This window comes from Carassius auratus, chromosome 21 (assembly GCF_003368295.1).
Source record: "Carassius auratus strain Wakin chromosome 21, ASM336829v1, whole genome shotgun sequence".
In the NCBI taxonomy this organism is placed as follows: domain Eukaryota; kingdom Metazoa; phylum Chordata; class Actinopteri; order Cypriniformes; family Cyprinidae; genus Carassius; species Carassius auratus.
The window spans coordinates 12,833,183-12,968,210 of record NC_039263.1 but is presented as its reverse complement, the minus strand read 5'-3'; the positions used below and the strand labels follow the sequence as shown (position 1 = coordinate 12,968,210).

General features: G+C 37.2%; 13 protein-coding genes and 1 pseudogene across 16 annotated transcripts; 5 read left to right on the top strand and 9 right to left on the bottom strand.

Moving 5' to 3' along the window:
• The first annotated feature begins 1,001 nt into the window (after window positions 1–1,001).
• LOC113039191 (odorant receptor 131-2-like) lies at window positions 1,002–1,973 on the top strand. The gene has a single exon (XM_026197080.1). It carries the CDS (start codon window positions 1,002–1,004, stop codon window positions 1,971–1,973), a length of 972 nt encoding a protein of 323 aa, XP_026052865.1.
• A 5,973-nt stretch (window positions 1,974–7,946) lies between these two features.
• Window positions 7,947–8,918, top strand: LOC113039190 (odorant receptor 131-2-like). The gene has a single exon (XM_026197079.1). It carries the CDS (start codon window positions 7,947–7,949, stop codon window positions 8,916–8,918), a length of 972 nt encoding a protein of 323 aa, XP_026052864.1.
• Window positions 8,919–11,032: 2,114 nt separating this feature from the next.
• On the top strand, window positions 11,033–12,016 carry LOC113039189 (odorant receptor 131-2-like). Its single transcript, XM_026197078.1, has one exon. The coding sequence runs from the start codon at window positions 11,042–11,044 to the stop codon at window positions 12,014–12,016; it is 975 nt and encodes a 324-aa protein (XP_026052863.1). The 5' UTR covers window positions 11,033–11,041.
• A 1,667-nt stretch (window positions 12,017–13,683) lies between these two features.
• Window positions 13,684–14,655, top strand: LOC113039188 (odorant receptor 131-2-like). Its single transcript, XM_026197077.1, has one exon. It carries the CDS (start codon window positions 13,684–13,686, stop codon window positions 14,653–14,655), a length of 972 nt encoding a protein of 323 aa, XP_026052862.1.
• A 2,104-nt stretch (window positions 14,656–16,759) lies between these two features.
• LOC113038096 (uncharacterized) lies at window positions 16,760–22,654 on the bottom strand (annotated as a pseudogene).
• A 1,556-nt stretch (window positions 22,655–24,210) lies between these two features.
• On the bottom strand, window positions 24,211–29,650 carry LOC113038573 (protein phosphatase methylesterase 1-like). Its single transcript, XM_026196086.1, has 14 exons — window positions 29,365–29,650; window positions 27,984–28,077; window positions 27,797–27,889; window positions 27,149–27,206; window positions 26,990–27,041; window positions 26,755–26,909; window positions 26,405–26,495; window positions 25,628–25,693; window positions 25,388–25,514; window positions 25,141–25,264; window positions 25,018–25,062; window positions 24,858–24,922; window positions 24,720–24,786; window positions 24,211–24,604 (listed from the first exon to the last, which is right to left on the bottom strand). Exons 1-14 carry the CDS (start codon window positions 29,451–29,453, stop codon window positions 24,594–24,596), a joined length of 1,137 nt encoding a protein of 378 aa, XP_026051871.1. The 5' UTR covers window positions 29,454–29,650; the 3' UTR covers window positions 24,211–24,593.
• Window positions 29,651–30,124: 474 nt separating this feature from the next.
• On the bottom strand, window positions 30,125–37,091 carry LOC113038572 (spermine synthase-like). Its single transcript, XM_026196085.1, has 11 exons — window positions 36,897–37,091; window positions 35,402–35,522; window positions 34,733–34,820; window positions 33,488–33,552; window positions 33,198–33,373; window positions 32,950–33,104; window positions 32,768–32,857; window positions 31,709–31,823; window positions 31,547–31,626; window positions 31,355–31,470; window positions 30,125–31,058 (listed from the first exon to the last, which is right to left on the bottom strand). The coding sequence occupies exons 1-11, from the start codon at window positions 36,940–36,942 to the stop codon at window positions 31,028–31,030; spliced, it is 1,083 nt and encodes a 360-aa protein (XP_026051870.1). The 5' UTR covers window positions 36,943–37,091; the 3' UTR covers window positions 30,125–31,027.
• Window positions 37,092–38,708: 1,617 nt separating this feature from the next.
• On the bottom strand, window positions 38,709–76,688 carry LOC113038571 (connector enhancer of kinase suppressor of ras 2-like). 3 transcript variants are annotated; one of them, XM_026196084.1, is made up of 22 exons: window positions 70,182–70,230; window positions 65,604–65,767; window positions 60,796–60,998; window positions 58,080–58,185; window positions 56,538–56,579; window positions 55,793–55,912; window positions 54,887–54,946; window positions 54,678–54,746; window positions 53,557–53,703; window positions 51,566–51,699; window positions 49,302–49,492; window positions 48,989–49,078; window positions 48,184–48,389; window positions 47,984–48,035; window positions 46,358–46,533; window positions 46,159–46,232; window positions 45,979–46,050; window positions 45,666–45,733; window positions 45,229–45,332; window positions 44,080–44,602; window positions 41,485–41,684; window positions 38,709–39,723 (listed from the first exon to the last, which is right to left on the bottom strand). In XM_026196084.1, the coding sequence occupies exons 1-22, from the start codon at window positions 70,189–70,191 to the stop codon at window positions 39,673–39,675; spliced, it is 2,862 nt and encodes a 953-aa protein (XP_026051869.1). In that variant the 5' UTR covers window positions 70,192–70,230; the 3' UTR covers window positions 38,709–39,672. The 3 variants fall into 3 exon arrangements, with proteins under 3 accessions (XP_026051869.1, XP_026051867.1, XP_026051868.1); XM_026196082.1 differs by lacking the exon at window positions 70,182–70,230 and adding an exon at window positions 76,103–76,688 and having other exon boundaries at window positions 38,710–39,723; XM_026196083.1 differs by lacking the exon at window positions 70,182–70,230 and adding an exon at window positions 76,103–76,688 and having other exon boundaries at window positions 38,710–39,723; window positions 58,080–58,167.
• Window positions 76,689–78,885: 2,197 nt separating this feature from the next.
• On the top strand, window positions 78,886–83,748 carry LOC113038568 (NLR family CARD domain-containing protein 3-like). Its single transcript, XM_026196077.1, has 7 exons — window positions 78,886–79,153; window positions 79,930–80,131; window positions 80,342–80,443; window positions 80,694–80,789; window positions 81,257–81,383; window positions 81,468–81,708; window positions 81,787–83,748. The coding sequence occupies exons 2-7, from the start codon at window positions 79,983–79,985 to the stop codon at window positions 83,367–83,369; spliced, it is 2,298 nt and encodes a 765-aa protein (XP_026051862.1). The 5' UTR covers window positions 78,886–79,153; window positions 79,930–79,982; the 3' UTR covers window positions 83,370–83,748.
• An 18-nt stretch (window positions 83,749–83,766) lies between these two features.
• On the bottom strand, window positions 83,767–88,992 carry si:dkey-17e16.9 (hydroperoxide isomerase ALOXE3). Its single transcript, XM_026196078.1, has 15 exons — window positions 88,450–88,992; window positions 88,137–88,290; window positions 87,809–88,013; window positions 87,342–87,423; window positions 87,128–87,250; window positions 86,952–87,055; window positions 86,660–86,832; window positions 86,428–86,571; window positions 85,610–85,807; window positions 85,338–85,424; window positions 85,096–85,265; window positions 84,793–84,914; window positions 84,605–84,705; window positions 84,339–84,509; window positions 83,767–84,244 (listed from the first exon to the last, which is right to left on the bottom strand). Exons 2-15 carry the CDS (start codon window positions 88,284–88,286, stop codon window positions 84,065–84,067), a joined length of 2,010 nt encoding a protein of 669 aa, XP_026051863.1. The 5' UTR covers window positions 88,287–88,290; window positions 88,450–88,992; the 3' UTR covers window positions 83,767–84,064.
• A 152-nt stretch (window positions 88,993–89,144) lies between these two features.
• LOC113038570 (28S ribosomal protein S12, mitochondrial-like) lies at window positions 89,145–90,030 on the bottom strand. Of its 2 annotated transcripts, none has more exons than XM_026196081.1 (3): window positions 89,872–90,030; window positions 89,696–89,769; window positions 89,145–89,604 (listed from the first exon to the last, which is right to left on the bottom strand). In XM_026196081.1, exons 2-3 carry the CDS (start codon window positions 89,742–89,744, stop codon window positions 89,222–89,224), a joined length of 432 nt encoding a protein of 143 aa, XP_026051866.1. In that variant the 5' UTR covers window positions 89,745–89,769; window positions 89,872–90,030; the 3' UTR covers window positions 89,145–89,221. The 2 variants fall into 2 exon arrangements, with proteins under 2 accessions (XP_026051866.1, XP_026051865.1); XM_026196080.1 differs by having other exon boundaries at window positions 89,696–89,763.
• A 3,093-nt stretch (window positions 90,031–93,123) lies between these two features.
• Window positions 93,124–97,117, bottom strand: LOC113039187 (neuronal PAS domain-containing protein 4B-like). The gene is made up of 8 exons (XM_026197076.1): window positions 96,856–97,117; window positions 96,290–96,444; window positions 96,090–96,192; window positions 95,689–95,980; window positions 95,491–95,600; window positions 95,245–95,380; window positions 93,324–94,705; window positions 93,124–93,230 (listed from the first exon to the last, which is right to left on the bottom strand). The coding sequence occupies exons 1-8, from the start codon at window positions 97,028–97,030 to the stop codon at window positions 93,205–93,207; spliced, it is 2,379 nt and encodes a 792-aa protein (XP_026052861.1). The 5' UTR covers window positions 97,031–97,117; the 3' UTR covers window positions 93,124–93,204.
• A 6,603-nt stretch (window positions 97,118–103,720) lies between these two features.
• LOC113038095 (EGF-containing fibulin-like extracellular matrix protein 2) lies at window positions 103,721–107,342 on the bottom strand. The gene is made up of 9 exons (XM_026195298.1): window positions 107,295–107,342; window positions 106,812–107,024; window positions 106,584–106,706; window positions 106,307–106,423; window positions 105,482–105,601; window positions 105,256–105,397; window positions 105,070–105,186; window positions 104,808–105,003; window positions 103,721–103,813 (listed from the first exon to the last, which is right to left on the bottom strand). The coding sequence occupies exons 1-9, from the start codon at window positions 107,314–107,316 to the stop codon at window positions 103,721–103,723; spliced, it is 1,143 nt and encodes a 380-aa protein (XP_026051083.1). The 5' UTR covers window positions 107,317–107,342.
• A 16,637-nt stretch (window positions 107,343–123,979) lies between these two features.
• Window positions 123,980–125,748, bottom strand: LOC113038567 (proto-oncogene c-Fos-like). Its single transcript, XM_026196076.1, has 4 exons — window positions 125,353–125,748; window positions 124,876–125,112; window positions 124,386–124,493; window positions 123,980–124,309 (listed from the first exon to the last, which is right to left on the bottom strand). The coding sequence occupies exons 1-4, from the start codon at window positions 125,455–125,457 to the stop codon at window positions 124,172–124,174; spliced, it is 588 nt and encodes a 195-aa protein (XP_026051861.1). The 5' UTR covers window positions 125,458–125,748; the 3' UTR covers window positions 123,980–124,171.
• Between the last annotated feature and the right edge of the window lie 9,280 nt (window positions 125,749–135,028).

The window sequence follows — 135,028 nt, the reverse complement described above, 5'->3', positions numbered from 1 at the left end:
TAGGTGATCTATCATAAGCATGCATAAAACAGTCAAATTCAACAGACAATATGCAAGAACACCATAATATACACCAAATATGACCTGAAGGATATGGGTGTTTATTCAAAGAAATGTTTTCTTATTAATTTATTAGAGAAGAGTCCCTTTTTAGGCCATTATGTGTCTGTTTTAGAGAGGCTTGTGTAAGAGTTGATTTGGCCAGCATTCTTTTGAGCCATAAACTAGTGTTATCAGACAGTGTGTCTCTTGTTACCATGGAACCAAAGGCCTGTTGACCTTTTTGAGGTGTTAGTTGCATTTCAGGGGAATGGGTCTATAGACAGACCCTTTGGTTAAATGAGGGGGCGTTAGATGTTATTTCTTAATATAACAAATAGTCGTGTGTCTGATTGGTCCAAATGCTACATCTGTCTGCCGCCTTCCTCGACCCTGATCACCAACTTTGTTTATGAATTTGCCCAGCTTTCATTGGATCCAATGCCAGTTACTCATTTATGTCTGTATGACCTGCCTTGTGAACTAATAAAGCTGCACATGGATCCTTGAAGTGTGAACTCTGCCATTTCTTTATTTTGATTTACATTATAACATGATCATCAGGTTTTACACAAATCAAATACTAAGATATTTTGAAATTCATGTAAATTTTCAGTTAACTCTAATTGATTTGAAGGACAATGTAATTTTAATGAAGAATTTTGTATTAAATTACTCTCACTTTAAAATCCCACTCTATGTAACTCTTAACCCCCACCCACAAAAACTCTTTTCCCCCATCTCCCTCTTTCGTTCAATCCCTCTAGAACTTTTACAGCTATATAAGTTCAGAATCGGGAGCTAGTAGAAGGCTGATGGGCAGATGGGCAACACGTTTGTGTTTGAGGTCTTGCAAACTTTTAATTCCTCTCTAATTCATGAAACTGAAAGGTAGAAAACATTCATTGGGCAGGATCATGAGTCTAACTGCATGATTTATACCGTTTCTTGTCTTTTAGCTCATGGCGGATTCCAATGGCACAACTGGGGATGCGTCTTTCCTTCATCCACAAGTCTTTAAGCTGGATATGGATGCTGCTACCAGCACTGAAACTGCAGTGGCTGTGTTAACATCTCTTTTCTTCTGTTTTGTAAACTGTGTGATGCTCTTTGCTTTAAAAAGCAAGCGCATATTCCAGGAGACGCCTCGCTACATTCTTTTTGGCCACATGCTTATGAATGACTCTGTGCTTTTGCTGGTCACAACTATTATGTACACAGTAGCTCTCTGTTTTCTTCCAATACCTAAATCTATTTGCACTCTGTTAGTCTTTATATCATACTGTACTTTCTTTAACACTCCTCTGACACTAGCACTGATGTCACTGGAGCGGTATGTTGCAATCTGCTTCCCTCTGAGGCACTGCAACATCGCCACACCAAAAAGGACTGGAATCGCCATAGGAATCATCTGGTTTCTTAGTTCTATCAATATTATAGCTGACATTATTCTTGCTTTAAGTGTCAACCCCAATTATTTAGCAGATATTGCATTCTGCACTCTAGAGAAATTGTTTATAGCCAAATGGCAGATAGATAAATCTCAAGGATTTGATGTTCTTTATTTCGTGTCTGTTGCAGTGATCATAATTTTCACATACATTAGCATTATGATGGCAGTCAAGTCTGTTTCCTCTGATAAAGATTCTGCTAAGAAAGCTCTCAAAACGGTGCTATTGCACTTGATTCAGCTGGGACTGTGTCTCACCTCTTTCCTGTATGCAACAATAGAGAGAACACTATACACAGTGATTGGAAGCGGCTCTTCACTCTTCATAAATCTGAGATATTTAAATTATCTTGTTGTTCTTATTCTGCCACGCTGCCTGAGTCCTCTAATCTATGGTATGAGAGATGAAGCTGTGTGGCCCTTATTTAAATATTTTTTCTGCTATTGTTCAGGCAAAGTAAAGCCCTCTGTTATCATACATTAATTGTATGGTATGAGAGGATATGTAATAATAATTTGATATGCAGATGGTAATATCGAAAGGATGTTTATTAAAGCATAGTACTACATATATATATATAAAATAAAATAAAGAAATTATCTAATGTTTTACCCATTTGTGTTTGTTTGGCATATGGACTGAGATTTTCAAATGTTCCAGAAGTACCGTGGACTAATGCTGTATGCAAATGCATTAGAGCTCACTCTAAAATCACATTATAATTAAACCTGATAATGCCCTCAAGTAATAAGCAAACTCTGAGATTAATTTATTCTATGCCAAATATTTAAGATTTTTTTTAAATATCAGTGATGTACACATATTATATTTATTTTTCATGCTTTCTTTTTCTTTTTCTTTCTCTTGCAAAATAAAAAAAACTAGAAAAAAAACGAATAATGAAAAGCAATAGAGCCACATACTATATAATCTTCATGAAATGTATGCATACAATCTATTTTATGCACTTGTACACTGTTAAAGTGAGACTTTTTGTATTTTGTATCTACAAACTCCACACATTCATAACTTTATAACCCACTCTTATTTGAGCTTTTGTTTGAAAAGCAGTGTATCATATTATTATATATAGACAGTTTCAACTGCAACAATATAAACAAACGTTACTGCGCATGCGTGCGTTTGGGGCCCTAACCTTACTTCCGGTAGACTTCCAAATAGAATCAATAACAACACCAAGTCCCTCTACGGTAGATATTGTTTTGATAACAAACAAAATATGTTTGCTGTGTAAATCAGGCGGACTTAATGAAAATGCTAAATCATTCTTTGCCGGCAGGAGATGCTTTAAAGCGTGAGAAATAGAAGTTTCCCCAGTAACAACTGTTAACAAAGCAGAGCTACGCTCCTAAAAACTCCTTTATCAGGCATATAACATGCAAGTCTTCCTTCAGAAATACAGTGATATAAAAACACCTGTGCCTCATAATAAATGTACATATAAATGTAAGGAATTATTATTATTATTATTATGTGCTTATGTTTATTCAATGGATCCTTTTGGATAAGCGTTTAGTTTTAAAATCGTGGCGAGTCTCCACAAATAAATAAATGTATGGGAACTGGAAACACACCCTACAGCACAACTACCTGAGCCCAACTTCAGTCTACTCATCACCTTAACTTTAACTGCTTTTGTAGACGGCACTGCTAGCCAGACCAATATACACAACACAAACCAGAAGTTAACATAGGGCCAGGCGTGTGCGCCCGATGAAACCTTCTAGACAATGATCTGAAAACAGTTCAATGATGATTTGTTGAATATTAACATTTTGTATGTAGAGTTGAGCTTTTTAATATTATGTAACCTTTTATAACTTGTACAAATAAATAAATAAATGCTAATTCTACAGTAAAATAACTATAATAAAGCTTCCAAAATTTAATATTCATAATTTTCAAATGTGTTTATGCGGTTTAAGGTTCAAAAATTACATTAATTTCACATAATGTACATCATTGTTGCTCCTCTATGTCCCACCTTTCGCAAATGTGTTGATGTTAACAAAGCTCATCGTTCTGAAAAGCAAGGTGTATGCTGATTGGTCTGCTATCCAGTGTGTTGTGAATGGCTGAATACCTCAAGCGTGTGACAGAAATGTTACGCCCATTAACATACTGTGATGCCGTCTCACAGCATGGAGAGACAAAACCAATGAAACCCATTACAAACGAGGCATTTGTTGCATCCAGTGGGGAAATAACTACTGATTATAATGACTTAATGGAGTTAATTGGTATTAACAAAGGTTCTGGAGCAGGGGCACACCCCAAACAATCACCCGACTTCTAAAAACCTCCATTTATACTCTTATATACCCACCTCCTACCGCACTGCTAGTCTCCTTCTCTCGAAGGACAGATGGACTCGCCTGGTCTGGACGGCACTCTGTTCGATTCAATATCACAGTTGACACTTGAGGATCACCTCTCATCATCCCAATTGCAGTCTCCTTCCGAGCGGTCGCGCACATTCCGGGCCACAAATGTCTACTCCCCGGCTCATCTCAGTACCTCAGGTGGAGCATTATTAAAACCACAACTAACACCACCACCACCATGGCGGCGCCCCAGGTGGATGATCCTGCAGCTAACAGCACCACCACAGCAGCGCCTCAGGTGGACAATCCCACAGCTAACCGCACCACCATAGCAGTGCCTCAGGTGGACGATCCCACAGTTAACAACAGTACCACCATGGCAGCGCCTCAGGTGGACAATCATTCAGCCAACAACAGCACCACCACGGCAGCGCCTCAGGCGGACGAGCCCGCAGCTAACTGCACCACCATGGCGGCGCCTCCAGTGGATTACAACAATATCACCGCTTACCAATTCAGGCTAGATCTGTCAGTTCGCATGCGTAGTCCTAAGAGAATGTCTAAGACCACTGCCTGTTTCTATAGCAACTGGGACGCTTCTAATGGCAACTGCAGTGATGCGCTGACTTACTGATCAGCTCTTTCATTCGGAAGGAAGGGCTTCCTGAAATTGAGCAACCTTATTGAGCATTGAATATTCTATGGTGTTTTCTCACACATATCAGCCGGTCTTTTTCAACCTTCAAATCTTCTATCCATTCTCTCCCTCCCTCCCTCCCTCCCTCCCTCCCTGCATCTTGCAACACACCACACTCACACACACCCTTTCATCCCAACATTCCTTCTGCCACCCTGCCTTCAGCCCTTAATAGTAATACAACCCTCGCATCTGTAATAATTCTCAACAGCTATTTTAGAAAGTTTTAGGCCTAAATATATTGTAGAGACAGTACCCCCACCCTGAGTCTCTCTGAGCCAACAATTCAAGATGCCCTGATCAACCTGACCATCATCCCATTCCCTCGACCCCTTCATCCGAATTTCTTGACTCCTTCATACTCTTTCTACTCTTCCCCAGTTTCATAGCTTGTTTGTGGCGTGGTCCTAGCTAGTTAAACGTAGTTAATTGGTATTAACAATGGTTCGGGAGCAGGGGCACACTCCAAAAAATAACCTGACTTCTAAAAACCTCCATATATGACGGGCCACCTCATATCGCACTGGTCTTGTTCTCTCGAACCCACCCTTCCCTCCCTTTCTCATCCATTCAGCCAACCTTATACCACATTATATTTCTATAATATTATAATTATAATTTCTATCATTAATTTCTAATAAAAGCTATGCCTTCTTTCCTTGCGTGAACCTTTGGGTGGTGTTATGCAAATCTTCCCACATGGTGACGTAGAAAACACTGCAAGTTCAGTTGTTTAATCATTTTCACACACATGCGCACTCTTTAAAAACATATAAAAGCTAAACAACGTTAGCTTGTTTTCAGAACCTCATTTATGATAAAAATTATTTCAGTTATTTGTCACATGCAACATTAAAAATGTAAAAGACTCACAGATTATCATGAGTTTTGTTGTCTTTAGTCAAGTTGCACCTCTTGTGCCCTGTTTAGACACTGTTTTGGTGTTTACATGACTACATGAAACGTATTTTTTAGTAAAAGCTATGCAAAAACCAGGGCGTAGAGAAATTTCTTTATCTTGCTATAACTTTTTACTTATATTGTTTTGTTATACCCACGTGGTTCTGTCTGCCACGGTGAGTCTCAGCATCAGACGTCACGTCTATAGACCTTGGCTGAACGTCTGATGCATATCACACACAAAATTGGAAACCCTTATGGAGTTTCAAAGTCATCGTCGGATTGGGGTTGTGGCTAGAAAGGATGCAGCAAAAACAGGAAGCTTACATAAAATAAAATGTTCTACCTATTTGATTGTGTTTTATTAATGTCTACCCCTACCCCAACCCTGAACCTACCCCTTACAATTATGCAAAAATAGTAACTGTTGTACAATGTGTGAAAAATTATGCTATATTTATGTTCACATGCCTAGTAGTTTTTGCTGTAGTATCACTTCTATCTATAAACTCAGATTGGTTGATTTATACAGGAGATGTGGGTTACATTCTTTTTTCCACGTTCCATCTGGAAGCAAAAATGCTGCCAAACCCTCTTATGGAAGAAACTCACTGTGTTGATGATCATCGCTTAATGATCAACTAAATGTTGGATTTTCAAAAGTATGTGAAATAATTAAAAGTTTGCGGCATAGAATCTTTAAAATAACAGTCTGTTAACAGTCTAACAGTTAACAGTTAACAGTCTGTTATTGTGGGGTAATTTTGATGCTCTTAAATAAGACACAAAATTAAAAAATATTAGTTGCCTTACCTGTCAGTAATCATTTGAATGGCCCGCCCAAGAAGGCCTTAGTCTGTTGGCTAATCTTCATCATGCCTATATAGATTGTAAAACAGTGGTCAGCAACAGGCGGCCTGCGGGCCAAATCTGGCCCGCTAGCAATAATATCTGGACCACAGCCAGATTATTTTGATAGTGGCTGGTTCTGAAAAAGATCTGTCATGACTACAACAGTTACTTAAAATCAGAGTATGTGAACGGAGTGTGTGGAGTGGAGCGGTGTGATTTTGAATGGAGCGAGGAATGGATTTTTTAAAAGTCGGAGTGTGGTTTTCACTTGCTCCAAGAGCGTCTGCCACGAGTACAATTCATGCCAACGCCCCATAATATACTGTAACTGCATATTTAGAAAGAATTCACATGTTAAACATATTTAGCTAACTTGATAGAGAAGGATCACTCAAATCAGAAAGAATGTGAAGGTTATGATAACGGCAATGAACATGAGCAGGAAGTTATAGTTCTCAAGGAATTTGTTCCTTCTCAATACTGAATATTTTCAGCTAGAAGAATGATTTAAACAAGTACTACAACACTAATTCACACAATCGCTCTCTCAATAATACATTCAACAAATGTAATACAGTTCTACTTCATCTGTATTTGATTTTGAATGAGCAGAAATCTGTAAGAAATGCATCAATCCGTAGGTAAAGTAACTGATGAAAACTTAGTTATTTTGATCAAAAACATTTACACAGCAAAAAGCAGCAATTACAATTTTTTTTTTAATTCTGACAACCATGTCAGCTTGTCGTGTGGTAGGAAAAAAGTTTACACACTAGTGTTCCAATAAGCCACTTTGAAACTCTCCTGTTATTTTGTTTCTTTTATTTTTTCTTATACGTTTTGAAATATTTTAGACATGGAATGATGTTTCTGCGAGGATTGGAGTAGGAGCGGGAAGTAGTGAACCCAAAGCTGAGTGATTATTATGCTCTGTGCGCGGAGGGGAAATTGTTGCATATTCTGCCGGACACCACCACACTCTTTTTGTTAATTACTGTCTAACAGTTTGTTACAGGCAATTCTAGTTGCATCTTTCATCAGTTCATTTCTTAAATTATTGTTTAACTATATTTTGGCCCGCCATCTGTGCCAGAATGTTATTTGGCCCGATGCCAAACTTACTTGCTGACCCCTGCTGTACAGTGTCCCATTCGTCATTTTAGATTTCAGAAGGGTGCTTGTGAGCACTGAGCACCACCTTTGCACCCTTAATGTACACTTCTGCCAAGCCATTCTTCTATCCGACAGACAAAGCAGCATTCCGAAAGGATTCCACAAGGGTTTAGGGTACAATTTGGGACAGAGACATTAACTGTTGCATAAATTCAGCGACGTCATTGCTGTGATTTGATTGGTTATTATGGAACACATGATCGAAGTTGGCTGTTACACTGTCTTCAATGGTAGAGCCATAGACGGTGGTAGATCCCGATAACAAGATCATTTCTGATGTAACGGCTATATAAGTTCAGGAGCAGAATGCAGCTTGTGGAATCTGCAGTCTGACTTACTGCAGGAAGGTGGCATTTTTGTGTAGGAGGTCTGTTGCATCTTATGCAAACTTTTACAATATTATTATCTAATTCAAATCAATGTAAAAAGATCACATTAGTATAACTTTTTCAAATCAAATTTATTTATCTGTTTCTTGTCTTTCAGGTTATGGCGGGGTTTAATGGCACAATTGGGGATGTGTCTTTCACTTATCAGCAATTCTTTAATCTAGAAATGGATGCTGGGCTCAGTACTAAAACTGCAGTGGCTGTGTTAATGTCTCTTTTCTTCTGTTTTGTAAACTGTGTGATGCTCTTTGCTCTAAAAAGCAAGCGCATATTCCAGGAGACACCTCGCTACATTCTTTTTGGCCACATGCTTATGAATGACACTGTGCTTTTGCTGGTCACTACCATAATGTATGTAGTGGCTCTCTGTTTTCTTCCAATACCTAAGTCCATCTGCACTCTGTTAGTCTTTATCTCCTACTGTACTTTCCGTAACGCTCCTCTGACACTAGCACTGATGTCTCTGGAGCGGTACGTTGCAATATGCTTCCCTCTGAGGCACTGCAACATCGCCACACCAAAAAGGACTGGAATCGCCATAGGAATCATCTGGTTTCTTAGTTCTATCAATATTATAACAGACATTATTTTAGTTTTAACTGTCAACCCTGATTATTTAGCTGGCATTATATTTTGCACACTAGAAAAATTGTTTTTATTCAGATGGCAGCTGGATAAATATCAAGCATTTGATGTTCTTTATTTTGTGTCTGTTGCAGTGATCATAATTTTCACATACATTAGCATTATGATCACAGCCAGGTCTGTTTCCTCTGATAAAGATTCTGCTAAGAAAGCTCTCAAAACGGTGCTCTTGCACTTGATTCAGCTGGGACTGTGTCTCACCTCTTTCCTGTATACTATAATAGAAAGAACTCTATACATGATGACTGGAAGCAATTCTTCTCTTTTCATAAATCTGAGATATCTAAATTTTTTTATTATTCTTATCCTACCACGTTGCCTGAGTCCCCTAATCTATGGTATGAGAGATGAATCCTTGTGGCCCTTGTTCAAATATTTTTTCTGCAATCGTTCAGGAAGAGTAAAGCCTTCTATTAATGTACATTAACTGTATGGCAATTTTACATGCAAATGGAAATATAAAAAAGATATTGTGGCTTGTAAGATGCAGTCATAATCATATAAATATTAAATATGTTTGCCAAACTCTCAGATCAACTTATTTTCTGCCAAAAATATTATTAAGACAGTCATTGGGTAATCTCAGTGAGTAATATATATGTGCAAAAAAGTAATATTTATTTATTTATTTAAATAAAATTTTTGTGCCTATAATTTGTTTGTTTTTTTAAATTATTATTATTATTTGAATAAAGAAGCTGTTATTGATAAGTTTCTACATGCCTAGCTGCTGAAATTACGTCTCTCAGACACACACACATAAGTTGAAGACTAATAGTAATGCTAATAGCAAAAATAATTTTATGAAATTTGATGAGATTTTATGAAAAAATAATTTTATGAAAATAATAATAATGTGTCTTAACCAAACATAAAAGTACCATAGAAACAAAAAACTGTGTGTAATCTTTAAAAGATATGCAGACAGCCAGTATAATTACTTTGTACATTTTGGACTTTGGCTTTTATCATCAAAATTTATGTATAGTTGATCATACACATACAGTATATAAATAATCAACCCTTATCTGACCTCATTTCATAAGTAATATATTAAAAGATAAATAGTGATCCTAAAAATAGTTTAGCTTTCATTTACTGAATACTTCATTTTTTCTATATTGTTAAGCTTATTTGCAGTATATTCTGAACAAACTTAATGTGCAGGTGTTGCTCTTTTTTAATGTATATCCTCATTCATACATGATATCTATTATTGCATGACATGTAAATGTAAGTAAGAGACAGAACTGCTCCTCTCAGATCTATGACAACATCATAGGAGCATAGAGAGGGACTTCCATTGCTGTTTTATATGTTGTGAACATTATGCAGTGGCAGACCCTGGATTATTTTATGTAGGCCCATTTATTTTAATCTGAATGCAGCAGCAATTGTCATGTACTCCTGGCAAATGTATGTACTTATTGAATAAATACAAATGGTTTATGATGATATAATGTATTGGCAGTATATTTTTAAAGATATTTAGAGTAAGACGGGGAGAATCTAGTCCTTGATTAGGGAGGTGATGAGTGTCAAGTGTGTATGGTTAGTTCTCATGGTTAGAGCAGTGGTTTTCATACCTGTCCTTGAGGATCTCAAGCACTGCCCATTTTGTATGTCTCTCTTATCAGACACACCCAATTCAGCTGATGATTGGAATCTATTATGTTAGATGATTGAGACTAACAAAATAATGCAGTGATGGGGATCCTCCAGGACAGGATTGAAACCCCTGCTCTAGAGAATAGAGCACCACTGAGGCTGGAGACGGTGGCTGGACCAGATGGTGTGAAAAATCAGGATGAAACCCAAGGACTGAAAGGCCAAGGAGGAGAAGATTAATCAGATTACCCCAATGTTGAAGGTGCTGCAGACCAGTGAACCACTCATTCCCATCTGGGTCAAGGCACCAACCTTACCCTTTCGGTTGTAATTGATCTGCTCCAAAGTGATTTGTTGTGTACAGGCAGAGCAGTCAGTAAAAGTACTTCTCTATTTTTTCCATTACTTAAGTAGTAGTAGTAGTAGCCCTTTATCCCATTTAAGGTATCCCATGCTAATGTGTTCTCCTTAAAAATGTGATGTTAAGTAGATGTAGTAGACTTGGAAGCTTTGGGAGCACTAGGCTTGGGACTGGACTCCGGACCACCGGACTTAGAAACTTTTAACCAAAGGACTTTAATAAACTCATTCAAGGTAATGCTTTCTTTTATTGGAGATGCCTAATGTAATGCCTAATGGTAGATACAGGGGATGAACTCACTTGTGGGGTTTTATTCATCAGACGTATGAAGCCAATGGAACACAACAGGCAAGTAAACTTTAGTAAGAGATCCCCAAAAGGCTCACACCCACCGAGTGACACGTACAGAATTCCCATGTGTTTCTCTCTGCAACCATATAACAGCTATCAGCTATAAAAAATATTGGAGCTGAATGCAGCTGGAGCAGATGGAAGGTTAATGTCTGGAATCTGTTGCACCTTTTGCTCTTGCATCAAATTGCTTTGGACATGATCTTTAGTATAAATTGCTCTTTCAACTCATGGCGGGGTCCAATGGCACAACTGAGGATGTGTCTTCTTTAAATTTTCAGCAAATCTTTAAGCTAAACATTGATGCTGGGTTCAGTACTAAAACTGCAGTGGCTGTGTTAACATCTCTGTTTTTCTGTTTTATAAACTGTGTGATGCTCTTTGCTTTAAAAAGCAAACGCATATTCCAGGAGACGCCTCGCTACATTCTTTTTGGCCACATGCTTATGAATGACTCTGTGCTTTTGCTGGTCACAACTATTATGTACACAGTAGCTCTCTGTTTTCTTCCAATACCTAAATCTATTTGCACTCTCTTAGTCTTTATCTCTCACTGTACTTTCCGTAACGCTCCTCTGACACTAGCACTAATGTCTCTGGAGCGGTACGTGGCAATCTGCTTCCCTCTGAGGCACTGCAACATCGCCACACCAAAAAGGACTGGAATCGCCATAGGAATCATCTGGTTTCTTAGTTCTATCAATTTTGTAATAGATATTATTTTTGTTTTAGTTATTGACCCAAGTTATTTAGCCAGTGTTATATTTTGCACATTAGAAAAATTGTTTTTATTCAAATGGCAGCTGGATAAATATCAAGCATTTGATGTTCTTTATTTTGTGTCTGTTGCAGTGATCATAATTTTCACATACATTAGCATTATGATCACAGCCAGGTCTGTTTCCTCTGATAAAGATTCTGCTAAGAAAGCTCTCAAAACGGTGCTCTTGCACTTGATTCAGCTGGGACTGTGTCTCACCTCTTTCCTGTATACTATAATAGAAAGAACTCTATACATGATGACTGGAAGCAACTCTTCTCTTTTCATAAATCTGAGATATTTAAATTATCTTATTGTTCTTATTCTGCCACGCTGCCTCAGTCCTCTGATCTATGGTATGAGAGATGAAGCTGTGTGGCCCTTATTTAAATATTTATTCTGCTATCGTTCAGGCAAAGTAAGGCCCACTGTTAATGTACATTAAATGTGTAGTCTAAGACGATGTAAAATAAAAATTTGGCATTCACAGTGGTAATGAAAGGTAAAGAATCAGTCTGTTTGTATAGATTTGTTAAAGTCTTTTAAAATCTTTTAAAGCCTCTCTTAAACAAGAAAAGATAACTGAAAACAGAGCATTTCTTTTTATAAGAATGTTTATAGGTAATGCAACAACATGTTTTATGCACTTGTACACTTTGGACTGTTAAAGGAAGACTCTTGTGTCACTAACACTTCTGTTTTATTGTTTTTTATGAGGCTGAGACACTTTTACTTGTGAGTGGGTGAAACTACTCGTGTGTTGATAAAATATCTTATTAAAAATCCTTCAGGGTCAATGTTGAGTACTTTTTATTTGCTAAAAAAGAATCTACTTGTATTTAATTAACACTATTTAAAGCATGTAACTTAATATCTTGTAATGACTTAGATTTTTATGTTAAATGTTAAAACAGACTTCCTGCTTTATTATCTTAATTTTGTTTATTAGATCTGGCTTTAGTTCATATATAATTGTACTATTTTCTACATTCCCCTTTAACAGTCTGCACTCATCTTTGATAGCAAACATTTTAACAGCTCTAAAAATCTATAGTCATAGTGATTCTATATCATTTTTGTTTACGTGAGAAATGCTTAAGCAGCTGCACTTGCCATACATTTCTCTTGTTTTTTCATGTCTAGATGTGACCTTGCCTTGCAGCAGCACCTTGTGGATTCATCAGTGCACATATAGTATGTGCTGATTGTATTTTGAATCTGGGAAAGATTTTTATGCAGTCCTGGCAAACATATTTGAAAATTTCAAATAAATAAAGCAAAACCTTGTATAAGCCTGTCCGTGTGGATTAAAAAGGGATGGCCTGAAAAAACAGTGTTATTTTAAATCAACTCACCAAGATTGCAAAGGTAGACAACGAGCAATGACGAGCAAAAAAAAAAAAAAAAAAAAAAAAAAAAAAAAAACTTTTTGGTATAATCTACAATGTTTTTGTTTTTTGGTTTGTTTGTTTGCTTGTTTTCTGAATGAGAATATGAGGGAGTTAAATATTTTATCTTTGACAATTAATAATCTTGAATTAATAAAACGTGTGGTAGCATAATCAACATCCTCTGTCACGTTTTCCTCATCATAAATGCATACAAGCCAACCTTTCTCTGTTTCTTTCTATTTCTTTAATTGTCCCACACAGAGGTGCACTCTTTAAACACGTGCAAGAATGCCATTGTTTACGTCTACATAAATTGCTCAACGAAAAAAAAAAAAAAAGGGTTCAGGTAACCTGCAAATGCGTGGGTTTTGCAAAACCATGTTGTTTTGTTGACAATACAATTGGCAATTACAAACGTTTCATTAAATAAAAAAGACTCCCACCCATTGAGTGACATACACAGTATACTCACGTGGTTCTGTCTGCCACCATAAAACAACTATATAGGTTGAGGATAGGATTGCAGTTTGTTTGTGGAATCTGCAGCTGGAACAGATGGAAGGTTAATGTCTGGATCTGTTGCACTTCATGCAGATTTTAAAAAAGGATAATCTTACATTCACATAAGCAAAAGATAAAAAAAAATAACATTGCATTGGGCATGATCTTTGTATAACTTGCTCTTATTAGCCTCGTTTCTCTGTTTCTTGTCTTTCAGCTCATGGCAGATTCCAATGGCACAATTGGGGATGCGTCTTTCATTCATCAGCAAATCTTTAAGATGGATATGGATGCTGCTACCAGCACTGAAACTGCAGTGGCTGTGTTAACGTCTCTTTTCTTCTGTTTTGTAAACTGTGTGATGCTCTTTGCTCTAAAAAGCAAGCGCATATTCCAGGAGACACCATGCTACATTCTTTTTGGCCACATGCTTATGAATGACTCTGTGCTTTTGCTGGTCACAACTATTATGTACACAGTAGCTCTTTGCTTTCTTCCAATACCTAAGTCCATCTGCACTCTCTTAGTCTTTATCTCTCACTGTACTTTCCGTAACGCTCCTCTGACACTAGCACTGATGTCTCTGGAGCGGTACATTGCAATCTGCTTCCCTCTGAGGCACTGCAACATCGCCACACCAAAAAGGACTGGAATCGCCATAGGAATCATCTGGTTTCTCAGTTCTATCAATTTTGTAACAGACATTATTTTTGTTTTAGCTCTTGACCCAGGTTATTTAGCCAGTGTTATATTTTGCACATTAGAAAAATTGTTTTTATTCAAATGGCAGCTGGATAAATATCAAGCATTTGATGTTCTTTATTTCGTGTCTGTTGCAGTGATCATAATTTTCACATACATTAGCATTATGATCACAGCCAGGTCTGTTTCCTCTGATAAAGATTCTGCTAAGAAAGCTCTCAAAACGGTGCTCTTGCACTTGATTCAGCTGGGACTGTGTCTCACCTCTTTCCTGTATACTATAATAGAAAGAACTCTATACATGATGACTGGAAGCAATTCTTCTCTTTTCATAATTCTGAGATATTTAAATTATCTTATTGTTCTTATTCTGCCACGCTGCCTCAGTCCTCTGATCTATGGTATGAGAGATGAAGCTGTGTGGCCCTTATTTAAATATTTATTCTGCTATCGTTCAGGCAAAGTAAGGCCCACTGTTAATGTACATTAAATGTCTAGCTAGAGGATGTGAACAGAAACAATATTTCAATTTCTCTTATCTTCATATCTTTATATCTTCATACTCTTCTTACTTGTACACTTTGGTCTGTTAAAGGAAGACTCTTCTAGGAGGCTCTTTCAGCAAATATGTATAGTTTATCATGTACACTGTAAATGTAAATAATCCACTCTCATTTTATTTTTAAACACATGTGATGCCTAATATTAAACCATTTCACCAACTTACAATTAGTTTCACCGTTTATATATTTATTTATTTGGTTTTTATGAGGTTGACATTGTATCATTGTGATATCTGTATCAATACAGCAGCAAATGAAAAAGATACACAGAAAATAATTATAATTTTAAGTTTAAAAGTTGTAGTAAGTTTAAAAGACCTTAATAACTATGGGATTAGAAACCGCATTATATTATTATTAGTAGTAGTATTGAGTTTATATGTGTTGTAGAAAAAAAAAATCTGTCCTTTTTAAAATAGGATTCTGTTCTAATCCTGTTTTGAATGTATTCCTTTTTTTGGAATGATAATGATAATAAAAACAGGATTGATATTAATAAGTATAATTTGGAGTTTGAGAAAATCAGTATAAGCTTGTTTTACCAATGTTGTGATCATTATTTTGAAGGCTCTATGTTTTAAAAAAACTGTAATAATAATAGTTCAAAGTATGAATAGTTTTTAGTCAGATAACATAAAAAAGACAAGATCCTTCGAAGAACTTTAAACTTTTCCCAAAGAAACAGCAAGAAGGAAAGGGAACAGGCACTTTTGTTTATTGGCTATTGCTGTGTGTAGAACTACAGTACATTAGCTGCCTTTTTAATCTTTAATAAATATTTAATTTTAATAAAATGTTATTCAGGCAAGTGTGTTCACACAGAGATTTTTAGACTTAAATATAGATTTAAATTCAAAGAGACAGTATCAATAGTCTATGCATGATCTGACATCTCCCCCAAAATGAGGAGATGTGAACTTCATGGAGTACTGAACTCTTTCATGCAGTGTATGTTTTATTCATATTGGAAGCTGGAGGGCGCTCTCACGCAGAAAGTCCAAAAAAGAAACACCTTAAAGCTGCAGTAGGTAGCTTTTGTAAAAATATATTTTTTACATATTTGTTAAACCTGTCATTATGTCCTGACAGTAGAATATGAGACAGATAATCTATGGAAAAATCAAGCTCCTCTGGCTCCTCCCAGTGGTCCTATTGCCATTTGCAGTTACGGATCACTCCCGGTAAGAAAACAACCAATCTGAGCTGCGGTCCGTAACTTTGTTTGTGTTCAAAATTTAGAAAAATGTATATAATAAGCGAGTACACCATGAATCCATTTTCCAAACCATGTTTTTAGCTTGTCCTGTATCAATAGGGTGCACATACAATAAGTGTTTATATTCGGACTATTTTAGATTGTTTCGGGGGTACCGTGGGCGGAGTAACCCAGTACCTTTGTGATTCTTCATAGACATAAAAAAGTAGAGAGAAGAAGTTCAGGCTACGATGTTCTTCCACAAGACGCAAGCAGTTCTGTTTATTAACCGCTAGAGCATCAAAAGTTACCAACTGCAGCTTTAATAGGGAACGAGATGTTGCGGTGACATCACCGTATGGGAACACCCCTTGGTGTGATGAATGTCTGAAGCCCTGTACCATCCCACCAATTTTATTGGCCAAATAGTGCTTGGCACCATCCTACGCATGCGTACACATAGTATACCTGCGTGCCGTGCACTATTTTGCTCAGATGTCATGATCTAAAGACATGCTATGAAGGTGCCGAACGGCTTGAACTGCAGCATCTCGTTACCATTGCATGTAATTGGTGTAATGTCCACGTGTTTGCATGTGTCCAAACTCCTGAGAGTTTAGTTTAAACGCTGGAATTTACAGCTGCAGAAAGGATGTGTTCCCTGGTTCAACCTTTCCTGATAAGGCTGGTGATTTATGCATTGGGGTCACCACAGGGTTTCTTGGCCATTTTTTCTTAAGTTTGGGGAACAAAGATAAATCTTTTCCTGCTGTCCTGGCATCGCTGGAATGAGATTAGACAGGTACAAAAAGGGAAGGGGGGAGGGGGGTGACATCTCCTTTTGCCATCTTGGCACCATGACTGTGTTTTATGACGCACTAATGGTTCGATGGGGAATCATTCCGAACTGTGGAATGCGGTGTTGGTTTCTTTACTGAAATGGACTGTTCATAGATAATCCTAGACTGTGTTAACATCTCTGTTTTTCTGTTTTGTAAACTGTGTGATGCTCTTTGTTCTTAAAAGTAAGCGCATATTCCAGGAGACGGCGTGCTACATTATTTTTGGTAACATGCTTATTTTTGTTCTTGAAACACATCTTCAGATGCACCTAAACACATCATCAGTGATGTTACCTGAGGTCCTCGGGTGTTTCGGGTCTTTCAACATCAGACACCCTCGCCAAGGCGTCCCAGCCGCGGCTGATCAGACCGCAACTTGTGTTCAGGTAGCACTCGCTTGCCCCCATTGTGCTCCTCTGCAGATCCAGAGCCATCTTGAGGCTTTCTCGGCTGCGTCGGTGGTGTTCTTAATGGCCCTGCTCCTTGTTGTTCCTGTAATGCCCAGCGCATTAAAGGCTTTGTGAAGGGAGCGCCCCACAAATCTTCTGCAGCCAACCTCGATAGGCATGCATCTCACATTCCAGCCCTGTGCTCGGCAGTCTGTGACCAGATGTTCATATTTGGTCATCTTTCTTTCATGGGCTTCTCCCAAGCAGTCCTCCCATTGCACAGTTTGATGATGATGATGATTATGCTCTTGGTGCTCTCTTAGACTAGAATGATATCTGGCCTCATAGTTGTGCTGACAATGTGCTGGGGGAATTTCAGCTGCTTCTCCAAATCCACAGAGAGTTTCCAGTCCTTGGCTCATGCCAGGATTCCAGCTGGTGCCTTCCTCCCTGCTTGTGGCTTTTCTCCTGCCCTAACAATTGCGATTGAGCAATTGGTGTTGCTCCCTCGGCCGCCTTTGCTGATCTCTTTGCTGATGGTGTCTGCAATAGATTTAAGCACCTGGTTGTGATGCCAAGTGTACCGACCCTGGCCGAGCGCTGTTGGGCAGGAACTCAGAATGTGATCCAGTGTTCCCCGAGCTGGGCACAATTGGCAAGTTGGTGTGTCTGCTTTTCCCCACGTACAGAGGTTTGCTGGGCTAGGCAGAACGTCGTACACTGCCCGAATCAGGAAGGTTATGCGGTGTGGCTCGCTTTGCCAGAGCTCTGTCCAGGTGTCCTTGCGGTCCATGACCTGCTCCCACCTTGTCCAGGCCCCCTGTTGCCCCATTCCAGGTGCTCTACTCATCCTTCCTTCCTCCACAGCAGCTCTGACCTCATCCTGTATTCGGCTGCGTTTCTCCATCCCCTTCAATTCTTTATGTCGAGGAGGTGTTGGGAACATACCCAAGCCTGCTCTGCCTCGGGCCACCACTCCCACAAGCTCTTTGTGCCTCAGACGTGCCTGTGCATCCAGCACAGCGGCTTGGGCACTCCACTTTCTCCCTGTCCTCCTGCCTGGGCCACCTTTGGGTCGTTGGAGTCTCTATACATCACCACCTCGTGTGCCCGAGTCACTTTAAACTCCTCTTCCAGGGATTTCAGAGACAACCGGAGCATTGTGGTGTTTCCAAAGAGGGCAATGTTGCTGAGGCTCCTGGGCAACCCTAACCATCACCTGAGACAGCTGCTGACCTTTCTTTCCAAGGTCTCCACCGCAGAAAGGGGAACCTCATACACAAGTAGCGGCCAGAGTATTCTTGGCAGGACACCATGTTGGTAAATCCATGCTTTAAACTTGCCGGGGAAGCCAGAACGGTCTATTGCTCTTAACCAGCTGCCCAGTCCTGGCAGGATGACTGGACTGATGCATAGTCTCTGAGGCTGCTGTCAAAAACCTTGCCCAAGCTTTTCACTGGCTGTTCTTACAGTGAGGTATCTTTGCCCCTTTTTATTACTCAAATGGAACTTCTCCGTGACCTTGCCCTTCTTCAGCACTAGCGAACGGGACTTGGTTAGTTTGAACTCCATCCGAGCCCACCGGCTGAGCTTTTCCAGTCCTTGGAGTATCCGCCTTCCTCCTGGCACTGACTTTGTGGTGACTGTCTCTATGCTCTAATGCTCTAATTGACGGTTGGCGGACCCCTCCTCTGCTTTGGGGCCCTCGACACTCAGGCTCTGCCGATTTGACAATCATATTCATCACCACCGCAAATAGGATCACTGAGGTGGTGCAGCCTGTGATTATTCCCACCTCCAGTTTGTGCCAATCTGATGTCACACCTCCTGCAGAAACTTTCATCCTGAAATGGTTGTAATAGTCAAAGATCAGATCTGCAATGTGATGTGGCACATGGTGCTTGGTCATGGTGGTCTGGACCAGCTTGTGGGGGATAGAGCCATATGCATTGGCCAGGTCTAACCACAGTACCGTAAGGTCTCCCTTATGTTCCCGAGCTTCCCAGATGAGCTGAGTCACCACTCCAGTGTGTTCTAAGCAGCCTGGGACACCAGCAATTCCTCCCTTTTGCACAGATGTGTCTATGTAGTTGTCAGCTAAGAGGAAGTTGGTCAGACTCCTTGCTACTATACTGAAGAAGATCTGGAATATGCATGTGTTGTCAGTATGTTTCCCTATTACATTAGTCTAGTTACCACTGTTTATTTGCATTAGTTAAGCTCTAAATGCTAATATTTAGGCATATGAATGTATCTCTGGTTTAATATCTTCTAAAGGTTTCTTACTTGGTATCAAATGATTTGGGCCCGGTTCCCCAAAACGTTCTTATTGCTGAGTAGTTCTTAACCTATTCCTTAACCTCTCTCTTAACGTTATGGCACGATTCCCGTCACGTTCATACGCTAAGTATATCTTCAGTAAGTCAGAACTAATATGGTGGTAATTAGCCTAGGCTATTTCGTAATGGCATTAAAGCATTTACTTTGGCAATCACTTTTGATAATTAAAATCTAGCAAACAATTTGGCTCTTGATGGCTAAGATCTATAAATGGGTAAGCATGGTGGTGTCCAGTAAGCGACCAACTATAGCAGCGATTCAACATGTCCTTGTATTGAATCGGCCGCGGAGCCGATGTAACTGTAGCTGCTTGCCAAACAATTCTATTACATTACCATTTATATAAAAGTGTATTACATAATTTTAGTTAAATAAGTCGTTAAACCCATGTCAAGAAGTGGCACAAGTGGCACAACGGGATAAGGAGGGTGGATGATTAACGAGGGATACCCGGTTTGTCCATCTGTCACAACATATCCTGCGAAAATATTATTGACAATTTGATAATTTAATTTATAGTCTATATTTTACTGATAACTTAAACTATGTTAAAATAAATGTTATTGAAATAATTTGAGGAATGTTTAATTTGCATAGAACGTGTTGTCTTTCTTAATGCTGTAATGCACCTTCGTGTGAAGTGGGAAATCGATTCCTGAGCAATCGATGCCAACTAATTCAGCACCTTCACTTGGGACAGCACCTTTGTAATGTCGAACGTAAGAGGCAGTATGTTAAGAAGCTTCCTAAGGGACACTTTGGGGAACACACTTAGGAACAGAAACAACTTTGGTAAAAGGGCTGTGCAAAAAATCGAATGCGATTTTCATGCACATCGCATCAGTAAAGGCACTCCTGTAATTAGAAGTATATCTCCAGCATTTGCGTTCAGAACAGGGTTGACAGGGTTGCCCTCGGCAACTGCACAAGTTAATAAACAGACAGAACTGCTTGCGTCTTGCGGAAGGACATTGTAGCCAGAGCTACTTCTCTCTGTTTATGTCTATGAAGAATCACAAAGGTACTGGATTACTTCGCCGCAGTACCTACCCGAAGGAATCTAAAGTAGTCAGAATATAAACACTTATTATAGGTGTACCCTAGTGATTCAGGACAAGCTAAAAACACGGTTTGCTAAAGATGTCGCCAGTGTGTTCATCGGCGCTCTATGTGTGTGCAGTGTGTCCTGCTGTTTCTGTTCATAACTGTGTTTAGCCTGTCATAACCTGTCAGCACATAAGGCTACATCTTTAATTATATATGATAAATATGGGGTGGTGTCGGCGCAGTGGATAAGACTTATGCCTCTGGTGTGAGAGACCCGGGTTCGAATCCACTGTGAGACACCAATGTGTTCCTGAGCAAGACACCCCTAGTTGCTCCACAGATGTGCGACCTCTGACATATATATAGCAATTGTAAAACCATCAGCTAAATGTAATGTAATGTAATCTTCCGTTCTCAGCCTGGCTTCCATCCGACATTTGTCGAGTCCCAGGCTGATCTTTCCACAGAAAAAAGACAGGCAAGAAGATGCTGGAAGGGTGGTGGCACTATGGTGTGATTAAGGAAAGCATGTCGCAGTTGTGAACCATTGGAATCTCTCTCTGCTACTTCTCTTGCCTACGTCTCTAACAATGGATTACTTTAATACATCCGAGTTAAGAGCTTCGTGCATTGCACAGTACCTCTCTGGCCACAGCAGTACCTCTCTGGATTTGGTGTACAGACTGTCACCGGATCAAGCATTTTTAAAATCAGGCGGGCTGGGGTAAACTTCGGCAACCTCAGAACTCTTGATCGTGCTCATTGGTTAACGAATTTCTTCAAATGATTGACTCATTTAACCTCACTATGTCCATCACAGAAGCTACTCATAAACAAGGCCATACTCTTGATTTGGTGATTTCAGCAGGTCTTTCTGTCTGTAATATAGAGATTGATGAATTCTGTGTATCAGATCATAAGCCAGTATTGTTTAACGCTGAACTCAATACTTCAAAGGTTAATGTTAAGTCTTGTGATCGTCCAATCCGGCCTGTTAATTCTGCTACATCTAAACATTTCAAAGATGCATTTTTTAGTGATGTTTGCCTTACTCTGTCTTCATTTTCAGAGATGTCTACTGATGATCAACTTAATTATTTTAACACTATGTGTGGTAATGTTTTGGACGTAGTTGCTCCATTTAAAACTAAGAAACCTATAAGTTAAGGTCACGACCTTGGCTTAACAAGGATATTTGAGCCTCCAGTCAGGAATGGAGAGCTACCAGCACTCTGTTAAAGGGATAGTTCACCCAAATAGCAAAATGATGTCATTAATAACTTACCCTCATGTTGTTCCAAACCCGTAAGACCTCCTTTTATCTTTGGAACACAGTTTAAGATATTTTAGATTTAGTCCGAGAGCTCTCAGTCCCTCCATTGAAACTATGTAAGGTATACGGTCCATGTCCAGAAAGGTAAGAAAAAAAACATCATCAAAGTAGTCCATGTGACATCAGAGGGTCAGTTAGAATTTTTTGAAGCATCGAAAATACATTTTGGTCCAAAAATAGCAAAACGACGACTTTATTCCGCATTTTCTTCTCTTCTGTGTCTGTTGTGAGAGAGAGTTCAAAACAAAGCAGTTTGTGATATCTGGTTCACGAAGGAAAAGAAAAGAGAACTGAAGATGAACACCGAGCCGAACCTCAGGCTTTAAGTGAGAATTCTCATGCTCATACCAAAAATCTGGGTGTGATTTTTGATAACGGCCTTAAATTTGAAAAACAAATTAACTCAGTGGTGAGGAGTTTTTTTATCATTTGAGATCTATTGCGAAATAAAAAGCATTTTCAACAGTAAAAGATTTGGAGACAATGATTCACACCTTTATTTAATCCAGGCTGGATTATTTTAAATCTTCCTTAACCCACCTACAAACTGTACAAATGCTGCCGCCAGGCTTCTTACTGGTACTCGAAAGAGGGAACATATTTTACCTGTTCTTGCTTCACTTCACTGGTTGCCAGATGAATACCATGTCAAGATCAAGGTATTCTTATATGTGTTTAAGGGGTTAAATGGCCAAGCTCCTCAATACATTACAGACTTTCTCCACTGTAAATGTTCTAAATCCTTAAATTCCTCGAACAAGTTGATGCTTACTGTGCCATGATCTAGACTGAAATTAAAAGATGATCGTGCCTTTTCTGTTGCTGCTCCGCATCTGTGGAATGATTTGCCGGAACAAGATAACAGAACCATATACTTTAATATTAAATTGCACCATTCTGTTGTTTAAAACCTTTTTAACTTGCACCAGGACGTGGGCGCACTGAACTCTCCTTGTTTGCACGTGTCAAGTATTACGAATAGATTAAATGAAACGGCACAATTTTTTTCTTGACAACCGATATATCATTATAAAGGTCTAAGCCTCAAGCATCGATGACAGATCGACGTTTTTCAATGGAAGGCTTGTGAATTAAAGTATTTACTAGATTTGTGCAAGCAGTACACATCAAAACATGAAAAATAAAAATGCAGTACATACCAGATTCGTCGTAATAACGAGTCATAAACACATCCACAGCTGTAAATCCCGGTTTAGCACGTGATAATTGACTATATGACCAGAATTAATTCTCAGGATGTTCTGTAATTGGCTTACAAAGTTAAACATTTTTTTATTTTTTTACTCAAATGATTCCAATTGTATTTTTCTACTTTTCAAATAAATAACTTATAGGATGTCTAAGTTTCTGTCTATATTGAAAAAATGTAGTGGTATGTTTGACTAAAATAGTTTTAAATATATTTTATATCACGGTGCTAGACAGTCTCAGAAAAATTGTTGCAGGAATGTCATTTTTCATGTTATCTTCTTCAGATTTGAAATATAAACATATTTCACCAACACAAGACACCAACATGTTGTGTGTAACACAAAGTAAGGAACTGTTACAATTGTAAGTTAGCTAGGGCACTTTCAACTGCGAGTCCCATAACGGGGGTGCTGGCTAACAGGATAAAATGAAAATAAATGTATTTTTCATGCTTTCATTTTATTTATTTTTTTGTAAGAAAAATGTAAGATCACAGGTTTTTACATGTCTTGCTGCTAAAATAAAACATTCTCTGTTAATTGATAACAAGTTATTAATAATCATTAATATATATTCAGACAGCTTTTTATGCACATATACACTTTTGAGTGCAAAAAGAACATACTTTTAAGATATTGTATTTATCAACAGCATAAATTACATATATACAAATGTAAATAAAAGACCTTTATCTGAGATTTAAAGCTGTGCAATACTGTATTGAATTATTAACAATATAAAAAAGTTTTAATATAGCAATAGATCTTTTGATTGTGCTTCTTGCTGTATTTGATCATTTTTATATATTGATTCTATAGCTAGATTTACATATGAGTAAAAGCCAGAACTGATTCTCTTACACCACTCACCAAAAGGAACCGTTTATGTGAAGCTGCTTTGTTGGTATAAAATTGCATGATGCAACCTGTAAATCAGAAGCAAAAGAGCAAAAAATATAATAATATAAAACATGCACACATCAAATAAGGGCTGGTTATTGATTTGGATTTAGAAAATAATTTTTATTCCAATTTATTTTGGTATATTTCAGTTATAATATCCGATTTGTTTCCACTGAATTAAATGTTCTCTCTGCTAACACTAAATTATAAATGAGCGCAGACTGCAGAAACCTCTCTTTATTATTTCCCTTGAAATCAGCAAAAACCAACACTTTTAACATGATGGAATAATCCTAATTACAACAACAAACAAGCACGGCATCAGAGGAAATGCAAAAGAAATCAGTGCGGGGGAAAATTCATATTAAATATACATAACGATTTGAAATTATAAGTATTTCTGTATTATTATTTCCTGCCAAAATAGCCAAGAGAATCATAATGATTACAGCAAACATACATAAAGTCATACAAAACTGAATATAATTTAAGAATGAAGTGCTAAGAATGAGTTGGCAGCAGAGGCGTGGTTTTGGTAGTAATGTAATCCACGGTGGAAAGCAGAGAGGAACGACACATCGCTGGATGAAGACTACGAGTGAAGGTTACACGTCGTCTGTTGAACCAAACCACACACACAGAACACAAAGGGCGAGATCAAAAACAAAAAAATTAATATGAATAAATATGAATTTGCTTTTATACGATTCAATCAACACTTGACGTCTTACCAGGGAAACCCTCCTTGAATTCAGTGAACTTGTGACGGACCATGAAGGTGGCTAGAGCATCAGCTACCTGCATCAGATATATCATAGATCAGAAGAAGCAAAAATATTTTCCATGATTGTGATGTGAAACAGACATACTTTTTCCGGGGCATCTTCATGAACAGCATGGCCACATTGTGGCAGAACTTGCATCTGGAACTTCCCTATTATAATAACAACCACAGAAGTCATGAAAAACCTTCTGGCCACAGCAATGTGATGGGCTGTACTATAAAGAGCAAGAATATAAATGCTTTACCTTGCATTTGCCCAATGGTTAGATCTTTATCAAGCCTGTCAACACCTATGGGAGACACATTACTCACTGAGAGCTGTTTTTACACTGAGTAAGTCTAAAAGACAAATGTCTAAGCATTCTTACCAGCCAGCAGGAGGAGTTTTGGCACAGAGCAGGTGAGAAAGAGAGAAGAAAGTCCTTTAAACCAACCCTCCCAGTACTTCTCTGTCTTTGAGAGGTCAACACGCCAGGTGTACAGACATTCTTTCTTTATCCGCCAAATGGGAAAATCGTCAAACATTTGCTCATTAAATAATGCTTAATGCTCAATGTGAAACATTCTTAGATGTACAATAAATAAGTGATAACGTTCAATTGAAGCTTATAATACCTCTTGGTCATCCTCTTTCTTCCTTTTGTGGTTGGATTCACCTCCTTCTTCATCCTCCTCCTCCTCTTCAATAATGCCTTCACTGATACTCCGGGAAACCCCTGGACTACTCAAAGGCTCTTCACATCTAAACATCCAAAGAGAACTAATCAGTGCAATATATACAATAGCTAAACATTTAAACAAATTTACAACAATTGCTGGAGCTAGATAAGGGAACCAATACTAGGGAAGACTTACTTTTTCACCTGTCCAACCATGGACACTCGTGCAGACTCAACATTCCTGATCTGACCACTTTTTACGCTGGTAAGGGAAAAAGAATATCAGTCTTTATTAGAACTAGGGTAAAAACAGGGAAGCCAGTTTCCCCCACTGAATTAATAATAATAATAATAATAATAATAAAAAGTAATTGTGGGATTTTATCTCACAATTCTGACTTTTCTCACAATCACGAATTTACATGTTTTCTCAGAATTGTAATGTATATGATAAATATAAGCTATAAACTCACAATTCGAAATTTTTTTCTCAGAACTGCATGATACAAACTCGCAACTCAACTCAAGATGGAAACTCGCAATTGCGAGAAAAAAGTTAGAATTGTGAGATAAAAAGTCACAATTACCTTTTTCACATTTTTTTATTCAATGGCGGATATAAGCTTCCATAAAAAAGGTTGTATTCATTAATAATAATTTATATTTAAACTATATAAAAAGCACAGCTAAAAGTGACATTATTTTATAGCCATTTAAATCAAATTGGTGATCAATTCTAAACAGAAACAATAATTTTGCACTCAGGCCTGGAGCTATAGTTACTCATTTTAAACATGTTTTTAACATCAATTTGGATGTATATATACATATTTGTACAAATTTGTACGTTAGATGTTTTAATCAATTTGTGGAATTATTTAAATGACAGTCCTAGATGAGACATTACAGGACTGATTTAAGTTTTAAACAACTGTCACTGGATATTTTCTAAAGCATACTGAAACCTTTGTACCTCCATTCAATTGCATTCTCCACAGATTTAAATGTTTTTGGTCGACTCCTCAGAAAGTTTTGCATGCTGTTCAAGGCATCCATAGCTGTACCTGAAATTAGTAAAAATGCATTAAATGCATCCATAAATATTAAGCATGGTCACATTTCGTAAAACTGCACTTAAATCAATTACAAAACATATAGCAGTTTCATAATGGTTGGTAAATACCTTACAGCAATAACTATCCAACTCCACTGATTGAAACTCTTGAGATGGGAATATGCATTACTAAATATTTTCTTTCATCTTTTTTTTTCTTGGGTAGAGAATGAAACTAGTTAAACGAAAAATAAGGGGTGAAAACTTACCTTCAACTACATCAATAACACAAAGGCCAAGCAGTGATGGCACGTGATTGGCTGCAGCTGTGTGAACTGCTATTGCTCCACCCATGCTGTGACCAATAATCATGATGGGAGGTGGGTTTTCACCATAAAGTGCCTCCACCACTTTTCCAACATCCCTGAGAGAAAGTAACATTTCTAAATGAAATGCTGCAAAATCCTGCTTAGTACAGACCTTGAGAGAGGAGTACGTACTCACTTGGCCATTGTTTCAGCAGACAGGTCATCAGGATTCTTTACTTTAGTATCACCTAAATAATATGTGTAATTATAAAACCAACAGCTTATGCTCATGTAATCAGATAATTAACAAAATACAAACAAGTTTTCTGAAATAAAAGAGTATGAAATCCCTTACCATGTCCTCTGAGGTCCATAGCTACAACCCTGCAGTTAATTCGGCTGCATATAACAGACTGGGAATACAAACATGGGATAATATAAATTATAATAATATTAATAAACATAAATTAAATATTAATATTATCTATTTATCTCTTTGTGTGTGTGTGTGCGCTTACATGTGTGTTTGTGTACATATATATATATATACACACACACACACACACACACACACACACACATACAATCTTTTAGCTTTTATCTGATCAAAAATATAGTAAAACTGTAATATTCTGAAATATTACAGATTAATACGGTTTTCTATTGAAATGAAGTATATATTTTACAATGTTGTATTTTTGTGATAGAAAAGCTGAATTAGAAAAAAAAAAGTTTAAAGTTTTAATGCATCCATGCTAAATCAAACTATTCATTTCTTCTACAAAATTATTTAAAACTGAAGAAAAAAATAACTACTACAAAATTTTGAACGATGCATATTTATACACACAAATATTATATACACTGTATAATAGTGCATATTACAGACAACATGTCACATCTTTTTCCACATTGGTCTCTTTAACATGCATGAAGTACCATAAAAACAAAGTACTGGAAGTCATGTAGTGAGATTCGGCTTTGTGAGATGAAAGAAACTCACAGTGAAGACTGCCCAGGACAGTGCAGAGTGACCTCCTCCATGAAGGAGCATCAGGACGGGCCCATGAGAGCCACTGCTGTAAATTCTAAATGCGTACAAAGGTGTAAAGGAATGGTTTATAACAGAATGGGAGAATCTGAAATGTCATTGCACATAAAGGGTCTTCACAACAATAAACAAAGGATATGTCTTTGCTGTTGTCATTTTCCACCTCCACGTCCTCCATTGTTTCAAAGTACTGACTCCAGAGCAGAGGAGTAAAATCTCGTTTTCTGCCTGGTCTGCAAAGAAATGGGAGAATCTGTGTTATATATATTTATACTTTTTTTTTTCTTACCAGTGGTCATGGTTTAAATGACTGAACAAAAAAGATACAGAGCTCAGATAAAGTGTGAAAATTATCATCAATCAAGAAAGGCCAGCTAGTGATGATAATTCACAAATAAGAAACAAATCCATAATTAAGGCGTTCTAACTTTAAACCATCACTTCTGACCAAAAAGTGAGTTCGGAATCCATAATGACGTTTCTTCCTTTGAAAAACTCCATCTCCTGTTGTCCTCTCACATCAAAATTCAACGAGATATTTGTTTAGAACTATTTTGGACTGTTTTCACTTAAAAAGTATGTGTGCATATTTCTCTCCTGATTAAATTAGATATGAGATACACATTATCATATATGGATAGAGGACTCTTAATTTAACTGGAAGTATCTGTTTGTTAAAGACGTCTATGATGGATTTGTGTATTACAAACACACAGCTTTTTACTTCACAAGTCCATCAGTCAACTGATGTCATGTGGATTACTTGTCTATTAGGGTTAGGTTTTACCAGCTGTTTGAACTCTGATTCTGATGGCACCCATTCACTCCAGAGGATCCATTGGTGAGCAAGTGATGTAAATGGTACATTTCTCCAGATCTGCTCTGATGAAGAAACAAACTCATCTACACTTGGCCAAAGGGTGAGTATACTTTGAGGAAAATGTTAATTTTGGGGTGATAAGTCTTTCGTATAAGGTGTTGATTTACCAACTCTATAAAGTATAGTAAGTTGTCACACATATTTTAATACTTTAGCAACATTTACAGCAACTTTCTTTTCGCCCTCTCACTTTTTTGGTTCTAGGTTAATAAGAGTAGTATATGTCAGCCGGTTGTTGAACTGCTTGAGTAGATTTAATCTGGTTGTGTGCATGTATTCAGTCGATTGTTTGAAAAGAGTCTAACGTTAATCAAAAGAACTAACGTTATTCGGACATCGAGTGAGTCGTGATCGCGGTGGCTGGATGAGACACAGGACGCAGGAGGGGACCGCAGACGGTCAGAAAAGCAGCATTTAATTGTTGATAGCTTTCAGCACGACCAGGACAGGTTTGTCATTCCGTGCGATAAATATGGGAATAGTTAAACATTCATATAAGCAATAGACCCCGATAACAGTTATGACTCGACACTTTATGACAGACAGCTAATAGCTCTAAGCTATAGGGTTGCTAAAACAGCTGTATGCACTAACGTGCATATTATTATGATTACAAGATATGATTAAAGAGTAAACTCACCCCATTCTTAATTTAACGTTAGATCCCGACTGCAAACCTGCCATTGGGGGTTTGGAGGGTAGCAAATTCAAATGCAACTCTTTCTCCATGGTGTGAGAAAATCAATACCCTTTTGAGCACGTAACGTTAAAGCGTCTAGCCCTCCTTGCACCATACGAGTCCTCTTCTATAAACACTACAGTTTTACACTACAAATGAACGATAAATCACTCTAGATCAGCAGACAGGTAACGTTAACGTTACAGAAATCTGTTCACACAAGTAGTCACCGCCCACCAGTATTTTTGTCCAGTGTGCGTTATGGGAAATGTAGTTATTTAACGGATTCTTAATGCTGATGCTGATGTCATGGCGCATGGGAAAGAACTACAACTAACAGAAAACACCATTTCTAGGCTCATTGGCACGTAATCCAGCCTGAAAAATATGACGTAATGCAATACGAAGGATGATAGAGAAATTGTTCATTGTCGGTGCCCTGTAAAGGGACTGCTCCCTAAAATTTTATATTGTTAGTATTATTATATTAATATTAAATGTTAGAAGTTAAATTTATAACTGAAAACCATTTTCATAATGCAGTGTAAACGTATTGCATTGCAGTTATTATTACTGACATTAGTTTTAATAGCAGTTGTGATTGTGAAGTGCTATGAGAAATAGCAATCACTATGATCATAAACATAATAATTGTGCACAGTATTTTCTTCTGGACTGGATCAGAGAACAGGCATACAAAAAAAGAGAGAGAGACTAGACATTTTTCTCCTCAACTGCTTTAATAGATGATTATTACTCATTAACAGAAGTTACTTTTCAGGGCAGGATCACTGGTATATGGTAAAATAAAATCAAAGAATAAATAATATCAACGAAGCACCTTATCGATAAAAGGGTGTGAATCTAAGTGGCCTACATTCAGTAAAAACTTATTTCTTAATATTATTATTTTTTTTTAAATCCTTGCAAAAACATTGAGCAGGGAAACCCACTATTGACCTAGTTTGTGCTAATTATTAAAAATTCAACATTCACAGTTCAGTAAAAAGAAAACAAGAATGAAAATTGCCACAGAAAATTACTTTTTTTTCCCTTTTAAGACATATTTAGGGGCTTCAATAGACTAATCAGTGAAATCCCAGAATGCAACACTGTCAATGAACTCTCTGTGAAGCACCATGAATCAAATCACACTCAAGCCACAGTTACGAAAGGTTGCCAAAAAATTTAAACACAAAGGCCAACAAAAAGAAAAACGGTGGAGCTACAGTAAAACACAAATTGCTTTGTAAAATCTGAATCGTAAGAGCAAATCCTCAAAGGCAGGAGTCAGAAATGTGTCTGGATGCTTCGCCACCCTCCAGGCTTCAGTGTCACTCACACACCGCACCACAGCGCTCCCTGGAGGACTCCAAGCAAACTACATCAAGCCAACACAGGCAAACAAACTAAACACGGAACTCTGTGAAATTTCAAACACAAAGATGCAACTAGCCATCTCAAAACAGGGAAGGATGTTAACTGTTGGACGTGAAGGGACAGTAGAAATGGAAACAGTGCTTGGAGAGATATGTGCACGTCTCTCCACAGTGCATCAGAGGGTGAGAGGGAAATCTTCACATTCCGGCAGGACTTGGAGGAGAGAGTGAAGAAGGAAGAGACATTACTTCTTCCAGATGGTGTAGAACACCCAGCTGAGTCGACATGTTAAGGAAAAGTTAATTCATGTGATATGAGGGTTTCCTTGACAAAATGTCAGTTTGCAACAAATAATTACATTAAAGCAAGCATTTATAAATTTACGGTTATCTTGAAATTTATAAAATTTCCAGCTATGATGGCAAATTTTTGAGAGAAAAAAAAACTTTTAATTTAAAAACAAATCTGAAATAATAGATGTACTTTTTAAAAACAAAACTGTTAATCATAATTAACATACTTTTCGTGATAAATGTATTTCAAACAAGAGAACTGAATTTAAAAAGGATACAGCTCCATATATGAGGGAACACAGACCACCTCTTTGGAAAAATCCACTTTGCACGAAAGTCTCCCCAAAAGCATTTCATATTCACTGAGCGCATCAGTCAGATTCACACAATTACCCTACAGGCAGAAAATAACATATTAGCATATCAAAGGAATGAATAACAGCAAAAAATGAATGGTAAATTGAACTCACCTGTGTGAAGTACTTTCCACCAGGACGCAGGACTCTAATGGAGAGGTCAAGGATGAGTCTCAGGAATTCCCATGTTGAATCTATAGACAAATCCAGATCAAATTAATCAATGTACTGTAATACTCAGTCAGAAAAGTGTAGATGCATATACTGTACACTAACCTTCCTCAGGTGCCGTGGAAATTGGGACAGCTGTCAAGTCATTTATGACATAATCAAACGTCCTCCCTTGCTCTGCAAACTTTTTTAGTACGGGAACACAGTCTTGAACCAAAACCTAAAACAAAAAAGGGAAAAATGAGAAAACAATTTGAAATGATATTCATTGTGGGAAATATACTTTCATTGTTAGCCATAAAGAGGCTGGCAGTTGACCAGAGTTTGAGTAATTTCCCTCAACTGTCCACATTGCACTTGTTTCAAAAGCAGGAAAGGGGCCTCATTGTAACTTCAAACTTCAAATAGGTTTAGCAACTTTTGAATGGTCCTGAGAGAGAGCCAAAAAAGGACAAACAAATGGAAATGTGTAATACAGTCTAACGGAACACTACCATTAAAGGAGTCAGTAGGAAGACATTAAAACAAGGACTCATTAAAATGATCAAAAGTGACAGTAAAAACATTTTAGAATGTGACAAAACATTTCCATTTCAAATAAATGCTGTTATTTTTAACTTTATCATGATTCAACAGACAATCGTGACAAAAACTGTTTCAAAACTGATATGGATGATTTGACTGAATGATTTCTACAAGACCTGGTGACACTGAAGACTGAAGTAGTGATGCTTAACATTCAGTTTTACCATCACAGGAATAAATTAGATTTGAAAATATCATACATATCATACAGTGCTTTATGCTGCGAGACGAAGTGGATCAACTTGTCACTGGCCATTCTGGATTTTGGCATCCGCTTGTACGGTGGCTCTGAATTATCAAAACACCTCTCAAAATGCTTGTTACGGATGCAAAAAATGCAGAAAATTGAACCCGATTCGAATATTTTTATGACGGACGACAGTTTCTAAGGCAGTGTGTAAACATGATTGACACAACGTATTGTCTTATTTATTTTTTAAAATGCGAACATTTCTGACTCCATGTGCAATGACCTTTAAACCTTAAAAAAAAAACCCCCGCAAACTTTTGAACTGAAGTAATTAAGGGCAAAATAAATTAGAGCTGTAACTGATCAAATTCAGATAATTCAATCCTTACCTCATAACAATCTCCCTTCAAGTTATCTAAAACATTCCCGCATGTCTTCCTCATGTGTTTCCGACATCCATCAATGACCAGCTCGTCAATGTACAAATATTCAATTAAGGAAAGTAAAAACTAGTCAGACAGTTAGAAATTACGGTGTTGTTTTTTATTTAACTGTTAAGCATAAAGGATATCTCAACCATGGTGATCATCTTTGGTTTGAGCTTCACCGCCTCGTGGAGAATTCCACCATCTCCTCCTCCAAGAATCAGTACCTCCTTTCCAGCATAGTGCTCTTTGCCGCTGCCCATAATGGCCTGAGTGTAGGGCAGATCACTTTCTGCCAGATCTGACATTCAGTGTCACTAAATTACCACATGTTCACACGTCACAATGACCATAAACCTAGTAAATAAACAAGCCCTAACCCTTTTTTACTTACTGACATCCCCGTTAAGGATGAGTATATTGCCAAACTGCCGCGAGTGCAAGATTTTGATGTTCTGGTAGGCGGAGTCCTTCTCGTACACAACTTCATCAATATCATATTCCATCAGCCTGCCGTCAGCCGTGGGCCAGTACCGGTCCACATCACTGCCTCGAATCAGCACAGGGAGTCTGACAGGAAACATGCAGTTAACAGATCTAAATAATTTCCCACAGGGTGCATGCTTCAAATGCATAAACAATGAGGATGTTTTATTTATGGAAACTGATTCAGAATGAAAATACCTCTTGATCCTTTGGATATTTCCATCTAGGAGAGCTTTTAATTTCTTCTCCAGTGCATTCAGTAGCTACAAAGAAAACAATGTCTTAGTAATGAGCTTCTAACTTAAGAGAAACAGAAAGTAAACACATTCTGAATTGGTTGAAGCACTCATGCCTTGTGGTTGATCTGAGGTCAGAATAAAGTACATGCTGTTATTTTTTACTTTCTACTCATCAAAAAAAAAAAAAAAATCATCAAATTTAAACAATAAAAATGATTATTGAGCAGCAACTCAGCGTATCAGAATGATTCCTGAAGGTTCTTGTGACACTGAAAACAAGTAATGGCACTGAAAATGCTGAAGGCAGAATTTATCAAAATATTGCTGCTTTTGCTGTATCTCTGAGCATGTCATAGTGAGCGTAAGAGACTTCTTTCCAAAACATAAAAAAAAATTCCACCACAAATTTTTTGAAGGATAGTATATAAACCTTAGGGCTGCATGATAAATTGCATGCGATATTTAATGCGCATCTTGTCAGAAAAGCCGGTTCTGTAATCAGCGGTAAATCTCTACAACAACGGCTCTGTGTAGTTGATGCTGTTCCATGTGAAATCACGCACGTGGAGAGATTTACCGCTGATTACAGAACCGGCTTTTCTGACAAGATGCGCATTAAATATCATGACATTTGCCATTTATTGTGAAATCTGCTAAAGAATCAATTGTATGGTTTTATTTGTATTTTGTAAAGGGAGAGTTCACACAAAACTAAAAATTCTGTCATTAATAACAAACCATCATGTTGTTTCAAACCCGTAAGACCTTCGTTCATCTTCGGAACACAAATTAAGATGTTTTTGATAAAATCTGGGAGCTTTCTGACCCTTCATAGACAGCAATGCAACTGACACATTCAAGGCCCAGAAAAGTAGTATGGACTTCATTAAAATAGTCCATGTGACATCAGTGGTTCAACCTTAATTTTATGAAGCTACGAGAACACTTTCTGTGAGCTAAGTAAACAGAAACTACGACTTTCAAACAATTTCTTCTCTTCCGTGTTACCGTCCACCGCCATTCATGAGACTTCATCAAAAATATCTTAATTTGTGTTCTAGAAGATGAACAAAGGTCTTACAAGTTTGGGAACAACATGAGAGTAATTAATAACAGAATTTTCAGTTTTGGGTGAACTATCCCTTTTAGATTAACATTATGTTATCATGCATCCCTAGTATCAGTATCAGTATTGTGAACTCACATTGTCTACTTGCGCTACATCATCCCCTTCAAGACACTGCAGGTCAAAGGTCACCAGACCATGGGAGTGCATTCGTAAGATGGCAAACCTGATCACAAGGAAAATATCAGAAGCACAATTAAAACCTCAAAACTGCAGTCAAAAACCAAAAAGTGATATGCGGCGCTCAGGCCAGATTCATCCCAGCTTAAGCCTACACAAAGCCCCAACAGCTGTGTTTACAGCGAGCCACACACAAAACAGGAAGTGAGTGCCAAAGCCTTTAGATCAGATGCACAAAGCCACTAAAATGACCCTGCGCTCTTCTAAATGCTTTCCTTTGTTGCACAGGGGATGCACTTAACTGGCCAATCAGTGGTCATCCTAAAGAGTGTCTGAATACAGGAGCACACCTGGTGTTTTCAGTGGGGCGTTTGTGTGGTCAGGCATCATTATTGTCAGTTAGATTTAACATTATGCTTAGCTGTTACAGAGCAAAAATGAAAAAGCTCCATGGAATGGCCTGATGGAAAGGAAACTGGTGGCTTTTTTTCTAGCTTACGAGTGGATAATCGATATAATGAGAGGGCAAACATTCAAATTCAGATCCCTCCCCCTTTCAGCTAAACAAAACTTCTTGAAGAGATTTTGCATACTGTGGCATGCTGCGAAAGAGGCAAAAGTGCTCACCTGCCATTCTTGCCGACAAAGGTTGCCAGATATCCGAGTCCCTCCGAGTCATGGACGTTCTCTGTCATTTCCTGCTCTTGAAATATAGACTGCAGGCCACGCACAGTCGCAGAGACATCAGCTAAACAGAGAGAAATACCAGACAGATTCATTTATCCTCTAAGCTTTTCATTGAAGGCAACTGACCCTAAAACCAATCATACTGAATGCGACTCAGCTCATTTGCATATATAATTATGTTTCTTAAACCACTTAAAGTGGTAGTTCAGCCCATGAACTAAAACTTTTATTTTATTTTTACATATATTATACATCTTCATGGTGTTGCAACCCATTTTTTGAGTGAAGCATAAAATAATGTATTTTAAGAAATGTTTTTTTTTTTTTAAATGCAATAGAAGTCAGTGGTAACCAAAATGTTTTTGTCACCAACATTCTTCAAAATATGTAAGAAAGAAAGGCATGACATAAAACCATACATCTTTTTTCGCTGAAAATGAATGGTGACAGACTATCATTCTTCCCAACATCTCAGAGGAAACATCTCAGATCAGTTTAGTAATTTAATTGTTTTATTAAAATAACTGAAATAACATAACAATTATAAAAAATTATAAAATGTTCCATTTGAAACTCACAAATCACAAATAAGTTTTGTACATTAAATATAATTAATATAATTGTGGAATTCAAATTGCTCTTGAATAAAAGGGTATCTTGCAAAACAATCCGCTTTAACCTAGTTACGCACATCTACCCAAACAAGTCGATCCATATTGATTCCTATCAATCCTACTGTATAAAGCAGGGTGGAATTGTAACATACAGATATGCAGCAGTAAATGTATCTACTATAAATCCAAAAACCTAGTACATGATAGTCTGCAGCTGTCGCAATGCTCATAAAAGAGATAAGGCATGTTTGTGTGTAATATCAAAGTATGATCACTCATCTTATCGGCTTGCGTTATTATTAGCCAGTGAAATAGATTGTCATAGGAGGTGAGAGACATTCACAGAAAAACACTCATTAAAAATGTGTCATGTAAACACAGTAGTAAGTTGGCAGCTAACGGAGTTACGGACGGTGCATTCGCAACAATAGGTAATATAATATGTAACAGTTAATAGGAAATATTTATGTTAGTTCGTCTGCGACTGCATGCATATGTATGTTCATATGAGCTTCATTCAAATGCAAGAAACAGCCGACATTAGCCTCCGCTAACAGCGCTATGCTACCCCCTGCCTAGAAGGTCATTTATCAGAGCAAACATCAGGAGGACGTGCACAACAAAAGAAGCCATATGCTCGATTGCAATTACACATGCATCCCGTGGCCGTCTCGGTAACGCAGCAGTGGGACTGCAGCCTCGCCGCTATTAGAGAGACAAAAAATCGCTTACAGAGCAGTTGCGAGGAGGCCCGCACGTCTGCAGTGCAACACGAGCCATCCTCTTCACTCGCCCCCTTCATTCATTTCATTCACATTTACCTGGCGCACGGAGCTTGAAGTCAAGGGTGTAATGTAGCACTGCCATGATGGCGTAAAGCCGTCTGCCATGCCTGGATGAGGCAGCCGGTAGTGAATCGGTGGAGAGTCTGTGGTGACAGAGGGAGAGAGCAGTCACGCCGGAGGGAGGGAGGGAGGTGTGTGCTGTGTATACGCTCTCTGTCTCTGGCACAGACTCACTCGAGTCGAGGCGAGCTCGGAAGTGGGAGGTAACCCTGACCGAGTTAGTGCTGGGGGGTTGATTCATCTCAGCGAATCGAATCTTTTTTTATCCTTTCTTAACGAAGATTCGTTCACCAATACTTGATAATTTAATGATAATTTCAATTTTGGAACTCTTTCAGTGGGCCTTTCAGCATGATATATCGTTATAGGTGGCGGCAAAAGTGAATGAATCATGGAGGATTAAATGAGTCATTTTTATCCGAAACCAGTATAATCTCTCATCTTTATAGACAAATAGATATTATTTCATTGATTTTGTCATCTGTTGGGACTTAAAAAACTGAAAAACAATAGTAACGCCCTTAATGTCATTTTAATTGTGTTTAGCCTATTATGTGGGATTAATACTCTTTCTGCCACTATTTGTGAATGAGATCGATTCACTAAGCGAATCAGTTCAGTTATTCAGACTAAAAGGTCCTATCCTCTCAAAATTATTGAGAACCAGGACCCTGCACAGATATTTTGAAGGGCAGATGTTCAAACCACTGGTTCATTTTACACCCAGATGGTGCATCTTACCCGCTGACTCGACCCAGGGATTGTTGGGATTGGTGAGAACATTTTGTGTTTTGTTTTTGTACTATTTAATACAGCTTTGCTGCAAATACGTAGACAAAAAACTGAAGGGTAAAGCTACAATAACTCATTTGAATGTGGCCTTGTAAGGGACGAACATATGATTCCGTGCACAGAAGTGAACAACGATTCGTTCAATAACATCGATTCGTGGGTAGAGTGGCCCTGAAGCGCCCAAGCCCGGTTTCACACATGTAGGGCGTTTGCGTATACCCCTTACGAAATTAACCATGGTTTTAGTACAAATAAACCCGTTAAAAAACATGGTTACTTAAGTTAAACTATGGTAACCACAAATTATCCATGGTTTCCCTACAATAATAATAGTTTAAACATTGGATTCGTAGTAGAACTGTAGTTAATCAATATGCCAATAAAACATGGTTACTACACATTTACTATAATAACATCATGGCTAAATTTCGTACTGCTGCAATCCAGTCACCATTAATATGTATCAGCCTATTGTCCAGGGTGCAACATTGGGTTATTTTGAAACCACTACAATTATGACTACGCTTATTGTGACAGTTTCAGATGGTAATAATTCCATAATATTTTAAAGTACCACAGTGTACCAGAGTACATGGTTTAATGTTCTCCAAAAAATTTCAAACATCATGGTACACGTCCAAAAACCATGGTAATTGTGATTGAGGACTCAATACTTTGATCAGTTCTGATTTTCAGTTTGTGTCATCCAAGGGAAAACAGTACTCAGATTGTAATGTAAACCTCTCACCACACTCTCCATAAGAGTACCCTCATTCAAGACCTTATAATTTCCCTCATAATGCTGGCCTTAATCCAAGCATTTTAATTGCCAACTGAACTAGAATGAGTTGCACGTTTATGGAAATAAAAAGCCTAGAATAGGCAGTGCCTGGGATCTAACCAGAGAATAAATCTAGGTTACTGTAAGTACAGCCCAGCTGTCATCATCAGTAGGCCTGATGGACCAACCCTCCAAGAAATAAAGAAAAAACATTTCACACACTGTGTACCAAACAAGTCAAACTGGTACTTAATATAATGTCAAAACATCAAACAATTTATTGATAAAATTACTTTTTGGAGATACTAGAACACTGGTGTTTTCACACGAAAGTTTCATTTTGTTCAAAATCTTTCAGGAACACATGAAAAGGAATTGATGCTTGCATTTATCTTCAGATAACACATAGTTGAGCATACAAAACAATGTACAAACATCTCAATAAATATCATGCTTACAAAAATAGACAGTGTTAAACTAATTAATCGTTTTAGTTCAACATTATTGCAAGAGCCTTGCTGCTAGGGTGCAAACGGTCAGAATATTACAACATACATTGTATACAACAAACCTAGGCTTTCAACACTCAACCGAACACAGACACGCAATCATTGCATCCTGTCAGTCCTGCTCTCACACTCATAGTTACATTTACCATCGAAAAATGTTAGTTTCAGTGAAGCTGGAATTAACACTCTCAGTTAAGACACATCACAGACAGAAAATCTATTGACTAGACAATGGCCATGCAAATCAGATTTAGAACAAAATAATTTCTATTTCAGTAGTTTAATTCTTTTATCCCTGTGTTTTTTTTTCTCTTTCAGTCATGAGAGACTATTGTAGGGTAGAGTTCATTGGAAGTGCAGTTATTTGGTCTCAGATGGAGGCCAGAGTCATTATTACGAACACAAATAATTCAAGAGAAAAGAACATTACGTACAAAATAATGCCAATATTAGCATGTGCAGTAACATAAAGCAAAGAAAGTGAGTGCAACGAGAGGAAATTCATGAATGCTGCAACCGAGTAAAAGAGTGAGAAATATTCCTTAGGAAAGACGTAGATGTTTGATAAAAGCGACTAGATGAACCCTCCAGGGAAAGAGAGCGGAGCTGTTTTAGCAGATATGGCTGAAATGACTGGTGCTGTGCCCTGCTGTGTTCTCTGTATCTCTGGCTACACATCCCGATGGATGATCTTAGTCTCTGCCTCTTGAAGAGGGATGTCCTGTCAAAACAAGACACCATGATTAATGATCTGTATTCAATTATGCACCACACATCTGTGATCATAAGACATAAAACAAAGACATTTTTCAAAGCTGAAACACAGACAGGCTAGTTTTTTTTGAAGTGCAAGATGTGTCCAAAAATGCCTCTGGTAAACATAAAAAGAAATATAGTGCATTTAAAGCTGCCAATCAGAAGCTTAATGACATCTTTCAAAAAAAAAATAATAATAATATTAGCATATTTGATTAACAACATTTTAACAGCATTTATTAAAGGGGTCATATGATGTGATTGCAAGTTTCCTCTTTGGAGTGTTACAAGCTCTTGGTGCATAAAGAAGATATGTAAGATCTGTAAGTTGCAAAGACTAAAGTCTCAAATCCAAAGAGATATTCTTTATAAAAGTTAAGACTCGTCCACATCCCCCTAAAACGCCTCGTTTAAACACACCCCCACATGTGTACATCCCTGTGTGGGAAGATTTGCATAACACCTCCCATATGTTCACACAAAGAAAGAAGGCTGATTCTTGCTGTTGTCACTGGCGCAAAGTTGTGGAGACACTGTTTGGTTGTGAAAGTGAAAATACTTTGTTTGGCCTTCATAAAGAGGACACGACTAGAAATCAGTGGTTAAGTTGTATGTACAACACTGTTCCAGAACAGTTCTGGTTCGTTTCTCTGATCACAAATGCAGACATGGTTTAATGTATAACACAGTATTTATAATCATTATAAAGTCATTATAATCAGTAATTATGTCCCCACTGGATGCAACAAATGCTTGTTTGTAATGGGTTTTATTGTTTTTGTCTTGTGGCGCAGGTGTTCTGACCGGGACATGCATCACAGTATGGCAAGGGGTGTAACATTTCCATCACACGCTTGAGGCATTCGGCCAATCACAAAGAACTGGATAGCAGGCCAATCAGAGCACACCTTGCTTTTCAGAACGATGAGCTTTGTAAAAAAACAACACATTTCAGAAAGACGGGGCATAGAGAGTAAACAATAATGTACAGTATGTGGAAAATAATGTGTTTTTTTTTTTTACCTTAAACCACATAAACACATTTCATTACACTAAATAATGTTCTTTTAGCAACATCATATGACCCCTTTAATCTATGTTATGGGAAGTTTTTGAAATATACTGTATTATAAATTCTTGATTAACTTCATACATTAGTAAATCTTAAAAAAAAGTTAAGATAGTGATAGGTACAGTTTTTTGTTTAGCAAGGATGGATTCATTACATTAATCAAAAGTGACAGTAAAGAAAAGATTTCTACTTAAAATGTTGATTTAAACTTTGTCCATAAAGTCATGAAAAAAAATATGATTTGAGCACCAAACCAGCATATGAGAATGATTTCTGAAGGATCATATATGACACCGAAGACTGGAGTAATGGCTGCTGAAAATTCAGCTTTCAATCACAGGAATAAATGACATTTTAATGAATATATTAAAATAGAAAACAGTTATTTTAAAATGAAATAATATTTCACATTATTACTGTATTTTCGAACAAATAAATGCAGCCTTGGTGAACAAAAGGGACGTCTTAATAATAATAATGTAATGTGTATAAATATTAGGTTAAGATTTTGGGAAAGATTTAAAAACACAATCACTAAACTAACTACATCTTACAAATATGCTATGACCTTTCTTTTTTTTTCTTTTTTTTTTTTTGTGGTGAGGTTGCTTGAAGAAAGCGGTAAACTAGGACGTGAACAGATGAAAGCTGTACCTTGAATGAGTTCTGAAGGATCCGCAGGCGGTGCAGCTTTTCATTGAGTAACGGATCATTGCAGCGGCGCACAAATGATCTCTTGTACTCTAATCGTGAAGAGGACCTGTGCTCATTGACAGGCGACAGACTAGTCCTCTCCAGAACCCTGTACAAATCCCCCAACGAGTCAGCCTGGTGCCTGCGCTCTCGATCTGGACCTACAGAGGGCGGTGAAGAGCTACTTACAATCCGATACACCAAAATGATTACATACAACATACATTTGAAACTAATGGTTGTGTAATGGTATAAAATATTGTTATATAAATAATTATCATAAAGCATGTATATACATTAATATGGTACATGTTATCAAAGGCTAGGTTTAAAATAAATGTATGTATGTATACATACATTTATATATATATATATAGAGAGAGAGAGAGAGAGAGAGAGAGAGAGAGAGAGAGAGAGAGAGAGAGAGAGAGTATACAGCAGGGATTCTCAGCTCTGTCTTTTCTTCAAAGGTTTAAAACCCTTGCTATAGTATAACACAACAGAGTAAGTGCTTATTGTAATGATCACATTAGCTGTTCTCATTAGGGAATTACACGTTAGAATGACTATAAGGGGATCCTAGGTTGGAAGAAAGAGAGAGAACGGCCCTAAAGCCACATTCCTCCGTTTCATCCTGAGACGACATTAACACGGACTGAAGGGACTCCTCCTCGTGTGCTTTGAGGCACAGTTTAGTTCTGAGGAACAGGGAATGTGTGGAACAGAAAGGAGGGATGAAAAAGGATAGACAGGGATGAGAGCTGTCAGGCTGGATTAGAAGGACTGCACCTAATATGAGGCTATTGGAGGTCTTAAGGGAGATGGGTATTCAGCTGAGATTTGCAGCTACAGTGCGTCTGAATCAAGCAGCAATATGTTCATCATTACTGGCTTCGATACAAATAACTGAAACGCTGAAGCAAAATGCAGCATCCTCTCAATGACATTTTGCACAAAAAAAACGAATACAAATCTATTATGACCATTCTCAAAACAAGAAGTCATTCTAGCGTACACAAAATACAAATCGATCAATATTTCACCAACACTTTTACACTTTTCAACTGATCCAACAAAAGCATTCACAGGCAAAATAAAGTTACTTATTTTTTTGGATAAGAAATGTAAAGCTCAACACTTAGATGTTGCTCAAAACAAAGATGAAAACAATTTTCCATACACAAACAAAAACTTGGCATACATATAATGAAAAAAGAGAAAACAATATATAAAAAATAAAAATGATAATAATAATAATAATGATAATAATATATTATGGATATATAAACATATATGAATAACATTATTAATATTATTTTTATTTTTATTCCAAGATATTAATACTGAATAAAAATAAGGTTTAAAATAACAGTTAAAATAATCACTATCAGATTAATGAATAATTACAGATTATTGAAAATTATTATTATTATTACTATATTTATAACATTTCATAACATTTTATCAAAATGTATATTGGTTGGTCATTATGAAAAGAATATAAAATTATAAAATGACAAAGATGTTTTTTCGAAGCTGAAACACAGACGAGTTTTTTTTTTTTTTTTTTTTTTACGTGCAATTGTGTCCAAAAATGCCTCTGGTGAACATATGTATATAGTGTATATAAAAATGCCAAGCAGAAGCTTCATGGCATCTTTCAAAATATTTTTTGGATCTTTAATTATAAAGTAAAAAAAAAAAAGTATGTTCTTGATCTGTTTAATTAAAGTTCACCCACTGAAGATCACTTGCTTTAAACTGAATATTATGTCACTCTAATGTACATGCCAGTCTGAAACAAACTAAAAAAAAAAGAAAAAAAAAAAAAGAAAATCAAAAACGCAGACAAAAACCTTTTTCTGTGGAAGACAAACATTCCACTCCCCCACCCAATTCAACTAAATTGTTATGTCATTATAATGTCTGGATGTTATTTAAAGAATACAAATTTTTTGATTCACTTCAAATGTTGACTACTTCTATATATATATATATATATATATATATATATATATATATATATATATATATATATATATATATATATATATATATAATTCCACAATACTATTATTGATATTAAATAAACAATATGCATATTTAGTAGTAGTAGTAGTTAAAATAATGATAGTGATAATAATATTCTTCATTAAATATTTATATAATAACTAGAAATAAAACCATCTCTCAATATTGATTAAAAATAATCGAAGTCAATTTTAAGAATTGTTATATTATTTACAATAGTTAAAGTTACAATCTGAAAATATTTGTAGTGTTCAAATATTATGAATATTGCATATTTACATAATAACAATAACAATTATTATTATTATTATTATTAAATGTCTTCAAAATGTTTTTTTTTTTTTTTTACCACTATCAAAACATGTTTGAAACTGAAGGGATATCTTGACAAGCAGGCAAACCTTGAAACAAATTACTCACATACCTTTGCCTACACATGCTAACTCACCCACTAACTTGCCTCTGCATATGTAGGCACAGTTAGGAGCAAAACACACACTTGTCACGAGTTCTCAGTTTCCTGACCTGCTTCTCTGGCATGGGCCCGGCCCAGGTGGTAGCGCTGTGCATCTGCATGTTCAGCTGCACTGCTGGCAGCCAGGATGGCATGAAGACCACTGTCACGGGGCAAGGTGAAACTGCGGTGCTTGCTTCCTACTCCACCACCTTCGAATCCCTCTCCTCTTCCTAAAGCTGGGATGGGCTTTTGGCTGGACTGGGTGGGTGTAATGGGTGGGACATAGTGTTCTGGTGGCAGCCCGTGCTGGCTGGGGAGCGTCGACTGGCGGCGGAGCTCCACGGGAAGGGCTCGACTGGGATCGATGAACACTGAGTCATCCAATGGAAGAGTCTGCAGGAAATGGAGACCGGAGCTGGTAAGGGGCGTCTCGATGAGGTCCTGCCACGAACGCCGCTGGCTGGAAGACTTTCTGCCAGGGGAGGTTGCACTGCTCACACTGCCCCCCTGTGTTTCGGAGAGCGGGGAGCGAGACTGGATGGTCTCCGTGGAGGGTGGGCGCATGTGTTGGGACTCCTGGAATGGACTTGCCTGTAATTAACATCATGCAAGGTCCTTTTAGTCGGTATATTTACAATTTGGAGGTTGGTGCAACAAGAAGCATAAATCTAGAACGAAGGACATCTATAACAAGAGGGGTATTTATATCCCTGTTTTCAATTTTCTCTGCTGTCTTCTTTTACAGGCTCACCGTTGTCACCCTTAGTTATGCTCTGCCTGGATGGAACGATCTGAGACAGCAAAACATTACGCACACACAACTCTTTCTCTTGGTATTATGGGACTGATTTAAGTCTCCTTCATTAAGGATGGAACCAGAGGACCTCTTTAAAAAAAAGTGCCTTTTGACTATGAATTTACAGCAGCCACAATCATCCCCTGGGTGATTAATGTGTCTCCATTCTCTCCACCCCTTCACACCTCATTCTTCATCCTGTTCTCCCTCCCTCTCTGTCCTTCTCTTGTCTTTCTGCATTGTTTCACCTCATTTGTTTCCTTCAGCTTTAGTTTTATTTATATAGAATGCACTACTGTTCAAAAATTTGGGGTCAGTAATTTTACACGAGTAACACTTAATGCAATTACATGTCAGCAAGAATTCACACAGTGTGAACACAGGAACCCAAACAAACAAAAGAAAAAAAGAGGAGACTCACCGAGGTGGAGTGAGGGTAAGTGTCATATGGAGGTGGAGGGCTATCCTGTTTGGGTGTTGAGGACATGTGATCAGCGTCCTCATGGTCACTCTCGCTCCAGTAGTCTGAGAAAACGACAACAAATATCCATTAAACAAAATGAGGAGTCCAAGAATAATGCCATTTGAAAGCTGTGGAAAGCAGCAGCTTTCTTTATTTAAAATATGCTTGTGTTTGTATCATTTTAGGATTTATTCATCAAATGATAGGGAAGTATAAATTATACTGACAGAATAACAAAAATGACTTCCTCTATACTCAAACACCACATTCATGCATCCAACATGTAGTACATCAAATGCATATATTTAGTGGAGTTGCAGACCAGACCACACAAAGTCAGAGTGGGAGAATAATTGATCCGACAGGCTTAGCGGAGCATGAAGGCATCTTCTCACCATGATCCTGTCGAATCCTCTTCTGCTCCGAGTGAGCTGTTGCTGCCATGTTCAGTCGACTGAGCCACCTGCGAGCAAACATAAAAAAAAAAAACTAAAGTTACCTGGGGAGTTCTTCACACTTCTGAAATGCCGAGCTGAAAGAGTCTTTCGGGAGGTCGCTAAAATTAGTACGCTTTGATCAGCTCATGGAACGTTAAATGAGATTGAGGAGCCTGACTAGAGCATTCATGAGGAATTGACAATGTTTCAGATTACATTAGAAGTCTCTTATGTTTCTAGAGGCATTTAGGAATATTTCTTTACATCTTACCTATTCATATCATCCATGTTGTCCGCAGCAAAATAGAAGCTTTTGATTTTAGGATGGCAAGCCTTAAAAGCACTGAAAACAGGCAAGAGATACAAGGTCATTATTGTATGCAAAGCTGTATTCATTTTAATTTTAATTTTTATGAAAGCTGTTTCATTTCTAGTTTATTCTACTACTCACAACTTTTTGCGGCATTCATTGGCCTGATCGATGTTAAATTCAGGCAGGCTGACAAAACCCTCTGCTTTCTCGTCCTGAGAAAGGACAGAGATGAAAAACTGAGATATACTGATGAAGCAGGGAGTTTATGTAGGCAGCCTAATGGGCCATTTTGAGCTAAGGCATTTCATCATGCAGATGAATGACCTCGTGACCTCACCTCTTCATTGGTGTACCAATATAGGCAGGCATCTTTCAGCACAACCCAGTACTTCTTCCATTTCTGAGAGAAGTAACTCTTTGCATCCTTCTTCTTCCAAAGCCAGCCCTCACAATCACCCTGACCCAAGTCCCTGCAGGAGATCCGCCGCTTACTAATGGAGGGCAGGGATCCAGCTGAGAAGGACAAAGAAAGAGAGAGAGAGAGAGAGCAGAGACATCAGCGTGGGCAATATAAATAGAAAGACTGGCAGGAATATTATCAAAACAGTGGCTTTTTGATGTACTGCCATATAATGGCAGAGAAATGTCTTGACATAACAATTATTCAGAGTGAGAATGTGTGATTGGATTTGTGTAGGAAGCAAAAAAATAAAATAAAAACCTTTCTCAATCAGTATTTTGAGGAAAGCAAAAAAAAAAAAATTCTTAAAATTATCTTTAGCTGAATAATTTTACTTTAAATTGCTTCAAAATTATTTTTTTTACATAATATACTATTATATTACATTGATAAAATTGTAATAACAAACCATTTTATTATATATGAATATATAGTATATATATGAATTACAGTGATCATAAGTGATAGTAAAGAAATGTTAAAAGTTACAAAAGATGGCCTTTTTGCCCATTTTCGATTATCTGTGAGTGACGCGCTGCCAAGATGGTGATTGCCGCTCCGACTACTTTTGGCTTCAAAAATACAGTGTATGGTTGTGTAAAGCAAAAAGGAAAATGGGCATAGTTCATAGGGCAGACTAGATGGAGGGAGGAGCCAGGGAGGAGCCTGGAGAAGAAGGAGCCAGATGGAGATCCAGAGGCCATCCAGGATACTGGCCCATGCCGGAGCTGATGGTGGGAGGAGCCATGGTTGAGATAGGGCCAACAACACCAGGGAGCAGAGCAGCCACAAAGTCAGGGTGACACTGAGGACCCGGAGGGCCAAGGCGGAGCAGAAGGCTCAGGTGACCGAGGTGGCGGCGGGGCTCCGGGAGACCGTGGCAGAACAGGAGCAACTGAGGATGGAGGTGGAGCCGGAGGAAAGGAGGAGCCTGACAAAGCCAAAGGGACGGAGTGACGAGGCGAAACCAAAGGAGTGGAGTCGGATTGTGAATGGTCAACGACTGACCAAGGCAGGTCTGAAGGGACGAGGGAGCCCGGTGGAGCTGGTGGGATGATGGGCCATGGTGTAGACGGGGGAGCTAGAAGCCAAGGCGGAGCTGATGAGTTGAAGGACAGAGGTGGAGTCCAGGACTCTAAGGCAGGAAGCGGAGACAGGGGATCCTCACACCAAGGCGGCGCTAGAGACTGGAAGTCCCGAGGTGGATCAGAGCACCCAGAAGGTGCTGACTGAGGGTAAGCTGAGGGACTGACAGGCACCAGTGGAGATGGAGCTGAGGAACTGGCTGGTTTAAGAGGAAGTGAGAGAGGGTGGCTGGGAGGGAACACAGGAGGACTTGAGCTGGGCAGAACCAGCGGAGACACAGGATATTCAGGGGCACAGGGTAAGACCTCTCCAAACCAGTCTATTAAATCCTTCTTGAAAAGGTCCATACATTCCTCATGGTATTTCCCAGAAACTATGTCTGCAAATGCTAGCAGAATTTATCATTTGACATCTTACCTCTTAACTTCACTTTCTTTGACCGGGAAAGCATGGATGATCGATCAAATGTCTGAAAGAAAGTAAATAAATACAAATAGATAGTAAATTAAATAATTTCATACTGCAACTCTTAATCATAAATGACTTATACATTAATACAGTATTTACACAGTTACAGATTAATACAGTAATTTATACATTGTCTTCAGTACACTCACGAGATAGACAGATGAGGTTTCAGATAGGGGTGTGGCCAGCGAGTCCTGCTGCAGCATGTCCATCTGAAGGGTGGGGACTAGGGCGTAGTGGGCGGGGCTACCACCTTTCTCACTCTTCCTTCTACTACGCCGACTGCTGCGACGTCCAGTGTGGTACTCCTCTGTTCCTGCCTTGTCCTCACTTACATATCGCAGCAGGGAGTTTTCTGTTAATAAAACATGTGGGATTACTACAGTATGCTGATTTTAAAATGGGACAAAGCACATTTTCAATGTACTGTCTGTTTTTCAAATTTAATAAAGCAGTTTTGAATCTTCCTTTTAAATAATGTAATGGTTAGAGCTGAAATCGAATTATTCAGGGATCTCATGATCAAAGAATACGGCTGTAATATGCTGTGTTGCACATGTACAAATTTGAGATAAATTTTGCCAGCGTGACTAAAGAAAGCATTCTCTCTGCTCCCACTCCTTTAGCAACAGAGCCTGGCCTCAACCAATGAGAAGTCAGCATCTTGGCAAGACCTCTATGTTGGAGTTACCATGGCAATGCAAAACCAAAAAATCCCAAAATCTCAAACAGAGCCAGGGAGATACTGGCAGACTGATCCCAGCACAAATTAGGTAAATATAAGGGAGATGGGGACAATCTGAACACAATGTCCAAAGATTTAAAAATGTGCCAACGGAGAGGCCAGGGCAAAAAGTGATTAAATAATTGGTTCTGTGTAACCTGAGGTAAAGATATCAAAACGTCATCCTCCTCAATGCTCATCTACCCACATACAAACACACACATACACACCTCTTCTGATCTCTTTCTTCAGCTTGGCAGGATCTTCATAGTCTCCAACCCAGTTATATTCTACAGGCATAGAAATAGGCCTCAGCCTCCCTAGTACACAAGCACAGAGAAGTCGAAAACATAATAATCCATTATAATAAACCAAAAATAATCCATTACAGGAGTAGAAGATTAAGTGTAGCTCGATTGTTATGTTTACAATGATTTATGGCCAATTTAATGTAATATACTTCTGTGTACACAGTATATACAGTGTTGCAGATAAAAACTGACTGAATATAGACTGAATATCATCATGTATGAAAGCATGTACCATATGTAGGAGTGCTGTCCCTGCGTACAGGTGGAGGGCCCTGATTCTGATCATACTCGTAACAGTACAGGACCGCATCCTCATCCAGCAGCGGGAAACGCCTCCGGCACTCCTGATCCAGGAAGGAGTTGGGCGAATCAGAACCCTTAGTGGCCTGCTGGCAGTTGCTGGTCAGATTTCCTATGTCATCTCTGCGTAATGGTAAGAGAAATCTATTAAAGATGCATCTCAATAAATTAAAATACTTCATACGACCAATAAAAAAACATTTTTACTGAATTGTTGGCCTTCTGGAAAGTATTTTCATTTACTGTACATGTATTCAATAATTGGTAGGGGCTCCTTTTGGTGCAATTACTGCCTCAATACACTGTGGCATGGAGGTGATCGGCTTGTGGCACTGCTGAGGTGGTATGGAAGCCCAGGTATCTTTGACAGTGGCCTTCGGTTTATCTGTATATTTTAGTCTCTTGTTTCTCATTTTCTGATAGCTCAATAGCTTGACAATAGCCCATAGATTCTCTATGGGGTTCAGGTCTGGTGAGTTTGCTGACCAGTCAAGCACTCCAACACCATGGTCATTTAACCAACTTTTGGTGCTTTTGGCAGTGTGGCAAATTAAATTAGCATCTTCAAAAAGCTGGTCAGCTTAAGAAAGCATGAAGTGCTCCAAGATTTCTTGGTAAACAGGTGCAGTCACTTTGGTTTCCAAAAAACACAATGGACCAACACCAGCAGATGACATTGCACTCCAAATCATCACAGACTGTGGAAACTTAACACTGGACTTCAAGCAACTTGGGCTATGAGCTTCTCCACCCTTCCTCCAGACTCTAGGACCTTGGTTTTTCCAAATGAAATATAAAACTTACTATCATCTGAAAAGAGGGCTTTGGACCACTGGGCAACAGTCCAGTTCTTCTTCTCCTTCGCCCAGGTAAGACACCTCTGACGTTGTCTGTAATTCAGCAAATTCCTTGACACGTCTGTGTGTGGTGGGTCTTGATGCCTTGACCCCAGCCTCGGTCCATTCCTTGTGTAGTTCACTCAAATTCTTGAATCGATTTTGCTTGACAATCCTCATAAGGCTGCGGTTCTCTCGGTTAGTTGTGCATCTTTTTTTTCTCCACACTTTTTCCTTCCACTCAACTTTGTGTTAAAATGCTTGGATACAGCACTCTGTGAACAGCCAGCTTCTTTGGCAATGACTGTTTGTGGCTTACCCTCCTTGTGAAGGGTGTCAATGATTGTGTTATGGACAACTGTCAGATCAGCAGTCTTCCCCATGATTGTGTAGCCTAGTGAACCAAACTGAGAGACCATTTTGAAGGCTCAGGAAAAATTTGCAGGTGTTTTGAGTTGATTATCTGATTGGCCAGTCACTTCTAATTTGTTGAGGTTTTTGTTAAATGTGAGCCAAAATCATCCCAATTAAAATAACCAAAGACTTAAACTACTTCAGTCTGTGTGCACTGAATTTATTTAATCCACAAGTTTCACAATTTGAGTTCAATTACTGAAATAATTTTTTTTTCCATGACATTCTAATTTATTGAGATGCACCTCTATAATCTTCTATTCCACAATTCTTGAATGTGAATTAGAGTTTGACCATTCTTAAAGAAAAAGTATTTCTGGTGCAAACATCACCACCAACAGTGTTGCAATGCAGTTGTTAGTGTTTTTACGAAGATCCACCTCCAGATGGTGTCATGATATTTTGCTCTGTATGGCTTCAATTGAAAAAGTCTAGGGTCAGTAAGACATTATATATATATATATATATATAGGCTGAAATAAATTAATTAATAGTGACAGTAAAGGCATTTAAGATGTTACAAAAAATCTACTCTACATAAATGATTTTAATTTGAACTTTTATTTATAAAAGAATCCTGGAACATTTCTTGAGTATCAAATCTGCATTTTAGATTGATTTCTGAAGAATAATGTGACACTGAAAAGTGGATAAATTGCTTCTGAAAATCCAGCTATGGATCACAGGAATGACTTACATTTAAAAATATATTCAAATTAATGCTGTCACACGATTAATTGTGATTAAGTTTGTGTAATGTGTATATGTATTGTGTAACTCATACAGTACATATATATATATATATATATATATATATATATACACACACACACACAAAAAAAACTTTTGTACTTTCCTTAAAAATTCAATTTGAGGTGTTTCATGCACATTCATACATATACTGTATATAGTGTGCAGTGCATGTGTGGATATAATAATACTGTACCTGGGTGTGTAGGGCTCGTCTGGGGGAGGGGGGATATAGAGGTCCTGTAATGCGCAGCTGTCCCGTCTGGATGGGGTGCTGAGGGTGCTGGACGGTGTGGCCACACTGCTGCTGGGGCTGGGAGGAATGATGGGCTACAAAACAGGGGTACTGTTAGATTTCACATTTCCATTATGTTTTAGGAAAGTTGTTCAAAATATCCTTTTGTGATTTGACCCAGGTCATTTTCAAAAGTGTACTTGTTGGTGAAGAGTGCTTACATTCTTCATCATTTCATAGCAAGTCAATTTCTCCATTTCACAATGATACGTGAAATACATATGGTAGCCTACATTACAACTACTAAAGAAAATGAATTTAAAAAATAAAAGTCAACAATAATAATATACAGAGCTGTGTAGATTACTTACAAATTGTAGTCCATTACTGATTCCAAATTACATGAAAAAAATTTTGTTACATACTCTATAACATTACACATTTAAGGTAACATCATAAGACTACTTTTTGATTATTTTAAATTACTTTTGATCTAAATCGTTTACCACATTGATTTAAATAGGATAATCTTGTACCATATTGTAAAAAAATATATTCCATTCATTGTAATTAACAACATGAAGTACATTAAATATTACATTATGTCAACATTAGATTACATCAAGGTTTGCAAAACTGGGGTTTGTAAAAACACTGCAGGAGCATGTGAGTTAAATGAAAAACTAACAAGTAATTAAATTATCAAAAAATTTAAATGAATCATTTTAAAATAACATCATTCAAAATGAAAGACCTACTAAAAATGAAATATTTTATTTGTCTACCTGCATGTCATATGACCGTTAACTAATATCAGAGAACTGTGGACGTGTAAATGTAATGCTTAATTATTAAAATATTTATTTTAAAATCTCAGGGATACTTTAAGTAAATATATTAGGGAAAATAGGTTCAGGTGACAAAAAATTACCTTTAGGAAAGAAATAGTTTGAGACAAAAGCCTTCCAGTGCCATAGTATTAGATGGTCAAATAACCAACTGTGTGATAATTCAAATAAAAAGTAATTTATCAGTAGTTGATGCAATGTTGAAACACTTCTCAAACTTGACATTATTTTTGTAAATCAAAATGCTATGTAGCCACCTGACTAATGACTGGTCCTTGAGTGAACATCCACAAAACTGGAAGACTTTTTAAAAGATAAAAAAGAGGAATTAAGGAGGATCAATAAATTATAAATATGTAATCGATAAAAAAGTAACTGTAGTCTGATTATGAGTGAAAAAATTATTTCAAATAATTACAAGTACTTCATTTTTTAAATCTAATTACATAATCCAGATTACATGTATTCAATTACTAACCAGCTCTGATAATATGTAATCATTTCCCTAGAATAATCTGCCCATTGTGTGTCTGTGGAAGAAGACATGCAATAAAAAAAAAGAAACAAACAAAATAAAAAGGTGTTCAGTCATGCTGATTCTGTTTCCTCTTGCTTTCATGTAGACACAAAACACTCTGTAACGCGCTTTGGTTCTGCATAAATAAAATGTCTTCTCACAGTCTTTTACTTTGCTGTTGTCATGACAATCAGCCTATCTTGTTCGCTGTCAGCTGTGCAATCGGAACGGCAAAGAGGAAATAAATACGTGCAATTTATACACTGCACAGTCAAGCATCTAAAATGACATTCCACATTTTCCTCTCCGGGCCACAGTAAAGCTTCCTGATGTGCCGGGGCTTCAGTGGAGCAGGAGAGGAGATTGAGGAAGGAGGGATAAGCACCAGATTAGAGGTAAAAAGATGAAAGAGAAAAAAAGGGAGGTTGGTGGGTGGGGGAAGAGTGGAGCGAAGATTTGCCATGCAATCTAGTTGGCCAAAGCCCTAAGGGAGGGGAAGAGTGCTCTTAATGCTGCTAAAAAAAGAACAGGCACAGATTGGGGGACTACACTACGGCATATCATCAATTCACACACGCCGTCAGTACCTGCAGGGCGAGGGGCTTCCATCTCATGTTCTTGAGTAACGCTGGGGCTGATGTGAGAGTGCTCTGAGGTCGTTTCTTCAGCGTGAGGGTCACACCCGCAGGATTGCTACGTAAAGAGTTTACCAGGTTCTTCAGCTGCCAGCCCACCTACGCAAGTCAAACGCACGTGTTCACCTCATAACACAATCAGAAAAGAATTCAAAACACACCAGCATTATGTTGTCTTGTTAACAGGGCCATTCTTCATGCCCCCACCATTTACTGTACGTCTTAGTATATTGGTTAAATTATAAACAATATGGAAAACTATACACATTTTCATTCGAAAGTTGGGGTCAGTGAGATTCATTTATGTTCAACAAGGCTGCATTTATTTTGTGTAAAAACAGTAATATTGTGAAATATTAACAAATATTTGACTTATAAGTCTTACTGTTACTTTTGATCAATTTAATATGTCGTTGCTAAATAAAATATCTCAACAAACAATCTTACCAACTCCAAACTTTTAAATGGTAGGATATTTCCAGCATGAAAAACTCAACTTATTAAAAATTTATAAAATGTAATTTTCACCACATTTGTGAATATCACAATTTTTTTTACATTTTGTCATTAATTACAGCAACACAAGTGACACATTCAAGGCCAAGAAATGTTGTGAGGACATTGTTAAAGAAATTCATCAAATTCATAACATCACAGTTGATCATCACAACTGATGTCACATGTACTATTTTAACAATGTCCTCACTACCTTTCTGGGCCTTGAACGTGTCAGTTGTGTTGCTGTCTATGCAGCAACAGAAAGCCCTTGGATTTAATAAAAAATATCTTCATTTGTGTTCTGAATATGAACAAAGGTCTTACAGGTTTGGAACAACATGAGGATGAGTAATTAATGACAGAATTTTCATTTTTGAACTATCTACCTAACTAACAACTATTATCCTCCAGGTAGTAACATCATTTTTGGAGGGAAAATAACAGCATACGATCAGACGACTTCAGTTTCACATATATTTCATATAATGTCAATTTCAGGTCAGTGACCAATAGGAATGATCCAGCCATGTTATCAGTTATAGGATAAAATGATTGTGTGCGGTAGATACACTCACTACTGTCTGATGATTGACCTGTATGACCTCATCACCAGCATGGATTTTCTTACAGCGGTCAGCTAGTGACTGAGAGAGGGAGAGGGAGAAAGCTATGGGATTACACATGGCAAAACACAAAATTGTTTTTATGATTACATGTACTTTCTTCAGCTGAACTGTCCATGTCATATCGAGATTGTAGTGAAAGATTGAAAATGACCACTCACTCCCTCTGTAGTGCCCGTGATGACATGTAGGCCATCGTAGGTTGATTTGATGTACATGCCCTAGGGCAAGGAGAAATACACTTTAGAGCCATTGCCTGAAAATATCGGACACATACTGGGAAAACACTGAAAGAAGCTTGCTGACATGACAAGCAAGCACAAATCCTCTCTGACACGCGGTCTCATAAAGCATGGATATAGGGGGAGAGAAAGAGAGGGTGGGTGTGAATGTTTATTTTTATCTTTATTCAGTCTTATGTTACTGCCCCGAAGCTCATACAATCACATCTACCAGAATACCATCATCAAATGCAGTTAAAAAATCATTAAATGCTGTTAAAAAAATCCATCCATCTCTCTCTCTGTCTGTCCATCTACTGTATCTATCTGTCTATCTACAGTATCTATCTACAGTATCTATCTATCTATCTATCTATCTATCTATCTATCTATCTATCTATCTATCTATCTATCTATCTATCTATCTATCTGCCTGTCTGTCTGTTGTCTGTCTGTCTAACAGTCTTTAAGAAGTAAAAAGAAGTTACATTTTAAATAATTAGTATTTATAATTAATTGTACTGAATTAATTGCCTTAAATCTTAATAATATATGTTTCACCATCTTGAAGTCATTTTGATATTTTGCAGACAAACCCTTTGTTAATATTCTTTCAATATTGCAAATGTAAAAATTTCTGTACTAAACTATTTTTCACACTATTTTTTTTCTTTTTGTTGAAAATATTATAAACATATTTGGATAAATAAATAAATATATAGAAAAAACAGTGCCCGGCATATAGGAGAACTCTTAACACTGTTTAAAATACATCCCTAATTGGAAATCTCGTTCTTTTTGTACATAAGGAGGAGAGATGAGAAATCCAGGCATCCAGATACCCACCAGTCCCTCTGTGGACCTTATGTTATCCAACTGTACCACTTCCAGATGGGCAGCCTGGGACACCATGGGGTCCGAAGAGAGGGAAATGATGTGGTCACACACCCCTGACAGTGTCTTACACTGAAGACAGAGGGGGGAAAACAAATGTGAGAAATGTTTCATTGTTTTACATATCTTGACCAAGAGAGGCACAGAAAATGTTTCCTAGCTGAAGCTGCTGATGAGCTACAATATGCTGATGATTTTGTTGCATGTTCACCGTGCTGCTTCGTAAACACCATCTGCACTGAGACCGAGTGTCGCCAGGATGTACCTTATTATAATGTAACCATGTGACCAGGATGGTCTCATAAGCATAATTCTCTATGATCTTGCTGTCTTCTTTGAATTGATCTGTCCAATCACAATTCACTCTCAATCTGCTGCTGGTGACTAATCAGTGAATGTATTCCCAGTGTTGCAAACGGAAACTCTCTCTGTCACTCTCAGATGAAATGTGGCCTGCACTGGTATTTATAGCAGAGAGCCAGCTGTACCACGACTGACACTCTAGCATGGGCTAGACTCCATGAATCAAATGTGAATTTATTCCTCTCACACTCACCTCACCTCACATACACACACACTCTCTCTCTCTTTTTTTCTCACTTTGACACAGATTTCTATTTTTGAACAGAGGAGCTAGATAAGGAGTTTTATGTAAATGTATCAAGAGGTTGTGTGAAAATATAAATGTCACTCTTACCACATGCAGTATCTTATTTTCTGTCTCATACACTGTGCCGTCCTAAAACACAAGAAGACAAAATGCCAATTTTAACAATTCGATTCCGATACCATTACTTAGAGTCTGAAAGACAAGAAATATTATTGGAACTTCCTAATATATTTCATTCAAAGCACAAAAAAAAAAAACCTTCTTATGCTTAATAGTTTTCCAGTAACAAATATGCAACCATACATTAAACATACTTAAAAAATGTATTAATGTAAAAATTTCTTATTTTGTCTTAAAATATTACTTTCAATAATATTGTTTAAATATTTAATAATAGTGTATATATATATATATATATATATATATATATAAAATGTAATGTTCGTTTATATAATATAATATTATTATTTATACTGCACATTATTTGTTAATTGTTAATATAATACTCTAGATAGCACCTTGATGTAATTCTGCTTCTGAAGTTTTAAGATATTTTTACAAAAAAAATATGTTTTTTTTTCTGTAGTGTTATATAATACTAAATTATTATATAATGCTTTATAGTTAATGTGCATTCATGTCATGAAATTTAGATTAATATACATTCAAATATTACATAATATTTGCCAATGGCATAATCAACAAAAGTTATAAAATACATCCCAGTTATGCATACGAGCAAATGATATAATTTCTGCTCTAATTCGTAAACACAGTTTTGGGATATCTCAGATGGGAAGCCGAGCCTGGCTTGTAGGACACTTGGAGAATGGTGAAAAAGATTTGCTTGCTGGCACAGAGTCTTGCACCTATCTGAAATAGCCAAAGGCAGCGTTCTCTGTCTTAAGCAGACAGCTGAGGAGGAGATGAGTCATCCTCCCACACTGAACCTGGTGCAATGCTTTTCCTCTTCCTCCTCTCATTTGCTCATTTCCTCCACTCTCCATCACTCTACTTAATGGTAGTCTGATTTCCAGCCTGTGGGTGAAGGAGCTTGAATGGCTGCACGCATGATTAATGTTAAACATATTGGGAATCTCCCTCAGCACACAACCTACACAGCAGGATGAATCAAAAGAGAGTAAATAAAGCTGAGCTAATACATTAGTGTTTAATTAAGAGAGAAGAATCTTATGTAAAGTTTGAATGTGTGAAAGGCCCTTCAGAGTGTAGATGAAACAATATGAGACTTGCATGCTGTGGAATTTTCACACAGACACAGGCCTTCATTTATCTGTATTTCATATGTTCTGGGACACATCGCTTTTCTCCCACCTGGGACAGTCTGTCCTCGCCCTCAGTGCCCCATGCCAGAGCAGCACTATTTCAATCCAGGACAGAAAATTGAGAAGGAGAAAAAACATCCATGGCCTCCTTCTAAAGAATCTTCTGCCCTAGAAACTTTACCCTGCTTTTCAAGTATCCTCAAAAAACAGATTTCAGCCCTATAGTGCTAAAATTTGGGGTGACACTGGTGAGGGTGAATGAATGACAATATTAAAATGTTGGGATGAACTATTCAAAACAAGTAAAAGTGTTATGTAATGATCTGAGTGTTTGAGTCCATACCTGCTGAACTATTGTGGTCAACTCCAGACACAGCTGGATCACATTATTCCTGGTCATGGAATAGTCTGCCACGGCAGCGAACGGAGACCTGATGAAGAAGTAACACCTGCCATTAACCATTAGATCACTTCTAATCACAACCACATTTTTATGTCTAACCTTCCTTAGTCTCGCTGCACTGCCAAACGTGTCTAATTCAGGAAATGCAGGACATTCGGGATGATGAATGAGAGCTTAAAGGAGGTGACCCAAGAAGGATGTGGAGAGGGAGGGAGATGAAGATTAACAAAAACAGAGAGAGACAGACAGAGCTGAAAGTGAGGATTTCTCGCTCTAATGCACTAATTCACAGAGGCTCGGGCGGCAGGAGGAAGCTCTGCTCACGTGCTCCATCATACAGACTGCCTTTCATTTAGACCATGCTTCTCCCTTAAAATATTCTATTATTAAAAAATATATATTTTTATATATATATTTTTGTTAATATTTCACATAACTGTTTTTAATGTATTTTTGAAATGACTTTAAATAAATGCAGCCTTGGTGTGCAAAAAAATACTTTTTTTTAAAGGTAGTAGTATGTTTCAAAAATATTTGATGAGACATTTGGGGTAAAAAAAAATAAATAAATATAAATTCTGTTAATACATTCCAACAAAAATGCTTAGTATATCACAGAACATTTTTTAAATAACAAACATGCATGATCAGCAATTTACAAGTATGGATGTCTTCATAAATGGTGCAAAAAAAAAAAAAAAAAAAAAAAAAAAAAAGTCCTGCTTATAGTTTCAGGCAACAACTTAATTTTCTTTAGATCAGTTTACAAGAAACCTGTACACGTAATGTGAACACTCCAAATGAACCATATTAGACATCTACAACACATGCAGTGTGACTGACCCAAGACGAAGAAGTGGTCAACTAGTCGACTAGATGGTGCAAACAGTAATACAGAAATCTTCTCCAGAGAAGAAAGCACAAGGGCATCGTTTATCTTAATGAGTGCACTGAGCGCACATATCTGACTCCAGGGTTCTTATCTTACACTTTATAATAAGACTGTACCAAACTAAAGTCGATCACCCAGAGCCGCACTCCTGCTGTCATTCTGTCTGGAGAGAATAAATGAGGGAGAACCAGAGGCCAGGAATAATCTAGAGAGATACAGCAGCGGATTAATTGCGCTCTGGAATTATGAGTGTGCTGCACTAATGAGGAGGTGTGGCCAACGAGAGCTTCAGATGATGAAGGAATCGACGCAAACCCACAAAACGCGACCTCGCGCACACACTTGAGAGATAAACAGAAGTGCTTAAGCAGACACGCTGGCCGCTTCCAGGGCCAGCTCCTCCGAAACAGAAGAGACTTACGTAAGCTCTTTACTCATCTTTTGTTTGTCAGCTGATTGCTTATGGGTGTTACATAAGGAAATCGGCGTGATGGTGTCATCTGTGGCCTCTGTTGCACGACCTCTCTGATGAGTTCGAAACAATGGAGCCTTTTAGATGGGATGAGGGGTCATGTGACCGTACGCAGGGAAGATAAAGGAGCGGGATCACTGAGGCTGCTTTGACTGAACTTCACATTTGCTTGTAAATAAATACAGCAGCCCTAAAAGACACCTAAAAGACACGTTGAATTGCCTTAACAACATATCAAATCACGTGGCATCGGCAAACAAATTATGCCAAGTAACTTTGCTTTTCTGAACAATTTGGGAAATGTTTTTTTAGTACATATGTGACAGTAGATCCTCTCAAGATTACACAGGGGTCATAGCACAGATGTAATTAATCTCATTATGGAGATTTTAGTATCTATGTGACCAAATTGTCTTAAATTTGATCAATATATGCATTGTTTTATCATCAAAGTCTTTGTGCAAAAATGTGATTGTGCTATCTTTCTTTAAAAGCCATTTTAAGATATTTTGGATGAAAACCTGGAGGCTTCAGACTGTCCCACAGACTGCATCCTTGTGGTGCAGATGACACAGAAGAGCATACGCAGCACAGTAATACGGAGTGACAGAGGAGACTGTTGACAATTATTGATAAGTCGTTATTTTTGTTTTCTTCGCTTACAAAAAGTGATACCCAGATTGCACATCTGATGGCACATGGAGTATTCTGACGACGACTTTTCATACCTTTTATGGACATTGACACTGTTATTTACTTAGCAGTCTATGGGACAGTCTCGAGCCTCCAGGTTTTCATCCAAAATATCTAAAATTGTGTTCCGAAGGCGAACGGAGCTTTTACAGGTTTGGAACGACATGAGGGTTAATGATTAATGACAAAATTAGGCTGGAGTATCCCTTTAATTACTCACCCTCATGTATTTCCATATCTATGAAAATCTTCATTCATTTTCCGAACACAAATTAAGATATTTTTGAGCAAATCCGAGAGCTTTCTGATCTTGCATAGACAGCAACCCAACTTACATGATCAAGGCCCAGAAGCTCTTGGATTTCAAAAAAAATTACTTAATTTGTTTTCTTAAGATGAACGAGGGTCTTATGGGTTTGGAGCAACATGAGGGTGAGTAATTAATGACCGAATTTTCATAACACTTTAACAATAGTACAGGTGTCCTAATACATTTAGGGCCACTATATATGCAGCTGCACTGTTTAATGAATGTACAATGTGTCTGTACACAGATCTGTTTGTTGCGAGCTGTGTTTGTGGCTCTTTGCAGGACTAACCTATCCAACCAAGCCAGCAGGCTCTTAGCGGCAGCAATGAGGTCCACTACAGAGGTCAGAAAGTCATTAGGAAGTTTTCGTGTGGCTCTGCCGTCATAGTGACCGCCCCTCCGCCGGCCCGTTATGAAGTTCTGCAGGTTCTTGGCTGATGCATTCAGCTTATGGGTCAGAGTCTTCAGGTTCTCTGTCTCTAGTCCATAGTTCTATATAAGAAAGAGAAAGTTAGACCATCACAACCTCCAAGAAACAGCTAAAGACAAACATTTTATAAGCATGGCTAAACTATGACATTAAAAAAGTAGTTCCCTATAAATAAACTTTTGTTAATCTCTCTTTTCACTACTTTTTAGAATTATCACTTAAGCTCCAGCTTTTGTAATACTGTAGATTACTCTAGAAACTCTGCATTGTGGTACTGCATGTATTTTTGGCTCTTGTGTGACATATTTCTTGTGATGTTCCACATTTGTAAGTAGCTTTGTGGATAAAAGCATCCACTGAATGATTAAATATACATGTAAATGTAAATGAAACGCAGGGAGAGAATAAAAGGGACTGGGTTAACAAGTTAGGGTAAAGGGAAGGTCAGGGCACTCTGTGATAGAGCCCAAGTTCACTGGGAAAAAGTAGTTTGAGTGGTTTTAAATAATGGAGGAAAGAAAATGGAGAAGGAGAAAGGGGTCATTTAGTGGCACACAACTCATGCTATGTTAACACAATGTTGTAGTCCCAATGAAGCCTGCTAGATTCCTTGCTATAAAAACATATATGAATATATAAATATACTGCATATCCATACTGTTCAAAGGTTTGGGCCAGTATAATAATTTTTTTTTAATGCTTTTGAAAGAAGTCCTTTAATTGACTAAAGTAAGATCTACATTATGCATAGCTTACTGTTGGTATTGGCCTGTTAAAAGCCAGTGTAAGAATCATGGTCAAACACCTCTTCCCGAAACCCCCTTACAGTCATGCACTGTGACACCAAAGTAAGGCTCTCCCAGAATGCCTTGCTGCACACAAAAGCCAGAGGGGGTTTGTCTTGCAATAGAACCAGCATGAGGGATAGATGAGTAATCATATTTAATGCAGCAGGGCTGCATGTTGGACAAACCCAGAGAAGCATTACATAAGAGGCTTTTAGACACTAGCTGGGCTTAAGCACATGACATAACAAATGGTGGGAACAAAAAAAGAGGAACACAGGGGGCCAGTTTGCGAATGCATTGGCTAACAAACACCATTCACCCTCCTTCTTCTACCCTCTTCCTTCATCCGCTCAGCACTACTGTGTTCCTTCTCTCACACTTTTCTTCACTCTCCCTCTGAGCCTTTCTCTCCTGTTTTAATTTGTTATCCTTCTCTCACCCGACTGCTGCCAGTTTTCTACCCACTCTGCCCACACAATCTTTCAGTTGCTCCGCCTCTCTTTCCCTCCTTCTGCATCGGCGTCCTTATTTCTCTCGTACCCCATCAGAACAGCCTGGAAACCGTGTGCAGGATGACAGTGGGAAATGGAGGGATAATCCAAAGGATTTTCAAGGATTTAAAGTGTTTGTTTTGGCTATTATTAATTGCACAGGATGCAATTACCATAAACATACAGGCAGCGAAAACAGGGGCAGGTGCTTTAGGAATAAAGATAAACATAGTATTTGATTAATTTGGATATTTTAATACACAATTATAGAGAGAAACAAACTTTTTGATGACATGAGCCCTCAAATATAATGATCCTCTTGATGAATACATTAGGTCCCTTGCCTTCCTAAGTGTATCTTGATGCTAACAGTATTCTGATGAAAGGAATAAAAAGTAAGTATTTTCCATATAATAATTAACAAATAATACTTTAATTTTTTTACAGTATAAATTATCTTGATACATGAAAATATGCATAATGTAAATTTAAATTATGCTTACATGCTATTTTTATTCCTTTTGATACACAAATTTCAGTGTGAAAATATATTAGAAATAAATAATATATATTACACGGAACAATTTTTGTAAAATATATTTACTTTTTTACCCATAATATGTATAAATTATATGTATAAACCTGAAGAGAAACTTTAAACGATGACTGTGAATGGAATTCTTTTTTTAGAATATCTAGAAAGCAGAGTGAAAATGTAATACTGTCAAATTCTGTATATTTTAACTTTTTATTTATTTGTATAGCTTTTTAAAGAGGTCACAGAACTTTGTACTGGGGCCTGTTCTTTGTACGTTGCTTATTACACCCGAGATCAAATGACACATCCAAGATTATATCATCATGCTAATCCTGATCCGGCTAATTCTTCGAACACACCTGTTGTGTATGATTAGTATCGCTGGATTGAGTTATCTGAGATAATTGCGCGTTCATGTGTTGTCTTAAAAGGGGATATGTATCGATACTCGAAACCATGATCAGCAGTGCAGCGATTGGCTGGTGGCAAGATGGCAATGTAATGACGTCGTATAATTTAAAACGACACCTGACGAAAAACTTGACAAATTTCTGGACTTTTATAAGGAAACAGCCAAGCAAACAAAACTACATAAATGTTATAATAGATATATGAAAGAGATAATAGATACATGTTTTTATTTTATTATAATTTTTTTCATGATTCCCAATTATTTAGATTCGCAATTTATAGTTGTGCAGTCTTTACATTTTTATTTCAATGCAGAAATTATCTATTCATTTCATTTTATATTTGGACAGATTTGTTACGTGACAGCATTAATGAAATTTTCTTAAGGGTCAATATCATGTTATCTGCATCTCCTGCACTCCATCAAGCCACTCTTATAATAGCAGTCATCACTCAAAATAATGCACAACTCTATCATCTGTATAGCATGTGTGTAAGACTTTAATACAATTATGAAGTAATAATTTCATGACAAATAAATATTTCAGTGAGTACAACTGGCTGTGTCTATAGTAGGCTGTTTTGGGCTACACAGCATTTTTAAATTATTTTTAAATATTTTTTTTTAATGATTATTATTTTAAATTATTGTCCCTGGATCAGTACGATACTCTTGTAATAAAGTAGCGGTGGTAGCAGACATATTTTGAGTATCAGTTCTGGTTGAAAAGAAGCGATCTAATCCTGTTTACATGAAATAAGCCTGCTCCCGAGCAGGTTTAAGCTAACGGACCTGTTGCTATGACAGCAGCTACAGGATGAACTTCGAAGAACCAAACGATCCAAGATCACGCCAAATCGTCAACAATCAAATCCAGCTAACTGAGTTAGCGACGTACGAAGAACGGCCCCTGTTCCTGGTCCACTTATGTTATTGAGATTTTTACATAAAAAAACATCATAATTTAGAAGTAATTGGCTATTTCTGTCCTGTTTTTAATCCCCCTCTTCAGAATGCTCTGTTTTAATAGGCATAGTGTATAGTAGCCTCGGAAGTAAACACCCACTGCTATTATTGGCTAATAATTGTGTATTTTTAACAGCCTACATCCTTTCCAGATGAATGCAGTGCTGCTGTGATTTAGGTTAATAATACATAAATTCTCCATACATATCAAACAATCTGTAATAATAGAGAAAGCAATAGTGAGCACATAATAAAAACAGTTACTCACACTTCTGTGTTGCGACATTACAGTTGAATACAATATAGCCAGCACAGTATTGTCATTTAGTTTCAATCTTTCTGAAAATCCTGGGTCAAATTTTGACATGGTAAAATGAAGTGAACAAAAGACCAAGTTCTTACTGACGGGTTTCTGACACTTAATTAAAAATAAAGTTAATCAAATAAAGTTTATTGTTTGGTTTCTGCCTAGAACCGCTCTTGTTTTTTACCAACAACATGAATCAGTGGGCGGGGCTAAAAAGGCAGCGATTTAGAAGCAGGCGTTGATCTTCTTCTGTGGAGGTGGAGTTTAGCCACACTATTACATCATAGAGTAGAACATTCCACAAGCTGCCATTTTGGCAGGCTGCTTTCCGTTTTTAGAAGGCTGTTTTTATATGTTTTTGATTTTGATTTCTCAGTTTATGACCCCTTATGTATGTGTACGTGTATCTATGTGTACCCACAAATATGTATGTGTACGTGTATCTATGAGATGATGATCTTATAGCACGCAATGTGCACAGACACATTATAGGTGAGCTCAGATGGGAGAGTCTGTACCTCGCATTGGTCTCATATGGATTATTTTATCAGAGAATATTAGATTTTTTGACATGACTTGCTTCATTTAATAATAGACACTTCAAGCTTTCTTTAGATATAGCCTACTGTATTTCTCATGCCATTTTCATTCATGACTGGTATCAGGAAGATATTCGCAGAGACTGAGAATGCAAAAAGCACACCCAATTTGTTTTCTTTATTTTACGAAAAAATTAAATAAATAAAAAATATTTGTTGATTTTGGGAGTGTAGGCTTTAAAAATAATAACTATGCATTTTTTTCTGTCAATATTAAATGTAGTGCATATTTTAGGTTTGATAACTTGAAAATTAAAGTAAACTTGAAAGTAAAGTTATTAGTAATCTGATTACTTTTTAAGTGCAGTAATCAGTAATGTAATGAAATTAGAATTTAATTTTAAAGAAGTAATTAGTAATTTGTAGTGGATTTATTTTTTAGGTAACGTTCCCAACACTGGTAACTATGCATTTTATAATTGCTATTATGCCATTTCCTTTATGTTATTATAAAAACAATATACCACCATTTCAACAAGACGCTATAAAACCCACTTATAATTTGAAACTATAATTAATGTCCGTGAGAACACAATACACCTGTGTGTGTTTGTGTATGTGCTCACCAGTGCACAAAGCAGGTCCACAGCCTCCAGAATGAGTTCCTGGTGGCCGATACGAGAAACGCCCAGATCCTCGAGCTCCTGATGGGTGATTCTCAACAGCTGTTCACCACCCACCTTTTCCTGCTCAAAGTTCTTAATGTACTGCTGCAGACAGTCATCCAGACCTTGAATAGAGCAACAGACGGCAAAATGAAGACATCATTCAAGCTGCTAGAGCATCTTGGAAACTATGTGTTAATTTACAGCACAGTTTAGTTAATCTGAGTTACAATATTACTAAAACAGAGGTTATAAGAAACTACAGACATAGTTCTCCTAACATGGGAGTGTGGGAGCCAACTGAGTGTTTTCTTGGTGGCCCTCAAAACAGTGTGTAGAGCACACATAAAAAAAGCTCTCTAGGACAGTATGAGGGACTGGGAAAGTCTTGGCACACAGCTGTTTAAACAGGCCTCATTTTGTGGACAGGCACAGACCGAGACACACAACTTTGAAACGCTTTGCTGTCATGAACAGACGTCAGTGGACTTCAAGCCTTATTGTTACTAATAAGGGAAGACCTGTTTGGCAAGAGCTAGCTGTTGTCTGGGAAACGCGTGCCTCCTCTGTGCACCCTAGCCTTCTATACTGATCCTTCGCTATTGTTTTCTTCTCCCACAGATTCACACAAAACAAAACATCATATATTTATAGACGAGAGACAGAAATTGTTTCACACGTTCAGCTAAACCAAAAGAATTATGTTGTTTGGAAAAAAAATTATATTTACAAGGAGGCAGGTCATTTTTCAGATACAGTGTGATCCAACCATTCGTAGGACTACAAACTGAAAAATGTGCAATTAAAATGGTCTCAAAAAAAGAAACAAATATATTTAAACTAAAGAAAACCTTGTGACACAGTGGTGTTTGTTAGCAGAATCCATAAGTGTTCCAACAAACTTAATGTCCAATTCGTGACCAATTTTAATTAGTCAGACAAAAGGATTCACAAAAATCCTCAAATGTCTTTATGAGCTAATGATTTGAATCAGATTCTCAGTCAGTGAGTTGTACTAGGTTCACAGACTCCCTCGCTAGACCTCAAGTGCAATTAAAGATATAAAAATTATACATTCAATTAATCGATAGTATTTCATTATTAGAATGTTAATATTTTATGTAAACATTCCTGGGGGGTCCAGGCTGCAAATTTAAAGCAACAAAAAATTAAACAAACGCTCATCAGAAAAACTCTGCAAACATCCATATGTTGTTTCTTCATTTATAATCTGGTTTATTGTCAGCAAGAGAAAATAATGCACATCATGTCTGATTTAGTTGAAAAAGATTTATGAAAAGGCCTGGAATTTTCTTGTAAATTAATGGCCTGAATCAGATTCACTCAGTCAGTGAGTCGAAAATCGGATTCAGAATTGACTCACTGAATCAAATAAAGTAATTAAAGATACAAAATGTGTATTTTTAAAAAAAAAAAGTGAAATCTTTCACTAAAAAGATTTAGCAACTAAAATGTAACTTGGCTGCTAAATCTTATTAATTGTATTAATTTTTTTAATTGTTGTTGTTTTTATTTTGACTGTGCAGGTTTGACTGTCTTTTATCTCCTTTAATATGTATGTATGTGGCTAGTTCTATAGAAAATGGTATGCAGGTCCTTTACCTCAGCATTTTCCATGTTCACTTCCTCCCAGCTCCCTCCTTCTGTCCTCAGCACAATTCATTTCCTCTCCAACTCCCTTAAATTTCCTCACAAACTTGCGTTTTCTCCTCCATGACTTTTCAGACTCTTTTATGTTATCATCTGCATGCTCATTTCACAACAAAAGACAAAGCTGCAGAGCATGAAACATATCCCTTTCATCAAATCCCCGATATTCATCTCTCTGTTGCATACATCTAATGGACCGTGAGGAGAAAGTTCAGATACCGGCACGATTCAAAACTGCTGAAAGCGAGCGTTTCAAAGCTTAGCATACAATCTGAGGGCATAACAAATCCGCTTCTTTACCAGGCTGATCTAAACTCGCTCCAAATGAAAGAAATTGTCACATTTGTCACTGCACGCTGCTATAGAGATGGTAAAGGGATGGCAAGAGTGTTTGAGTAGGACCTCATCACCAAGACAAAACTGGCAGTGAGATGAGAAGCTTATATATAGGACTTATGTTTGAATAGACCAATAAATAAATAAATAAATATCTAATACTTGCATCAATAGACTATTCAGAGATTTCAGCTTTTGTATGGCATTTGCATTGTAATGCTAATGAAATATTATAGGAATATTATTATTAAGACTCTCAGTAGCTCTACAGAGTAGATTTTCAGTGACAGATTCACAACAGAAACAAGTCAGGAAAAAACAAATTTATTTGTTAGAAGAATTTCCTTAATAATTAGAAATAGCAACATGAAACCAAGTGTCTTTTTTAGCAGTAATGTCTATAGTTAGTGCTGCTCTTCCTGTGGCTGTCCAGCTCACACAGCGCCAGTGTACACAAACAGTAAACTCATTGATTAGGAGGACATTAATCTGCTGTTAATTGCAGCCGCTGTGGCTAAGATGTGTTAAATACTACAAAGAGGAGCGCTGCAAGTTCATATGGGACCATTAATCTCTGTCAAGCAACGCGGGTGGTCGGCCAACAGTCAGAAGCGAGGAAGATGCAGCGAGAGGGTGAGAGAGTAAGTAGGTTAAGGAATAAGTGTGTGATGACAGAAAGTTGTACTGAAGAAGAAAATCTGATCGTATAGCTTTATAGTATGTTGACTAAAGCGGCTTAGAAGCTGGGCCACTTCAGCCATGACCTGAAAACCTCTAAACTGTCCTGAATCCATCATTTGGCATACGGTGTGGCCCAGAACCGAAAGAGGGATCAGGAGCTTCGTAACTCTCTAAGCAATCGATGCTTACTTGAGATACATAGAGATAACCAGAGTTATATAGGTAAAATAAAAATGCTTTGTAGATATCAAAGGGTTATTTTATCCAAAAATTTTAATTTGGGGCTTTCTGTGGTGGTTGCTCTTTCCATGCAATGAACGGAGAAGGGTTATTATAGTACCTTTAGATTAAGGGAACACATATTCACTATAAACTAACTCTTCCTTCAATAAACTCTCAGTTTGGTGCTTAATATTAAGCAAGTTGTTGCAGTAGTGGTCATGCAGAATTAAAGCATTAATATATGCTTTATAAGTACTAATAAACAGCCAATATGCAAGTAATATGCATGCTAATACGCAACTAGTTAATAGTGTTCCCTTAACTAAAGAGTTACCAGTTATCTGAAACTAAAACCAAGTTCAAACCACTCATTTGTGCAACCTTGTTCAAATTATTTCAAAAGTCAGTACTACAGGTTTGGAACTACATGAGTGGAAGTAAATGTTTACAAAATGTAACATTTGGGGTGAACTATCCCTATTGATGACACACTGTTATCCCATTTCCAGACAGATAAGCCTCATGATATTTCTCTTGGGTATGATGCAGGAATCGGACTTGCACACTGCTACGTACAGCTACTGTAGTTATTTTACAGTGTCTTTTAACAAACAGCATAAAAGGCTGTGTCTGCCCAATAAGTATAAAATCCTGTTGAACTGTTTAGTTAAATAGATTAATACAACATGCATTTAATCAAGGCTGTACTTGAGCTTCATTGTGTGCTGTTTTATTGGATTTAGTGCTATTATTCTGCTCAGAATGCCCATGGCACCACTCAGAGGGGGGCACAGGAGTGAGTCACAGGATGCATTGAGGGGGGCAGGAAAAAAAGAGCATTGTGGGAAGGTCACAGGGCTCTTCTGCGCTGGGAAGGCTGTTGTCTGGCCCTCAGTGGCATCACCTGGGGGTATCACCACTGAACTGTATGCTAATGTTAGAGCTGCAACATGGTAATCGCAGTGTGCGAGGAAACCTGTGAATATGCGAACAGGAGACTCTGTGTGCATCATGGATTTATACAGAGAATATGAATATAAAAATATTCAAAAAATAAAAATCGTTCTGCTTGTTGTTTGCTGCCTGTGAAGCCACTGACTAAAAAAACACATGTAAAACAAACAAACAAACAAACAAGCAAACAAAAAAACTGATAATATACAAATATTACTATATACAGCAAAAAATATTAAAAAGTTTGTTTGATAAAATATACTTCAATTCAGGATTTTCTGAGTCTCTAATATTCACCAAGGCTGTATATATTTGATTTTAAAAATTAAAATTTAAAATAACTGTTTTGAATATATTTTAGAAAATGTAATTTATTACCGTGATGACAAAGCAGATCTTTAATAGCCATAAACGTGCTGCTTAATGTTTTTATGGAAACTGTGATGTTTTCAGAATTCTTTGATGAATATAAAGTTCAAAAGAACAGTGTTTATTTGAAATAGAAAACTTCTGTAACATTATAAATCCATCTGTGATGAAAGAGATGGCTTAGTTCGATAGGTCTAACTCAATCTGACATAAAGACATCATCACATGGCGCAGCTGATTGGATCTTTTTGAATCAGTAGCCAATGAGATTTCTGCTCAACATTTATATTCGTGGCTAGTGCTTACCGTAGCACATGCAGCACGCTTCAGAAACCCTACACCTTCCCCAGCTCCACCTGCATTGATCTGTGACAGGGTGATTTGTGTATTTTATATATGGGGGGTATTTAATATATGTTATATGTACAGTAGCAGAATTTCTTACATGCTCACAGCAGCATGTTGTGGATGCATTGGCAGTAGCAAGTCTCGGTACTTGCTTTGCCACAGCAGCAGCATAGCAGGTTTATTCTGCCAAGAACAAATATATTAACATTGTCATGTACATTACCATCCCAATCTGTCAGAGAGTTGTCATGACAGAAATGTCTTTACTGTGACTTTTGGTCAATTTAATGCACCCTAGTTGAATAAAAGGAATAATTTCTTTCAAAATTGCAATGACTTCAAACTTTTGAATGATAGTATAAGTAAAATATACAATTTAACTTATAATTGAAAAAGAAAATCTTATTTTTATGCACATTAGGTGTTTTATGTTACATTTAATATTAACATATTTTATCGTCGTGTCTCTATTATATATGGTTTATACATGTTTAAAATTAACATTGAATTTATGAACTTCCAGTCAAAATGTTTACTGTGACCTATATGATGACAGTACATTTTCAGTATATTTTAACATGCAAAGCCATTCAGTTGCTAACTTTGCATTAAGAAAATATAAGTTAACCCCTTAAGTGTCACCCCCCCTTTTTGGGGGTAGAGCTGAAAAGGGCATGTCGAGATTCAAATTAATGTAATTCTGGAACGGTTTGGAATATGAACCTAATTTTGGGCTCGTTTTTAAAAACACACTTGGAAGTTTCTTGTACATGTGAAAGAAGTTGCATAAAATGTAAAATAAAAAAGTTATAGGTGTTTAAGTTTGTTGTAATAAAAAAAAAATAATTTAATATTTATTAATATTTTATAAAAAAAAAAAAAAAAAGTATGTGTTGAATTTAATTTCATGTCAAATGAAAAGCCTAAAATCTAAAGAAGTTGTGTTCCAAATTTGACATTGATATCACAAAAAATGAGGTTTCTGTGTTATTTTTAGTTGCTATACCAACAATGTCCACTAGGTACTAGTCATACTCCTTGTATGAATTGTAATGGACGACTGATTTGATTTTTTTTATTCAAACAGCAATAAAACATTCTAGATAGGTTGTAAATGATTTTTTAATCAAACATAGCTACTAGAGTGTTGTTACAGAAACTTCATACATGATCATGATCATATTATCACATCATATTATGATCATACATGAAATTGACATTCATTTAATTTTTTACTGAATACTTGCAACATCAATCATAGATATACAAATATACATATTCAATTTATTCTCAAATTTTTTTATAAAAACTAGAAAAGATGTTTTGTCTGAATTATTGGCAGCCAAAAAAATATAAGAAATATATACTTTCGTGATTGTATATGTATGTATCAACTTTTTGTAACAAAAGGCAACTACTTTTTTTTTTTTGCTAAATTTTCTTGTCACAAATTTATGAATTACTGTCACTACATAATTTTAAATATAAAACAGTGGTCAAATATAAAAAATACAACCTCTAAGGTCTCCAATGATATATAGTTTGTCAAGATTAGTTTAGGTTTTGTATAGAATATTACGGTTTTAAATATGCAATGGCTTTGGGCCCACCGGTGGGCCAGTGACACTTAAGAGGTTAAAGATGGAAATGGTTACTGTGAAATATACAGTTACAAAAATGCCTCCAGATATGGCTTTTTTTTTACTCTGAATGTTTGGCAACCATAGCTTCCAGTTTTGTTTTTAATTTGTTTTTGTTTTACCATCATAAAACTAGTTACAGGTTGGGTTTTAAAGCAGGACATGAGTATAGGCATGGCACAGAATTCTTTGGCAGAAGAGAGTGTATGACACTAGCAGTTGCTTTTTTTTCAGATATTTCTCATACTTTTAATGGTATCCATATGCCAGCTAAAAAAAAAAAAAAACTAGCCGTAATCAACATGTGGCTTCAAACATTTCACAAAGGATGTCAGACATGCAAGCCACGCCAATAAACACACTCAACATCCAAATCATACATACATGGAAATATGCTTTGCTGCAAGGTATGCAGGGCTGTAGATGTAGACAGAGGTCAAATACATAAAGATTGTTCTGAAGCACTTTCATAAATACAGCAGCACATAATTCTGAGACACACACAAGTAAAATGATTGCAGTCCTAGTCAACATATTGTGTGTGGCTCAGTGAGGCTACGTGGGCAGCATATAGCCATGCACACTGATTATAGGTTTACTGTACTACGTGCTGCCTACACATGCTGTGTTAGCTTAATAAATGCTGCTAAAGGATAGTTATGAATTTTGTCACCATGTATTCATCCTAATGCCATTCCAAATCTTTCAGAAAACACACAAAAAATATGTTTAAGAATGTTCACGCTGCACTTTTGCATACAATGAAAGTAAATGGTGACCGAATGCTACTAATCTCCAAAAATGACAAAAAAGTAGGGTTGGGCTAAAAATGTTGATTTTATTTAATGCATGTTTAAAAAAAACCTCTAATACTACTACTACTACTAATAATAATAATTGGATAAAAACAATTAATTATACCATTAAAAAGTTATTATAACATAACTATAAAAACTATGTCAGTTTGAACATTTAATATTATAGAAATATTATAGAGATTTACTAGGGTTCCCTTTATAGTTTAAAGGATTAAGGTATGGTCACATTTATCAATACTCTGTGAAATTTCACACATGCCATGGCAAATGCCATTCATTTAAATAGAAATCATTGCAATTGGGAATTTAGCTGACATTTAAGTAGGTAACACAAATTTGCGGCACTGACCAACACTAAACTGCTTGATTTGAAAGTGATTTCTGTGTGAGAAGTGCCTCATACATTGCTAAAATATATAGTTTTCGACTAATACATAGAAATGTAACCTAATCTCTCTCCCTCTCAATCTCTCTCTGTCTCACACACACAAAACTGCATTAATAACTGCATTAGTCTGTTTTGCATCGTGGCTATACATCACCACCTCGGACCATTATTTTCTAAGAATTCCATTAATTTCTAAGCCTGTTGTCAATTATTTCTTACTTAAAGCCCATTTTAATCCTGAATGTAACTTTAACGAATTACTTTGTTTGTTGATGTAACTGTAATGAATTACAGTTACCGTTTTTTTTGTATCCTTATTCAATATAACGCCGTTACAAGTATTCCGTTACTCCCCAACCCTGCCTAAATTTAAAAAATGTGACCGCATAAATTTTTTCCCCATGAAATGGAAAAAAAACTGCTGCCTCTGATATATATTCAAATGAATCGATACTTAATCAAGATTGGAACCGAACTGAACCGCAAACAGAACTGGATTAAATTTAATTTGATTTCAATCGAATCATGAAATCTATCTGTGTAAACACCCATCCTTACAAAACACACAACAAATGCGTTACAGAATATATATGAATCAGAAAAAACTAATCAAATGATGACAGAATTGTCATTTTTTATTAAACTCTCCCTCTTTAGTTGTGCATGGATTGAGTATTTGTGTGCGAAACATTGAGCTCACTGTTGCACGCTGCTGATCAGAATGATCACACGAATACAAACAGACACTATCAGCCCATGGGGCTTTAACACAGCCTTACACTGATACGCACACATAAACACTTTATTTTCTGCTCCTCAGTGTGTCTCAGCAGCTGATACAGCAGCTTGCGGGGTTTCGTTCTGCACATAACAGACAGATGCCAGTAAAATTCTCCAGCTTTTAAAAGCAAAGCATTGCCCAGGTCTAAAAAAACGTCTGAAGCTTCTTAAAATTATCTGTGACCCTCAGGAGAGGTTTACTTACAGAGTGACGGTGTGTACTTGTGAGCATGCTTTTAGTGTACTAACAGCATAAGAAAGCCTCTGTGGCATCCCGTTAGGGAGTAACACCACCTCACTATAATTCTTTATGATTCCTACACTTCCTTGTCTTCTTGCATCTTGTTAATCCTTCCTTAACTGTTTAGGTTTGCACAAATATAAGGATGTTTGTACTTTATACAGTTCCTTGCCTTTAGGTATTTGACTACATTTGTTTATTGCATGTATAGGCTGTGATCTAATGTGCATCAGCCATATTCCTGCCTATGAGCAAAAAATATAAATGAATAACATATTAAAGCATAGTTTATTATAATGCATATGAGCCTTCACCTTATTTACCCACTCAAACACATGACACGCCATCTGAAACAAAACAAAACTCAAGCCAAGACATCCACACAACAAGATAACACGTGCAGGCAAACAAGTGCACACTGTTGTTCGTTTAACTGAAGCTGGTTACGACTGAAAAGCACACCTGCAGTCATATTCTCACACAAGCATACACAATGAAAGACCGAATTCCTATCTTCACAGGGAGGAATGAGATGGAGATGCTGATCTACCTTTTTCAAAAAACATAATTACTTAAAGGAAAAACATTCAGCCAAGTAGAACATTTTCCTAATTTGAATTACAAATGACTGTCTTCCTGTCTTTTCTCACTTCATCTAGAACTCCTGAGCTAAATAAACCAGCAAATTACACCCAAATGATTTTTCTCGAAGGGCTTCACCTTATCTAATGCCAAAGATATTTAGTGCTGTAATAGACCTAATGTTGTTGTTCCATAATGAGACCGTTTCCCAATCACATCCTCTTGAACAAAATCAAAGGACAGGATGTCTGTGTTTAATGTTGTATAACCAAATTCTGGTAAAGGGATCATTCGACTGCCTTTCATGCCCCTCTAATTTTGTTATATAATAGAAAATGGGACATAAAAATAAAATAATAAGAATGCTTTGTTGACGTGTTCATCTGTTTAAGCTGGCTTTTTTTTTGGGGGGGGGGGCAGAGAAAGCTGCAATGTGGATTAGACCTTTTGCATTTAATAAAAAAAGTACCTTAAAAAATCATACAATAAAAACTGGAAATATATAAACAGGACAATATTTGTAATTTTGCCACTCCAATCATTATACGCTGAATAAAAAATTAAAAAATCGGGGGTAGAAACAATTTTCAGCATTACTTCATCATTAGCCTACTAAGTAAAACCGCAAGTAACACATTCAAATAAACATTACAAATAGGAAAAGGTATTTTCTTATAAAACGTACTCAAATAATTGTTTTATTTATAACTTAAAAAATATTTTTAAACTGCATATTTTGTATGTAAAATACATACTTTAAAGTAAAATAAAATGGCAACCAAATTGTAAAATAACATATTTGGTTATATTTTGTATTATTTAAACAGTTATTTTCTTACCTTTTATGCATATGGGTGTGTATATGTTACAGTGTGTTTCTTACATTATTATAGTGGTGTGGCATTTGTGTGTGTGTGTGTGTGTGTTTATTAGACTATGCTCAGGAAAAGACCCATTTTCATGAACTTTAAGTGACTATGGAGGGGCCATCAGCCTGTGACTGCCAGAGGGGTCCCAGCTGATCACTCGGCCTCCACGTGACCCATCACTTTACATTCTGCTTGATGAGATGACGTGACTACTCAACCAACTTAATTCATTAATATAATAAACGAATTATAATACCTTTCTTTCACGTGTACTGCCGACATTAACATCTGGTAATAACAGCCATTGCGATAAGCTCAATATATGACAGACTATATCTTAATGGCTTGACAGCTTGAATGCGCGCACTGTCGCGCCTTGATACACAGTGATGTTTCTTCAAAACTAGTTCAATTAAATCTTGCACGCACGCAAAGCCTGGACAAACATGTGACATTTGCATTTTATAAACGCAATGAATGTTCGCATGCGATTCTAATTGGATGGTATACTGTATTCTACTCCATTGTTACAGCTAAATACATACGAATGTAAATGAATACCTTTCATCCAGTCGACCACCTGGCTGGTTGACCACCTGCTCACAGGTTCCATGACCAGAGCCATCGTGGAAGTTTTTGCAAACGCTGCCAAACAACGGTGCGAAAGCAGCTCTTCGGCGCACTCAGGCAGATTTCTGCCCGTTTTACACCCGCTGCATGTTTATCCTGCAAATTCTGCTCTGGTTTTTGCAAACGAGGCGTTGGTGGTCTTTCAAGTTCAAAGCATTGCTCTGCATTCCTTCGCTGTGGTCTTTGTCAGAGAGCTGTCAGAATAACGTTATATTTCGCTTGCTCTCGCGCGAGGTTTTATCCTCCTTTCTATCATTTTCCCTCACGATGCCTTTAATATCTCAATTCCTCATCCCATATATCGAGCCATAGACGTCAGACAAAGGTGAATTCACACAGCTGTGTGCCTCGTCTCAAGCTGTTACCAGTAAACAGTAGTCTTGCACGCGCGCCCCTCGCGCACACTCGTATGACTCGCGCCTCGTCCCTTCTTGCCAGTCGTTGGCTCTGGCAAATGAGCCGTCATGAGGGCCAAGCAGCGGAAACATCTCCATAATTGAGCTGTGTGCAAACCAGAGTATTAAATACACCCTTACAGATAACATTGGGACTGGAATGCTCTATTATTTTATTGTGCTCCCCAAATCAAATGAGTCACTGTTTATTGGGAAAGCAGCTTTTATTTCAGTGCTTGAATGATTTGTTTTCCCCTAAATGATCAATTATTACTTCTTACTTAAAGGGGTAGTGAAAATAATATCTGTGGAGCAAAAAAGGAGATGCTGAAAAGAATAACAGTCTCAGTCACTATTCGTTTCCATTTTTTTTTTCATTTTTTTTCCCCAAATAAGATGCAATAAAAGTGAATGGTGGCTGATACTGTCGGACCCTAACCACTCTTTTTGTGTCTTCAGTGGAAGAAAGTCATATGAGCCTGGAACAACATGAGGGTGACATAATTTACATTTTTGGCTGAACTATCCCTTTAACCCATCATGCATCTAAATAATAATTCATATTCATGTAGTTTTAGATATGTATTCAATTGAATGCATTATTAAAATCTTTATTTAATGGCATTTCCATAAAAACATTTAATGCCTGCTTTAATCACAACTGAAGTGACCGTCATTTAGTTAATCTACATGATTATTAATATTTATGTAATGTAATGAAGATATGCATTCAATTTAATAAAATCTTACTTAATGTTTATTTTTCCTTTATTTATTTTTTAAGTAGATGTTTTAAATGCCTGCTGTCCTCAAAACTGAAGTGACCTATAGTCCAGGCTTTGTGCATGATCATTCAAGGGGAAACGTGCAATGCCGTCGGCTGACTTTCATGCCACTAGCCTGTCCCAATTAAGCCCTTTTTCTTTAAAGAAACACAGTGCTCAACAAAGACAAATCGCTGTGATGTGAAGACAAGTCAGTTTGGTTTATGTAATGGGATAGTTTACCCCAGAAATGAAAATTCTGTCATAACTTACTCACCCTTTTGTTGTTTCAAACTTACTTTCTTTCTTCTGTCAAATGTAAAACAAGATATTAAAAAAAAAAAGTCTTAATGTTAATTTGTCCATACAAAGGAAATCAATGAAGTTGATCCTTCAAAATATATTTTTGTTTTGTTTTGTACATGTGTGTATGTGTGTGTGTTTCTCAGAAAGACAGACATACAGGTTTAGAACAACAGGGTTGTAAATGATGACAGAATTTAAATTTTTGGGTGGAGTGTACCTTTAATTCTTTGTTAATGAATGTTTACATTACAGCATTAGATTACAATTAGATTCCATGCAGATCTGAAATGTTATTATATGGGGGGGGGGGGGGGTATATTATGTATGTATAACACTAATTTAACTAAACAATTTACAGACATATTAATTCATGCATCTCAATCTGAGACATAAAATAAATGATTACCGGTACCTAAACAAATGAACAGAGATGTATTTCACAGAGTGCTTTATGTTGATTCACATCTCATGGGAACAAAAGGGGAGTGTGCATTGCTGACAGATGTTGAGATTCCTTACAGCCTTCAGGGGTATTGAAAGAAGCTTTTAAGGGACAAGGGGAGGAGAAGGGATCAAGGTTCAAGAGCTGCTCCATTAAGACTCAGACTCACCATCTGCAGCTAGAGGTCGGGGCTTAAACATCTACAGCAAATCTACAGCATATGAGATCAGTGCCATTCACAGTGGGACTTCAGGCCTTTTAAACATAGAAACAACACAATCTCAAAATGGGCTCCTTCACCCCAGTGGTGTCAATAGGGTATAAATCAAGGGTCTTCTACTTTTTTTCCAGACAACAGCCCCTTAGTGCATAGAAAGACAGTACAGGCACTCGCGTTTCCTATTTTATAGGTAAAAATATTTTGTAGCTTTTAATTTTTGTTTGGCTATTGTCAGGCCTCTGTTGAAGTCCTCTGGTATACAGTAGGTGACAAGATGTGCCATGAGCAAAATAGAAAGGGAAAATGGGGAAATGAAAAAGAGGGAAAATACACTATACTAAACTTATAATATTCCTTAATCCTTAATATAATTTTTCTTTAAATTCCATGATATTCCTTAATGAAATACACATATTTGTAGAATAAAAAAAAACACAAATATAAACCTTTAAATTACAGGCTATTTAAGAATACACAATGCTCTAAAAATCTTTATCTGTTCCCAGAGACACATATCACTGGTCTGTCTCTAACAACTACAAAATCTACGTCACTAAATATTCTTACTGCTGTCTCTTTAAGAAAACAGGGAAGTATACATCCACAACTTCAAACCGAAAGTGATCCTTATCAGATACTTCTGATGCGCTTTATGTTAAACTTTAGCATATACGGTCTTGTATTGGGTTACGGGCCCAGGAATCATAAAACATAAAATTAATTCATGCTAAACAATTAAGCCACATAAAGTTAAGCAACCGAGTTTGTTCCGTCTTCCGCATTTTTTCTTTGTGTGTATCCAGGCGTGAATCGAGAGGACTGCGGATTCAGGAGCATTGCTACAAAAAAAGCAGGGTAAAATCATTAAACATCCACTATAGCTACACTTCATTGTGTCTCTGAAGCTCTTATTATTATCATACTGTATATGCACACTCACTTGACTACATATAAGGTCCTTTAAAGAGTACACAAAAGGTTTATCGTAGTCTACAAGGTGGCCAAATATTGACTTTTCTCTACAGTATAATTATTTTCTCCCATTTTTCAAGTATTCGGGTTTAATATGGTTGTTGATGTTGTTGTTTCACACTGTAAGATCCGGGCTAATGTTTGCATGTTCATGAGACCCTACAACTTTGACTGGACCAGTATAACTTGTTTTAATAACTAGCCTACTTATGACGGGGAGGAAAATCAATTTTTGCTGTGTGTAGCCTACAGTCTTAAACCCTAAACCCAAAGTTAACGCATTTTCCACCACTGTTATTTTTTTCCTTGCAATCCCTAAAAATAAAACATCTGATTAACAGAATGTATCAGAGCGTACACAGCACATGAATATTTAATTACACAACCACCGAGGCGGCTTATGATTGGCTGTCAGTTGCAGAACAGCTCACTCCCATTCGAGCTCCATTGTTTCACAATGCATATATCACTGTAACAGCAAATTGCTCTAAACCCCTTATTAAACCATGGTTTATAAAGGGTTAAACCCTATTCTAAAATATATATCTTTAGGTTTAGCGTTCATAACGCAATACTGCACTCCTTCCACAGCAGCAATGCACCGGTTGCTCAAATTAAAGCATTGAGATTTTTCAATATCTATGTATCGCTTTTATCAGGATAACAACGGCTAGCTGTTTCTGACAAGCGGGGGAAACGTTGTAAATCCGAGATGGATGACGACGCAGTAGACATGGCGTCAGACAACAGTCTGCCTTTGGGAATCGGGGCTTCCGCCTTCGGGAGTGAAAATGGGGATGAAGAGGACGTGATTCCTCAGAGGACACTTCCCTTCACCCTCGGATTCTCCGGTCCTGTGGGGTAATATGGTTTTCGTGATCTGTTATTGTAACAGGGATCAGCAATGTTGACGAACATGTCAGACGCATGCGTGATTGTCTGTTGTGTGAGTGCGACACCTGCTGATAAGATCAGGAATACGCTGTAGTCAAGATGGTATTTATAGATGTACAACTACTTAACTTACCATATTTTTATTTTTCTGTCCTTTATATCGATTGTTCTCACCAGAGAGTACGTGGACAGAGCAGAGTCCCCTGCAAACAGTTATGCATCCATGCAGAGTGACAGCTGGTCAGAAACAAGGGACGAGCATGGACCCAGTTGCACTCAGTAAGTTTACTTAATCTTCATTTCGCCCTCAAGACTAATTTTACTTATTTATTTATTTTAGATTATATAACATATGCTTTGGGACAGGTTTTATGTTTTGTATTTGTCTTTCCCTAGCATTTAAAAGAAAGGCTTTTATTAGTAGCCTACTGTAAGAGTGAAAATGATACTTTTGAAAGATTGAAAGAGACTTTGCTCTCTGTGTGCTTAAAGGTGTCATTCTTGTAAGTCAACTATTGACTTTCTACAGGGTTCAGTTGCACAGACGGGACTCATCTGCTTCTAGCAGTGAAGAGTTTAATAGTGATGATGAGGATGTCAATATGGAGGGCAATGCTGAAGAAAGGTGAGTGAAAGTTACATGATGCATCCGATCCATTACCATGGTCATACAATACAGCGGTATACAATTTAGAGGTCATAATAAATACTATGTTTGGCATGGGTGTTGACCACTCTTTGATGGGCAGATGATCCATATTGTAAAAAAAAAAAAATTAATTGAATTTTAATCCAGGCCTATAATATTTCACCATATTCACATAATTAGTTACTGTAGGATGCTTACATTTTAATTAAAATAGTAATTATAGAGATCATATATAATACATAATTTTCATTCTTAGAAAACATTCATTAAGAAATATATAAATCAGCATATTAGAATGATTTCTGGAGTAATGGCTGCTGAAAATTCAGCTTCCCTTCACAGTAATGTTAAATAAAAAAACAACAACAGAAAAGCGTTATTTTAAATTGTACTAGCATTCTTTCATCTAAATATTCTAAAACATTCTTTCCTTTTAAATTAAGCACAAGGAAGAAGAGCAAGAAGGAAGGTGGTGTGAAACAACATGTTCCTGTTCCTGTAAAACCAGAGTTGGTAGTAGATCCAAATGAGAAAAGGCATCCAGCAATGACGGTGGAATTTGCATTTAAAGTGAGGCCTACAACCAGTGGTCATTCATTCAAAGCAATAACAATATTTCCAGTGCCTTTCTCTAACATTCTTGCTATATCACAGGCCCTCACAAGCTGCTTAAAGAAACTTGCAGAGGACGAATTAAAGTACTTCAAAAAACTGCTGTGGGATCGCTATCCAGAGCGCTTCCGTGATCCGCTGGATGGACTTGATCTTGTGGATCTGGTGGATAAGATGCTAGAGCTTTGCAATATTGAGATCTCTCTGAAGATCACGCTGGCGCTCTTTAATATCATGAACTTTAAGAAGCTGGCTGAATATCTGCTAGGACTATGCAAAAGAAGTAAGTTGTATGATTTTGTCCTCGCCAAAACATTTTCAAACCGTTGACTTAAAAATCTCTCCTTTTGATGTTCCGCAGACGAAGTGCGCTACGAACTGAAATTGACTTTGAAGAGGAAGTATGAGATGGTATATGAGGGTTTTAATCAACAAGGACAACCCGTCCCCTTTGAGTCGGTCTATACAGACCTTTACATTACCGATGGTGTCAATGCATCAATCAACAGTGAGCACGAGTTCAGATCAAAAATAGAAGTGCTTGAAGAGACTGGCAGAGTCAACAGGACGCCATTAACAGGAAATGACCTATATATCCAGCAGAATGTCAGGTCAAGGCCCGTGAGGTCGGTGTTATCCAGAGGAGTCCCAGGATGTGGCAAATCATTTGCAGTGCAGCGCTTCATCCTCGACTGGGCGGATGGAAAAGTCCACCCAGATGTTTTCTTTCTTATTCCTCTGCAGTTCAAGGAGCTGAATAAGATGCTGGAAGGAGAGTATAGTCTCATGAGTCTAGTCAGCACCCTCTATCCAGAGATGAAGGAGGTAGACACTCTCGAATTCGAAGGCTGCCTGGTAATGTTCATATGCGATGGCCTAGATGACACCCAAATCCCATTTAATTTCCGGAAAACGGTGTATTGGTGTGATGCGACCAGGCCTACGACTGTGCAAGTGTTGATGACCAACCTCATCAGGGGCAACCTGCTCTATGACGCCTACGTGTGGATCATTTCTAGGGCAGGAGCTCTGGATGTGATCCCAGCACAACACGTCCACCAGCTTCTGGAGGTCCGTGGCTTCACCGATGATCAGAGAGAGGCCTATTTCAGAAGGACGATCGCAGATCCAGACCTCGCTGAGAAGGTGATTGCTCACATCAAGTCTTCTAAGACGCTGTTTATTATGTGCCACTTGCCGCTGTTCTGCTGGGTGGCATCTAAAGTGTTGCAGCAGCAGTTCCAGTCTCTTCGATCCTCGGCACAGCTGCCCAGAACTCTCACCAATCTGTACACTATTATGCTCCATGGTCACACTCTAATATCCGTTGAGAAGCTGAAGAACGACCCCACCGAGGAGACCAAGGATCTTACTGCTGATCAGCTGCTCATTAAGCTCGCAAAACTGTCCTACAACATGCTTGAGAAGAATAAGTTTCAGATTGAGAAAGAGCACTGGGACCAAGTTGGATTGCCGGAATCCTACCCTGCCATGGCCTGCACTGGACTCTGCACAGAGTTTTACAGAGAGAAGTACATGATCTACACAGAGAAGGTGAGCTGCTTCGCTCATCCGACCATTCAGGAGTACCTTGCAGCTCTTCACGTTTTCTATTGTTTCAAGAAACATGGACGGAATGCCCTTGAGCAGAGCAAGCTGAGCAAAGTCTTAAAGGTTTCCTTGACAGACTTACTCAAGAGTGCGGTTGACAAAGCATTAAGCTCCAAGAATAGCAACTATGATATCTTTCTCCGCTTTCTGCTGGGTTTGTCTGTGGAGGCCAACCAGGAGCTGCTCAAGAACATCCTGCAGACCTCCTGCAGCTCTAGCCAGAATGCACGAGACGAGACAACTCGCTACATTAGTAAGAAAATCAAAGAAGGCCACTTTCTGGAAAAGACTGAAAACCTTTGGCGGTGCATTGATGAACTTAACCCACAATAACACTGGGATGAACTTCTGAGAGAGATGCTGTTGCATTGGCTCGTGCTAGAAGTGTGAGGTGGTAGAAATATCATCTGTGATGAATGCTTACCATCCAGGTCTTGTAGTGTCTTCAGGATGCACTTTTTTCAAACAAATTCTGTATACAAATAAACTATAATGTTAACCAGTGTTTCTTGTGTGTGATTGCATTGGGATATTGCTAATGCAGCTTTTGTATTCAATACTATCAAAATAAAATGTAGATTACTTGACACAGTTTACATTACTTTAAATTCTAAAAAGAACAATGCTGTGAAAGTATATACATTTGAAGTGATAGCATTAAAGGGAATTATCAGATCTAAAACACACTGTAAAATAAAGACCTTTTTAAAAATCTGTGTTGCTGCTTTTCTTTTAATATGTTTATTTGTAAAACATTAGTATTGACAAGTGAGAATTAAAAAAAGTAGTTTTTAAAATATATTTGTTCAAATTTTAATCTTGAATCATTTAGAAATTTTAGATGTTTCAAATCAAATCAATATTGACAATCTACAATGAACACAAAGTTTAAAAAACGTATATTTATCTGAATATTACAGTATATAGCAAGTAAATATCCTACATTTAAATATAAAAATGATTCTACAATTGGTTTATATTCAGTATAAGTATATTAAAACATGATGTTTTAGAAGTCTTCAGTCAAATCAAATGCTGACACTGTTGCTGATGTTCCCGGGACACATGTATGTGTAAGGCACTTGTAGCCCTTTGTTTCTATCATTGATGGACTCACTAAGAAAGGACAGTTCTGCTTGAAAATCTCTGATCCTTTTTTGGGGAGCCATCTTGCAAAAGTAATCCTCCGGGTATTGCCCGAGTGGAACCTGCATAAAAGATTAGAGATGATTTGTAAAGATTTTCATGTACGATATATGCAGAACATGGGATAATCCAATCAGTTGAGTAGGAAACACTCACTAAATCTGATGAGGGTTTGCTCAGGAGCCAAAAGACTGATACTAGATATGCAGAGGTGTTCATGTCAGGGAGGGTGTCAAGCAGCGTGTTTTTGTCTGAGCGTCCCTTAGACGTAGGAGGGGGTTGTTTTAAAGAGCCAGGTGAATTGGGAAACCAACTACCATAGTCAAACTAAGTGCAAAGATGTGGAGAACAAAATAGAATATATGCAACATATAATACATTTTAGAATAAGTAGAATCATTTTAAGTTCAATTTTCACTTACCTGTCCTGCTCTGAGAGCTGAATGTCGAGCTGAAACTGTAAAGATCACCATGGTCACAAATTTAATGACCTCCTCTACTGTGCTAAAACACTGAGGTATTCCTAAATGAGAAGAAAAGGAACACTGATGGTTAAAAAACTATTATGACGTCACAGCTGTGATAACCAAAGCTATATCATCTGATTCACCTGTGCTGCTCTGCTCAAGAAACCCATGGATAAAGATCTCCTCGATCCAGTCCTGGAGTTCAGTGTCCTGCTGCACATCACTGTCGCTCTGGTAATACAACTCCACCATGCTTCTTACAAAACTACCAACCCATACCAAAAGCAACAAATCCAACTGATTTGTTTTGCATACATTAAAGAAAGCCTTCAAGAAGCCATTTAAATAAACATAACATGATTTGATGCAAAACTGAGTTGCTATTCTATTTAGTTTTATTTTATTTCTGGTGCACAGATAGATAAAAAAAAATAAAATCATGTTACTCATTTATGAAGCTCCAGAGCCGACATCCATCCTCTCTGTAAAAGAAGTTGGGAATAGATTCTAGTCCACGGTCACTGATGTCTTCAGGCAAGCAGAGAGAGCTGTAGGTCAGGTCCGAAAGTGCCTTCCTCATGAGATTGGTCATCCCTTCATCTCCAATACTAGTATTCTGAAGCGAAGATTATTTAAGAAATCGTCTTTAAGTTCAAAAATGAAAATAAAAGCAATCCTGAATCAATACCTGAGAGACAGCTCCCTCAGGACCGAGAAGTCTATTCCGAATAAGGGTGTTTATCTGCAGGGTATAACGTGTGTGTGGCACCAGCAACTTTGAGAGAAACACATACATGAGTTGTGAGTGATGATTATTATCCAGTTTAATGCAAAATGTTATGCATTGTTCTGATGTTTACTGATGGACTGGAATTATTTATTTGTCCCATAATATGTTTTTGCAGACGTATTAAAGAAGTATAGCCCCAACAAACAGTGTACCACTCGTATCTTGAGTACCTTATGTATAGGGTGAGCTGCCGGGAGGTTTCTCATTAATGACACTGTAAAGGTCTCAGCCAGATGGGTGCGCAGATAGAAAGATGACTGATGCTCAAGACAGTCGGCGTTCCTCACATAGAGTTTGGCGAGCTGCCAGTCACACTCTGAGTCGCTAGGCAGGAAAACTGGATTGTCCTCTGATGCCTGTTGCTGCAACTGAAACACAGAATGGGAAATTCTTAATCATTTGCTGTAAAATTAATTATACAAGGATTGTTTTTTGTTTATTATGTTACTGACCATGTAAGCCACACATAAGTTTTGGATTGATTTTTTAAATATTTTTGTATTCAAATTTATACGTATATTTATGTTATATTTGATCTATTTGTTTGTATGTTTTTTTTTGTTTTTTTAATGAAAGTGGTTAATGTGGGGTTAAAAAAAATTTACGTTTGTAATAAGCTTTTGGTAATGTTTTGGCAAATATATAAACATAACAAAAATTAAAATAAAATAAATAAAATAATAAACTGAAATAAATGAATTTATCCCATTTCGTTCTTATGTTTTTATTTTATTTATTTTATAAAAGTTTTTTATTTATTTATTTTTATTTTTATTTAAAGCATAAAAAATAATTTTGTCAGATTTATATGCAAAAATAAGAAATATCCAGTGGGTTAAGAATAATATTTTACAATTCTTAATATATTATGCAATTTTGCGTTTCAAAAATTGTATTTAGAGGGCACTAACAGCAAGATGTACAAATGCCAGTATTAATGTCGTATTTTATAAGTTTAAGTTAATGAAACCCATCAAATGTACTGTACCTGGATGGCAATAGGCAGAAGTTTGCCCACTTGGTTCTTGTACAGAAGGCAAAGTGGAGCCGCAACATACTGCTGCTTCCCATTGATGAACTGAGTTGATAAATCTGCTAGCCTTTTATAGTCACATAAGAAAATGTTTTCTTGCTGTTGAGTTTAAAAAAATGAACAGATAATTGCATACATATTTTGAGAGCATGGAGTGTGCAAAAGAGCAAATTTGATATTGTTTTACCTTCATCTCCAGAGCAAGGTTAGTTCCACTCTCTAGAAAAGGCTGCACCATGCCATTAGTAACGGCAAAGTTCAGAGGAAGCTCAGTGCATCGACGGAGCATCATTGGATTGGAGCCATTTAGAAGCTGATATCCAAAAAAATCATCATCCATCCAGTGCTGCTGCACATATTCTATTATTAAAAGGTTGCAATAACAAAATTGACACAGTTAAACTTCATTCGTTTTACATCGAACACATCTTCTAGTCTCAACACATCTGTGAAAAAGATGACTTTAGCAGCTATCTTACCCGAGACAGCAGTTCTGGATGACCAGAAGGCACTCTTCATGTCTTCCAGTTGAACCCACTGATCCGTTTTTTTCACTAGTTTCTTCATTTTCATCTCACCAAGCCTGGAAGACACATTCATCATTAGTGTAAAGAAATGAACAGACAGGATTTACTAACACTTAGTAAAAACTCACGCAGTGGAGCAGTTGAAAGCTAAGTCCATGTCTTTAGTGAAAGAGAAGCGGATCACTGAGGGAAGAGACAGGGGCTCCTGAAATAATGCATGCTGTGGAAGACCTGTTTTAAACTCAGTCCACCTCGAGGAAGAAGAATGTACACAAAGAGTTACACTAAACCAATGAAGAGGCCACAAAATGATTGCAAAGACACATCTTGGTGCAAACTTACTGGTACACTTGTTTGTTAAGCTTTAGCTCATTTCCTCTATGCTCTTTCAGTTGTGAATATTTTTCTTCATAGATGTGTGTAGCTGTCAGACAATTTAAAAGAGTTACTGAAATGTAGACGGACAGAACATTTTTAAAGCAGTCCCTTATGCTCACCAAGGCTATACTCATTTGAATAAAAAAATCATGTTAAAATACAGTAATAAAGTGAAATATTTTTACAATTTAAAACAACAAATAACAAAGATAACAACAGACAACAAAGCTGCATTTTCAGCAGCCGTTACTTCAGTCTTCAGTGTCACATTCCTTCAGAAATCATTCTAATACTGATTTGCTGTTTAAGTACAATTCCTCATTATCAAAAACAGCTGTGCTGATTAATAGTTTTATGATAAACATGACTTTATAAAAAAAAAAAAAAAAAGAAAGAAAGAAATAAATGCAATAACAGATACGTATACAAACCTTTGGCCTCTCGCAGCTCAATCACTTCCCCGTCTCCCATCCAGCGATAGCATGGGAAGTGGATCACATCTTTCTCTGGGGTTCTTACATTCACCAGAGAGCAGAACCAGTCATTCTCTGGCAAGAACATGAAATGATTTTTCTCGAGTCGGACGAGCAGCAGGTTGGCGAGAGTGAACCTGGTAATCACTTTATACTTCACTCTCTAGATTTAATAAAAATGCCACAGTTAGAGAAACTGATGGCTAATTTCAGTCATGACCTTCCTGAGCAAATTTGAATTTTTGAAACTGTAAAAATTCATATAAGATGTTAAAAAATATCTTACCATTCCAGTTTTAAAGTCTCTTCCATAGCCGCCAAGCTTGGTCCGCTCACTCACTCCTTGTGTGCCAATCAAAGTAATGAATATATTGTCCAAAGTGCCTGCATGGGTCATGGAGCCTGTGGTCACCTCTACATCATATATGGCCTCCATGGCTCTGAGAATCAATACAGAGATTTTGTCTTGTTTTTTCTCGTTGACCGGTATAGGCTGGTGTTAATATTATTGTAAGCATAACCCTCGCTAAATATAGTTACATGTAAAATTACAGAACATACAAACGTATTTTAGCATGCACTTTCAAAGAAAAAAATACCTGTGGTTGATGTTGAATCACAGCCTGAGAGTTGTTGAAGTCAAATGAGGAAAACCTAAAGCCTAGTAGTTACAGGACCCTGCCAGACTGGTTTCTGGCTTTCCAATAGTGAAAAGCTCAGACCACTATTACGCAAAACGAACTGCTGATAATACTACGTGCTGTAGCCTTTCATAACGTGACATTCCTGCAGTAAGTATTTCCCCCATCAATGACTTTTGGCCCATTAAAACATTTACATGTACAGCTTACATGTAGTTGTTTTAGTTGCACTTACTAACAAGGTTTTACATAATTTTTACAAGTTCTTTACAGCAGGACTAAAATGACTGACGACTTCTCTGAAGACAACTGTTTCTTGTGAACACGATTTCTTTAGAATTAAATCATTTTTGGCATTGTTTGCAGTGCACAGCATGTTATATCAGGCATACAGATGACATTTTGTACAAAACGACAAACCAACTCAAAATCGGCTATTAAACAAGTTATTTAACATGTTCGGAAATAGTAAAAGTTGAGACAAAAACCTCTTGCTTCTGCCAAATAGAGTTGATCAGCAAAGATAACATTTCTTGCAAAACAAGACACAGAACCAGAAATACTACTTGAACAAACTCAGTGAAAATAACACTGCAGAATCAGATCACTGTTGGATTGGGATATCTGTATGAATTAAGCTTGACCATCATTACTTACATTTCAGACCGAGTTTATTTGTTGGTATCCAAGTTATTACAGTCATATATGCAGTTATACACATTTCTAGTAATTACTGTTTCTTCTTCACAACATGTGCACAGTCATATTTGCCCCTGACCACGGTGATTTTGACCCCTGGTAAGTCCTGTGTTCTGCCTCCTTGTATCAGCACCACATTGTGCTCCTGGAGGTTGTGTCCTTCCCCAGGGATGTACGCCACAGCTTCTTGACCGTTGGACAGACGGACTCGTGCACACTTGCGGTTGGCTGAGTTGGGCTTCTTGGGTTTCCTGATCATGGTCTTCAGCACTACTGCTTTGAGCTGTGGGTGCCCATAAGTGGCACTGATCTTTGGTCGAGGCGGGGGAGGTCTGCCTTTACGGTGCATCTGATTGAGAGTGGCCATGGTCCTGGTGAACACAGATCCAGACCAGAAAGGTGCAGAATGTGATGCTGCCAAAACGACACAATGTAAAGTAGCACCATTGATTTCAGTCATTTATTTTAGTAGGACATTAATCAAAATTCTGTTGCTGAGACTTACCCTGTAAAACAGACGACAGCACTGGTTTCAGACTTCCAAGAAAATACATTTTAATTCCCCTGTAGGAACTGTAATTACAAAATCAAATCATAAGTTAAGATATGTGTACAGGGTCACTATGAATGATGGTGATACACATTGTGCTAGTGTAAAATTATTCCTTTCGTTTAATTTACCTGTATGTACGTTATGCTAGAACAAAGTGTAAAAGGTTTCTTAAGTGCTGCCTTTAGTTCTCAGTCCAAGGAAAACAGGACGAACTCTTTCACCCTCACTGTTATGTTATCGACATGCGCGTCGCCATATTGAAAATGCATTGAACCTGAGGAATCTTCCTCGATCCTGGACCAGTGACGATCTTAAGACTGAACTGCTTAATAGCGCCATCTAGTGTGTCACTGTGGTAAATCTAGTACTAAATGTGTGTTTTTTTTTTTTTTACAAATAAATCAAAAGGTGATTTTAAGTATTTCTTATATAAATTGCCATTAATTCAAATAAATGCCATTTAATACAATTAATACTAAAAAAAAAAACCGATTTGAATACATTTCTTTTGTGATGAACACGTCTTAAAATATGAATTAGGAATTATTTAGATATTTTTGTGGGGCTTGAAGAAAATATTTCGGTGGTGTAATTTTCTGGAAGTTGTATAACAAGTTTTATTCAAGAATGAGAATTCTGTCATTATTTACTCACTTTCAAGTTGTTCTAAACTTGAATGAGTTTCTTCTGTTCTGTTGAACACAGACAAGGATATTCGGAAGAATATGGGAAAACAAACTGTTGATAGTCTGCATTTACTTCCATATATGGATTTCAATAGCGACCATCAACTGTTTAGCTACACATGTTCTTCAAAATATCTCCTTTTGTGTTCACATAAAGGAAAATTCATACAAGTTTGAAACAAATTTTGCGTAGGTCTAAATGCTAACTTTTTTTTATTTTTGGGTGATCTTTCCCTTTAATGACTTAAAAGGACACTTAAGTGTGTATACTTTCATGGCTGTGTTTCCTAACACACTTAAAGGTTAGTTCATCCAAAAATGAAAATTATGGCATAATAATGAGGTTGAACCACTGATGTCACATGGACTATTTTAACAATGTCCTTACTATCTTTATTAGCCTTTAAGATGTCTGCTACATTGCTGTCTATGAAGGTTCAGAAAGCTCTCAGATTTCATCAAAGATTTCTTAATTTGTGTTCTGAAGATGAACGAAGGTCTTACAGGTTTGGAGTGACATAAGGGCGAGTAATTAATGACAGAATTTTCATTTTGGGTGAACTAACACTTAAAGCACAAAAAGTGCACTTTACTGTAAAATTATATTTAATAATGTAAAATTAAAGGTGCCCTACACGTTGTGTTGTACACAATGCAATTAAGCATCCTACCTAAACATTACATTCAGTTTGCACCATACCGTATTCTTTTAAAGTACAATATTTTGATAATAAATTCTCTTTTTTTCACTAGCATTCTATACAGTTTCCATTAATGACCACTGAAAGTCAGCACTGAGCAGTCTTCACCGTATATACTGAAGACAATAAATAAAGTTTCATGTTGGTGCACTGCAGGCCTTCGTGAGTGGAGGAGAACTGAGGACATCTTCTCAAGCCCCAGGATAAAGACAGCTTGCCTACTTATTTCAAAGGTTTGTTGTGAAGTATATCTGCCAATATAATTCATTTGTTGAGAAAATTGTTCTTTTGATGTTGCACCCTGGCATTAGAGCTTAAGAATACAATTGTTTTGTACGTTTGAATAGTATACAGACAGTGTAGGTGGTTGTTTTCATCATACCCTAAAGAAAATAAGATGAGCGCATCTTAATTTTTGCATTTCTATTATGATTTAAGTGGGCACGGCCTGTTTGTGTGATGAAGAGCAAGAGAGCAGAGAAGGGAGAGATGATTTAAAGAGGTAAGGTGAGTCATAAGGAGAGAGGGTTCTAATGAATGGGATGGTATCAGTGAGAAAGCACAGATGTGTGAAAGAGGGAGGATGAAAAGAAATCCAGCTGACTGATTGGAGGAGTGGGAGGAAAGCAGGATGAATAAGCACCTAAAAGTGCTTGTGCACCTTCCAAGCTCTCCCCATTCCCTCTTTTCCTCCTCTTTTCACTCCCGTCTATTTTTATTCCTCTTCATTGCTGAAAGCGCATCATTCTCACAAGGACAGCAAGTGAGGACATAAGAGAGTTTTATTCAGATGAAACTCGTGGGGTTTTTCTGGGCATGGGGCGGTAAGTTGGGAGGGTCAGCGCATCACCGACATCGGACTCGATCAAAAAGGTGCGTAACTGGATAATTGAAAAGCAAACAATGATTTAGGGGAACTGGAGGTGGAGATTGCAAAAGGAAGATCTCGCTTCCCCAGCAACAAGAGGAAAAAATGGAAAGACAGGAAAGGCCATATAGGGTGTTATCGTGAGCTTCCAGGTATAATGGGAAAGTGTGGGCTGACTATTCACTGTACGGCAGTTTGTGGATATATATGCATGTTTGTGTGTGTGTGTGTGTGTGTGTGTGTGTGAGTGTAGGAGTCTAATTGTCTCCACTGTGCTTCTGAGTCAAGAGCATACGTCAGGAAAAATAGATAGCACCTCATCATCTGCGTCAGTCGGTCCTAGGAAACCATGGAGACACACTAAAAAGGCAGTGAATGAAAGGGAACAATGGAGGGGGCAGCAACAATGAACACACACCGATGAACCTCGCTTTGATGCATTTAATTGACTCTCATATACATATTTGGAAACAAGAGCACATCAAATTCAAGAATATTCATTGTGGACAAGAACAAATAATACATTGAATGCACTCTTAAAAAGAAAGGTTTTCACAGCAATGCATAGAAGAACCACTTTGGGTTCCTCAAAGAATTTTCAGTCAACCTTTTCTTAATTTCAAGAACATTTGTATATCCCCTAGAAAGAACCTTTCATGCAATTTGATGTTCTACAAGGAACCATCAATGTCAGTAACCTTTAGTTTTAAGACTGTAAGCAAATCCTATATTGTTCTACAAACAAAGGACAAAACATAAAGGAATATTGTCTATTATTAAGTTTTCTCTAAGGTTTTCATGCAATGGCACAATGAAGAGCAAATAGAAAGAGAGTATTGTAGGTAGGAATCAATCCTCTACTTGATCGTAGAACTCTACGATGGTTTAAAGATACACTTGTGATTCATAAACATATTAATTCAGTAAAACACAGACTTCACTATAAGTGAATACAATGTGGCAATTGCCTTAATGTTACTTTAAGTACTTTTCCCCAAAGTGACAGTCCAATATGAATAGGATGCATGTTCATGTGACTTCATGATATTGAAATATAAACATAAATAATCCTTTTTTACACACTTTTTTAAATCTTTTAAAATTAATTTTTTTTAAATGTTTTAAATCTACCACATTATCCCAGAAAAATAGCTTTGTAAAAGATGACAATATGCCATACTTCATTGATTAAGTCACAGACTTATGTTAAAACATGTGATCACTGGTTCCATCTGTAGGAAAGGAGAGAGAAAAAGCACAGTTTAGACACAAAAACTTTGAGATACTGACATGCTATAATTGCAAAAAATGCCACCCTTTCTCACCTTGGTAGAAGATCTGTTGCCCGCTTTGATGAGGGAGTTGATACAACTCATCTTGCTGCCTCTCGGCAGGAGTCATCGGGGCATCTGCCCCAAACACAGGTTCCATGGTGACCAGCTCCTCTAGGAGGGACTGAGCACAAGGCAGAGCAGGAGTGAGGGCAGGAAGTGCAGGGGACCCTGGGGCGGACATCGTCTCCACATCCTCGTCAGGTCTCTCGGCTTCCTGCGGCCCACCCCTGGCCATGCGTTTACAGTGCGTCGACTGGACGCTACAGAGGTGGTTTACAACATTCAGAGTCGCCGCCTCCTCCTCCGCGTGGACAGGGGAGCTGCGGCTCGGAGAGCACTGAGTGTAGGACGGCTCTGATGAGTAAGACGAGGGAGGTACGGGGGAGGTGGATGGCAGATTTGGAAGAGGGATGCCATCTACTGCTTTCTCCTCAAACATAAAGACATCAATGTGAGCCAGCGAGGAGTTTGGGCCCTCAAACGATGCGTGATGAGGGGGAGCCGATGTGTTTTGTGGGTGGCTGTGACAGAAACCTTCGGCTAAAGTGCTAATGTACTGAGCCAGGAGCGAGATCTCCATTCGTTCTCTTTCTGAATCATCTTCCCGAGGGAAGAAACTTAAATAGGGTTTTTTAGTCGGTGAGGCCTCGGGGGTTAAAAGGCCTTCTGGGTGATTGTGGAATGGGAAATGGGGGACGTCGACATACAGAGGTCCTCTGATCTCCGGAAGCACCATGAGAATGCATTCATCACTGCCTGGGCTGTCTGGAGTGGGCGGTAGTGTTTCGTATAGGCGTTTGCGGCAGTGTTGAGTGGGAAGGGGCACTGAGGTTATAGACTGCCTCATTTTGACTACATTGCTATGATCTGATTTAAAAGTCTCATCACCAAACATGAAACTCCCCCCTCCGAGTCTTGGGGTGTAAGGAGGTGTGCAAATGAACTCCTCTGAGCTTTGGCGCTTCGGAGGAGGTTTGAATGGAGGAAGGGGCGGTGGGGCGACATGAGTTTGGGGAACTGCAGAAAGACTTGGGATGTTGCTTAGATGTTCAGGGGAAACAGTCATGGCTGATCTCCACATCTGGTGACCACCATGAAGTTGTGGATGGCTCTCTTCATCATGAGAAAAGCCCTGAAGAGGGTCGAGTGCCATGCTGGTTGCAGAGGTGCTAGGGAGCTCCTCAGAGGAGCTCCGGCCAGAAGTGGTGAAGCTGAAATCAAAGGACTGGGAGGACAGGCCACCGCTGCTGGGTGTGAAGACCTGGTCCGGGCTGGACAGGGGGTCAGAGCTCTGGCGTGTCTCCTGGTACAGGAGAGCCAGCTGGTTCTGCTCTGAATACAACTGCTGACGCACCGACCAGGCTTCAGACTCACTGAGAGAAGGGTAGAGAAAATCACAGATTGTTTATTATTTTATAAATGTGTTTAAGATAGATTTTATGAAATAAAAATACTACTATTATAAATTATAGTATTTAAATATTTTAATTATAATAAAAAGTCTCAATAATAATAATAAATTGTATTAATAATAAATTATTGTTTTTATTATTATTATATTAACAACAACAACACTAAATATTACCATTATTAATTTTATGAAAGACAGTAAAAATTAAAACTATTTTTTATTTAATGTTAATAATACTTTATATTACCATTATTGAAAGTTTATTAGAAACATTAAAAATGATGTCCCTATCATTAATATAATAATAATATTATATACAATAATAATGATTATTATTTTACAATTATTATTAATAATTATAACAGTAATAATAATAATATATAAAAGTATGTCTAATCAAATTAAAAATCTAATTATTTAATAATTTTACTACAATTATAAATATAATTGTTTTTATTTTATAGTATATTAATTAAACTCAAAAGCTGGTAGCCTTTGTACCTTATAACATAGTTGTGGCTGTTGATGGGATATTCTCCAGTCTCCAGCTGAAGAACAATGTAAAGCCAGACCCATGAATGATCTGCTGCCTCTACCTGGACCACCATCTCCACCTGCCTCCCTCCACCTTCATGCACTGAAATAGGACACATTGGCCAATTAACAAACCACATGTACTAGACCAGATTTTTGATATATGGTTTCAAATTTAAAAATGAAAATAAATGAATAAAGTTGTGTACTCACACAGGGTGCAGTGTTGTGCAGAAGCATGAGAGAGATCACGAGGATGAATCAGACTGTACCATGAGCGAGAACGCAGAGTCTCTATGTCATAGCCGAGGTACAGGCTTACACTGTCAGAGGGAGACAACAGGATTATTCCCTCACTCTCAAATACATAATCATATACCGACAGGGACATCCACAGGACTCATACTGTACCTGTCCTGAGCAGCATGGATTCTCATGTCCCGGCTGTGTTGAGACTGGAAACAGGAAAGGAGGAAAGACTGCTCCGCAGGAGGGGTGGGGAGAGGATTCCTAGCTGACGAAACATGAGGGACACTGGACTCCAGCGGGGAGCAAAAACACACCCACACTGGATTGGAGGTCCAGTAGGAAGATGTGTGGTATGGAGGTGTCAGACAGCATGCCCGAACCAATGTCAGTTTGTTGCCTGATCCCTGTCTCCTTACAAACTTTGAAGTGCTGAAGCGGCAGCGAAAGAGACGGTCTATATAAAAAAAAAGAGTGACAAATTAAGGGATCATTTTTTACATCATGTACAATACACCTCAAAGTATTTATGTTAAAAGAAGGTGTCAAACAACAGTGTAAATTACCTGTGTCAGGTGTGGTGATTGGCACAAGGTTGCCTCTCATGATGAAGTGGTCGGCTGGGTCTATTATATCATACACGCTGTCACTCTGAGCCACCAGATCCACCTGAACGAAGCCCAAATAATTATTTTTAGCATGCACCAGTCCCTAACAAAGTACTACAAAGTAAAATTAACTGTTTATTTTACAATTTGTTTCTTACCATGGAATGGCCAAGGTGCTCTGCGACATTGTCCGATAGATACAGGAGTTTTCCTTCACTCGTCAGCACTAGGAGAAACCCTGGTAGTGTGTGCAGCAGATCCGACAGTTCTGGCAAAGACAGGACGCTTCCGCTCACGTCATGACCTGCTGCCACTGAACAAGACAAAACATTGAAATCTCAAAATAAAGATCTGCATATACATAGTACAAATCCTTAGTCTCAAGCAATAAGGAAGTAATCTAAAGAATCTAAATGGCTCAAAATCAGCACCATAGACAGAGACCAGCAACTTTCAGAACTCTGGACAGAGACAGAGATTCCTCAGAAATGTCTGTTTTATGCTTGTAAGATGGATAAAGGTTTTAAAATGATTTCGATTCAGCTTGTTATGTTCTTTAGAAAACCGTGTAATGGTCAATAACTTTTTAACCTTTCAAGAAAACTGAAAGCAAATACACTGAAGAGCTAACGCAACATCCATAACTTATATTCGAATGCCAACTCATGAACTCTGTATGATCTCTCAGTATAATGTTCAAAAGTCCTTGTTAAGTTAACCGTACCTTGAGAGAAAAAGACGGACTTTCTTATGTAAATGCTGGCTAGGGACATGATGTGAAGGTAGGAAAGACGAGCTTTGTCGGCATCTGAGATGGGCAGAAGATCTTTCAAGTTGCGAATTTCTGCGTTGATTTGATCCCTCCGAGCCTTTGATGCTCCTTTAGTGGACCGGTACATTTTGTCGACACCAAAAAAAAAAAAAAAAAGAAAAAAAAAAACGTTGGAAAGGATGAATAATCTGAGTAAAAACTGCCTGCGGTTAGAGCTACTCAGCCATCATTTGGGGCAGACGCCACTTCTTGTAAGTATCGGATAATATCTTTAAAAAAAACTACTCTGTAATTGAGAAAAACATTTTTTCTTTGCCCATATATCCTCTGTCTTCTCCTTAGTTGCACTGTTGGTATGCTATGGATCTCTAACGCTTTCGCGTGAAGCTTCTGAGGCAACATTGCCTCCAGATCCTTTATATAGAGGCGCCTGAAGAAATGTTGGGAGGGGGCGTGCATAAATGGATCTGAATCTGATCTCCAAGTATCTCTGCATTTTGCTGCTGTGATAGTGACGTAGGATGAATATGGGATCCCTTTCAACGCACAAAGCCAGATTTGGACAAATCTAGACGATGGCAGTTGTCCAAACTCTCCACCCTGTTGCGCGCTCAGAGCAGGCGCAAAAACAGAATTTGCTGCTAAATGCTGTTATTTGAGGACAGGGTTAAGAGTAAGAATTTATAGGCTATCTCATCTCAATGCATTTAAGTGATATGTTAATTGAAAACTGTAGATGCACCTGTGGTTATTGCTTCTTCATCAAAGTATCTAATTAGTAGGAGGCTGATAACTCACAAACAGCAATTAGCTACATCATGCCACCCCTGCGATGAAAATAGAAAGCAAACAATAACCACGATTAAGAAAATAAGTGTTTTATCCTACGACTACCCCCACACACAACATGATCGTTGAATTACAATTTTACAGCGAACTGCAGTTAAATCAAGAGACGGATCATGAATATAGGCTGTGGTGGGTCATTCCATATATATATATATATATATATATATATATATATATAAATTATATGTTGTAATATAATTTTAAGTTTAAACAAGCCATGTAGTAATATATTGTTATAATAAAAATACGATTAATTTTTAAGGTCATGTTCGATTTTTGTTTTGATATTTTTTCAAAATAGCATTTTTATAATAGCATTTTATATAATTTGTTTAACTACAGAAAATGATGGTAAGATCGCCCCCTACTGTCAAAGCATATTAAAACTAAGTTTTTCGAATACTTAATGTGTATAATAAAATACATTTTAGAAATAATAAAAGAGATAAAAAATAATTTTCAAATATTTAAACATATTTATACTTTTAATAAACAGGCCACAACATGTAGTCTAAGTCATGCATGGTTAAGCATTAAGTTGATATCGTTAACAGTATTAGCCTACTGATTATTAACAAATCAAATGTTATACTAGGAGTTTAAATCTCTTGAGAAAATCATTTCACATTTGAAAATTCAATATAACTCATATTCAGTGTTTCTATTTTCTTTCTCTTTTTTCTTAAACTTGCATGTGAATAACGAAACAAAACAGAAAATAGTTTTCACTGGAAAGAGAGAAAGAGAGAGAGAGAGAGAGGAAGGGGAAATAAAGAGAAATCAGTGAATGAACAGTTTGAAGGACACTTGTCTGGTTTTACAGTTTCTTTTTCGTGCTCATGTTTATTTTAAAACCAGAAGAATCAAGGTCCTTACTCTTTTACTGTAAAGAACAGGGATAATATGTTGCTTGGCAACACTTCTTTTAAAATTATTTTAAAATTCATAATCTGGAGCTCAAACTCAACAAACTTTGTTTATCTAAAGTAACATGTATTAAAAGGCACGTGTCATTTCACTTGTAAACAATATATTGTGATAAAGTGGGATCTTATCTGCTGAGCCCTTTAGATGGCCAAATGATTCTGTCTATTTTCATTCCTATGTGCTTTGATCATTCATCTGTGTCATCATGACCTAGCCCATTGATTCATAACAAGAATGCATTTTACTGTAGTTAAGAGCTCATTAAGACTTTAGTTCCATACACTTCTAAAAATAAAGACTCATTTTTTGGCATCCATGGATTTCATTTAGAACGTGAAACCTTTCAATCACATTAAAAGTCAAATAAGGTTCTTTCGATATTTAAAATGTCTATCTATAGTACAGACCAAAAGTTTGGACACACCTTCTCATTCAAAGAGTTTTCTTTATTCTCATGACTATGTAAATTGTAGAGTCACATTGAAGGCATCAAGGGCTATTTGACCAAGAAGGAGAGTGATGGGGTGCTGCAGATGACCTGGCCTCCACAGTCACCGGACCTGAACACAATCGAGATGGTTTAGGGGTAAGCTGGACCGCAGACAGAAGGCAAAAGGGTCAACAAGTGCTAAGCATCTCTCGGAGAACTCCTTCAAGACTGTTGGAAGACCATTTCAGGTGACTACCTCTTGAAGCTCATCAAGAGAATGCCAAGAGTGTGCAAAGCAGTAATCAAAGCAAAAGGTGGCTACTTTGAAGAACCTACAATATGACATATTTTCAGTTGTTTCACACTTTTTTGTTATGTATATAATTCCATATATATGTAGTTCCACATGTGTTAATTCATAGTTTTGATGCCTTCTGTGAAAGAAAGAAAACTCTTTGAATGAGAAGGTGTGTCCAAACTTTTGGTCTGTACTGTATATATATATATATATATATATATATATATATATGTGTGTGTGTGTGTGTGTGTGTGTGTGTGTGTGTGTGTGTGTGTGTGCGTGTGTGTGTGTGATTTCAATAAAAAACAAAAAATAAAATGCTGAATGGGTGCCATCAGAATTAGAGTCCAAACAGCTGATAAAAACATAATAATAATCCACATGACTCCAGTCCAACAGTTAATATCTTGTGATGTGAAAAGCTGTGTTTCTTCATTTATAAACAGTGCTTATGAACAGTGCATCACCTGATTCAGATGGGACACTTAACTACAGAAAGCAATATTATGGCTAGAAGAAAAAAAAAAGTTAAAAACTTGATGAATTTCTTATGTCTGTCCTGAGGATTATTTAAATGCTTTTATCTGTTCTTATCAGAACTTTAATTCTCACGGCACCCATTCACTGCAGAGGATCCACTGGTGAGCAAAGTGATGCAAAGGTTGTCCAAATCTGTTCTGATAAAGAAACAAACTCATCTACGTCTTGGATGCCCTGAGGATGAGAACATTTTCAGCAAATACATTTTTCTTTCTTAAAATCTTTTAAGAACTGCTCATTGAAAAATGATTTGGGGAACCAAAGATGTTTTTATGGCTTCTTAATTTGTAGAGAAGTGCATGCATACATTTGGTGTGTTTACAAAAGTTTGAAACATCGAACAGCAATCGTACGTGAGCTAAGTTCTCGCCCACACATCTCCTACGGTTGATGAAGCCTGTTCAAACTGCAACCTTGTAACTGCGCTTGTTTTTTTCTTTCTACTTAGTCGCTCAGGCTATTTTTAACACCTAGCAACAGTGCTCATTTATTTCAAACCACTCTCAGTTTTCTATAAGATTCTAAATATACTGCTCAAGGACAGACATATCCATATGTGTTCGATGGTCTTCTGTAACTTTTAAATTGAGAATACTATGGGGCATCAGATGCCTGCTTGTATTTTGGTTCTGGCATCCATCCATCCCCTCTAGAGGTGATGTGTCAGTTTTTTTTTTTTTTTGTTTTTTGTACTGAGGTTAAATGAGTCTGACTCACACTTCCTGTTTGTAATATTTCACATCCTATGTGGTAACCGACTGCCATTATCTGCATCAATACTGTATTTTTTCCTCTTTTTTATGTCCATGTGAACAGATTTATGTCCATATGATTATGGCTATTACTGATCAAATAACAAAATCTTTTAGCCTTTGAACTATAATGGATGTACATAGGAAGCTGGATGATATAGGACTGTTGCACAGCCACAGCATTTTACGTCGCTCAGAACATATGCTATCAATACTGATGAAAACTTTGCTGGATGATGTGGACCTGACCCTTGGGAGACATATCTCTGCAGAGAGGGAACTGTCACCCTAACCCTTGAGCCCCCACTGGGCTTTTTTGTTTATTACGTGGGTGGCACGGCCATCTGCTGAAATCAGAAAGATGGGGTTTCTTGGAGAATATGTGTAATGCTCATAATCTGTTCACATGGACATCTTTTAATATGCATTGAACTTTGGTCATTTCTTTAAAAATTGAAAGAACACATGGGTAATTGTCTCACACTGAATCCACGAAGAAATCTCAGCTTTCCAGGAAAAATCTCAAGGTCTTCTTGGCTTATGTTAAGTATGGCACACTCATACACAAAAATATCCATCCTAATTTGGACTCCAGATTCAGGACAATATGTTGCCACAGAATGTGATCAAAACCGAATTTTGATAACAACTTGCACAGTGTGTTTCACTTGTAGTATTCCTGTCTTTGTGTCTTTTTCTATTCTTTTTTTAAAATCTAATTTGGGGTTTATACTAGAAGCTGATACTTGACCATCTCTGTATCTCTGCATCCATGGCAACGGACCTGCAGTAACTTAGTAACAAAATTTGCACATTGTAAGAGATGCGAAATGATGGTTGTTCTCAAACACACCAGCAATTTGAATCCAACTGAAGAAGTCGCAACATTTAACCTCCATCAATTAAATGGCCTTTATTAATATCCTAAAACTAAAAGTAAAGGGAAGTCATCCTATATGTTTAAAAACTCACACTTTGGTAATATAACAAGCTTCTTTGACACAAAACGAACTCACCTTGTCATTTCTTTCACACCTTTTCAGCACATTAAATTACTCGGGAGGTAATTTCACAATTTCACGAAACATTTTTCACCTTGTCATCTTGTAAACCTGATGTGTGGGATGGAAATGAGTTCAAATTACCAGCAAAAATGAGGGGAAAGGTAATATTTCGAATTTCACGACAAGAGTGTGCATGTGTTGTTTCAGTCATTCGTGGTGATCAGAGAATAATGTGTTTTAATGGCCCGATTGTGACGTGGATTTGAGGGGGTGGACAGGAACATTACTCTTCTAAACCACAAAAATAGCTCCAAAGCCCTGGTTTTCCTCTCTGCTAATGAAAATAGCTAACCTTGTTTATTGTTAGAGGAAATTCAGCTATTTATAGAAAGGCATATGAGCATTTGTTTAATTTTAAACAAATGTAAATGTTAATGTAACATATATTCATTCAGCTTTCATTGAAAGCGGTCGTAGTCAGAACAAAAAGTCAAATTAAAACTTCTGCCAAACACAATAGAAGATATCTGAAAGAATGTTGAGAACAAACGCTGTTAAGTTACCGACATTCTTTTGTGTTCCACAGGAAAGTCTTAAGACCTTCGGAGTCTTAGAAAACCGAAGAATGTCAAATATTACAGCGAGCATCATCTGATATGATTACTCCTGTCACACCTACATCCATCTGCTGCACTGCCCACAAGCCCTCTGTGCCAACACTGACCATCGATGAGCTCATCATTTCCCTGACAGAGCTACCATCACACTTATCGCTTGACAATACACCACATGACGTTATAATTAACACACAGATCCTTTCACACACACAGCAGTAATAAATCAGAGACTGACTCAAACAGAACTTCCTACTCGTTTTGTTCCAAAACAAGTGTGAGATGACCAGCCCATTGAGGAAATTATGTTAATGAATGGCCTGCAAAAACAGAAAGGTATCGGTTATTAGGTATTGGTTTTTTATTCATTAACTTGTCCCATCTTTATGAATATGGTCGATTTAAATCTACAGGACAACTTTAAAGCTTTCTATACCTTGTAGTAAATACATAGGATTTCCAAGATGAAAAATGATTGTTAGCTAGAGTAGTTTTCAAAGGACAGTAGCCCTAAAATAACATGCCTAAAAAAGAATATAAATGTGACATTTATTTGAGTTAACTTTGGCGCTTAAACCCGGCTGTTATCGTGGTTCTTTCAGGTAATAGCAGAACAGTGTGTGCACCAGTGTTACGCTGTCACCATGTGGAGACACCTGAGTAATGCATTTCATCTATGCTGATCATAAATGCTCACTATCAACAGAAAGTTTAACCGAATTATTAATGTGTACACAAACTTGGATATTTTCAGCATACAGACAAGAAAGGTAAGAAGATTATAAAAACAAAGATGTAAAAGGAGGATTAGAAAATACTTATTTTTTTATTTTTATGTATTACTTTTACAATGTAGTTCAGCAAAAAAAAAAAAAAAAAAAAAAAAAAGAATGATTTATTTTTGTAGTCTTGAATTCAATGAGAAAAATACAAAAATTTACATAAAACTGATTTCACAAAATATTTACAAAGAAAATGGTTGTCTTCATGTTTCATTTAAGGCTTATAGAAACCTGGATTTTTCTTTCATTTGTTAATGTTTTCTGAGATTACAATGGATAAACATAATTACAAAAGCATTTTGGAATATGTATTGTATTTTGGTTACATAATTCTATATATTTTTTTTATTTTTAGCTGGTCCTAATAACTAATTATATATTTGTGATATATCTGCAGCGTGTTGCATCTGTATGTGTTTGTATGCTGCATGTATGTGTGAGAATGACAAAGTGAGACGAATGAATGTTCAGATGCTTTAGCGCTTCCCAGAATAGGCCCGCAGTCCGCGGCCAAAGTCAGCCACCAAAATAGATGATTTCACATCATTAGGTGGTGAATTGTGGAACTGTGTTGCCAAATTTCAACACATAAAAGCAGAAATAGACTCCATCTCTCTCTCCTCAGAAAGCATGAGGCCCAACATAAATGGAGTACTCCTTCGGTCCCGTCACTGCTCTGGCCAACACCAACATGGCACTGATGTTGTTGATTTGCTAGGAACAAGAAATTACAAAAATAAATGAGTATCTGAGATTTTTAATTTTTACTCAGATTGAAAGTTTGGGGATTTTCAAAGCTTCAAACTAAGCTTCAAACTAAGAATTGAACACGTTAAATAACCCTGTTTTTTCAAAACATGCTTCACAACGGCTTGTTGCTCTTGTTCTGTCCAGGCTGGATTATTATTGCTCCAGTTCTATCAAACCTTTACAATTAATCCAGAATGCAGCAGCAAGGTCAATTTTTAATGAGCCGAAAAGAATGCACGTCACACCTCTGTTTATCAATTTGCACTGGCTACCAATAGCTGCTCACATAAAATTCAAGGCATTAATGACATTAATTTGACAAAACAAATATGTCATCAAGTATTAAAAATAAAATAAAATAAAATAAAATAAAATCTGTTTAAAAAGTTTGGGGCTGTTAAGTTTTTTTTTTTTATATAATATTTTTTTTCCAGCAAAGATGCATTCAATAGATTACAGTAGATTACTTTGACATTAAAATTCATATTTAATGTTGAAATTTTATGTTATATTTTAAATAAATGTCATTCTTTTCATCAAATAATCATAAATGTACAATTTTCACAGAATTTCACAGATTTTCATACAATTATTAAGCAGCACATATTTTTAACACTGATAATAATGGGAAATGTTTCTTGATCACCAAATCAGCATATTAGAATGATTTCTGAAGGATCATGCGACACTGAAGACTAATGTAATGAAAGCTTTGCCATTGCAGGAATAAATTACATTTTAAAATACATTAAAATAGGAAACAACTGATAAAATTCTCGTATCAGTAATATTTCACAGTATTACTGTTTTTACTGTATTTAGATCAAAGCATAAGAGACATGAACCCAGATGAATGATTATAAAAAGGAATGCGAAACAGAAACATTTTCACCAGTATTTACTGGATCACACATTATGTAACCATATGTTAAACGGCTGTTGTGTGTCTCTGACTAACCCGTATGTAGAATTCTTCATTTTCGTCTCCAGAACGAATGCGGAAGGAGTTGTAGGCTCCAGGATAGACGCTGGTGGCCTGGATCTGGAAGACGTCGGAGGGAACGGAGCGCTCAGAGGTGATGCTCATGTATCGATGCACAATGGAGAAGGCCAGGTCACGACACCCTGGCTTCACCACCGGACATATACAACGACTGGACCGAAAGAAAGTGACACAAGGAAAAAGGGAAAGGGACGTTAAACCAATGGAAATGGCTCACTTCTCTGAGACCTGGATGTAGGGGTCCTGGCAGCGGTTGGAGCTGACACACTTATGTCCACCATGGATGTTCACACAGGCCTGTCCCTCGCCACACAGATAAGCGCCTGACTCACATCTACACACAGAATTGTTATGACAAATTGAAACCAAGGGAAATGTGATTATAAGAGTCGAGTGTAAAAACAAAGGGGATTTTGTTTCAGTACCTTGGCAGAGTCGTGTTCCAACTAGCTCGTAGCCTTCTGGACAAACACAGGAGAATCTTCCAGGCTCGTTCACACACTGAAACTGGCAAAGGAAACTGGAATAGCTGCACTCATCAATATCTGGGAGGAGAGAAAGGAAACCAGTTACACTCAGCACATCGTCAGTTGGTCAAAAACTATTAGGATTATGTCTTTTGCACTAACCATTGCATGAGTAGCCATCAGGTCCCAGGTCATAGCCTTGAACACAGCGACACAGGAACGTACCGTAACTGTTGTAGCACCTTTGCTGACAAGGTGCTCCCATCTCACACTCATTTACATCTGATAACAAAGAAGAAAGATTTGAGAAACTTACTTACTGAAAACGAATCTGAATAGACAGCATTAAAGCAATAATCTACCCAAAAATAATAATAAAACAATCACATGTGCAGTGTTCTGGGTTTATAGGTGTACAGGTGCTGCTGACTTCCAAAGCACCATGACGGTATCATAAAACAGTACATATGACCTGTGTGCTACTGTACAATTCAATTGTTTAGTTAGAGTAAAAAAATAAAATAAATTATTTATTCTGAAAAACATATACAGATACATACATCAATCACAACAAACAATACAGATTAACACAAAATGATCTTCACTGACATCAAACAGGACATGTTCCTCGTATAATGTTATCAGGTAACACTTTATTTTAAGGTGTCCTTGTTACGCGTTTCATGTACCTAATATTATAATAACAATAAATTATGCATGATGTAGTTCATTAATATTACTCAGTACTTAAATGTATAATTACAGTGTAACAAGTACAACTTAAAATAAACTGTAACCTGCTATGATATAGAGCACAAATCATATGAACTTCTTTTTTTATGCTCATGTTATGCTACTCTTCTGTTATTTTTGGAGTTCAAGCGACCCTATCTGTTTGAGTTTTGACTAACTTGTCAAACTACTATACTTAAATTATCATTTAAGCAAATTTTGGTTGCACAAAATGTACGTTGTTTAAGGACTTACCAACACAGGATCTATTGTTTCCCGCCAGCTGGAAGCCAGGCTCGCATTCGCAAGAGAAAGATCCTGGCACGTTCACACAGCGATGCTGGCAGTACCTGTTCCTGCACTCGTCGATATCTTAACAGATGAGAGGAGATACTTTCTGTAGACTGCAGAACTGAAGCTTAATCTTATGCTAAATTAAATCGACCATACTGATTCTGCACTGCAAATTAAATCTTGAATTGAATCTTGTATTGTGAAAAGTGCCATTTAAAAACATAATTTATTCTCTTACCCACACACTCTATGCTAGTCTTGCTGTAGCCGTGAGGGCACTGACAGGTGTAGGTTCCCACAGTGTTGATGCATTCCTGGCTGGGCTGACAGTCATGCATGTCCAATTCACACTCATCAATGTCTATCCAAAACATGAGGAAGAGCTTTAGGATATCATACTGATGCACATATACAATCTAATACCACACGAATAGGCTTTGCCTGCATTTGGCATTAAATAACGCACCCACACAGGTATCTCCTTGGGCCCTGAAGCCTACGGGACAGGGGTTAAAGGCCTCATTACTCTCCACAGGCACACTGGGCTCTGATTGGCTGGAGGGCTCAAGTGCGGTGATCACAGAGGCGGAGCGAGGAAGGCACAGGTAACCACCATAGTGATTAAAGCATTTCATCTCTCCCTGACAAGCCTGCTGGATAGTCTTACACTCGTTTATGTCTAAGTAAAACAGAGAACAGAATATAGCTTTACAAGTCATTTGAATATCCTAGTTAGTACATTTGTTTATTAATTACTAGACGTACAAAAACAAATATACATACTGTATAAACAACACAAGATAATAAACAGAAAAAAAGAAAGGGGTTTAGTTCTTTTACTTTTAGTAATCTAACTCTTTAGCAACTAAAATAATCGGTATATATATTTTTTGTTATCTATACACTTAAAGGGACAGTTTACCCAAAAATGAAAATTCTGTTTACTCACATTTACATTCACTCCCACTCATGTCATTCGAAAACTGAATGACTTTCTTTCTTCTGTGAAACATAAAAGATTATATTGAAAGAAATGTTATCTTTATATATATATATATATATATATTAGTGCTGTCAAAATTAGCGCGTTAACGCATTCGATTAATTTGAAATATTTAACGCGTTAAAAAAAAATAACGCAATTAACGCGGTTGCAGTTTTTTTTTATTTCCAGTTGTGGCCTATGTGTGTTCAACGTGCAAAGAAATATGGATAAGACCAAGGAAGGACTTTTAGACGGAAAGTTTCAGTATAAAACTCTGCCGGATTACTCTTCAGTCTGCCACAAGAAACATTACTCTTCATTTAGTCTGCCACAAGAAACAGCAACATTAAAATCATGAACTCAAATGTCATTGTTTAAAAAAAAAAAAAACAATGACTGTAACAGTGCGTAAATCAGACCTTTCTGTAACGCTAACGTTAATAAGCTTAAATTAAAATAACGAAATAATTGTGTAGCGGAGTATTTTTTGTACACAGTGCCGCGAACTGTCAATCACTCCTGTACGCGTGCATCACTGTCCTCCCAACCCATTCTCACTCCAAAGGCGTCAAAAACCGAAGCATGGTCAAGCGCCCCTAGCGTCACTTTAATGACGCCAAATGTGCCTCCCGGCGTCGAATATCGAAGCACTACGACCTTCATTGCTTTCAGTGGGAAACTTTTGGCGTCAGAATTCGACACGAAGACATGAGATGTTTATCGCGATGAAATCACGTTCAAGAAGTCTCATTCAGCACACATCGCGCGATACTTGCTATCAGTTCCACAGTTTGGGTGAGTAGTCCTCGATACGCTCTTTTAATGCCTTTTATAAAATGTATTCTGTCTTCTTTATTAATCAGATTAGCGCCATATGTTTAATCGCTGTATTATATCGGTCATCCGCGGCTGTCTTTGAGTTTCATTGCGTTTAAATAAATGAACACAGCTGCTAATTAGTGTGATTAAACTCTGTCTGTCACGTGACGTGCCATAGACCTTCGATCCGTTTTATATTATTATTAATTTCAGGATCAATGATGTAAGTTGTATTTGTAGTAAAATCATGGTAATCACGACACTTACAATAGTAATAAATGAAATGTGAAGTTAAAACACAGTAAACAGGACATTAGTAACTGTAACTGTAGTTTTACTATGATATATTAATAATCAATACAACAATACAATAATCACCAAACCAGCTATGTTTGTATTACTGTAATGTTAGTGTTTTTATGTGCTTTTATATGACAGATATCACAGTAATCATATGTTCTGTACCATGCTTTTAATACCTTTTAATGTAAATCCAAAAAAAAAAAAAAATAAATAAATAAATAAATAATTAAAAAATATATTTTTTCATCTTGCAGTTCATTCATATCAGTTTATATCTAAATATTATGCTCACAGATCATTATTAACATTCTGTATATAATTCAATTTTATTTTCTCTCCCCTTTTTCATTATTTTTATTTTTAGCTGAAAAGAGTAAAGGAAGCAGTCATCCCAGTGGTGTTTCTGGAGAGCTATTCCTTCAGAAATGGAGAAGACAGAAAGCTGTGGAGGCAGACATTTGCAGCAGTAAGTCTGTGATAGTTTGTCCCTTTTGTCAAACATTCCTGCTTTTATAATTTGTACAGCATTTGTTGTTTCTTAAACTGTTGCACTGTCCAAATACCCACACTTGCCATCTTTGCACTTGACCACTTGATTACTTATTTGTCGTCTTTCCTGTATTTGGCCTAGTGTTCAAGTGAGCATGATGACCACAAGTGTGTGTCGAACTTTTCATCACCTGATGACTGTGTTTCCCAATCCTGATCCTGGAGAACCCCAGCACTGCACAGTTTTGGTGTCTCTCTTATCTAACAAACACACTTTTGAGGTCTTGGAGACTTCACTGATGAGCTGATGAGTTGAATCAGGTGTGTTTGATCAGGGAGACATCTCAAATGTGCAGTGTTGGGCTTCTCCAGGACCAGGATTGGGAGCCACTGCCTTATGGGACACTTATGTGTTTACAGAGATTTTTAATATCCAATTATCAATATTTCACATACTGTACATTGGACAGCTTTCCATGACCTCTTGTGAGATCTCGGCAAAAAGTCTGACGATTTATTCCAAAACATGATGCATGATGGGATACACTAAGCTTTGTATAGCGCTCCGGAGCAGTATTGGAGAGGTTTAGTGTGTGTTAAGGACGCTGTGCTTTGGCATTATTAAGACCGGGGACAGTCTCGTTCACACACTGTCACGTACACACACACTCTCAAGTGGCCAAGACTGCAAGTGTGGGTATCTGGACAGGGTCAAAGTCTTAAAAATGATCCCTAAACACAGTCACACATCACAGTCTTAATAATCCAGTTTAACACTTGTATAATATTGTACAAGCCCCAGGACGGTCTCATCTGACACTATCAAAAGAATTCATATGACTATAGCTTGCTATTAATTACTTGCTTTCAATAATGGATGCGTTTAACATTTAATTATACTGCATCTTTACAGAGGCTGCTTTTATGGTCCAAACAAAACACAGTGTAATGTATAAGTTGAATGTAATGTAATATTTCCTTCCTTTCTGTCTTACAGGATTGTTTGCTGGTAACGCTGTAGTCCTCCATCATGCACAAGGACTCACCTCGTTAACTCTGTATCACCCACACACACAGATATGGTCCCTGGATCAGTGATTAGACTTTGCAGTGGTTTGATTTTTGCAGAAGATGTAACTTTGTTTTAATTATAAGCTCATAATGAATACATTACAGAACCAGTGATGAAAACAATAGTTAAAAATAGTATTTTTTTGTATTGATAAAGCACTGTGTTCTCTTTTTCAAGCTTCATACAGTAAACTTTACTTGGTGTCTTCCTAATGCTTGTATCATTAAAAAAAGCATCAGTTCTCATCAGGAGTTTTAGTAAAGGAGATATTCATACACAGTCATCCCCTAGTTCCAGTCATGAAGTGAATTCATGATGTTATTGTCAAAGCTAGCTGGTGTTTGTTTTCCTGAACACTTTCTCTGTCTTTCATTGTTCAGACAATCAGTGTTTATTTGATGCTGTGCTGATAGAGTTTTAAAGATGATATTGCACACTTGACATGCATGTCTTCATGGTGTTTTTTTGTGAGTTTGAAACATTTACGTTGTGTTGTATAACATTTTGGTCAATTTAATTTTTAAGAAAATTTATCTTTTTCCAGTGTTCACTGAAAGACCTGTATTTACTGTTTTGTTTTTTAATAAAAGCATTTTCATTTGCATACTGAAAATAGTTAATGTTTACAACATTACTGCCTTTTTATTCTTTATGGTGGCAAAAACGAGCTTGGTGACAAAGGATGCAGTGTAGTAATCTGGGCATGTTGTCTTTAAATAAGTTTGACATATCAATAAATAATGGAAGATCCTTACAAAAATATGCATGTTTATTATGCTTTATGTATTTATTTGCTCATTCATTCATTCATTTATAATTTCTGTTTTTATTCCTAGAGTTCAAATGGTAGATAATGGTAAATCACAGAAACACAAATGTGAACAATTTCAACCTTAAAACACAATGTAATATACAATGTAAATTTTAGAAGCACATCATTTGATTAGTAAATATATTTGTCTTTGGTCAAAAAAAAAAAAAAATCTTAAAAATGTTTCTTATATATTTAATTAGATGAATCTATCTGTTGGATACAACTGCGACTGCTGGGCATGTGCACATCAATATTGCCCAATTTTTGTCAAGCTGAACAACGGAGGAAGGTGAAGACGTTAATAAAACACAATCTAATAAGAAGCAAGCTTAATCTATTGTTAACCGAATCTATCCTTTCAGCCGAAAAACGAAAGACATCTGTCATAAATGGATAAGGAAGTGTGACGCTGCTGTTCAGCTTTGATCTCATTGGCTGTGAATTTTCAGGACAGTCTGTGGTTGGACTATCTTTTAACCCATATTAAACAGCGCATAATGTTAAAAAGTATGTTTTGCTGCTATCATCACATTAGTAATATATTAAGTCAACAATGAAATGTTGCTATCTTGAGAAAAATGACATCTTTAGCGAGATCCTAATCCTAAGCATAACTTCAATGAACTACAAAAAAACAGCCCCCTAGTGTTGCCTTTCCATAGATAGAACGACGGAGGCTTGTGGGTAATGTAGTTTAAAACTTTTTATTAACGAAACGAAATAAATTATTTATTTTAAGGAAAACTGGATATCTAAATATGTTCATTGTGCAATCCTCTATGATATATTAGAGAGGCAGACTGAAATGTGGTATTTTACAGTGAGCAATAATTAAAATGCCTTTATGCCAGCTTTCCATTTATTTCTGAAAACTGAGCTCAACATTATTTTATCAGCATAGCATAAGTAGTAATCCTGCCCATTTTCTCTTTGATATGTTAATTGGACTCTGATTTACAGCCATTTGAAATGTACAGTTTTGGGCTCTTCCGGGGGGTACTACTGGGCCCCTGGGGGTAGAAGGGCAATAAAACCTACATATATGTATTCTCCTCATCATGGACAACAAACTGAGCTGAGTCACATTTATATCTGACAGTTTTCACAGTCCTCTGTTTTCTATTCTATTCATCATGGTTATTATACCTTTAGACAGGACATTGTGAAGCCATCTGATGAAACATGGAAAAATTAGAAAGAAAGGATTTAATAATGAAAATAATAGATTATTTCTTTGATTTTTGAAGTAAATGGCAAGAAATATAATGGATGAACCTGCAACAACTTGCCTTTATCTATTCCCCACTGTAAAGCAGTAATCAAGGACAATTTATACACATTGTGATACTTCACTATTACACAAGGACAAATTCAAGCAGTGCTAAGAATATTAATTTATATATATATATATATATATATAACTATTTAGCAAAAATCAGTGTAAAAATGTCCTCCTCACCCCCGTATCTTGCTCCTCAGGTACTGGGCATCAGTAATGTGTGTGCTCTTGGTTTGAATACAGTACAAGATCCATGTGGATCATTCCTGCTACATTCTCAATTATGCCTCAAGTGTTTGTAACAATAAAGCCCATGGCACCATCTTGTAATGCAGAATAATTAATCTCGTAACTCCCTTTATTTCACAAAAAATTTGCATATTTGCTACTAAAATATAAAAAATTACTTTCTGTTGTATTGATGTCCCAGATGTTATTAATCTGATCAAAAATGTTTATGTCTTAAATAAAAAAAAAATCCCAATAATATGTAGTTTTTCCAAGTCTAAAATAAACACATATGAGCCTACCTAGTAAAATGATGTATCTACCAAGAATCTTCAGAACACAATATTCACCATTTTCATTTTATTGAAGCATAGACTATAAAGTTGATAAAGTAGCATCAAGACAAATAAGATTCAATGAAAATAATTATCATCAAAAATACATTAACCTCATACAGATCATGTGATACATATAAGACATGTGATACTGTTCCAGAAAATAATGATTCCCATCATCACATCTAAACTGGTTTCATCTCCCCATCGTGATCTTCTTCTGTCGTGTCTGGAAACAGTTTGTGGTTGATATCCAGCACTGGTGTGGTGTAGCCTTTTCTCAGCCAGAGGATCTCTCAGTCCTAAGATCCAAGACCTGGTCAAAGTGAAACAAACAATCCAGATGAAGTTGTTTAATGGACAGAGAGCTCAGCTTATGTTCTGTGTGATTTTAGCAGGGTGAGTAACTATGACCCTTGTAGTACTGTACACTTACCATTCTTCAAGCTGTTTTAAGACCTTTTGAGAAGGTTTATCTCTGAAGACAATTTACCACATCCTCTTCTTTCACTCCTTTCAAGAGCATCACTTGGTCAAAACCCCTCATTTGGCTGATGAGATCATCTGTACAAATTAAAATACTGCAATAAAAATTTCATTCTGCAAGAATTAAGAAAAAGTTACAGAGGCAAAGGACTTGCTCATGAGACTGCATTAGCATGTGTAGTTCTCAGAGACTCTAGAATTCATCTATTGTTGCAGTAAATGTGTTTTCTTCCTCTAGAATCTTTCTCCAAAGTTCCTGACTTCTCTCACAAATGTGTTTTAGTCTGTGCAGTGTAAGGCCTGGCTTCAAACCAATCAACTATCAATTCACAATTTATAACATAACATTTACAAAACAATGAAATAATGTCAATTGGTGTTTATATCAGCTAAACCAATTTCATGATACTTGTCTACTTTTAAAACAGGTGGTGTGTTTTTAAAAACATGATATTAAAAATGTCCAGTCACACTTTGCTAACATGCTGTAATTGTAATAGTATAAAAAGAAATCAAGGCTGGCATGACCAGTTCTGTGAGAGATCATCATAAAATGTTGTATAACACAGCATTGCTTCAACACACACATACCAGAGGACTTCTGTTTGTTTGAGCACAAGATGGCCATCTTCATTTCTCATCCAGAGCAAATCATTTCCTTGGTCTTCCTTCTCTTCTGTGAAACAAGATAATCTCTACTTACTCTGTGAGCAATTAATATTGCTCATTAAACATAATTAAGTTAATTTAAAATAAGATTCAGACCAGAGCATTTGATGAGTAAATGTTTATTCAAAAATATTCTAAACAAATGTACCTGGGAAGAGGTGATCATGGCAAGATTCGCTGAGACTCAGAAATAGCTCTTAGTTTTTAGGAAGGTTTGTGAGGGCTGGCTCTTAAAATAGCTGTTGAGCTCGATATTGTAGACCTGAAAAAGAACAACATTATCTGCAAACAATCCTGTAAGACAGAAGGAAGGAAATATTATTAATTACGTGCAACTTGTACATTACACCTCTGTAAAGATGCTGTATAATTAAATGTTAAATGCATCCATTATTGAAAGCAAGTAATTAATAGCAAGCTATAGTCATATGAATTCTTTTGATAGTGTCAGATGAGACCGTCCTGGGGCTTGTGCAATATCATACAAGTGTTAAACTGGATTATTAAGACTGTGATGTGCGACCGTGTTTAGGGATCATTTTTAAGACTTTGACCCTGTCCAGATACCCACACTTGCAGTCTTGGCCACTTGAGAGTGTGTGTATGTGACAGTGTGTGAACGAGACTGTCCCCGGTCTTAATAATGCCAAAGCACAGCGTCCTTAACACACACTAAACCTCTCCAATACTGCTCCGGAGCGCTATACAAAGCTTAGTGTATCCCATCATGCATCATGTTTTGGAATAAATCGTCAGACTTTTTGCCGAGATCTCACAAGAGGTCATGGAAAGCTGTCCAATGTACAGTATGTGAAATATTGATAATTGGATATTAAAAATCTCTGTAAACACATAAGTGTCCCATAAGGCAGTGGCTCCCAATCCTGGTCCTGGAGAAGCCCAACACTGCACATTTGAGATGTCTCCCTGATCAAACACACCTGATTCAACTCATCAGCTCATCAGTGAAGTCTCCAAGACCTCAAAAGTGTGTTTGTTAGATAAGAGAGACACCAAAACTGTGCAGTGCTGGGGTTCTCCAGGATCAGGATTGGGAAACACAGTCATCAGGTGATGAAAAGTTCGACACACACTTGTGGTCATCATGCTCACTTGAACACTAGGCCAAATACAGGAAAGACGACAAATAAGTAATCAAGTGGTCAAGTGCAAAGATGGCAAGTGTGGGTATTTGGACAGTGCAACAGTTTAAGAAACAACAAATGCTGTACAAATTATAAAAGCAGGAATGTTTGACAAAAGGGACAAACTATCACAGACTTACTGCTGCAAATGTCTGCCTCCACAGCTTTCTGTCTTCTCCATTTCTGAAGGAATAGCTCTCCAGAAACACCACTGGGATGACTGCTTCCTTTACTCTTTTCAGCTAAAAATAAAAATAATGAAAAAGGGGAGAGAAAATAAAATTGAATTATATACAGAATGTTAATAATGATCTGTGAGCATAATATTTAGATATAAACTGATATGAATGAACTGCAAGATGAAAAAATATATTTTTTTAATTATTTATTTATTTATTTATTTATTTATTTTTGGATTTACATTAAAAGGTATTAAAAGCATGGTACAGAACATATGATTACTGTGATATCTGTCATATAAAAGCACATAAAAACACTAACATTACAGTAATACAAACATAGCTGGTTTGGTGATTATTGTATTGTTGTATTGATTATTAATATATCATAGTAAAACTACAGTTACAGTTACTAATGTCCTGTTTACTGTGTTTTAACTTCACATTTCATTTATTACTATTGTAAGTGTCGTGATTACCATGATTTTACTACAAATACAACTTACATCATTGATCCTGAAATTAATAATAATATAAAACGGATCGAAGGTCTATGGCACATCACGTGACAGACAGAGTTTAATCACACTAATTAGCAGCTGTGTTCATTTATTTAAACGCAATGAAACTCAAAGACAGCCGCGGATGACCGATATAATACAGCGATTAAACATATGGCGCTAATCTGATTAATAAAGAAGACAGAATACATTTTATAAAAGGCATTAAAAGAGCGTATGGAGGACTACTCACCCAAACTGTGGAACTGATAGCAAGTATCGCGCGATGTGTGCTGAATGAGACTTCTTGAATTCTCGAATTCTGACGCCAAAAGTTTCCCACTGAAAGCAATGGAGGTCGTAGTGCTTCGATATTCGACGCCGGGAGGCACATTTGGCGTCATAAAAGTGACGCTAGGGGCGCTTGACCATGCTTCGGTTTTTGACGCCTTTGGAGTGAGAATGGGTTGGTCCTCCTCAGCTGCAGCAACTTGCGCTCTCTCTTCATCAAGCTTTAAAACAAAAAGGGAACAAAAAGATCATATTGTCTTTGTGCATAGGCTATAGATTAATTAGATAAATGAATATCTAAATTTGTGCCTTGCCGAAATTAGAAAAAAGATGCTGCAGCCAACGAACAGCCAGCGGGGGCTGCAGGACGACTCAACCTCCGCAGACAGTTTTTAATGTTTATCAGACAATAAATACTCAAGATTTTGCTTTAGTATAACTCACAACGAGTTTCACACACCTTCTCCGGCCACGTTGAGTTGTTGACACTTAACAGTGGGAAAAGCGACACATGCGCTATTCACTTGTATAACTTAAGGGTGAATGGGTAATGTAGTTTCTGCTCTGGGTGGGATGAATTAGGAAGCTTGCATTGCGAAGGGCGCTCTGAAAATCGGCAGTGCAGGTAAAAGATTAAAACCTCTATTAAAACAGATGTCCAAATGAGCGTACCGGTACGCTACAAGCACGTTCTGGGCGCACGGAGAGGTGGCGGTACACTCAAGAGCTATATTTGGAAGTGGCGGTACCCAGTATCAGTGCATACTGGCCCACTTAAAGCACTGGCAATGTCTATACTTTGGAATTTTTTTGCAGTCCACTTAGAATTCAACATGGAAATCATTTTTGTTTTTTATTGGCATTGATTGTTTTGAAATTCAAATGGTACTTACATGCCTGTGTTTTTATTTCTGTAATAAATATGGCTTTCAAGCCAACAGTTAATTTGGAAGATATTGATGGTTTATTGCAGGTATGTTGTTTACATGAGAAAATCTGTGTTACAAGTTAAACAAAAATTCCAATAAACAATCATATTTTGAATTTAAATAGTTTCTTTGTCTTGAGTTTACATTAATTATTTACATTTTACATTTACATATCCAAAAAGTTTCAGTCTTTTAATTGCGATTAATCGCGATTAATCGCGATTAATTTTAAAAAATTGTGCGATTAATTAGTTAATTTTTTTTAATCGATTGACAGCACTAATATATATATATATATATATATATATATATATATATATATATATATATATATATATATAATTTAACCAAAACTGTTAAGTTACCAGCATTCTTTAAAATATCTTCTTTTGTGTTCCCCACAAGTCTTACAGGAGTCAATTTTGGGTGAACTGGCCCTTTAAGAAAGCCAATAAACATTAAAATATAATTTTGAAAAATATCAACCAAAAAGAATCATCTGTATCATTTACCAAACAAAATTATAAGAACCATGAAGTTAACACGTATATTGTGATCTTAAAAATGTTTAATAGTTTATAAATAGTTTTGTATGTCCACACAATATTATTAACCAATCATAAAACATTTGATGAGACAATGAAGCAGAATCAATCAGATTTCAAAATGGATGGAGTTACCACAAGCTGCAGAATAAGGGACCAATCAACCAACAACATTATTTCTTGGTTAATACTAAATCTCAGATCAAAATAATTTATTGCTTGTTGCTCATTTAATTTTTCATTGCGTTGTGCTTGGCTAAGGATGTGCTGTATATCTAGAATATTAAACTGGGACAGAAAGTATTTTAACATTGATACATAATTTATATAAACTACTTAATTTAGCCATTTATATGATGCAGGATTTTTGACCAATAAGACTTGGAAGTGGGCGGGGCTACCCTGAACAGCTTTACATCTACACCTTCTTTTAATCGTCTGTGCTTAATGTCGTGTTTACTCAGGACACAGTGTATTAAAACATTCAGAGATGCAGCCAGACACAGGGGCAGGACAGAGGGATGTGCATGTGACATTTAACCAACAAGATAATTTGGGGAAATGCATCATTTTCTCATCATCATCTCTCTCTCTCTCTCTCTCTCTCTCTCTCTTTCTCTGGCACATGACCTTCCACCCACCTCGACAGAGCTGAGTCTGCACGTCCCACTCGTAGCCATCTGTACACTCCTGGCAGAGAATCCACACTTTATTATGTAGCATCACACTCAAACACTTTTATTGACAGGAACATGACTTCTAGTGCAAACTGATTTCTGATAGTATACAATACCACACTGTACTGTATATGCCAAGTTCCGTAGGAAGGCAGATAGACATGTACATGTTCCAGCATGACAGAAGACTGAAGAGGAAGACAGAACTGTAAAAAAATGTAAAAATTTTTTTATTTAAATCAAGATTAAGAATACTGTGAACATGCTGAATAATGTGCATTAACTAATTTCAATAAATTGCAAGTGTTTACAATAGCATTGTCCACTAGCTAGACCAGCACAAACCTGCATAACCGAGAACAGAAATTCTCACTCTTTTTATTATAGTGAGATTAGGTTTACTTTAACATGACTGTTATTCTTCAACAAATAATATTCCATGGCATATAGGATAGTGATAAATGTGAGTTTGGGGTTTAGCGCAGTGATTTTGATCTCGCTAACTAGGCAGTTCTTGTAAACAAGGCAATATGGTGCATAAAATCAGATATTGCATGACAGATTTTCCATTCCTCACATTCAGTGATCTGGAGATACAGTAGTTATTCACACCTTCATCTCACCCTGACTACTTTACGATAAAAAAGACTGGTTTTATTCAAGTCACATACAATATACTATTTAACTTCACATCACATACTTTACACCAACAAAACTTATCATGGGTTCTCTCTGAGATAATAAATATATCTTTCAAATAATTGCATGTCACCACTTTTAACAATGTTGCACATGGGACTTTATACTGTCCAAAATGCTGCTGCTAGAAAAGTATTTCAACTGTTCTGGCCTCTTTTGCTATAGTACAGCATTTATTTCAAGGCCTCATTATTTTTTATAACTGTAAAACAAATAACAGACCTTCTCAGCCATCATTATCCCTCCTGGACTCTCATAACATACACTTCTCCTTACACACACATTTCAAGATTAAAGATGATCTTTTATGGTTAAATGCATTATACCATTTTAATTGCTTTTGTACATCACTTTTTTATATGTCCTATGTAAGTGACATGACTTTATGGATTTCTATGGACTTGTTCTACTGTTTATTCTGGAACAGCAGAATTGGCCAGTCTCTGGACTATACAGGATATGACTACACAGGCAATTCCATGCACTCAGATCTGTCCAAAAACAAGCCACCAGGCTTGTCTGTAACCATTAACTACAACTGTTTCCAATTCAAACTACAGGTTTCTGTCACATCTAAGCATGATAGCAAAGCATTGACTAATTTCTGTCACAAGTCAACAATGAGCACAACGTCCTGGAATGATACATTTCTCATGCATGCTTTATCAAATGCCTTTCTCTCCAAGTATGCTTGAATAATCTCACTTGTATTAAGTACTGCTATGCACAATTTTACAAAATGCAAAGGAGTTAAATAAAGATGGTTTGAAACTCACTTTCTTAAATCTGTCCAGCAGAAGCTGTCTCGTTCTTCTGTCTCTGTTAATTTCTCTCTCCCTCTTCATTTAGCGGACTGTTTTTAGAGCTCTATGACAAAAGACAGGACCCGGGCAGTGATAGCTAGTGTATTTAATATTTCAGGAAAGGTTCAATGCTATAGAAATGAGCTTAGGACGTCCCACTTCTTTCCCTCCACCCACTCCTGAACAGCCCCTGCATCTCAGCCACCCTTCACCCTTCTGCCTTTTTTTCCTCCAGGCCTCAAGGATCCAAGTTCCTCGCTCCCTGACCAAATCCCAAATCCATCACTCAAGGGGGAAAAATGGCAAACCAATCCATCTGGGTTATATTAGGCAAATCCTGTGCAATTAGTAGGCCTTAATTATTTCCCATTTTTAATAAACTTCGGCTTATTAACTTTCATCCTGGTGGAGCTCGCTTGTGTCTGATACTGCTGGATATTTACTGGGGGATGTCGAAAAGGAATGCAGACACAAATTAACAGGGTAAAAAAGGAGGCAAGGTCTCCCGATTAAACTCTAAAACACTAATCTGTGCCAGGAATATCATGCGTCTTCTTTACACAAGGTTTGAGCACCATTAAGACAATGGCTGAGATGGAAACAACAGAGGTAGCTTACTTTCAGAAACAGCAGGAGTGCCAGGGAAAGTTCCCATGAGGACTCTTCTGCAGAAATTCTGAGGGATTTTCCATGACCATTTGTAGGGGGTGACAGGTGTCCTGGGACTGTCCTTTTATAAGGTAGTAAAAGTGTTTCCTGATCCATTCATTTCAGATCTGACCAGCCAATAGTACTCCCCTGCTGTTGACCCACACCTGCTGGGCACACAAACAAGTAGCTACTTCACTGTGGGAAAACATTGATCACATGCACACTTTGAGATAATTACCCTCCTCGACACTCTTTAAAATAAAGGTTCCAAAGGGGGGTTTCACAGAAATGACATCGAAGAACCATTGTTGGGTTCCCCAAAGCACCTTTCAGTGAACAAAAGTACATCTAACATCTAAGAGAAGCATCACAATAATACACAAGATATCAACAATAACTCCAGTTCATCAATTAAAAAAGAATAGTTTTTATAATAAATGTTTTTAACTTAAAGTCATGTTAAAAATTCCCCTATCAAATCACTTTGCAGAGTAAACACGTTCATTTGTGTGAATCGGGAGAGAAATATGCACAGATCAAGGACTGTTTACAAGCGAAAACAGTCCAAAACAGTTCTAAAAAATATAGTGATGGAGTTTGATGTGAGATGAAAACACAATGGACTATTTTACTGGATTATTATGGATTATAGACTTGTCTTTTGGTCAGAAGTGACAGTTTAAAGTATACACGCCTTAATAATGGATTTGTTTTTTCTTCTTTTTTGATGAAATCCGAAAGCTTTCTGACCTTGCATAGACAGCAATACAACTGACATGTTCAACACCAAAAATGGTAGTAAGGACATTGTTAAAATAGTCCACGTGACGTTTGTGGTGCAACTGTAATGTTACAAAGCTATGAGAATACTTCTTGTGCACAAAGAAAACAGACTTTATTCAACAATTTCTTCCCTGTCATATCAGTCTTCGCAATGCATTCACAATAGTGCCCTATTATCTTTGAGCACAAAATTAAATTTAGACTTTTTCTATGATATTTTAATTTTTTGAGATGCACCTGTACAATGTCAGTGCATTACCTTCTCCACAAGGTCGATGAACAGATCTCGGACATCCTTGGTGTGTGTGAGTTTTGAGGCAATGTTAACTAGCGCTCTTGACAAGTTCTGAAGTACACCCAATAAGCATCCGTATAATAAGACAAATTAATAAACAAAAACAAAATGTGTATATTACTCCAGTCTTCAGTGTCAAGTGATCCTCAAATCAGGGCTCTCTGATGAATAGAAAGAATTGAATTTGAAATTGAAATCTTTCATAATTTTATAAATGTCTTTAGTGTCTTTAGGTGCCTTTGCTGAATAAAAATATTATTTTAAAAAGTATATGAAAACATTCATGCTTCTGACCTTAAAATTGGCCTCCATCTCACTAAAGACGTTAAATGTTCCTCTAAGCTGTGCACATACCAAGCTATAGTGTTTGTAGAAAGGACAGATATGTTAGACATAGCATGTCATCAGTATTAGAAATAATGAGCATCTGAACAAATTATTAACATGCCTTTTGTGTTGGTCCAGCATGTCTTTATCATTAACCAAAACTTTCAAGCCTTTCAAGTCATGCAGAAACTCTTTTTATAGATCAACATCCATGTCTCCCAACACGTTGTCTAAGTACGGAAGAAAGACAACAAAGAGCATAAGAATGCATATACAATTGCTGTAATGCATTTAATCTCAAATTAATTTTGTGAATTTCTTTGAAAAGTGTGTCAGGAACAGAAGAGAACGCATGAGGAGAAAGATGAATGGTGGAGAGAGACCAAGCAAAACAGTAAGAGGATGAACACAACAGAAACATAAGGTTTAAGATGTGCCTGTGTGTTCTCTAAGTTTACAATTCCTTTCAATTAAAACTCTAAAAGCTTTCATTGGTGAGGCTGGTTGTATTAAGTCACAATAGCACATGTGCATTTACAGTATTGAAGTACAGAACCTCTTGTAAATCATCTTTATTACAAGAAAAGGTATAAAACATTGTGATTCACTTACGTTCCCTGAATTGGAAAGCTAGAATGTTCACAATTATCAATAGGTGGGACAGCTGCTTTTCTTATAGCACTAGCAATATACCTCATTTGGCCACATGTGTGAAAGTCTCACCTTGCCAGAACATCAGACAGGAGAAAGTGATGCTAATGTTCTCCACCAGGGGGCCTTTTAGCTCTTCCTCCACTTGAGACACGCTTGAAATTGTCAAACTGAGAAAATGGTAGAAAGGTTATTTGTCCTTGCCAATGAATGAATAAATGAGTTAATTAGTTACAAATTAACGAATGAATGAAGTAATATTAAATGAATTTCAACATATAATAATATTACTTAATATTTAAATAGTGTACACAACAACATTTATGTAAATAAATACAGGAATAAAATAACAACAACAATTATTTTATATTTATAAGTACTGTAAACCAACAACATTTATGTATAAATATATGTGAATATAATAATAATAATTTAATATTTTTAAGTGTTGTACACTGACAAGATTTCTGTAAATTAATGTCAATAAATTAGTACTTATTAATATTAACAATTAATATGCTGTAATATTTCTAAGTATTGCACACTGACAGCAAATTCGTGAATAAATATGTGAATACAACAATACTAATAATATTATTATTTAATATTTCTTAGTATTGCCCACTGAAATTTCTGTAAACAATACATTAATAAATTAGTACTTAAATACTACTAACAGTACCATTTTTTAGAATAACAATCATCATTTTTATATTAAAAATCACAACCACGTAATATTTTAGTACAGTTCACTGACAACAAATTTCTAAATAAATATATATATGTATGCTATAATAATAATATTAATAATAATAATAAATATTAAAAATTTATGTAAAACAATATTTCTAAATGCAGTATTCATCCTTTGTTTGTGAGGCATTCATAAATACAAGAGGCCAGAGTGTGCAGCACCTGTCGACAATAGCTCTTGTGCAACCCCAGTCTTTGAACTGATAGCGTCCAAGTCTTTTTTTTACCCAGCACCTCCCTGGGAACACACCATCAAACTCATAATATCTACAGGACAAATATCACAACAAACAAATAAGCTCAGCAAAACAGTAATGATGTCTTAACTAACAACTAAAACTAAAAAAAAAAAAAAAACTTTAGGGACTGGAGGAGTCCCTAAACATCTGGCATGTTCTTTATATATGCTATATACTACTCTTTAAAAGTTTGGAGTCAAAGTTTAAAAGAAATGAAGTTTTATAAAGCAGGACTGAACTGGCAGTAAAGATTTACTGTTTCAAAAATGTAATTCCAGATAAATGCTGTTTATTTAAATGTTCTGTTAATCAAACATTTTTTGAAAACTATAGATCAATATCCACAAATATATTTTAAGTGGCACAACCCTTTTTCAACACTGATAATAAAATAAATGTTTCTTGTGGAACAATTTCTAAAATGATTTCTGAAAAACGCTGAAGACTGTAAATGGCTGGTGAAAATTTTACTTTGCTATCACAGCAATAATTATATATTAAAATAAATGTAACATAGAAAACAGTTAAATTGCAATAATATATTTTTTAATCTATTTTTTCTGTACTTTTGAACAGCATACGTAAATATTAGCTAAATAATAAACATAATATATAGAGCTCACTCTCAACCAAGGTTAACACCTGTCGCTACATCCTGGTACAAACAATCACTACACAGAGAAGCAACAACATTTGAATCTGTAGTTTATTATGAAAACAAGTGAAACCAATTGTGCATGCAAGATAATAATTCTCAAGGTATCATTGAAATAGATTTTAACATTTCGCTTTCTTTAACAAATATACGTTTATTAAGTTATATAATCCACAGCTGATCTGAACCAGCAGACTCAGCACTAAACACGACCAGCATCAGTAATTATTCTGGGTTTAGGTCATTTAACTTGCAGATGGGCATATGTGCCTCAAAAACCAACTCCAGCCTCTCTCTCTCCCTTTCCAGAGCAGCGATCTCTTCCTCCAGTTGAGTCTTTACATGTTCCAAATGATCCGCCTCCTAAAAGAGAAAGCACAAGCTCAGGACATGCGGCTAATGGCTAAACAACACAAATAAGTAGGCCTACTGATCTCACATTCTGTAACGTGTCTATAAGCATCCGACGGCGGTCCCGGCACCTGGCAGCTGCTACTCTGTTCCTTTCCCTGCGGATCCTTATCCTGTCAAGTTCCTCAGAGGACATCTATAAATGCCGAGAAGGTTTTAGCAAGGCAATTCCAAATTTTATTTAAGAACCAAGCTTCAGTCTAAAAGAGTGATGGTGCTGCCATCTTATGGTTGATATCAAGAAAACAAACACACAGCAGTTCTATCCAATTCCAAATATGCTGTTCCTGTTACTCATCCACTGGCACCAATGACAAAATGAGCCATCTGAGCCTGCGCTTTAAGATTCCCGCTCAAATACTACAGCGCTGACTCACACCACATGCCCCTTTGTGATTCAGGTGTGAGTCATTTCACTCCTTTGCCATAAATGAATGAATCACCGAAACCCGTCAAGTTTACTTTCACTATTTTCTGCATTCTACACTCTGAAAATATCAGAAATTCCAATAACTTACATGTTTGTCAGCATGTCCTACTGAACTGTCTCCCACTGCCCCATTACAGGACGGGTCAGGACTGGAGCACTGTGACAAACAGGGGCCGTTGGACACGGTGGTGGGTGCGAATGAGGAAAATGTTTCCAAGTTGGTCTCTGATTGGAAAAGTACAGAGGACAGCTGAAGCCACTGAAGATCTGGACTAGATAACATCCCATCAAGATTTGGGCTGGATGTTGTGCCCTCAGTAAGATTCTGCAAAAATTAAATAACACAAAATAATACAATAAAAAATAAATACATGAAAATAAAGAAAAGATAATAATGGTTATAATTATATTTAGGCTCACAAACAATTATAATATTTTTTTCATTTAAAAAAACAAACAAAAAACTAACAATTATTTCCTGGTCTTCTGTTTTTATTCTAGATTCGGTTTGTTTTTAAGAACACACGACTAAATAAATAAATAATTAAATAAATAGCCCACGTACCGGACGTGCGTGAAGAGCCGTTGAGTTCTCCGGTTCGATCCGTGCTGAAGAATTTGGGGAATCAGGCAATCGATAATACGATTCTCTTCCTTCATTATGACTCATTATGATCAAACCCGATCAGTTTTCTTTGAGTTCATATTATTATTAATTATTATAAATCCACCAGAGCGAATGATGAAAAAAGACATCAAAACACGTGCTATAAGTTTTCTTAAAGTGTTTCAACGCCTCCTCACACCCACTCTTGCTCTCCTCCCCATCTCTGTAGCTTCATCTAGCGCCAACTAACTGTAACTGAAATTATATTCGTTAGGAAACGAAGTAAATATCCTAAATTTAATCCTTGTGGTTTAAGGGCTACAGAAGCGTCCATAGCTCACACCCTTCACATGTTGGATTTCACTTACAGACATATTTTGCCAAGTGACGTGTAGGTTTGAAATGTATGAATAAGCGAACCGTTGCAGGACATCCGTGAATCACCGCACTTCATGGCGCGCTGGTTTGTACTGAATTCAGGAATACATTAAAATGAGGGAAAAAAGATAAAAAAAAAATAATAATAATAATAATAAAATCCCTTTCAACCCTCACGGTACTCAATTGGTTTTAATTTCTCATTCGCTTTGTCATGTCATAAATAGACAAACATATTAGATGAGCTCCCAAACATTTTTTTTAGATAATTATGGGCCATTATTCAAAGCATAAACCATAAGATATGTCCACATGTCATGGATATATATATTACTGTTAAATTTGTTTTCGTTGCAAAATTAAGACGCAAATTATATTTTCTGAAAGGTATGATGTCCCTTTCCTAAACATGGTTATTTGTTTGCTTTCAAATTATAAATACATTTTACAAATTAAACCATGTGTTTTTATAGAAACTCATGCGATTCACACGTGTATTTATTTTAATTTATTTATTGTTTGGAGAAAAATGATATTTGGATGCAGTTTTTTGTTTGCATGTTATTGCTCCAACACCTTGCTATTGAACACAGATATTAATGAATTATTATTTAAAATATTATTGTAAAATATCCAGATGACAGGGTTGACCAGCACATGAAGGGGTGGACACATAATGCAGAACACAAGAAGCATGACGGAATATGACAATGAAACATTTATTTCACACGTTTTACTGCAAATAGACAATCTGTAATAATAAATAATAAAATCACATCCTCAATCACACTGATATGTGTTCATTTTAGTTTCTAGTAATATTAACGACAAATGAATAGCTACTTTATGTACACCCTGTCATGTTTATGTTCAGTCTGTGGAGTCTAATAAGTGGCTGACAGGGTGGACATTTTGAGCTTCAACTCGCATATTAGCTTACAACAAACTGTGATTGGCTAAATATTTAGTCTGGTTGTTGAAGAGAATTTTGTATATTTAAACATACATATTTTGAAAATACTGTATTCTAATCACTGTTAGGCTTTGGCAAAGGTAGTAAGCAAATTAGACAAAGAAAATTTGTCAACTGAAAAGTCACCAACCTGCTGTCCTGATGTCACAAAAGTGGATGGCCTTTTCATAAAGGGGCGGATACCCCAATACGACAGGGGGGACACCATTCAAGAGACATAGACAAGCTCTTCTTTTTTATTAAATAAAAATATAGTTTTTATTACCAAATGATCAATAGACTCAAATCGACTAATCACTTATTCAACAAAATATTAATAGGAGAATTTTCAAAATTTCAAATTGACATTTTTATTTTTATACACTGCTATTTGTATTCTCATTGTGTGGTCTATGTAGGGATAAATTGTTTTCTTTTATTTAAATGATTGATGTTAAGGAACAAATTACAGTACATTATATTTTAAACAGAGTCTTTGCAACTGTCTTCATAGACGGAAAGGAAACATAGAGAAAACTATTCATTGTCAGAGAACTGATAGCCTCAGCCAAAACTGAGCTGCCTCAACAAGTATCTCTTGATCGAATACTGAGATTTGACACGTATTTTCAAGAATTCATTGACACTGATGTGAATGCAGGAGTGCGGGAGCTTGACAAATGTCAAATATATTATACTGCAAGCAACAAGCAGGATTCATTCAGGAAGTGTTCAGTCATTACAGGTAAACCATTAATGTCTTTCACTCTATATTACTAGTGGTCAAAGTAAAAATTTAAATTAATAAAATGTTTTTGACATTATTCAGTGTCATTCAACAGAGGCAACTCGGACTGACACCACAACTAGCTTGCTGACACTGATTGAAGAAAAAGCCCCTACAATCCTGAGAAAACACGAAGAGACAAAGACGCTCTCTATTTCCTCAAGAAAGTTTCTTGTTAAAGCTGCTGTCAGTGACCTCGTAGAAAAACATGGATTGTGAGTATATGTGGTTGTGTAGCAGATATAAGGTGTATCTGTTTTCAAATTAAATTAAATTACATTATATTTAAATAAGTTATACATTTAATAAAAGTTATAAATAATTCAATAAATAAGTTAATTCAATAAATAAATGTAACTAAAGTCTAAAGTACCAGTGTTAAGTCAGATTTTTTTTTTTTTTTTTTGCAGCCATTTCTGCAACTGTATTCTTTTACTGAACATATTATTTTTTTTTTTTTTTCAGCTATCCATCTGGTACAGAAAAGCTGGCACTAAGGAGATTGTTCCCCTCAGTAAGGATTCAATGCCCTTTGGTGAAAAAGGACAGGTAAGGATTTTCTTACATTCTAAAATGAATTACTTAGCAATGCTCAAGCATACTTGACTCCAACTTAGCTCTGTTTTTGCCTTACCTGTGTCAGGAGCATTTCTATGATGGGCCATCTCACAGTGGATTTATAGAAATTAGACTATACGGAACATCAGACGGATGTACAGTTTGAAACATCGTGATTTTACTCTGCACCCTTCTTTGCCAAGTCTATATGAATCTGTGCCAAGTGAGTGGTTGACCCTGATAAAGAGGATGCAACCAGCACCAGAGAATTAATATCAATAAAGACTGCAGTTGACTAAACCTTCAGTTACCGAAGGAGATGGATAACAAGAAAATCCACAACTGTAACTGAAATCTTCAAGGAATATCTCAGATTTCTTGACATGCCAGCTTTTGTAACAGACATGCTCAACTGAGAGAGAACTTTACACAAACTTGTATTTCATAATTGTAATATTTATATTTCTTTTTTTTTTTTTTTTTTCATTGAAGATGGACATCGAATTTTCCAAGCTCACAAATGTAAAAAAAGACTTGTTTGTCCGGAAATCGGAAGAGACCATAATTCCATAATTTTAACTGTTGGAGAAGAAAAATGACATCAGACACTCTCTGGAGAAAGCCGACAATCAGCATGACTGTATGATTTTCTGCCTCTGTTGCTTGTGCACACATTTATATACATAAATTGGAAAAAAAAAGTTTAAATTGGAAAAATAAAAGTTAATTTTAAAATTAATTTCATGTTCTTCTTTTGCATGTGACCTGCATCTTCAATTCATCAAGATGAGCTGTGTTACACTATGTTGAAGATCCTCATTTATAGGGATGCACCGATACCACTTTTTCCAGTACTCACCCGATACCGATACCGCTATTTTTGAATTTACCAATAAATTTTTTAAACATTGGGTACAGAAATGAAAAGAATATGTATAATGTTAGTTGGTTTACTTCATTATTCAAATAGATAAATGAAGATCAGATCCTCCTATCAAACCTACTGGCAAAAGGCATCTCAGGAACCACACTTCAATGGTTTGAGTCTTACCTATCAGATAGGTCCTTCAAAGTATCTTGGAGAGGTGAGGTGTCCAAGTCACAACATCTAACTAATGGGGTGCCTCAGGGCTCAGTTTTTGGACCACTTCTCTTCTCTGTCTACATGGCATTACTAGGTTCTGTCATTCAGAAACATGGCTTTTCATACCACTGCTATGCTGATGACACTCAACTCTACATCTCATTCCATCCTGATGATCCGACGGTAGCTACTCGCATCTCAGCTTGTCTAACAAACATTTCTTGCTGGATGACGAACCATCACCTTCAACTCGACCTTGCCAAGACAGAACTGCTTGTGATTCCAGCAAACCCATCGTTTCATCACAATTTCACCATTAAGTTAGGCACATCAACCATAATTCCTTCAAAAACAGCTAGAAGCCTTGTAGTTATGATTGATGATCAGCTGAATTTCTCAGACCACATTGCTAAAACTGTCCGATCCTGCAGATTTGCTTTATTCAACATCAGGAAGATCAGGCCCTTTCTTTCAGAACATGCTGCACAACTCCTTGTTCAAGCTCTTGTTCTGTCCAGGCTGGACTATTGCAATGCTCTCTTGGCAGATCTTCCAGCCAATTCTATCAAACCTTTACAATTAATCCAGAACACGGCAGCAAGATAAATTTTTAATGAGCCAAAAAGAATACATGTCACACCTCTGTTTATCAATTTGCACTGGCTTCCAATAGCTGCTCGCATAAAATTCAAGGCATTGATGTTTGCCTACAAAACCACCACTGGCTCTGCACCCATTTACTTAAATTCATTACTTCAGACTTATGTGCCCTCTAGAGGCTTGCGTTCTGCAAGTGAACGTCGCTTGATTGTGCCATCCCAAAGAAGCACAAAGTCACTTTTACGGACTTTTAAATTAAATGTTCCCTCCTGGTGTGACCTCCCCAACTCCATCCGAGCAGCTGAGTCCTTAGCCATCTTCAAGAATCGGCTTAAAACCCATCTCTTCGGGGGGAGAGAGAAGCAGCCCGGGACTTACTGAACACTTCCTTCAGGTCCAGATACTCAATGGGCACGAAACAGGGACAACAGAACAAGCAGAAACCAGACAAGACTCATGACATCTTTCACTCCACAATGTGACAGTGTTAGAACCCCATTCCACTCGTGGATTATGTTTGGACAACCAGGGGTGACCTAAAACAATGGGAGCAACAGGGGAGTCCATGAGAAAAAAGGATATGGTTTCTTGATGGAGATCCCACCCGATAGTAGCCTTAAATTTACTATCGGGCTGGCTCTTTTACCTGGCATGAGTAGGTGTTATGAGCAGAGCCTCCACAGTACAATCACAGTCCTTGGGACCTCCGCCGTTCCCTCTCCCTCTGGGACAGCCGAGCTCTACCCACCTGCATGGGCTCGTGGTCGTTGACAGAACCGACCGTGTTCTCTTGACTCAAGCACCCCCTAACAGGAGAGATGGTAGATCTTGAAGGACTGGGTTGGCGGCCCAGGCGATTAATCCTTGCGTCAACTCGTAAAGCCAGTTCGATGAGTCCATTGAGAGTGGGGGGCAGCTCGAGGAGGTAGATCTCCTGCTGAACACGGTTGGATAACCCATGCAGAAATCTATCCCACTGCGCAGCCTTGTTCCACTGGCATGCGGCCGCCAGGGTGCGGAACTCGATGGAGTAATCGGTGACGGAGGAAGAACCTTGCTGGAGTTCCGAGAGACGATACGCGGCTTCCCTGCAGGTCGCGGCCCGGTCGAAGACTCTCCTCATTTCCTCGAAGAGGGCGTGGAACAAGGCACAACACGGGTGGTGGTTTTCCCCCCGTCCCCCATAAGGCAGCCTTGCCAGACAGTAATGTGAGTGTAAACGCTACTTTAGACTCTTCAGCAGAGAATGTGCGGGGCTGTAGGGTGAAATGCATCGAACACTTGGTTAAGAAAGTTCTGCAAAACACTGGCTCACCCGCATAGTTCTCCGGCGCCGGAAGTCCTGGGGAATCTCCCGGGGGACGGACGGCGCAGGCGGTGTGATGGGCGCAGTGGGAGACGTGAGCTGATGGATCTGCTGTGTGAGGAATCCTGATGATGGCGGAGAGAAGGTGAGTAATCCGGATGATGACGGCGTGTAGGCAGCATGAGAGGATGGCACAGGAACTGCGGGGAATAGAGCCGAAGGTAAGTGTCCGTGGCTGAGTGAACGTGCGGAGAGTGGATGAGGTTCAAGGGAAAACACAGACATCCAAACGCAAACAACACTAGAGCCAGACGAACAGGGAAACCACATCAAACAAATGACAATGATCTCACAAACACAAGACGTGAGACAAGCCAGTATATAGGGGATGAGTAATGAAAGGCAGCTGTTGCTGATGACAATTTAACGGAGACGCCCACAAGCTAATCAGTGCAGACGCGGAACACACAGAATTCACCACAAAGTGCAAACCCCCCGAGATCACGGTTTACCAACCGTGACATCTTTTTGTTTTTTTTGATTGCTTCCACTGTCCTCATCTGTAAGTCGCTTTGGATAAAAGCGTCTGCTAAATGAATAAATGTAATGTAAATGTAGATACAGTCAAACCAAAACGTATTCTACATTTCTAATATTATCACAGTTTGTTCGCTATAGAAAATGGTAATAAAATATAAGAATTGTCAAGAATGATATATATATATATATATATATATATATATATATATATATATATATATATATATATATATATATATATATATATATATATATATATATATATAAGCAGCACAACTCTTTCCATATGTGTCACTGAAGACTTGAGTAATGACGCTGAAAATGCAGCTTTGCTTCATAGAAATTATATTTCAAAGTAAAATAAAATAGAAAAACATTATTTTAAATGGAGTTCAAATTAATTATTGTTTTAAATACAGTTTTATGTATTTTTGAGCAAATAAATGCAGGCCTGATGAGCATTAAAACACTTTCCTAATGCTGCATAATTATTAAATATTTTATTAAATCCTTTCATCGCACCATTTCCCCAGTCTACACCTCACATAATAGGCCTGTAGGTGGCACTTGGGCTTCACTATTTATGATAGTTTCATGAAATAGTAAACAGTTTTCTATAAATAAAAGGAAATTAAATACTGATTAACATTATTTCGAGTTTTGGCGCTGGATTTTTTTTTTTTTTTTTTTTTTTTTTTTACAGTGCTTTTGTAGTCATTTAGCATCCATTTTATCAGCGATGTAATTTGATTTATAAAATGAGACAAACCGCTGATCCAGAACGATCCACAAATGTAAGTTAGTCTGTCCATGTCATTTTCAACTGATTTATGAACAAGAATGGAAAATGACCGCTCTACTTCTCATTATTACCCAATGAAATGTGAACTTCTTCCAGATCATGATCGGTTGGTGTATTAGCTATTCATGCCAAAAGGGCAATAAGTGTGCATTACCTTCTGATAATTCAATGGACCATCATAATTTACTCCTTACTTAACTGAGTCAGATATCAGTGCTGCTAAATATATATATATATATATATATATAATTTTATCTTAGTCAGACCCGTATGACTAAGCCTGTGTGTCATAATTCAGATCCCATAAAAAAGTTTTATTGTGAGCAGAATAGTTTCACGATTTATTCCTCTCCACAGAAATAACCCCCAACCTGGTCCAGTTCACATTTCTCTGTTTTGCTAAATGAAATCTTCCACTTCCAAATATACTACAGAAAAACAACACTTATGATTTCTAAAACATAAAAAACAAACAAACAAATACAAAATGTTGGCCAAGACAATGTTTTTCCCGCATATGATAGCCTAGCTGTTACTGAGTGTTAAATGTTTCAAAATTGTTTTAATGATCACATTTTGCTGAAAAGCCTATAATGGGCTGTTTAATTCCAGGCTGTGACATGCTTCGCTATTTTTATTTCTTTTTGTACATGAAGGTATAAAAGTGGCTTTCAAACCTACATATTCACTAGAGTAAAAAGAGTGACCTTGCAAAACTGCTTTTCTATTTATAAAAATAAACCTTGTTTAAAGTAGGCTACAAAGTGCATGGACACATTCTCTATGATCACTGTGTTAATTTTTACATGTGTACTTTAGAAACAAATTGAGATAAGAGATGTGTTTGTGGGAGGGCTGTTCACTCTTATCAGATTTTTGATGTGAACTAAAAGCATTACAGTTTGGTTTCAAATAAACTATATTGTCTAAATGTAGCAACCTACACACTACAGAAAACCTGAAGACATGCTTCACAAAAAATATAAATGGACTAACATTCGCCTACATTATACTGTGATAAAACTAAACGAATATGTTAATATTTAAAAAACGTTTACCTTTCTCATTAAAGTTACATTAACATTACTTTGAGAACCGGTTTTACCTACACTGCGCCATTATATTTTTAACCTCACGAAAGCAAAGCGAAAGCAAATATTCTGTGCCCTAGAAAAGCATCTCGCATGCGTTCTAAGTGACAACTGCTTTGAGCAGTGTTCAACTCCTCTTCGCAGATGCGATAAGTCATCAGAAATTTAAAGAGCCATGTAGCAGGTGTATCATGGTAGGGGCCATTCATGAAAGGTGCGTTGTGTTCCTGGGCCTGCATCACACGCAGGCATCACTTAACGGCCTGTTGACATGTCCCTACTCTGACAGCCTGTGGCTGAAAGTTCTGCACTCGAGGGTAGAAGTTTTCTCTAAGGTCGCCCCCGCATGTAACCACCGCAGTGTCGCTTCTGTGTTTGCATCACACGAGGCGATGGCTTAGGGCAACATGTGCAACCTGGATCATGAGGACGGTGCTGCACTGGAGTTTTCTCCATTTCATTCGCTCTCCCCCACTTGAGAGCAAGCAGTCGGCAGAAACTTTGTGAAGCCCGTTGCTTTTGTTGACTAGGATCTACATCCCATCCCAGAGGCCTGCAGTGCAATTTCCTTCGGCATCACAAACACTGTGGCTGCGGATTTTTGCTGGAGACTAACTGACTTGGCCCTATGTGCCACCAAGCACACCCCTCAAACAGTCGGCAGTTCAATGGTGGGGATGGTGACGGTTGAGCGCCACCTTTCCTGATCCTTCTGCTGTTCTTAGGGGACTATGCCCTTCATTAGAGAACATTGTTGGACTGCTAATGTGCATCCAACCTTCTCACTGCAGTCCCCAGGCTCAAACATTGACTGTCTCGCCGTGGAATGTGCCTCAAGTAGTACTGGAGGAAGACACCACTCCGAACACCCACGTCAGACACTTGGCACACTTCAGCCTTCAAGGTTCGAGGGACGGCCCAAGGGTCTGGCAAAGACGGCCTGTTTATGACGGCCCACAAAGCTGCAGCTTTGTTGCTAGCAATCCTGCTCCATGCTCTGAAATTCTAATGCATATGGAGAAATCACAGCTGCAGACGGGGGTCTTGAGGCCATTAAAGCTTTTTCTATCCACGTGACAAACAAATAAACAAAAAACATAGGCCTACCATTAAAAGCCATGCTTGCCCAGGTTATGGTCATCCTCTTTAATAATATCCTCTGCAGTACCGCCGCTCCCTATACGCAGAGTACACAGTCTGCGTAGGGCACCATCTTCCAGAGGGGGCACCATCCCAGTTGCTCCAAAAAAAAAAAAAAAAACATGCCATTCTCCCTTCCATGCTCACGACCACTTGCACCTCATGTTTGCGGCTGAATGTTCATAATTGATGGATGGACATCTATGCCCAGGTAAAGGGTATTAAGATGTATATGTAATTCCATATTTGTAATTATAATGTTACATTTAGTAGCTACATTTAAAACAGTCTATTACTTTAAATGTAAGCTTTAATAACAGTATACAGCTAAATACTTTACATGTACACATCAAAATAAGCGTACTTATTAAAACAGTAATGTTTTAGTCTAAATAA

Excerpts from the sequence above, each read along its gene's own strand:
- LOC113039187 (XM_026197076.1), bottom strand. The coding sequence starts at position 97,030 with ATGTACCGGTCCACTAAAGGAGCATCAAAGGCTCGGAGGGATCAAATC. Across the intron at positions 96,193-96,289 it reads AGCACCTTGGCCATTCCATG|GTGGATCTGGTGGCTCAGAG; the intron begins GTAAGAAACAAA and ends GGCTTCGTTCAG. Across the intron at positions 93,231-93,323 it reads GCAACAGATCTTCTACCAAG|ATGGAACCAGTGATCACATG; the intron begins GTGAGAAAGGGT and ends CCTTTCCTACAG.
- LOC113038567 (XM_026196076.1), bottom strand. The coding sequence starts at position 125,457 with ATGAGTCATAATGAAGGAAGAGAATCGTATTATCGATTGCCTGATTCC. Across the intron at positions 125,113-125,352 it reads CGGCTCTTCACGCACGTCCG|AATCTTACTGAGGGCACAAC; the intron begins GTACGTGGGCTA and ends TAATTTTTGCAG. Across the intron at positions 124,494-124,875 it reads TAGGACATGCTGACAAACAT|ATGTCCTCTGAGGAACTTGA; the intron begins GTAAGTTATTGG and ends CGGCATTTATAG.
- LOC113038570 (XM_026196081.1), bottom strand. The coding sequence starts at position 89,744 with ATGTATTTTCTTGGAAGTCTGAAACCAGTGCTGTCGTCTGTTTTACAG. Across the intron at positions 89,605-89,695 it reads GCTGTCGTCTGTTTTACAGG|CATCACATTCTGCACCTTTC; the intron begins GTAAGTCTCAGC and ends TCGTTTTGGCAG.
- LOC113039189 (XM_026197078.1), top strand. The coding sequence starts at position 11,042 with ATGGCGGGGTCCAATGGCACAACTGAGGATGTGTCTTCTTTAAATTTT.
- LOC113039188 (XM_026197077.1), top strand. The coding sequence starts at position 13,684 with ATGGCAGATTCCAATGGCACAATTGGGGATGCGTCTTTCATTCATCAG.
- LOC113039190 (XM_026197079.1), top strand. The coding sequence starts at position 7,947 with ATGGCGGGGTTTAATGGCACAATTGGGGATGTGTCTTTCACTTATCAG.
- LOC113038568 (XM_026196077.1), top strand. The coding sequence starts at position 79,983 with ATGGATGACGACGCAGTAGACATGGCGTCAGACAACAGTCTGCCTTTG. Across the intron at positions 81,384-81,467 it reads CGGTGGAATTTGCATTTAAA|GCCCTCACAAGCTGCTTAAA; the intron begins GTGAGGCCTACA and ends GCTATATCACAG. Across the intron at positions 81,709-81,786 it reads GCTAGGACTATGCAAAAGAA|ACGAAGTGCGCTACGAACTG; the intron begins GTAAGTTGTATG and ends GATGTTCCGCAG.
- LOC113038573 (XM_026196086.1), bottom strand. The coding sequence starts at position 29,453 with ATGGAGAAAGAGTTGCATTTGAATTTGCTACCCTCCAAACCCCCAATG. Across the intron at positions 26,910-26,989 it reads TCTGCTGAAACAATGGCCAA|GGATGTTGGAAAAGTGGTGG; the intron begins GTGAGTACGTAC and ends ACTTTCTCTCAG. Across the intron at positions 25,694-26,404 it reads GAGAATGCAATTGAATGGAG|CGTAAAAAGTGGTCAGATCA; the intron begins GTACAAAGGTTT and ends TTCCCTTACCAG.
- si:dkey-17e16.9 (XM_026196078.1), bottom strand. The coding sequence starts at position 88,286 with ATGGAGGCCATATATGATGTAGAGGTGACCACAGGCTCCATGACCCAT. Across the intron at positions 87,056-87,127 it reads GCTTTCAACTGCTCCACTGC|GCTTGGTGAGATGAAAATGA; the intron begins GTGAGTTTTTAC and ends TGTGTCTTCCAG. Across the intron at positions 85,425-85,609 it reads CAGCTCACCCTATACATAAG|TTGCTGGTGCCACACACACG; the intron begins GTACTCAAGATA and ends TTTCTCTCAAAG.
- LOC113038572 (XM_026196085.1), bottom strand. The coding sequence starts at position 36,942 with ATGGCAGTGCTACATTACACCCTTGACTTCAAGCTCCGTGCGCCAG. Across the intron at positions 31,824-32,767 it reads TGAAGGGAGATTGTTATGAG|GTTTTGGTTCAAGACTGTGT; the intron begins GTAAGGATTGAA and ends TTTTTGTTTTAG. Across the intron at positions 31,627-31,708 it reads TTCCACGGCACCTGAGGAAG|ATTCAACATGGGAATTCCTG; the intron begins GTTAGTGTACAG and ends ATTTGTCTATAG.
- LOC113038095 (XM_026195298.1), bottom strand. The coding sequence starts at position 107,316 with ATGAGTGGGAGTGAATGTAAAT. Across the intron at positions 107,025-107,294 it reads GAGTGGGAGTGAATGTAAAT|ACATAAACGAGTGTAAGACT; the intron begins GTGAGTAAACAG and ends TGTTTTACTTAG. Across the intron at positions 105,004-105,069 it reads TACATCCAGGTCTCAGAGAA|TCGTTGTATATGTCCGGTGG; the intron begins GTGAGCCATTTC and ends CTTTCGGTCCAG.
- LOC113039191 (XM_026197080.1), top strand. The coding sequence starts at position 1,002 with ATGGCGGATTCCAATGGCACAACTGGGGATGCGTCTTTCCTTCATCCA.
- LOC113038571 (XM_026196082.1), bottom strand. The coding sequence starts at position 76,166 with ATGGCTCTGGTCATGGAACCTGTGAGCAGGTGGTCAACCAGCCAGGTG. Across the intron at positions 44,603-45,228 it reads CTTACCCTCACTCCACCTCG|GCAAGTCCATTCCAGGAGTC; the intron begins GTGAGTCTCCTC and ends TGTTAATTACAG. Across the intron at positions 41,685-44,079 it reads GGCCCATGCCAGAGAAGCAG|GTCCAGATCGAGAGCGCAGG; the intron begins GTCAGGAAACTG and ends CGCCCTCTGTAG.